The sequence below is a fragment of the Coregonus lavaretus genome (genome assembly GCF_964263955.1).
Source record: "Coregonus lavaretus genome assembly, chromosome: 11".
NCBI lineage: Eukaryota > Metazoa > Chordata > Actinopteri > Salmoniformes > Salmonidae > Coregonus > Coregonus lavaretus.
Window position 1 is genome coordinate 46,041,489 of NC_139998.1, and position 138,794 is coordinate 46,180,282.

The 138,794-nt window shown below is 43.0% G+C and overlaps 3 protein-coding genes and 1 pseudogene across 5 annotated transcripts in view; 3 read left to right on the forward strand and 1 right to left on the reverse strand.

The window, feature by feature from the left end:
* Positions 1-18,870: 18,870 nt before the first annotated feature.
* On the forward strand, positions 18,871-84,857 carry LOC311137561 (microtubule-associated serine/threonine-protein kinase 3-like; the record flags this gene model as incomplete). Its single annotated transcript, XM_084172078.1, has 28 exons — positions 18,871-18,917; positions 31,893-31,973; positions 47,215-47,303; positions 48,130-48,202; positions 55,246-55,266; positions 55,633-55,711; positions 56,966-57,123; positions 58,199-58,274; positions 58,429-58,638; positions 62,926-63,027; positions 63,232-63,364; positions 63,485-63,546; positions 63,759-63,853; positions 64,155-64,363; positions 64,529-64,667; positions 64,750-64,882; positions 65,129-65,294; positions 65,395-65,496; positions 66,100-66,222; positions 69,197-69,309; positions 69,504-69,658; positions 70,201-70,322; positions 70,597-70,791; positions 71,055-71,281; positions 71,400-71,522; positions 71,639-71,775; positions 82,093-82,280; positions 83,797-84,857. 28 exons carry the CDS (start codon positions 18,871-18,873, stop codon positions 84,855-84,857), a joined length of 4,419 nt encoding a protein of 1,472 aa, XP_084028204.1.
* Positions 84,858-88,641: 3,784 nt separating this feature from the next.
* LOC311137781 (phosphatidylinositol 3-kinase regulatory subunit gamma-like) lies at positions 88,642-116,814 on the forward strand. Its single transcript, XM_084172366.1, has 16 exons — positions 88,642-88,750; positions 100,186-100,891; positions 105,690-105,782; positions 106,677-106,751; positions 108,407-108,547; positions 108,844-109,033; positions 109,641-109,726; positions 110,049-110,154; positions 110,308-110,418; positions 112,215-112,395; positions 112,817-112,942; positions 113,041-113,183; positions 113,315-113,491; positions 113,592-113,663; positions 113,782-113,955; positions 114,406-116,814. The coding sequence occupies exons 2-16, from the start codon at positions 100,567-100,569 to the stop codon at positions 114,596-114,598; spliced, it is 2,193 nt and encodes a 730-aa protein (XP_084028492.1). The 5' UTR covers positions 88,642-88,750; positions 100,186-100,566; the 3' UTR covers positions 114,599-116,814.
* A 2,085-nt stretch (positions 116,815-118,899) lies between these two features.
* Positions 118,900-121,674, forward strand: LOC311137773 (gamma-interferon-inducible lysosomal thiol reductase-like; annotated as a pseudogene). The gene is made up of 7 exons (XR_014615463.1): positions 118,900-119,210; positions 119,907-120,095; positions 120,286-120,357; positions 120,445-120,537; positions 120,672-120,824; positions 121,195-121,263; positions 121,394-121,674. The product of XR_014615463.1 is annotated as a gamma-interferon-inducible lysosomal thiol reductase-like (transcript).
* A 731-nt stretch (positions 121,675-122,405) lies between these two features.
* LOC311137761 (3',5'-cyclic-AMP phosphodiesterase 4C-like) overlaps positions 122,406-138,794 on the reverse strand; it is a 155,052-nt gene continuing 138,663 nt past the window's right edge. For both annotated transcript variants that reach the window (XM_084172345.1, XM_084172344.1), the window contains 9 exons: positions 137,399-137,492; positions 130,444-130,622; positions 129,994-130,092; positions 129,586-129,750; positions 129,249-129,348; positions 128,847-129,001; positions 128,359-128,481; positions 127,487-127,669; positions 122,406-127,354 (listed from right to left, as the gene is read on the reverse strand). In XM_084172345.1, coding sequence (XP_084028471.1) covers positions 126,806-127,354; positions 127,487-127,669; positions 128,359-128,481; positions 128,847-129,001; positions 129,249-129,348; positions 129,586-129,750; positions 129,994-130,092; positions 130,444-130,622; positions 137,399-137,492 — 1,647 coding nt within the window. In that variant the 3' untranslated portion in view covers positions 122,406-126,805. The remainder of the gene's footprint in view (positions 127,355-127,486; positions 127,670-128,358; positions 128,482-128,846; positions 129,002-129,248; positions 129,349-129,585; positions 129,751-129,993; positions 130,093-130,443; positions 130,623-137,398; positions 137,493-138,794) is intronic.

A 138,794-nucleotide genomic window follows, 5' to 3' on the forward strand; every position in this document is an offset into this window, starting at 1 on the left:
GACGTGTGTAAACAGGGCGTCAGCAGTTTGTAGGGCTGTAGGGAGACCTGGCATAGGAATGAGATGGCAGACCTTCGAAAACCGATCCACAACGACCAAGATCGTCGTGTTCCCCTGTGAGGGGGGAAGATCCGTGACAAAGTCCACCGATAGATGAGACCACGGCCGTTGTGGAACGGGTAGGGGTTGTAATTTCCCTCTGGGAAGGTGTCTAGGTGCCTTACACTGAGCGCCTACCGAGCAGGAGGAAAACATAAACCCTCACGTCCTTGGCTAAAGTGGGCCACCAGTACTTCCCACTAAGACAGTGCACTGTCCGACCGATACCAGGATGACCAGAGGAGGGTGACGTGTGAGCCCAATAAATCAATCGATCACGAACCTCGAGCGGCACGTACATCCGATCCTCCGGACACTTGGGGGGAGTAGGCTCGGTACTTAACGCCCGCTCGATGTCCGCATCAACCTCCCACACCACCGGTGCCACCAGACACGACGCCGGGAGTATGGGAGTGGGCTCAATGGACCTCTCCTCTGTGTCATATAGTTGGGACAGGGCGTCTGCCTTAGCGTTCTGGGAACCTGGTCTGTATGTGAGCATAAACACAAATCTAGTGAAAAACATAGCCCACCTTGCCTGACAAGGGTTCAACCTCCTCGCCGCCCGGATGTACTCCAGGTTACGATGGTCAGTCAAAATGAGAAAAGGGTGTTTAGCCCCCTCAAGCCAATGCCTACACACCTTCAGGGCTTGAACCACAGCTAACAGCTCCCTGTCCCCCACATCCTAATTGCGCTCCACCAGACTGAGCTTCTTAGAAAATAAAGCACAGGGGAGGAGTTTTGGTGGCGTACCCGAGCGCTGAGACAGTACAGCACCGATCCCAGCCTCGGACGCATCCACCTCAACTTGGAATGCCAAGGAGGGATCCGGATGAGCCAGCACCGGAGCCGAAGTAAACAGGTCCTTCAGATGCCTAAAAGCCCTGTCCGCCTCGGCCGACCACTGCAGACGCACCGGCCCTCCCTTTAGCAAGGAGGTAATGGGAGCCGCTACCTGCCCAAAGCCCCGGATAAACCTCCGGTAGTAATTGGCAAAACCCAAGAACCGCTGCACCTCCTTCACCGTGGTTGGAGTCTGGCGGAGTATATTAGAATGTCATCGATATACACCACTACACCCTGTCCATGCAGGTCCCGGACAATCTCATCCACAAACGATTGGAAGACTGAAGGAGCATTCATCAGACCGTATGTCATGACGAGGTACTCATAGTGCCCAGAGGTGGTACTAAATGCTGTCTTCCACTCATCTCCCTCCCGAATATGCACCAGGTTGTACGCGCTCCTGAGATCCAATTTTGTGAAGAAGCGCGCCCTGTGCAGTGACACCGTCATACTAGCAATCAGAGGTAGTGGATAGCTGTATTTTATTGTGATCTGATTTAGACCATGGTAGTCAATGCACGGGCGTAAACCACCATCCTTCTTCACAAAAAAGAAACTCGATGACGCAGGGGAAGTGGATGGCCGTATGTATCCCTGTCTCAGAGATTCGGTGACATATGTCTCCATAGCCGCCGTCTCCTCCTGAGACAGAGGATACACGTGACTCCTGGGAAGCGCAGCGCCTACCTGGAGGTTTATTGCACAATCCCCCTGTCGATGGGGTGGTAATTGAGTCGCCTTCAGAAGGCGAGAGCCAAATCGGCATATTCAGGCGGAATGTGCATGGTGGGAACTTGGTTCGGACTTTCCACCGTCGTTGCCCCTACGGAAACACCTACACACCTCCCCATGCACTGATCAGACCATCCCTTGAGAGCCCTCTGTTGCCATGAAATCGTGGGGTCATGAGAAGCTAACCAGGGAAGCCCCAACACCACGGGAAACGCAGGAGAATCAATCAGATACAAACTAATGATCTCCTCATGCCCCTCCTGCGTTTTCATCCTGAGAGGCGCTGTGACTTCCCTAATCAACCCTGACCCTAAAGGGCGGCTATCTAGGGCATGGATAGGGAAGGGCACATCGACTGGCACAATAGGAATCCCTAACTTATGGGTAAACTGACGATCAATAAAGTTCCCAGCTGCGCCTGAATCTACTAGCGCCTTATGCTGGGACTGAGGAGAAAACTCGGGAAACACAACATTCATACACATATGCGCAACAGGGAGCTCTGGGTGAGTTGGGTGCCTACTCACCTGGAATGGCTCATCAGTGTGCTGCCTACTGCCTCGACTCCTAGGAGGCCCTCCCCAGCACCGACCAGCAGTGTGTCCTCTGCGGCCACAGTTGGTGCAGGGGACGGCCCCTCTCCTGGTCTCCCTCAGAGCAGCACCTCCGAGCTCCATAGGGGTAGGCTCGGAAGTGCTGGGGGATGGAATGGACGGCCCCGGATCCAGACGTCCGCGGGTAGCCAACAGGGTATCCAGTCGAATCGACATGTCCACCAGTTGGTACAGGCTTAGGTTGGTGTCCCTGCAGTCCAATTCCCGACGCACATCCTCCCTCAAGCTACATCGGTAGTGGTCGATGAGGGCCCTCTCATTCCATCCTGCGTTGGCAACCAGAGTCCGAAAGTCCAGTGCGAAGTCAAACGCAGGACACAGAGCTTATCCTAAACATATTTTACTTGAAAGTAAACTGAGCATATACAATCTCCACACAGGGAGGAAATAACCCGCACACTAACGACAGCCGATAACGAATACAATCACACACAACACACAGTGAACGACAGAGGGTTAAATAGGGAAGACAATACAACATAATGGGAAACAGGTGTACATAATCAAGACATAACAAGTCTACCACAGAAACATGGATCGGTAGCAGCTAGTACTCCGGTGACGACGAACGCCGAAGCCTGCCCGAGCAAGGAGGAGGAGCAGCCTTGGCTGAATCCGTGACATCTACTTATTCAGAGCCAGGGGGATTGATTCTTGTATGGATGTAAAGTCAGTGTAATGTGATGTAACATTGTTGGTTGTTGCTGTGTCTTTGATACACTGTGGTTCACTAAACTATGAGAACCATGACTTGTAAATGTGTTAGAGTGCATTATGTTTGTATGTTATTTCAACTTGTCAATATTGACGTTATTTCAACTACATTTCAACCTGTTAGTAATGACGTTATTTCAACTGGAGTTCAACCTGTCTGACATGACGTTATTTCAACCCGTTAGTAATGACATTTACTCAAGTTTGTGAAACATGCTGAATTTATGAATGTAAAAGTTCTTTAAGCAGTATACAACAAGCGCTCTGTGATGTAGACTTAGTTCTCCTTACTGAGGAGAGGCAAACTTGTCTAGGAAGAGGGTGGAATTGGTTTTGTTGTGTCTGATGAAGAAGAGGAAGGGGTGGTCTGCAGGGAAGTAGAACTGCTGTACCTCAGCGAGGCCAAGCTACTGCACATGCGGCAGCTTCTGTTCCCTTCTCGTTCACCTCCACAACTACCTTGTGGATCACGGTGGACAGAGAGTGATTTGTCGCCGTCATCCCAGACAGGTCTGCCTTGTCCTGGTCAAACACGTCTGTCATGCCCAGTTAAGTCAGATGCTCCCTCAGTTGGTAGTCCTCCTCAACTTTAAATTTAGGAAGTTTGACGATGACCTTGGTGTCGGCATCCATATTTCTCCTGTCCGTCCACTGATTGATTTTCTCTGGCATCAGCTCTCTTTCCAGCTTTGACACAAAGACGGAAGAGACCACTTAGAATAGAACAGGCTTAATTAATGTAACTTCTACAATTATATTGACACACTTCATTTATACTTCAGTTAAACTATATAGATGTTGGTTCAGTAGTGGTTCAGTAGTGGTTCAGTTATGAGCCGGACTCTAGATTAAAGTTTTGTCTATGGCAGTATACAGTCGTGGTCAAAAGTTTTGAGAATGACACAAGTATTGATCTTCACAAAGTTTGCTGCTTCAGTGTTTTTAGATATTTTTGTCAGATGTTACTATGGTATACTGAAGTATAATTACAAGCATTCCATGAGTGTCAAAGGCTTTTATTGACAATTACATTAAGTTTATGCAAAGAGTAAATATTTGCAGTGTTGACCCTTCTTTTTCAAGACCTCTGCAATCCGCCCTGGCATGCTGTCAATAAACTTCTGGGCCACATCCTGACTGATGGCAGCCCATTCTTGCATAATCAATGCTTGGAGTTTGTCAGAATTTATGGGTTTTTGTTTGTCCACCCGACTCTTGAGGATTGACCACAAGTTCTCAATGGGATTAAGGTCTGTTGTGTTGGTACCATTCTTTATTCATGACTGTGTTCTTAGGTAAAATTGTGAGTGAGCCCACTCCCTTGGCTGAGAAGCAACCCCACACATGGTCGGTCTCAGGATGCTTTACTGTTTGCATGACACAGGACTGATGGTAGCGCTCACCTTGTCTTCTCCGGACAAGCTTTGTCCCAAACAATCGGAAACGGGATTCATCAGAGAAAATGACTTTACCCCAGTTCTCAGCAGTCCAATCCCTGTACCTTTTGCAGAATATCAGTCTGTCCCTGATGTTTTTCCTGGAGAGAAGTGGCTTCCTCGCTGCCCTTCTTGACACCAGGCCATCCTCCAAAAGTCTTTGCCTCACTGTGCGTGCAGATGCACTCACACCTGCCTGCTGCCATTCCTGAGCAAGCTCTGCACTGGTGGTGCCCCGATCCCGCAGCTTAATCAACTTTAGGAGACGGTCCTGGCGCTTGCTGGACTTTCTTGGGCGCCCTGAAGCCTTCTTACTAGCAGCAATATCCTTGCCTGTGAAGCCCTTTTTGTGCAAAGCAATGATGACGGCATTTTTTGTTGTTATTCTGTCTCTCACTGTTCAAATAAACCTACCATTAAAATTATAGACTGATCATTTCTTTGTCAGTGGGCAAACGTACAAAATCAGCAGGGGATCAAATACTTTTTTCCCTCACTGTAGGTTGGAGTCATTAAAACTCGGTTTTTCAACCGCTCCACAAATGTATTGTTAACAAACTATAGTTTTGGCAAGTCGGTTAGGACATCTACTTTGTGCATGACACAAGTAATTTTTCCAACAATTGTTTAAAGACAGATTATTTAACTTATAATTCACTGTATCACAATTCCAGTTGGTCAGAAGTTTACATACACTAAGTTGACTGTGCCTTTAAACAGCTTGGAAAATTCCAGAAAATGATGTCATGGCTTTAGAAGCTTCTGATAGGCTAATTGACATCATTTGAGTCAATTGGAGGTGTACGTGTGGATTTATTTCAAGGCCTACCTTCAAACTCAGTGCCTCTTTGCTTGACATCATGGGAAAATCAAAAGAAATCAGCCAAGACCTCAGAAAAAAATAATTGTAGACCCCCACAAGTCTGGTTCATCCTTGGGAGCAATTTCCAAACGCCTGAAGGTACCACGTTCATCTGTGCAAAAATAGTACGCAAGTATAAACAACATGGGACCACGCAGCCGTCATACCGCTCAGGAAGGAGAAGCGTTCTGTCTCCTAGAGATGAATGTACTTTGGTACGAAAAGTGCAAATCAATCCCAGAACAACAGCAAAGGACCTTGTGAAGATGCTGGAGGAAACAGGTACAAAAGTATCTATATCCACAGTAAAACAAGTCCTATATCGACATAACCTGAAAGGCCGCTCAGCAAGGAAGAAGCCACTGCTCCAAAAAGCCAGACTACGGTTTGCAACTGCACATGGGGACAAAGATCGTACTTTTTGGAGAAATGTCCTCTGGTCTGATGAAACAAAAATAGAACTGTTTGGCCATAATGACCATCGTTATGTTTGGAGGAAAAAGGGGGATGCTTGCAAGCCGAAGAACACCATCCCAACCGTGAAGCACGGGGGTGGCAGCATCATGCTGTGGGGGTGCTTTGCTGCAGGAGGGACTGGTGCACAAAATAGATGGCATCATGAGGAAGGAAAATTATGTGGATATATTGAAGCAACATCTCAAGACATCAGTCAGGAAGTTAAAGCTTGGTCACAAAAGGGTCTTCCAAATGGACAATGACCCCAAGCATACTTCCAAAGTTGGTGCAAAATGGCTTAAGGACAACAAAGTCAAGGTATTGGAGTGGCCATCACAAAGCCCTGACCTCAATCCTATAGAAAAGTTGTGGGCAGAACTGAAAAAGTGTGTGTGAGCAAGGAGGCCTACAAACCTAACTCAGTTACACCAGCTCTGTCAGAAGGAATGGGCCAAAATTCACCCAACTTATTGTGGGAAGCTTGTGGAAGGCTACCTGAAACTAATTGACCCACTGGGAATGTGATGAAAGAAATAAAAGCTGAAAGAAATAATTCTCTCTACTATTATTCTGACATTTCACATACTTAAAATAAAGTGGTGATCCTAACTGACCTAAGACAGGGAATTCTTACTAGGATTAAATGTCAGGAATTGTGAAAAACTGAGTTTAAATGTATTTGGCTAAGGTGTATGTAAACTTCCGACTTCAACTGTAGCACAGGAGTTTGGTTGCTCCTTAATTGGGGAGGACGGGCTCGTGGTAATGTCTGGAGTAGAATGAGTGGAATGGTATTAAATACATGGTTTCCATGTGTTTGATGCCATTCCATTGACTCCGTTCCAGACATTATTATGAGCCATCCTCCCCTCAGCAACCTCCACTGGTATACAGGATCTCTGGTTCTGCCTTCTAATGTCAATGTTTCACACTAAATATCCCATTAGACAATGTGTGACAATGCTTTAATACATCATGCTTTTGAGAGAGAGAGTTGGGGTTTGATTATGGTCATATGGGGGAGATGTCCAGGGGGAGGGGGAGTTAAAAGGATTATATTCAAAAATGTTTCTTTCCAAGCTTTAAATATCATAGATGCATAAGGTCAAATTTGGAGTGTGTGTAGGCTCCTAGCAACCACCAGTAACCATGTTCTGTCTTAGTAACCACTGTTGTCAGAAGACGAATAAGATACAAGCATGAAACCTAATTAACACACGAACACGCACGCACATGCACAGACAAACACTCATGCGAGCATGCACGCATGCATACTCACACATGCAAACATGCACAGCACATACAAACATGTACAGCACACACGTGCATAAACCTGACTGGTTGCATCACTGCCTGGTATGGCAACTGCTCGGCCTCCGACCGCAAGGCACTACAGAGGGTAGTGGGTACGGCCCAGTACATCACTGGGGCCAAGCTTCCTGACATCCAGGACCTCTATACCAGGCGGTGTCAGAGGAAGGCCCTAAAAATTGTGAAAGACTCCAGCCACCCACGTCATAGACTGTTCTCTCTGCTACCGCACGGCAAGCGGTACCGGAGCGCCAAGTCTAGGTCCAAGATGCTTCTAAACAGCTTCTACCCCCAAGCCATAAGACTCCTGAACATCTAATCAAATAGCTACCCAGACTTTTATTTATTTATTCTGTCTCACTGTTCAAATAAACCTACCATTAAAATTATAGACTGATCATTTCTTTGTCAGTGGGCAAACGTACAAAATCAGCAGGGAATCAAATACTTTTTTCCCTCACTGTATGCATAGTCACTTTAATAACTCTACCTACATGTACATATTACCTCAATTACCTAGACTAACCGGTGCCCCCGCACATTGACTCGGTACCAGTAGCCCCTGTATATAGCCTCGCCATTGTTATTTTACTGCATTTCTTTGATTTATTATTATTATTATTTTATTTTTTTTGGGGGGGGGGGTATTCTTTCTTAAAATTGCATTGTTGGTTAAGGGCTTGTAAGTAAGCATTTCACTGTAAGGTCTACACCTGTTGTATTCGGCGCATGTGACAAATAACATTTGATTTGATTTGATACATGGTAGGCTCTGGCTTTGGTGGAAGCATAGGAGTCTGAGAAGAATTCCTGGAGCAGCTTTGGGATAGGCTACTAGTCCTAATCATGAGCAACAGCTTGTGATTATGTTGTCGGATGTGGTGCGTCAGTAAATATCCTTCTGACGGGATTCCCAGGCTATAATTATGCACATCAATTCGTATGTAATTTCAGATTGCATAGGGTCATTGGTTTAGCCTAACATAATAGGTTTGAAATAAATTTAAATGGATTTAAAGGGTTATCATGTCACCGTATAAGACCCTCAATATTTATTGGAAAGGAGCATCAAGATCCCCGTGCACTTTAACTACCCTGTGAAGTTCATTATAAATTATTTCATCTGTAGCCTAATAAATTGCATTGTTTGCCCGAGTCATAGTGGGAGGACCACACGCAATATCATCGCGTGACTCCAAGTTCTCTTCCATATGATGGTTTTTATATCAATATTTGCACATAAAGGAGTTTCCACCGCTAATTCTCACAGAATACATTTTACGGACACAAAAATATCCCACCATGTCGAACGAACAAATTGTGTTGGCATTTATAAAATTTTACTGAAACTTCCTGTTTCCATCACAGCTGTCATTATTATTTTTTTATATGTTTGAAAAACTGGATGGAAATGTGGTTAATGGTACCTACAGGCTATTCACATTTCCAAATGATGCTAAGGTATCAAAAAATGTATTGTGTATCACAATCATGATTTGAAGTGTGAAAATGCTAATATACAGTGCATTCGATAAGTATTCAGACCCCTTCCCTTTTTCCACATTTTGTTATGTTACAGCCTTATTCTAAAATGGATGAAATAACACATTTTCCTCATCACACAATACCCCATAATGACAAAGCAAAAACAGGTTTAGAAATGTTTGCTAATGTAGTAAAAATAAAAAAACTGAAATACCTTATTTACATAAGTATTCAGACCCTTTGCTATGAGACTCAAAATTGAGCTCAGGTGCATCCTGTTTCCATTGATCACCCTTGAGATGTTTCTACAACTTGGAGCCCACCTGTGCTAAATTGAATTGATTGGACATTATTTGGAAAGGCACATACCTGCCTATATAAGGTCCCACAGTTGACAGTGCATGTCATAGCAAAAACCAAGCCAAGAGGTCGAAGGAATTGTCCATATAGCTCCGAGACAGGATTGTGTATAGGCACAGATCTGGGGAAGGGTACCAAAAAAATTCTGCAACAATGAAGGTTCCCAAGAACACAGTTTCCTCCCTCATTCTTAAATGGAAGATGTTTGGAACACCCAAGACTCTTCCTAGAGCTGGCCGCCCAGCCAAACTGAGCAATCGGGGGACAAGCGCCTTGGTCAGGGAGGTGACCAAGAACCTGATGGTCACTCTGACAGAGCTCCAGAGTTCCTCTGTGGAGAAGGGAGAACCTTCCAGAAGGACAATCATCTCTGCAGCACTCCACCAATCAGGCCTTTATGGTAGAGTGGCCAGACAGAAGCCACTCCTCAGTAAAAGGCACATGACAGCCAGCTTGGAGTTTGCCAAAAGTTACCAAAAGGACTCTCAGACCATGAGAAAATTGAACTCTTTGGTCTGAATGCCAAGCATCACGTCTGGATGAAACCTGGCACCATCCCCACTGTGAAGTATGGTGGTGGCAGCATCATGCTGTGGGGGTGTTTTTCAGCAGCAGGGATTGGGAGACTAGTCAGAATCGAGGCAAAGATGAACGGAGCAAAGTACAGAGAGATCCTTGATGAAAACCTGCTCCAGAGCGCTCAGGACATCAGACTGGGGCGAAGATTCACCTTCCAACAGGACAACAACCCTAAGCACACAGCCAAGACAACGCAGGAGTGGCTTCGGGACAAGTCTCTGAATGTCCTTGAGTGGCCCAGCCAAAGCCCCGACTTGAACCCAATCAAACATCTCTGGAGAGACCTGACAATAGCTGTGCAGCAACGATCCCCATCCAACCTGACAGAGCTTGAGAGGATCTGCAGAGATGAATGGGAGAAACTCCCCAAATACAGGTGTGCCAAGCTTGTAGCATCATAGCCAAGAAGACTTGAGGCTGTAATTGCTGCCAAAGGTGCTTCAACAAAGTACTGAGTAAAGGGTCTGAACACTTATGTAAATGTAATATCAGTTTTTTTATTTTTTATAAATTTAGCAAAAAAATCTAAAAACCTGTTTTTACTTTGTCATTATGGGTTATTGTGTGTAGATTGATGAGGGGGGGAAATTTAATCAATTTTAGAATAAGGCTGTAAACTAACAAAGTGAAAAACGTCAAAGGGTCTGAATACTTTCCAAAGGCACTGTAGCTGTAAAAAACACAAAAAAAAAAAGCCTAAATTAATCGCCTGGCTGTGACGGCCTAACATCCAATTTTTACAAGTTATTTTGGGATGATCTAAGAGATCTACTTTTTGATACCTTCATTGAATGTATTGATAATAATACTCTCATGCCCACTTTGAAACAACGTATGTTTGCATTACTACCCAAACCTGGAAAATACTGTAGCTACAGTATATTGATAACCGTAGGCCTATAACTTTACTGGGGAGGCAGGTAGCTTAGTGGTTAAGAGTGTTGTGCCAGTAACTGAAAGGTTGCTGGTTCTAATCCCCGAGCCGATGTGCCCTTGAGCAAGGCACTTAACCCTAATTGCTCCTGTAAGTCGCTCTGGATAAGAGCATCTGCTAAATGACTAAAATGTAAATGTAATAACGACTATAAACTGTTTTCACACAAGTTTGCCAACAGATTGAAAGAAGGTATAACTCAGATTGTAAGTGAGACTCAATCTGGCTTTTTGAAAGAGAGGTAGATACATAATAATATCCGATTAGTCCTGGACCTGATAGACTTTGGTGAAATGATAGAGGATGATGGGTTTCTTTTATTTTTAGTATTGGTACCATGAAAATGTTATATTGTGAAATTCACATTTCAGTCTCCCTTCCTCATGGTACCTCTCCAAGATTAAATATAAATCGTGGAATTCGGCAAGGCTGTCCAATTTCAAATGTTTTATTCATTTAGCTGCTGAAATGCTGGCCATTTTGAGAAAGAATGATGGAAATATAAAAAAAACGTAATGTAATGGGAAAATCCATAATTATTAGTCAACTACCGGAGCGCCAAGTCTAGGTCCAAAAGGCTTCTCAACAGCTTCTACCCCCAAGCCATAAGACTCCTGAACAGCTAATCATGGCTACCCAGACTATTTGCACTGCCCCCCGACCCCCACCCCATCTTTTTACGCTGCTGCTACTCTGTTAATTATTTATGCATAGTCACTTTAACTTACCCACATGTACAGTGGGGAAAAAAAGTATTTAGTCAGCCACCAATTGTGCAAGTTCTCCCACTTAAAAAGATGAGAGAGGCCTGTAATTTTCATCATAGGTACACGTCAACTATGACAGACAAATTGAGGGAAAAAAATCCAGAAAATCACATTGTAGGATTTTTAATGAATTTATTTGCAAATTATGGTGGAAAATAAGTATTTGGTCACCTACAAACAAGCAAGATTTCTGGCTCTCACAGACCTGTAACTTCTTCTTTAAGAGGCTCCTCTGTCCTCCACTCGTTACCTGTATTAATGGCACCTGTTTGAACTTGTTATCAGTATAAAAGACACCTGTCCACAACCTCAAACAGTCACACTCCAAACTCCACTATGGCCAAGACCAAAGAGCTGTCAAAGGACACCAGAAACAAAATTGTAGACCTGCACCAGGCTGGGAAGACTGAATCTGCAATAGGTAAGCAGCTTGGTTTGAAGAAATCAACTGTGGGAGCAATTATTAGGAAAAGGAAGACATACAAGACCACTGATAATCTCCCTCGATCTGGGGCTCCACGCAAGATCTCACCCCGTGGGGTCAAAATGATCACAAGAACGGTGAGCAAAAATTCCAGAACCACACGGGGGGACCTAGTGAATGACCTGCAGAGAGCTGGGACCAAAGTAACAAAGCCTACCATCAGTAACACACTACGCCGCCAGGGACTCAAATCCTGCAGTGCCAGACGTGTCCCCCTGCTTAAGCCAGTACATGTCCAGGCCCGTCTGAAGTTTGCTAGAGTGCATTTGGATGATCCAGAAGAGGATTGGGAGAATGTCATATGGTCAGATGAAACCAAAATATAACTTTTTGGTAAAAACTCAACTTGTCGTGTTTGGAGGACAAAGAATGCTGAGTTGCATCCAAAGAACACCATACCTACTGTGAAGCATGGGGGTGGAAACATCATGCTTTGGGGCTGTTTTTCTGCAAAGGGACCAGGACGACTGATCCGTGTAAAGGAAAGAATGAATGGGGCCATGTATCGTGAGATTTTGAGTGAAAACCTCCTTCCATCAGCAAGGGCATTGAAGAGGAAACGTGGCTGGGTCTTTCAGCATGACAAACACACCGCCCGGGCAACGGAGTGGCGGCTTCGTAAGAAGCATTTCAAGGTCCTGGAGTGGCCTAGCCAGTGTCCAGATCTCAACCCCATAGAAAATCTTTGGAGGGAGTTGAAAGTCTGTGTTGCCCAGTGACAGCCCCAAAACATCACTGCTCTAGAGGAGATCTGCATGGAGGAATGGGCCAAAATACCAGCAACAGTGTGTGAAAACCTTGTGAAGACTTACATTTTCTGGATTTTTTTTCTCATTTTGTCTGTCATAGTTGATGTGTACCTATGATGAAAATTACAGGCCTCTCTCATCTTTTTAAGTGGGAGAACTTGCACAATTGGTGGCTGACTAAATACTTTTTTCCCCCACTGTACATATTACCTCAACTACCTCAACTAGCCAGTGCCACCGCACATTGACTCTACACCGGTACCCCCCTGTATATAGCCTACCTACTGTTTTATTTTACTTTTTTATTAAAAAATAAATGCATTGTTGGTTAAGGCCTGTAAGTAAGCATTTCATGGTAATGTCTACACCTGTTGTATTCGGCGCATGTGGCAAATAAAATTTGATTTGATTTGAACTGGCAGATGATATCACTCTTTTTCTTAAGGACAAAGAACAGATCCACCTAGCTACCAATTTAGTTAATCTCTTCTCAGATGCATCAGGTTTAAGGCAAATATGAATAAATATGACCATCCACTAAATACATAATATCCCTATAAAAAGTAGACATAAATATCTGGGAATTTTTGTCACAAAGGACAGTGATGCAAGTGTGAGATCAAATCTTGAAAACAATTTATTGAAAGCCAAAGCTACAGTGGCTTGCCAAAGTATTCACCCACCTTGGCATTTTTCCTATTTTGTTGCCTTACAACCTGGAATTAAAATGGATTTTTGCCCATTCTTCAAGACAAAACTGCTCCAGCTCCTTCAAGTTGGATGGGTTCCGCTGGTGTACAGCAATCTTTAAGTCATACCACAGATTCTCAATTGCATTAAGGTCTGGGCTTTGACTAGGCCATTCCAAGACATTTAAATGTTTCCCCTTAAACCACTCAACTGTTGCTTTAGCGCCATCCATCATTCCTTCAATTCTGACCTGTTTCTCAGTCCCTGCTGATGAAAAACATCCCCACAGCATGATGCTGCCACCACCATGCTTCACTGTGGGGATGGTGTTCTCGGGGTGATGAGAGGTGTTGGGTTTGCGCCAGACATAGCGTTTTCCTTGATGGCCAAAAAGCTCAATTTTTGTCTCATCTGACCAGAGTACCTTCTTCCAAATGTTTGGGGAGTCTCCCACATGCCTTTTGGTGAACACCAAACGTGTTTGCTTATTGTTTTCTTTAAGCAATGGCTTTTTTTCTGGCCACTCTTCTGTAAAGCCCAGCTCTGTGGAGTGTTCGGCTTAAAGTGGTCCTATGGACAGATACTCCAATCTCCGCTGTGGAGCTTTGCAGCTCCTTCAGGGTTATCTTTGGTCTCTTTGTTGCCTCTCTGATTAATGCCCTCCTTGCCTGGTCTGTGAGTTTTGGTGGGCGGCCCTCTCTTGGCAGGTTTGTTGTGGTGCCATATTCTTTCCATTTTTTTAAATAATGGATTTAATGGTGCTCCGTAGGATGTTCAAAGTTTCAAATATTTTTTTTATAACCCAACCCTGATCTGTAGTTCTCCACAACTTTGTCCCTGAACTGTTTGGAGAGCTCATTGGTCTTCAGGTTTTCCTACTTACAAAGCATGTAGAGGTCTGTAATTTTTTATCATAGGTACACTTCAACTGTGAGAGACGGAATCTAAAACAAAAATCCAGAAAATCACATTGTATGATTTTTAAGTAATTAATTTGCATTTTATTGCATGACATAAGTATTTGATACATCAGAAAAGCAGAACTTAATATTTGGTACAGAAACCTTTGTTTGCAATTACAGAGATCATACGTTTCCTGTAGGTCTTGACCAGGTTTGCACACACTGCAGCAGGGATTTTGGCCCACTCCTCCATACAGACCTTCTCCAGATCCATCAGGTTTCGGGGCTGTCGCTGGGCAATACGGACTTTCAGCTCCCTCCAAAGATTTTCTATTGGGTTCAGGTCTGGAGACTGGCTAGGCCACTCCAGGACCTTGAGATTCTTCTTACGGAGCCACTCCTTAGTTGCCCTGGCTGTGTGTTTCGAGTTGTTGTCATGCTGGAAGACCCAGCCACGACCCATCTTCAATGCTCTTACTGAGGGAAGGAGGTTGTTGGCCAAGATCTCGCGATACATGGCCCCATCCATCCTCCCCTCAATATGGTGCAGTCGTCCTGTCCCCTTTGCAGAAAAGCATCCCCAAAGAATGATGTTTCCACCTCCATGCTTCACGGTTGGGATGGTGTTCTTGGGGTTGTACTCATCCTTCTTCCTCCAAACACGGCGAGTGGAGTTTAGACCAAAAAGCTCTATTTTTGTCTCATCAGACCACATGACCTTCTCCCATTCCTCCTCTGGATCATCCAGATGGTCATTGGCAAACTTCAGACGGGCCTGGACATGCACTGGCTTGAGCAGGGGGACCTTGCGTGTGCTGCAGGATTTTAATCCATGATGGCGTAGTGTGTTAATAATGGTTTTCTTTGAGACTGTGGTCCCAGCTCTCTTCAGGTCATTGACCAGGTCCTGCCGTGTAGTTCTGGGCTGATCCCTCACCTTCCTCATGATCATTGATGCCCCATGAGGTGAGATCTTGCATGGAACCCCAGACCGAGGGTGATTGACCGTCATCTTGAACTTCTTCCATTTTCTAATAATTGCGCCAACAGTTGTTGCCTTCTCACCAAGCTGCTTGCCTATTGTCCTGTAGCCCATCCCAGCCTTGTGCAGGTCTACAATTTTATCCCTGATGTCCTTACACAGCTCTCTGGTCTTGGCCATTGTGGAGAGGTTGGAGTCTGTTTGATTGAGTGTGTGGACAGGTGTCTTTTATACAGGTAACAAGTTCAAACAGGTGCAGTTAATACAGGTAATGAGTGGAGAACAGGAGGGCTTCTTAAAGAAAAACTAACAGGTCTGTGAGAGCCGGAATTCTTACTGGTTGGTAGGTGATCAAATACTTATGTCATGCAATAAAACACAAATTAATTACTTTAAAAATCATACAATGTGATTTTCTGGATTTTTGTTTTACATTCTGTCTCTCACAGTTGAAGTGTACCTATGATAAAAAATTACAGACCTCTACATGCTTTGTAAGTAGGAAAACCTGCAAAATCGTCAGTGTATCAAATACTTGTTCTCCCCACTGTATATACTGAGATCATGTGACAGATCATTTGACACTTAGATTGCACACAGGTGGACTTTATTTAACTAATTATGTGACTTCTGAAGGTAATTGGATGCACCAGATCTTATTTAGGGGCTTCATAGCAAAGGGGGTGAATACATATGCACGCACCACTTTTCTGTTATTTATTTTGTATAATTTTTTTCAATTTCACTTCACCAATTTGGACTATTTTGTGTATGTCCATTTAAATTACAGGTTGTAATGCAACAAAATAGGATACATTTGCAAGGCACTTCATGCTTAACAGTTGGCTTCAACGATTTGGACGAATTTTACTTACAAAAATGGAACGTTCGTCTGGATAATCTCTCCAGCTTTATCATTATCTGTCCGATCAGCTTATTAAAATGATCAACCAAACAAACTTCAATTATATCTGGAAGAACAAGGTTCACTACATAAGAAAGGGTGATGTTTTAAGACCTCACGAGGATGGGGGCTTGAATGTTATTGATTTTGAATGTATGAATGGTATGTTGAAACTAAAGTGGATACAGTCTTTTCTCTGTGATATGGATAGTCTGTGGTTCAGTGTCCCTGCTTCCATCTTTAAAAAGATTAGAGGAATAGATTTCTTGCTTAGATGTGACTTTAATATTAAAAACTACCTGTGAAACTTTATGCATTTCACCAACAAGTGTTATTATATTGGAAATTGGCATATAAACACAACTTCACTCCACAAAACAAACCGATATGGAACAATAGGTGTATTCTGTACTGTAACAAGACCATATTCTTTGAAGAATGGATGAACAAAAATATTGGGTCTGTTACAGATCTTTTAGATGAAACTGGTAATATCCTCAGCTATAATGATTTTATGATAAAACATTACTTTCCTTGTCACCCTATGCAATACTGTACAGTCATAAAGGCTATTCATTCTAACCTGCTGGTGAAAGGGATGTTATTATATTCAGATGTATCTCCTTGCCTGCTATCTTTATACATAGATGGCTGTTGTTTGCAGGATATTGAGTGTAACAATAAACATGTCAGACAAGTTATTTCCAAATAATTCTTCCCAGAACAGTTAAAAAGGAATTATATCTGTACAGTATCTGTAACTAAGAAAATAAGAACAAAATATTTGTCTTTCACTATACCACCCAAGGCCCAAGAGAACCACTTTAAAACTCTAAATGATATTTATCCATTAAATTAATTTTTAAGATTGAGATTCAATGTAGAGCGTAATGACTTTACATTTTGTGGGAATAATATTGAAACAACAGAACATACAGTATATATTTTTTTACCGTGATCATATTACCACTTTCTGGGTGGAGTTACATGATTTATTATTTTAAAAGAATATTAATATTGCCAATTTCACATACAATGATGTCAAATTTGTCTAATCTCTGACACAAAAAAGCAACGTTTGGAAAGAAAATGGGTATGTGGATGAAGGTCATGCTGAGGCAAATCAACTATAAACGGAAATAAATGGCTACAGTTTACACTTTTTTAGGTATTTCATGAAATGTTGTTTTTAGAAAAGGGGCGGGGTTTTTAAAGTACTGGGGTAAATGCCCTCCCCCCAATGGGGTAACTGGCCCTTGGGGGTGCCAGTTACCCCAGTAGAAGATTATGGCATAGGGTTTAACACAAGTGTGTTAAAATATCATTTAATCCGTTTTATTTAGAAATTATTTAGTAAGTAATACTTCAAAGCTAAGTCTAGTTGTCTTGTTTTGATTATTTAAATAAAATATGGGGGGGAAATGTTGTTGCACATGTCACCATTAATATCCACACTATGAGGATATTTGATTTAAAGACCCTCTTTTGCACTCACCTGCACATACATTTTCTTTGTTCTTTGTTGTTCCTTGTCCATACAATACATTATCCCCACCTGTGACTGAAAATGGGTGGATAGATGCCAATTGAAAAGCTCTCTCTTCAAAACGTAGCTAGCTATATGACATAATGCTGTGTAAAATAGCTAAAAGGCTATTAAGTTGCATTAACTGTAAAGCTATCAGTCACTAGTGGAAACATTTACAACAGCAATTAAGTCACGTTATCTTTTTTAATGTATTTTACCTCAGACGATCTGGTAGTAAGGTTGCTAGCTAGCACTCCTAGCAGCTTATGCTAACTAGCTAGCTGGCTAGCATTTACTGCTTGTGAAATTGCTAGCTAGCAAGTTAGCATAAACTAGCGCTAACTGGGCTAGTCATTGTCTAAATGACAGGTAGAAACACATTCATAACTATAAAGGGGTAACTAGCCTCCAGGGGCCAGTTACCACCTAAAATAAATAATCCAACATATTACTACTTTACTCAAAAAGTCTCTAAATGTTTCTCTCTAAACAAGTGGATTATTTATCTTAAGACTTTCCTACTTGTATATATATTTTTAAATTATAGATCTAACTTCATTGGAATATATCTACACCTTTTTCAAAATTTCAAAAAAATTTGATCAACTTGCCACAAAATTGTTTTGTTGATCTCCAAAAGTTGTGATGACACAGAGGAAATGTTTTGCTGATCAAGAGCAGTGGCAGACAAGTGTTGGGTTAATAATTTGGTGACATCTTGTGGTCTTAATGTGAATTACAGGTGTGGAGGGGGCTAGTTACCCCCTAGTACCCTATGTTTGTACAATTTGGGAAGTTAGTTAACAAAACCAAAAAAATAGTTGCCTAAAGTTGGGAAAATGTCAAAGTACGCGGTGTCGGTCTAGCAACGGAGCCTTCAACCGCATGGGGGCGTTGCGATTCCACTCCGTTGTGGACGTCGCTATTGAAATGCATGACATCCGGCGTATGGGTATTGTGAACGAGGCTTTAGGAGGTAAAATAGTCGTACACTCTCAACATTTATACATATATTTTATTTGACTTTTCTCTCCCAGCACCTTCTCCAGGGCCGATTGATTACCTTGATCAACACTCCCACCATTTCCCTCTCCCCCGCTAGACATGGGAGTGACCACTGTTCCAACAGCGCTGTCGCTTCTCAGTTTTTCACTGGTGCGCTTTGGACTACAAACTTGACGCGCGCCTTTTCAGAAACGGATTGCCTATGCTGAGTTTGCTTTCCTTGACATGTTGTGTTGACAGTGTTGGGACTAGTTAGCGACGATGTGCTGAAGCCACTGATAAACGATAGCTTGTTGACAGTTATTTTTAGTTCCCGCCCGCCGCACGATGAAAGAGAACCGGACCGCGAAATTACCAGTGGTGCACCGTGACAAGTGAAGTGCAAGCAGCAGTCAACGGAGGTCCCTTTTGGAAGGAGTCGTAGAACGATGAAGTTGAGGAGAGACAAACTGAAAATCCCCTCCCTTACTTTGGAGTAAGTTGTATGTTTTTATATCGTGTATAATTTATGCATAACTGATCTACATAACTGAATAATTAAATGTTGTCGGGGAACCAATGGAAATCACTTTAATAGTTACGTTAAGGTACTTTAGAAAGACGTCTTATGTGCTTGATACGAAAAGACAACAGGCTACAGTTGTGTGCCAACGTATTTCTTAACTCTACCAGTTGCAACCAGTTTGTGGAACGCAGTATGGAAGACGCAGTATAGAAACTACAGACCTATATGCGTGTTTCCCAATAGTGTGTATCGAAACCCACTACAGCTTGTAGGCTACAGGAGTTTTGAACTTGCACTTGATTGTGTGATTATTGTGATGTAGAACTCGCAACATAAATTGTTCTGTCTATGATCTATTTAAGCAAAAAGGCCTGAGGTGTGGTATATGGCCAATATACCATGGCTAAGGGCTGTTCTTAAATTAGGCACTGAGTGGTATATTGGCCATATATCACAAACCCCAGAGGAGCCTTATTGCTATTATAAACTGGTTACCAACCTAATTAGAGTAGTAAAACTAAATGTTTTGTCATACCCGTGGAATAGGGTCTGATATGCCATGGCTTTCAGCCAATCAGAATTCAGGGCTTTATATTGAGATTTGACCAATGGTTTACTTGTTCTGCCTTGATATAAAATAAGCTACTGTAGCCAGCCTACATGGCATACTTGGTTCATTATCAAGAAACTGACATTTGACAAAAAAAAGGTGTAATTTTTCACGATTCACAATTTCATTTACATTACATTTAAGTCATTTAGCAGACGCTCTTATCCAGAGCGACTTACAAATTGGTGCATTCAACTTATGATAGCCAGCGGGACAACCACTCCTTTAAAAAAAAAAAAAATTATGGGGGGGTGGCGGGTGGGTGGGGTAGAAGGATTAATGTTATACTATTCCAGGTATTCCTTAAAGAGGTAGGGTTTCAAGTGTCTCCGGAAGGTGGTCAGTGACTCCGCTGCCCTGGCGTCGTGGGGGAGCTTGTTCCACCATTGGGGTGCCAGAGCAGCGAATAGCTTTGACTAGGCTGAGCTAGCTAGCAAACTATTGACAGTTACAGCCGACCTCGGGATTGTACATCGATTCTCTCTCCTCCAATATTTGTCGTCCGATGTATTCGCCCTTGAGCAAGGCACTTAACCCTAATTGCTCCTGTAAGTCGCTCTGGATAAGAGCGTCTGCTAAATGACTAAAAAGTAAAAAGTAAAAGTATTCGCTTCAGTCTCTGAAATGTTTGATCAAACTCCCCGCCACCGGCTCCCGACATCAGGGCACAAAAACAAGTGTCCTGAATAAAAACAAGTGTCCTGAATAAAAACAAGTGTCCATAGTTTCCTCTTGGATCACTGAGATTGGAATCTGTACTTATCTAATATTTCATAATTAATCGTTTTTTTGATAAGATCTGCATTATACCACAATTTCCAGAATATTCTCACTACTGCAACAGTCCAAAAAAGTAATAAATCAATTGCTGATAATTTTTAAAAACTTTGCTCCCCTAATGAAACATTGAATAACACTGAAAATACAAATATTAAAAATAAATTATAAAGTTATTATAAAATTAAATTGGTAATGAGAAGGCCAAGTGGGGTAAATGGGGTGTTTTGAGAATAATACCTCATTCTGAATGCATATAAGCGAATAAATTAATACATAGTTTAATGTAAACTTAAACTAGGATACAATTTTTATGATTTATGGACAAATTACACCAACATATTTTGTTTTATTCAAATAAGTTCGGTTTTTCTAAAGTAAAATTGTATAAAATGACCAGAGAATTTAATCCGGACACATTTCGGTAATGAACATTTGGTATGAAATTGTACACAATTCTTGTGAAAATGTAAAATGTATTTAAAATAAGACACTTTTGCCAAAAACTAGACATCTTAGTCCTCAGAATGATAGTTGATTTTTGCAGATGCATCATGGTTTTGTAACTGAATTTGCTACAGACATGTAGGTGTATTTATGGATGTTGGTATACAGTATACTTTATTTAAATTGAGGTAAGACGTTACTTGACACCCAGCGCCATAATACGTTATGACACGGTCATAACCATGTCATAACAGCTGACATAACTTGTCATAACCTGTCATAGTATGGTCATAACACTGACATGACCCATTTATTTACACCAGTTGTGACATATATTGTGTTATTTTATGGCTGGTTATGACACCTACAGTGGGGGAAAAAAGTATTTAGTCAGCCACCAATTGTGCAAGTTCTCCCACTTAAAAAGATGAGAGAGGCCTGTAATTTTCATCATAGGTACACGTCAACTATGACAGACAAATTGAGCGAAAAAATTCCAGAAAATCACATTGTAGGATTTTTAATGAATTTATTTGCTAATTATGGTGGAAAATAAGTATTTGGTCTCCTACAAACAAGCAAGATTTCTGGGTCTCACAGACCTGTAACTTCTTCTTTAAGAGGCTCCTCTGTCCTCCACTCGTTACCTGTATTAATGGCACCTGTTTGAACTTGTTATCAGTATAAAAGACACCTGTCCACAACCTCAAACAGTCACACTCCAATCTCCACTATGGCCAAGACCAAAGAGCTGTCAAAGGACACCAGAAACAAAATTGTAGACCTGCACCAGGCTGGGAAGACTGAATCTGCAATAGGTAAGCAGCTTGGTTTGAAGAAATCAACTGTGGGAGCAATTATTAGGAAATGGAAGACATACAAGACCACTGATAATCTCCCTCGATCTGGGGCTCCACGCAAGATTTCACCCCGTGGGGTCAAAATGATCACAAGAACGGTGAGCAAAAATCCCAGAACCAGACTTAGTGAATGACCTGCAGAGAGCTGGGACCAAAGTAACAAAGCCTACCATCAGTAACACACTACGCCGCCAGGGACTCAAATCCTGCAGTGCGAGACGTGTCCCCCTGCTTAAGCCAGTACATGTCCAGGCCCGTCTGAAGTTTGCTAGAGTGCATTTGGATGATCCAGAAGAGGATTGGGAGAATGTCATATGGTCAGATGAAATCAAAATATAACTTTTTGGTAAAAACTCAACTCGTCGTGTTTGGAGGACAAAGAATGCTGAGTTGCATCCAAAGAACACCATACCTACTGTGAAGTATGGGGGTGGAAACATCATGCTTTGGGGCTATTTTTCTGCAAAGGGACCAGGACGACTGATCCGTGTAAAGGAAAGAATGAATGGGGCCATGTATCGTGAGATTTTGAGTGAAAACCTCCTTCCATCAGCAAGGGCATTGAAGATGAAACGTGGCTGGGTCTTTCAGCATGACAATGATCCCAAACACACCGCCCGGGCAACGAAGGAGTGGCTTCGTAAGAAGCATTTCAAGGTCCTGGAGTGGCCTAGCCAGTTTCCAGATCTCAACCCCATAGAAAATCTTTGGAGGGAGTTGAAAGTCCGTGTTGCCCAGCGACAGCCCCAAAACATCACTGCTCTAGAGGAGATCTGCATGGAGGAATGGGCCAAAATACCAGCAACAGTGTGTGAAAACCTTCTGAAGACTTACAGAAAACGTTTGACCTGTATCATTGCCAACAAAGGGTATATAACAAAGTATTGAGAAACTTTTGTTATTGACCAAATACTTATTTTCCACCATAATTTGCAAATAAATTCATAAAAAATCCTACAATGTGATTTTCTGGAATTTTTTTTCTCATTTTGTCTGTCATAGTTGACGTGTACCTATGATGGAAATTACAGGCCTCTCTCATCTTTTTAAGTGGGAGAACTTGCACAATTGGTGGCTGACTAAATACTTTTTTTCCCCACTGTACATAAGTGTCAAAACCCACATTTATTCAAATGTGTTTTTTCCCTGCCAAGAAGTTTCCTTTCATTTGAAAGTTTGTTTCTTAAACCATTTGTTGTTGTTGTGATAATGAATTCTTTACAGTCATGTGTTTTCATCATATTTTAAATCACTTGTAGAAAATACATTTTATGACAGTCATGAAGCATTATGACCATCCTGTATCACTTTGCTTGGACTAAGAAAATGCACTTTATGACACTGTCAAGAAGCGTTATGACCATCATAATCATATAAGCCAGATAGGCCTATCACGTACATGTCCTTATGTCAGTCATCAGTCACAAAGAGGGTGTCTTGTCCTGCTCCTGAAATCTGCTCCTGCATTCATCCCAGTCATCAGCAACAGAGCATTGGGGTAGGAGCATGTCTGACATCAATGTGTGCGCAATTACAATGATAATTTAATATGGTCAATTTCAGAAAATATTTAATTGACATTTTTCAGGATGAAATCTCTTGAGATGCACCATCTCGTTTTCAAGTGTGTCCAAATGAAAAATACAAATCAAACAAACAATACTTAGTAACAATAATATGGCAACTACTGTCTAATAATAATAACAATGAAAAATAATAATAATACACATTTTTAAGTACATTAACAGCATAATTTTTTTTTGTACAACTACTAATAGGCCTACAACTAATAACACTTCTGCTATAACTACTAATACAACTAATAGTACCTATAATATATACAAATATCGTTACATAGTGATGTTTCTATTAGTTAAAAACAAACAGTTGAAAAAGGGCTTTCTTAAATTCACTGTGTGATTTTAATGCCCTGATTTCTATAGGTAAATTATTCCAGGCAGTTGGGCCTTTGTATCTGAAATATCTTACTCCAACCTCATGATGTACCCTTGGAATTTGTAAAGTTAGGTGTTTCTTAATATATACAGTACAGGGAAATATAACATAAACATACTGTTGACAAGTAGGCTATGGTGTAATGGAATGTTTTGCCTTGTGTGGTAGGTTTTGTGGATTTTTACACTCTTAAGTAGGTGTCATAACCAGCCATAAAATAACGCAATGTATGTCACAACAGGTCTAAATATGTGTCATGACAGTGTTATGACCATATTATGACAGGTTAAGACAAGTTACGTCAGCTGTTATGACATATTATGACATGGTTCTGACCGTGTCATAATGTGTTATGATGCTAGGTGTCAAGTAAAGTGTTACCGAAATGGAACCAATTATCAGATCATAAACTTGCTGTGAATTTGAGGGATACTTCTTACTTTGTTGGGGGGGGGATGGTTTCAGATGTCACATAGCTTTGATTCAGGCCAGTGTCAAACACATGATGTGGTATTAATTATGACCAAAATCCCAATTCACATATCACTCACTCCCTACTCAAATGTCTGTCATTTTGGTAATATGCACCCATTTTTCAACCGCTTTACTGTGATTCCTACCTCCCTCAAAGGATTAGCATTGCTGCAGTTATTTTCTTTCCACCCACTCTCCTTCCTGAGCCAATGTAACCAGGGGTTGCCTGCCTTCTGCCCACTAGATGTTGATCTATAAAGTGTACAGTCGGAGCTTCCTCTCCAAAACCTATCTGACTCTCGCATGGATCACAAGCTCAGCGCATTGACCCCCACTTTTGTGGGTGCAGCACGATGAGCATTATAACCGCACTGCAGAGCCCCTTTTCTAAACGAGCACAGTGTTCACAGAACGCTTCACACATCAAGTTATTTTCACAAAATTCAATGAAAACATGGGAGCTCTCAGGTTTGAATGTGTGATGCAGCAAATTCAGTGTGTAATGAAGTAATGAAGTGGGTGGAGAGCTGCAATCCAATGTGGGACCGTCGTGATTCAGAGCATTGTAGATGGGTTGGAGGGGTGAGAAGAAAATCAACTGAATTGATGAGGATATAAAGAGGCGTGAGTGATAGGTAATTATGACCTAGCACAGTGCAGTGTCTTTGTGCAGAGGCTTGTTTTCCAACCATCTCTCTTTATTACTATGACAACAGGCTCATCTCGCTGCTGCAGTAGCCGGTGCTATGTTCTGCACTGGTTTCTAAAGAGCCCTCTGCTGCAGTAGCCGGTGCTATGTTCTGCACTGGTTTGTGCAGAATTTTTTTTGAAATAATATTATTTTATATCAATTTATTTGCTCAGAGAATATATATTTTGTTTAACAAGTATCTAAAAAAGATAGGGGTCAAAATGATTGGCCATGTTACTGTTGGCCCTGTTGCTGTTTTCGATACTCTTGCACCCTCCCGTTGTGAGGATAACGACACTGAGCCTTTTTTCTAAAATGTTTTATGAGATTGGAGAACATGTTGGGAGGGATCTTAGACCATTCCTCCAATGGCCATCTAAGTCTACGGACTTGAACCCCAATGAAAACCTGTGGTTTGAATTGAAGAGGGCAGTCCATAAGAGCAGACAAAGGATATTACAGATCTAAAAAGGTTATGTATGGAGGAATGGTCTAAGATCCCTCCCAATGTGGTCTCCAGTCTCATAACAACACTGAGCCTTTTTCTATAATGTTTTATCTACAGTGAGGGAAAAAAGTATTTGATCCCCTGCTGATTTTGTACGTTTGCCCACTGACAAAGAAATGATCAGTCTATAATTTTAATGGTAGGTTTATTTGAACAGTGAGAGACAGAATAACAACAAAATAATCCAGAAAAACGCATGTCAAAAATGTATGAGTTCATTTGCATTTTAATGAGGGAAATAAGTATTTGACCCCCTCTCAATCAGAAAGATTTCTGGCTCCCAGGTGTCTTTTATACAGGTAACGAGCTGAGATTAAGAGCACACTCTTAAAGGGAGTGCTCCTAATCTCAGTTTGTTACCTGTATAAAAGACACCTGTCCACAGAAGCAATCAATCAATCAGATTCCAAACTCTCCACCATGGCCAAGACCAAAGAGCTCTCCAAGGATGTCAGGGACAAGATTGTAGACCTACACAAGGCTGGAATGGGCTACAAGACCATCGCCAAGCAGCTTGGTGAGAAGGTGACAACAGTTGGTGCGATTATTCGCAAATGGAAGAAACACAAAATAACTGTCAATCTCCCTCGGCCTGGGGCTCCATGCAAGATCTCACCTCGTGGAGTTGCAATGATCATGAGAACGGTGAGGAATCAGCCCAGAACTACACGGGAGGATCTTGTCAATGATCTCAAGGCAGCTGGGACCATAGTCACCAAGAAAACAACTGGTAACACACTACGCCGTGAAGGACTGAAATCCTGCAGCGCCCACAAGGTCCCCCTGCTCAAGAAAGCACATACACATGCCCGTCTGAAGTTTGCCAATGAACATCTGAATGATTCAGAGGAGAACTGGGTGAAAGTGTTGTGGTCAGATGAGATCAAAATCAAGCTCTTTGGCATCAACTCAACTCGCCGTGTTTGGAGGAGGAGGAATGCTGCCTATGACCCCAAGAACACCATCCCCACCGTCAAACATGGAGGTGGAAACATTATGCTTTGGGGGTGTTTTTCTGCTAAGAGAACATGACAACTTCACCACATCAAAGGGACGATGGACGGGGCCATGTACCGTCAAATCTTGGGTGAGAACCTCCTTCCCTCAGCCAGGGCATTGAAAATGGGTAGTGGATGGGTATTCCAGCATGACAATGACCCAAAACACATGGCCAAGGCAACAAAGGAGTGGCTCAAGAAGAAGCACATTAAGGTCCTGGAGTGGCCTAGCCAGTCTCCAGACCTTAATCCCATAGAAAATCTGTGGAGGGAGCTGAAGGTTTGAGTTGCCAAATGTCAGCCTCGAAACCTTAATGACTTGGAGAAGATCTGCAAAGAGGAGTGGGACAAAATCCCTCCTGAGATGTGTGCAAACCTGGTAGCCAACTACAAGAAACGTCTGACCTCTGTGATTGCCAACAAGGGTTTTGCCACCAAGTACTAAGTCATGTTTTGCAGAGGGGTCAAATACTTATTTCCCTCATTAAAATGCAAATCAATGTATAACATTTTTGACAAGCGTTTTTCTGGATTTTTATTTATTTATTCTGTCTCTCACTGTTCAAATAAACCTACCATTAAAATTATAGACTGATCATTTCATTGTCAGTGGGCAAACGTACAAAATCAGCAGGGGATCAAATACTTTTTTCTCTCACTGTATGCATAGTCACTTTAATAACTCTACCTACATGTACATATTACCTCAATTACCTCGACTAACCGGTGCCCCCGCACATTGACTCTGTATATAGCCTCGCTATTGTTATGTTACTGCTGCTCTTGAATTATTTGTTACTTTTATTTCGTATTATTTTATATAGTATTTTTAGTGTGTAAATTTTTTTTTGGGGTATTCTTTCTTAAAACTGCATTGTTGGTTAAGGGCTTGTAAGTACGCATTTCACTGTAAGGTCTACACCTGTTGTATTTGGCGCATGTGACAAATACAATTTGATTTGATTTGAGCCTCGAAGGATAGGGTGCTGGAGTACTGAAAACAGGGGTGCCAATAATTCTGACCCCTATCTTTTTGAGTTTTTTTATTACAAAATATATTTCTCTGAGCAATTGTATTAGTATAAAACAATATAATTTTCCAACATTTTATGCATGCAATATAGCTCAGTATTTGTATAATTTATTTTATACAGTCTTTTTTGCTCATCTTTATCAAGGGTGGCAATAATGATGGACCTGAATGTATGAGTCTTCCTATAGAATACAGAGGACAGACAGCATGAGCTAATAGTATGTTCAAAACATAAGACTGTGTACTGGGATTTTAACAAAGCAAATTTGAGGAAAACGCTACTGAAGTTCTATCTTTACGTTGCCTGTAGTACTCGCGCTACAAAAACTCTCGACCATTGTTACTCTCCCTTCCGGGATGGCTACAAGGCCCTCCCTTCGGCAAATCAGACACAACTCCATTCTGCTCCTCCCTTACATTCTGCTCCTCCCTTCCTATAGGCAGAAACTCAAACAGGAAGCACCCGTTCTAAGGTCTATTCAACGCTGGTCTGACCAATCAGAATCCATGCTTCAAGATTGTTTTGATCACGTGTACTGGGATATGTTCCGGGTTGCTTCTGAGAATAACATTTACGGATACACGGACATGGTGACTGAGTTCATCAGGAAGTGTATACAGTGGCTTGCGAAAGTATTCACCCCCCTTGGCATTTTTCCTGTTTTGCTGCCTAACAACCTGGAATTAAAATGGATTTTTGGGGGGTTTGTATCATTTGATTTACACAACATGCCTACCACTTTGAAGATGCAAAATATTTTTTCTTGTGAAACAAACAAGAAATAAGAAAAAAAAAAACAGACATCTTGAGCGTGCATAACTATTCACCCCCCCCAAAGTCAAGACTTTGTAGAGCCACCTTTTGCAGCAATTACAGCTGCAAGTCTCTTGGGGTATGTCTCTATAAGCTTGGCACATCTAGCCACTGGGATTTTTGCCCATTCTTCAAGGCAAAACTGCTCCAGCTCCTTGAAGTTGGATGGGTTCCGCTGGTGTACTTTTTAAGTCATACCACAGATTCTCAATTGGATTGAGGTCTGGGCTTTGACTAGGCCATTCCAAGACATTTAAATGTTTCCCCTTAAACCACTCGAGTGTTGCTTTAGCAGTATGCTTAGGGTCATTGTTCTGCTGGAAGGTGAACCTCCGCCCAGTCTCAAATCTCTGGAAGACTGAAACAGGTTTCCCTCAAGAATTTCCCTGTATTTAGCGCCATCCATCATTCCTTCAATTCTGACCAGTTTCCCAGTCCCTGCCGATGAAAAACATCCCCACAGCATGATGCTGCCACCACCATGCTTCACTGTGGGGATGGTGTTCTCGGGGTGATGAGAGGTGTTGGGTTTGCACCAGACATAGCGTTTTCCTTGATGGCCAAAAAGCTCAGTTTTAGTCTCATCTGACCAGAGCACCTTCTTCCATATGTTTGGGGAGTCTCCCACATGCCTTTTGGCGAACACCAAACGCACCACTTTTCCATTATTAATTTTTTTAGAATTTCTTTAAATAAGTTATTTTTTTCATTTCACTTTACCAATTTGGACTTTTGTGTATGTCCATTACATTAAATCCAAATAAAAATCAATTTCAATTACAGGTTGTAATGCAACAAAATAGGAGAAACGCCAAGGGGGATGAATACTTTTGCAAGGCACTGTAGGGGATGTTGTTCCCACTGTGAATATTAAAACCTACCCAAACCAAAAACCGTGGATAGATGGCAGCATTCGCGCAAAACTGAAAGCGTGAACCACCGCATTTAACCACGGCAAGGTGACTGGGAATACGGTCGAATACAAACAGTGTAATTATTCCCTCCGTATGGCAATCAAACAGGCAAAACGTCAGTACAGAGACAAAGTGGAGTCGCAATTCAACGGCTCAGACACGAGACGTATGTGGCAGGGTCTACAGACAATCACGGATTACAAAGGGAAAACCAGCCACGTCGTGGATACTGACGTCTTGCTTCCGGACAAGCTAAACACCTTCTTCACCCGCTTTGAGGATAACACAGTGCCACCAACGCGGTCCGCTCCCAAGGACTTTGGCTTTCATTCTCCGTGGCCGACATGAGTAAGACATTTAAGCGTGTTAACCCTCGCAGGGCTGCGGGCCCAGACGGTATCCCTAGCCGCGTCCTCAGAGCATGCGCAGACCAGCTGGCTGGAGTGTTTACGGACATATTCAATCTCTTCCTATCCCAGTCTGCTGTCCCCACCTGCTTCAAGATGTCCACCATAGTTCCTGTTCCCAAGAAAACAAGGGTAACTGAACCAAATGACTATCATCCCGTAGCACTCACTTATGTCATCATGAAGTGCTTTGAGAGGCTAGTTAAGGATCATATCACCTCCACCTTACCTGACACCCTAGACCCACTTCAATTTGCATACCGACCCAATAGATCCATAGATGATGCAATCGCCATTGCACTGCACACTGCCCTATCCCATCTGGACAAGAGGAATACCTATGTAAGAATGCTGTTCATTGACTATAGCTCAGCCTTCAACACCATAGTACCCACCAAGCTTATCATTAAGCTCGGGGCCCTGGGTCTGAACCCCGCCCTGTGCAACTGGGTCCTGGACTTCCTGACAGGCCGCCCCCCAGGTGGTGAAGGTAGGAAACAACACCTCCACTACCCTGATCCTCAACACAGGGGCCCCACAAGGGTACGTGCTCAGCCCCCTCCTGTACTCCCTGTTCACCCATGACTGCGTGGCCACGCACGCCTCTAACTCAATCATCAAGTTTGCAGACTACACAACAGTAGTATGCCTGATTACCAACAATGACGAGACAGCCTACAGGGAGAAGGTGAGGGCCCTGGCGGGGGGTCCTGGAAAATAACCTCTCCCTCAACGTCAACAAAATGAAGGAGCTGACTTCAGGAGACAACAGAGAGAGCACGCCCCTATTCATTTGAGAGAGAGCACGCCCCTATTCAAGGTGAAAAGCTTAAAGTTCCTCGGTGTACACGTCACTGACAATCTGAAATGGTCCACCCACACAGACAGTGTGGTGAAGAAGGCGCAACAGCGCCACTTCAATCTCAGGAGGCTGAAGAAATTCAGCTTGGCCCCTACGACCCTCACAAACTTATAGATGTACAATTGAGAGCATCCTGTCTGGCTGTATAACCGCCTGGTATGGCAACTGCACTGCCCGCAACCGCAGGGCTCTCCAGAGGGTGGTGCGGTCTGCCCAACCCATGCCCTCCAGGACACCTACAGCACCCGATGTCACAGGAAGGCCAAAAAGATCATCAAGGACATCAACCACCCGAGCCACGGCCTGTTCACCCCGCTATCATCCAGAAGGCGAGGTCAGTACAGGTGCATCAAAGCTGGGACCGAGAGACTGAAAAACAGCTTCTATCTCAAGGCCATCAGACTGTTAAATAGCAATCACTAGCCTACTACCACCTGGTTACTCAACCCTGCACCTTAGAGGCTGCTGCCCTATGTACATAGACATGGAATCACTGGTCACTTTAAATGGAACAGTAGTCACTTTAATAATGTTTACATACTGTTTAACTCATTTCATTTGTATATACTGTATTCTACTGTATTTTAGTCAATGCCACTCAGACATTGCTCGTCCTAATATTTATATATCTCTTCATTCCATTATTTTACTTTTAGATTTGTTGTGAATTGTTAGATACTACTGCACTGTTGGAGCTAGAAACACTAGCATTTCACTACACCCGCAATAACATCTGCTAAATATGTGTATGTGACCAATAACATTTGATTTGCAGTGGAGGCTGGTGGGAGGATCTATAGGAGGACGGGCTCATTGTAATGGCTGGAATGGAATGATGGAAAGGTATCAAACACATCAAACATATGGAAACCACATGTTTGAGACTGTTCCAAGAATTCCATTCCAGCCATTACAATGAGCCCGTCCTGCTATAGCGCCTCCCACCAGCCTCTTCTGGTGGACTGGTATGTGTAAATCTCTGATTCTCAATGGTGTCTACATTGGGACATTAGCGGCTAGACCTATCAGACCACCAGTGTTATAGCGATAGACTTGGACAATAACCTTATCAATGGGGGAACCAGGCCAAAGTAATCAATAAGTGGTCTGAAAGGTCTGTTCATTTAACTTCTGCTTTGACTGGAAACAGCAAGCGACAAAAATCATGCTGTGACATGCCCTGGACATTGATCTGGTGTCATGTGTGACTCAGTTGGTGGAGCATGGCGCTTGTAATGCCAGGGTTGTTCGTTCGATTCCCATGGGGGACCAGTACTTAAATGTACGCACCCACTACTGTAAGTCGCTCTGGATAAGAGCGTCTTCTAAATGACTAAAATGTAAACATTGAAGTATCTATCCGATGACAGACTATCATATATACTGTACAATCAGGTACTGTCTGGAAAAAGTATCCCAAAACAGCGGCTGCGGAGTGGGGTGCTGCCCCACCATTTGCAAACAGTTGCCGAGTGTCTATCACGGACCTATTAGTGTCAGCCAATGAAAGTGAGACGTTACCCAGACACTGGTTGGCAACAGCGACCATGCTGAGTCAACACACTTATTCATGTGACTGTGTCTTGTCTTACAGTTTGTCACCCACTTGCCAGAGCCCAACTTTACTGAGCCCATGCAGCCCCTGCAGCCCCTTACAAACCCTACATCCCTGGAGGTAAGAAAGACAGCCCACATACAGTACACAGCCACACAAGTGGCTTGAGAACAGATCCTGTGAGGGACATGGGCGGCAGGTAGCCTATCAGTTAAGAGCGTTCGGACAGTAACTGAAAGTTTGCTGGTTCGAAATCCCAAGCCGAATAGGTGAAACATCTGTTGATGTGCCCTTGAGCAAGGCACTTAACCCTAATTTCTCCTGTAAGTTGCTCTGGATAAGAGCGTCTGCTAAATGACTAGCTAAAATGTAACATTTAATTATGAAGATAGTGCTTTAAAGCAGACGTAGATTTACAGAAATTATTTTTGCTTATTTCATTTGACTGATGAAAGTCCTACATTTTTCAATCTCTGAACCATACATATTGTTTGGATAAAATGTTGCAACGTACAAAATGAAGCTGCTATTAAATGTCTTAACTATTGGAAGTCATTTGGAGGAAAGGTTACAGTGGGGGGAAAAAGTATTTAGTCAGCCACCAATTGTGCATGTTCTCCCACTTAAAAAGATGAGAGAGGCCTGTAATTTTCATCATAGGTACACGTCAACTATGACAGACAAAATGAGAAAAAAAATCCAGAAAATCACATTGTAGGACTTTTAATGAATTTATTTGCAAATTATGGTGGAAAATAAGTATTTGGTCAATAACAAAAGTTTCTCAATACTTTGTTATATATTCTTTGTTGGCAATGACACAGGTCAAACGTTTTCTGTAAGTCTTCACAAGGTTTTCACACACTTGCTGGTATTTTGGCCCATTCCTCCATGCAGATCTCCTCTAGAGCAGTGATGTTTTGGGGCTGTCGCTGGGCAACACGGACTTTCAACTCCCTCCAAAGATTTTCTATGGGGTTGAGATCTGGAGACTGGCTAGGCCACTCCAGGACCTTGAAATGCTTCTTACGAAGCCACTCCTTCGTTGCCCGGGCGGTGTGTTTGGGATCATTGTCATGCTGAAAGACCCAGCCACGTTTCATCTTCAATGCCCTTGCTGATGGAAGGAGGTTTTCACTCAAATTCTCACGATACATGGCCCCATTCATTCTTTCCTTTACACGGATCAGTCGTCCTGGTCCCTTTGCAGAAAAACAGCCCCAAAGCATGATGTTTCCACCCCCATGCTTCACAGTAGGTATGGTGTTCTTTGGATGCAACTCAGCATTCTTTGTCCTCCAAACACGACGAGTTGAGTTTTTACCAAAAAGTTCTATTTTGGTTTCATCTGACCATATGACATTCTCCCAATCCTCTTCTGGATCATCCAAATGCACTCTAGCAAACTTCAGACGGGCCTGGACATGTACTGGCTTAAGCAGGGGGACACGTCTGGCACTGCAGGATTTGAGTCCCTGGCGGCGTAGTGTGTTACTGATGTTAGGCTTTGTTACTTTGGTCCCAGCTCTCTGCAGGTCATTCACTAGGTCCCCCCGTGTGGTTCTGGGATTTTTGCTCACCGTTCTTGTGATCATTTTGACCCCACGGGGTGAGATCTTGCGTGGAGCCCCAGATCGAGGGAGATTATCAGTGGTCTTGTATGTCTTCCATTTCCTAATAATTGCTCCCACAGTTGATTTCTTCAAACCAAGCTGCTTACCTATTGCAGATTCAGTCTTCCTAGCCTGGTGCAGGTCTACAATTTTGTTTCTGGTGTCCTTTGACAGCTCTTTGGTCTTGGCCATAGTGGAGTTTGGAGTGTGACTGTTTGAGGTTGTGGACAGGTGTCTTTTATACTGATAACAAGTTCAAACAGGTGCCATTAATACAGGTAACGAGTGGAGGACAGAGGAGCCTCTTAAAGAAGAAGTTACAGGTCTGTGAGAGCCAGAAATCTTGCTTGTTTGTAGGTGACCAAATACTTATTTTCCACCATAATTTGCAAATAAATTCATTAAAAATCCTACAATGTGATTTTCTGGATTTGTTTTTCTCAATTTGTCTGTCATAGTTGACGTGTACCTATGATGAAAATTACAGGCCTCTCTCATCTTTTTAAGTGGGAGAACTTGCAGAATTGGTGGCTGACTAAATACTTTTCCCCCCCACTGTATCTGTGCTTATGGTGGAAAAAACAAAACATCTTAGTTGTCTTTCCAGCCTATGTGGGTTGTCTGGCAACCCCCAATGGTGCACTGCAGAGGAAAGAAACTGATTTGGCAAACAGAAGCTGCATCCAGCATGCTATGTAGCGAGCACTAGGTTATTTTAATATATAGCGAGAAATCATATCTGTATCTTGATAATTTGGCAAAACTACCAAGAATGTTGTTCAGTTCTGTTAACAGAGGAACTGTTGATATTTTAAGATTACAGATGAACTTCATTTTAGTTTAAATTAAATTATTTATTTGATCACCAGCCAAGATTCTTCTATTTTACAGTGTTGTGCATCAATTTGTTTCTCTATACTATCCTGAAATCTCTACACCAACCATTCCTTACCCTTAACTCAATTAAAGTTTTATCAAGGCCTTGATCCAACTGTAAAACTATTTTGGCCTCCCACCATGCACCATATCATACAGGCAGCCAAAATATCATATGACATCTCTTCTCATCCTTCTCTACTGGCCTCAAGTTATGGCTCAGCTAAAATTCCAAACTCTACTTTTAGTTAGTAGGAATGCACCTAATGTAGAGGAGAGTGGGGTAAGTTGAGCCATTTTTGACATTCAGCATCACTACGTCAAGGGAAATATAGTATTCGTTCAAACAAAGAGATCTGCATATATTTCAGGAGGTTGTGTATCCCTGGAAATAATCAGAATTTATGTAAACATAACAGTTTTGAAAACCATAGCTTGTCCAAAAAAAGTGGTCTCTTGGCACAACTTACCCCGAGTATGGGGTAAATTGAGCATAGGGACAGGGTAAGTTGAGCCACCTTGGAGTAAGTGGGTGAAGGTGTCCTGTTACAGTGGATGATGGTGCTTGTAGGTCAAAGTTTAATTCATGGAATGGGGGTGTGGTATATTGTATAACTGAAATGCACAGTATGCCTACATTCAGATCAAGATCTTTCTGTTCAATATCACTTACCCTTCCGTTTTTTGTAGTGCTGAGCATTTAACTGTCATTTTTGTTATTTTTTGTTTTTTAAACAACTATTATTTGAAATACATTATGCATAAAACGAACTAAATGTAATCATAATTTGTATGTTGAATTGTGGCCATTGGCTCAATTTACCCCAAGGCAAACATTTGGACTATATTAAGGATGCACTTTCATGCTAGGTTTAGGACCTCATATTGTAGCTTATAGAGACCCCAACTGATGTATAAAACAATCTTAAAACGGTCTACTTTGGTTTAGATAGAAGCATCATGAAACCTATAACACAATAAATTCATTTGACTTAGTGAAAATCTGTTTTTTGGATCTAACTTGCTTACCACCATGTGGTTTCTTCATTCACAGGCTCCATGAAATGATGAGCTCTTCCTAAGTATTTGGTCACATGATACATTTTATGTATGGTTTCCTAGAAACAAGGGGTGGCTCAACTAACTCTTTGGCTCAATTTACCCCACACTCCCCTACCTGTAATCTTCTAACAAATCCCATCTCTGGTCCTGCCACATAATCTCGGATTGCATAGCTGCTCCTGTGCAGAATAGACCCCATGCTCCCTAGCAATAAGTACACTATAAAGTTGCTTGTCATCTCCAGGAAAATGACGGTATCGGCTAGACGCCCACCAATATCTTTGGCACCCCTAACCAGGATAACATTTCAACCGCTGATCAGTAGCCTGAAGCTCTTCCATAGACCTAGGGTCATCCCACAAATTAAAAGACAGCAGAGGTGCATACTGTATCCAGGGAAAGACACACCACTTCCATTAAGAGCTTGGCATCCCTAACCTGGATAGCACTGCCCCCTCCCATAGCCATAGCTCATCCACAGCTGCAACACTGTCTATCTTGAGTGCACTTGATCATGACATTTGCACTGTTGTGGATGCGTTTTACACACTCACTTGAGATTTTTATCAACTGCTCACCTAACATTTTCTTTGTCATTATTTGAAAGGTGCACTATGGAGAAAGGAGAAAAGCATCCTCTTACTGAAATAATGTGACTACACTAGTACACTTGCATGCAATATACACTGATTGTACAAAACAATATTGAGTTGTTCAATTCATCAGGGCATGGACTCTAGAAGGTGTCGAAAGCGTTCCACAGGGATGCTGGCCCATGTTGACTCCAATGCTTCTCACAGTTGTGTCAAGTTGGCTGGATGTCCTTTGGGTGGTGGACCACTCTTGATACACACGGGAAACTGTTGAGCATGAAAGATCCAGCAGTGTCGCAGTTCTTACATTTTAGTCATTTAGCAGACGCTCTTATCCAGAGCGACTTACAGTTAGTGAGTGCATACATTTTTCATTCTGGCCCCCCACGGGAAACGAACCCACAACCCTGGTGTTGCAAGCGCCATGCTCTACCAACTGAGCTACAGGAGGCTTGACACAAACTGTTGCACCTGGCACCAACTACCATACCCCGTTCAAAGGCACTTCAATCTTTTGTCTTGCCCATTTACGCTCTGAATGGCACACATACAGTGGGGGAAAAAGTATTTAGTCAGCCACCAATTGTGCAAGTTCTCCCACTTAAAAAGATGAGAGAGGCCTGTAATTTTCATCATAGGTACACGTCAACTATGACAGACAAAATGAGAAATAAAATTCCAGAAAATCACATTGTAGGATTTTTTATGAATTTATTTGCAAATTATGGTGGAAAATAAGTATTTGGTCAATAACAAAAGTTTCTCAATACTTTGTTATATACCCTTTGTTGGCAATGACACAGGTCAAACGTTTTCTGTAAGTCTTCACAAGGTTTTCACACACTGTTGCTGGTATTTTGGCCCATTCCTCCATGCAGATCTCCTCTAGAGCAGTGATGTTTTGGGGCTGTCGCTGGGCAACACGGACTTTCAACTCCCTCCAAAGATTTTCTATGGGGTTGAGATCTGGAGACTGGCTAGGCCACTCCAGGACCTTGAAATGCTTCTTACGAAGCCACTCCTTCGTTGCCCGGGCGGTGTGTTTGGGATCATTGTCATGCTGAAAGACCCAGCCACGTTTCATCTTCAATGCCCTTGCTGATGGAAGGAGGTTTTCACTCAAATTCTCACGATACATGGCCCCATTCATTCTTTCCTTTACACGGATCAGTCGTCCTGGTCCCTTTGCAGAAAAACAGCCCCAAAGCATGATGTTTCCACCCCCATGCTTCACAGTAGGTATGGTGTTCTTTGGATGCAACTCAGCATTCTTTGTCCTCCAAACACGACGAGTTGAGTTTTTACCAAAAAGTTCTATTTTGGTTTCATCTGACCATATGACATTCTCCCAATCCTCTTCTGGATCATCCAAATGCACTCTAGCAAACTTCAGACGGGCCTGGACATGTACTGGCTTAAGCAGGGGGACACGTCTGGCACTGCAGGATTTGAGTCCCTGGCGGCGTAGTGTGTTACTGATGTTAGGCTTTGTTACTTTGGTCCCAGCTCTCTGCAGGTCATTCACTAGGTCCCCCCGTGTGGTTCTGGGATTTTTGCTCACCGTTCTTGTGATCATTTTGACCCCACGGGGTGAGATCTTGCGTGGAGCCCCAGATCGAGGGAGATTATCAGTGGTCTTGTATGTCTTCCATTTCCTAATAATTGCTCCCACAGTTGATTTCTTCAAACCAAGCTGCTTACCTATTGCAGATTCAGTCTTCCTAGCCTGGTGCAGGTCTACAATTTTGTTTCTGGTGTCCTTTGACAGCTCTTTGGTCTTGGCCATAGTGGAGTTTGGAGTGTGACTGTTTGAGGTTGTGGACAGGTGTCTTTTATACTGATAACAAGTTCAAACAGGTGCCATTAATACAGGTAACGAGTGGAGGACAGAGGAGCCTCTTAAAGAAGAAGTTACAGGTCTGTGAGAGCCAGTAATCTTGCTTGTTTGTAGGTGACCAAATACTTATTTTCCACCATAATTTGCAAATAAATTCATTAAAAATCCTACAATGAGATTTTCTGGAAAAAAAATTCTCAATTTGTCTGTCATAGTTGACGTGTACCTATGATGAAAATTACAGGCCTCTCTCATCTTTTTAAGTGGGAGAACTTGCACAATTGGTGGCTGACTAAATACTTTTTTCCCCCACTGTACATAATCCATGTCGCAATTGTCTCAAGGCTTAACAATCCTTCTTTAACCTGTCTTCTCCCCTTCATCTACACTGATTGAAGTGGATTTAACAAGTGACATCAATAAAGGATCATAGCTTTCACATGGATTCAACTGGTCGGGGGGGGGGATATATCTGGAAAAGGGAAGGAACACTCGTAAACTAACACTCACACTGGATAAGAGCATCTGCTAAATGACTCAAATGTAATGTAAATGTACTGACAATTTATATTAACATGACATTTATAATGAAAACTAAAAAGTTTTATCCTATATTGATGATCTCCCAGTTCCTTGCAAAACTGATATTCGTCTTGCATTTTTGTGAAATATGAGATCCTTATGTTTTAATGCTCAACACAAGAATGGAAGCAGCAATTGGTTTTAAATGTAACTATTTAAAGAAGCCTATGTCAGAGGAACAGTCTCAAATTGGTTTTACCCTAACCTTATAGGCCTATGCCTACCTCATACAGCGCCTTGCAAATGTATTCATCCCCCTTGGCGTTTTTCCTATTTTGTTGCGTTACAACCTGTAATTTAAATTGATTTTTATTGGGGATGTTTTTCATCGGCAGGGACTGAGAAACTGGTCAGAATTGAAGGAATGATGGATGGCGCTAAAGCAACAGTCAAGTGGTTTAAGGGGAAACATTTAAATGTCTTAGAATGGCCTAGTCAAAGCCCAGACCTTAATGCAATTGAGAATCTGTGGTATGACTTAAAGTTTGCTGTACACCAGCGGAACCCATCCAACTTGAAGGAGCTGAAGCAGTTTTGTCTTGAAGAATGGGCAAAAATCCATTTTAATTCCAGGTTGTAAGGCAACAAAATAGGAAAAATGCCAAGGGGGGTGAATACTTTTGCAAGCCACTGTAGATGTTTTTTATTCAAGTGTTATTGAATTTATTCATCCATTTGATGCCATACATTTCAGAGGCAATACATTTGTATTTATTTGCATTTATTTATTTATTCATTTATTTTATTTCATCTTGAGTATGTGGTATTTAATTAGGCTATTTACTAATTTATCTTCATTTATTTATATATTTCATTTTGAGTACTTTGGTCCTCCATAATGTAATGGGCTTTTACATTGTGGATAAGGAGGTCGTGAGAAAATGTGCATGAAGAGGGGACCAGGAAGATGGCGGAAGTGGATGCTGTGTTCGAATCAAGCAGTGAGTCAAGCAAATTTGGTGAAGATGAATGCTCTGAATGGACAACAGTAGTATTGTAAAACTGGAACAAAAAGGAAATAGTCTAAAATTGGAGTGGAGGATACGTGTGTGATATTGAATCGCTTTTTGTTGGGATGCATTTGTTGAGTAAGGATGCATACAGTGCCTTCGGTAAGTATTCAGACCCCTTGACTTTTTCCACATTTTGTTACGTTACAGACTTTTTCTAAAATGGATTAAATAAAACATTTCCCACAGCAATCTACACACAGTACCCCATAATGACAAAGCGAAAACAGGTTTTTAGAAATTTTAGCACATCTTATAAAATAAAATAAACTGAAATACCTTATTTACATAAGTATTCAGACCCTTTGCTATGCCAATCGAAATTGAGCTCAGGTGCATCCTGTTTCCATTGATCATCCTTGAGATGTTTCTACAACTTGATTGGAGTCCACCTGTGGTAAATTCAATTGATTGGACTTGATTTGGAAAGGCACACACCTGGCTATATAAAGTCCCACAGTTGACAGTGCATGTCAGAGCAAAAACCAAGCCATGAGGTCGAAGAAATTGTCCCTAGAGCTCCGAGACAGGATTGTGTCGAAGCACACAAAAAATATTGAAGCATTGAAGTTTCCTAAGAACACTGTGGCCTCCATCATTCTTAAATGGAAGAAGTTTGGAATCACCAAGACTCTTCCTAGAGCTGGCCGCTCGGCCAAATGGAGCAATCGGGGGAGAAGGGCCTTGGTCAGGGAGGTGACCAAGAACCCGATCGTCACTCTGACAGAGGTCTAGAGTTCCTCTGTGGAGATGGGAGAACCTTCCAGAAGGACAACCATCTCTGCAGCACTCCACCAATCAGGCCTTTATGGTAGAGTGGCCAGACGGATGCTACTGCTCAGTAAAAGGCACATGACAGCCCACTTGGAGTTTGCCAAAAGGCACCTAAAGACTCTCAGACCATGAGAAACAAGATTCTCTGGTCTGATGAAACCAAGATTGAACTCTTTGGCCTGAATGCCAAGTGTCACGTCTGGAGGAAACCTGGCACCATCCCTACGGTGAAGCATGGTGGTGTCAGCATCATACTGTGAGGATGTTTTTCAGCGGCAGGGACTGGGAGACTAGTCAGGATCGAGGGAAAGATGAATGGAGCAAAGTACAGAGAGATCCTTGATGAAAACTTGCTCCAGAGCGCTCAGGACCTCAGACTGGGTCGAAGGTTCACATTCCAACAGGACAACGATGCTAAGCACACAGCCAAGACAACGCAGGAGTGGCTTCGGGATAAGTGTCTGAATGTCCTTGAGTGGCCCAGTCAGAACCTGGACTTGAACCCGATCGAACATCTCTGGAGAGACCTGAAAATAGCTGCGCAGCAACGCTATGCAGCAACACTCCCCATCCAACCTGATAGAGGATCTGCATAGAAGAATGGGAGAAACTTCCCAAATACAGGTGTGCCAAGCTTGTGGCATCATACCCAAGAAGACTCAATGCTGTAATCGCTGCCAAAGGTGCTTCAACAAAGTACTGAGCAAAGGGTCTGAATACTTATGTAAATGTGATATTTCTGGGGGTTTTAAAATACATTTGCAAACATTTCTAAAAACCTGTTTTTGCTTTCTCAATGGGGTATTGTGTGTAGATTGATGAGGGGGGGGAAACAATTTAATCAATTTTAGAATAAGGCTGTAACATAACCAAATATGGAAAAAGTCAAGGGGTCTGAATACTTTCTGAAGGCACTGTATGTGGAAAACCTGTTTGAGATGTCGAAAATGGTGGAGTATGCGCTTGGAAAAGTGGAGTCCATCAGAGTGACTAGGAGTGGTCTTATTTTGAAGAGCAGAGGAAGATTGCAGTGGGCCTCAAAAGAATCCAGACAACATAAGTTTTGTGTTTTGATCTTTGGAGCAGGGACGGCCTGTTCAATAGGGCGATATGGGCGACGCACTGCCAAACGGGAAAAGGAAGGGATTTTTTTTCTAATCAATTATATCACGGCAACAGTAGTTATCAGTGTTGTAATCTATACGTCTGATCTGCCACAGTGCCACACTGCCACTAAATGTCGAATCAGGCTAAAGTCGTGCTTCAAATGGCTCCACCCCCTTTTGGGGCGATTTCAGTCAGATTGAAAATCGCCCAGAACTTCTGTCATAGACTCCCATGTAAAATCTATTTTTTTTCAAATTTCAGAGCCTTCAATACAATCTCAATGGGTGTCTGTGGGCTTGCACTTACGCGCTTTCGTCATACGTTACGTAACCATGAACGTAACTGAGAAAAGAGTGGATTGTTTGAAAGAAGTTCCTTTTTGTCGGCGAACATATGAAGATAAATTGGCAACGAAACAATTAGGACCTCCCAGACCAAATTTAATAATTCAACAGGTTTCTACTAAAGGCGGAAAGTCCTACACCCGAGGATTTTCCAAAAATTGGTACGAACGAAAAAAGACATTGCCACTCACTCAACTGGATGACGAGGGATACAGGCTAGCTGTCCGCCGCCACAACGATGAGGTTAGTGTTGATAATCACAAGTTTACTGGATGTGGATATGGTGTAATAAAGGCAGTTTATTCAGAGGTAAATATATCTGGAATCGCGTTCACGGACCCGTTCGTCAAACTCTTAGGGAGCTATAAATTAAGCCCCATTACTTACCATATCAGATAAGAGAAATTGCTGCAGCTACATATATTTTACATCCTGGCCCTACATAGTTCACTATTTGCATCACTTACCAAAATATTACATGTGGTCATATATGCTTGGAAAGTGGAGATGCCATAGAACGTCAAAAAAGTAAACATTGCTGGAGACACATTGCCGTTTTGGAGAAGACATCGCGTTTGCTAGCGAAGAGATTTGTTGTGGCAAATGAACTTGGGCTGGGAATTGCCAGGAACCTCACGATAAGATATATGCATCAGCATTGCGAGTCTCATGATTCTATACGTATTGCGATTCGATACTGTGATTTTATTGCGCACCATATGTCTGTTGCAGAGGGATCAGAAAGCCATGAGAACGAGTTTTGATCAGTCATGGAAATAAAAGTGCTGAAAACAAATTGGCTCCCAATGTGAAAAGATTGAGAACAAGCTATGAAGGAACAATAATGGTGTTTTGGTGCAGGTACAGCCAACTAGCGCTAAAATATTGCGATATTGTCAATACAGTATATCGTAAAGTATCACTATGTAACTCGATTTCTTTCACCCCAATCCCTCAAATTAACGGTAAATAACTGAATTGTTTGCCCCACATTTAGCTAAGATGATTAGCTAGCCAGCTAAAATGTTTTAGTTAGTTAGCAGTCGCATCTACAATAGTTTACTGTCAATAACATGTCTCCAAAAATGACGTGGTGTCTCCAATTGTGTTGACATTTTACAATTGCAATGCGCATCCATGAGTATCCACTTTCTGTAGCTCAGCTGGTAGAGCATGGTGCTTGTAACGCCAAGGTAGTGGGTTCGATCCCCGGGACCACCCATACACAAAAATGTATGCACGCATGACTGTAAGTCGCTTTGGATAAAAGCGTCTGCTAAATGGCATATTATTATTATTATTATTATTATTATTATTATTATTATTATCTGAAGAGAGCCCCGAAACATTGTGTGCAGACATTTTATGCAATAAATGAAGTAGGTTCAATCTAGTAGTTCTGATCTTCTGATTGGTCCTGATGAGTTGGGCGAGGTCCCCTGCAGGCTACTGTCACTGTTGCATTGGCTCTGAGTCGGGTTCTCTGTCTTCAAATGTTCAGCCTAAGAGAGGGGATTTTTGTGTGTGTGTGTGTGTGTGTGTGTGTTTAACAGTGATGATGTGTGTGTGTGTGTGTGTGTTTAACAGTGATGATGTGTGTGTGTGTGTGTTTGTGTGTGTGTGTGTCCTCAGAGCAAGAACTCCTGAGTTGGAAGAACTGAGAGGCCTATGGCGTGGGTGTTGTCCTTGGCCACCTGCTGACAAGGCTGACAAGATAGGACCCTTTTGTCCATTGTTATTGGATAGGAACAGAACTTATAACCAGCTCCTGACCTAAATAGATCTTAGCACAACATTTTACTCAACATATCATATTCCATATTCACTATAACAAATATATTTACTACGACATTAGCAAGAACCGCCACATCCTCAGCCGGCTAATCCAGTGTGTGAAGTTTTGCGGAGTGTTTGAGTTAGCTTTGCGAGGCAAAGATGAAACTGAGGGCTCCACCAACCCTGGTAAGCCAACACTTTTGAGATCAGTCAATAAATGCTTCTGGTATTGACTTATATGCTGCCCCTGTCTTCATGTTGTTGCTGGACATATCTTTTTTTAAATGTGTGTAGGTCACCTAAATCATCAGAAAAATTGCCCCTCCTGAGAATTTTTTCAGGAGCCGCCACTGCTTTGGAGTAGAGTACCCGTCAAAGGAGTCATCTCAGGGGTGACGACTGATGTTCAGGTTGAATACCTGAAGAGAATTCCTGGTGTGGTTGGTGCCCGACGTCTCACCCCCTGGGTGAATGGAGAAAAAGAAAAAGTCTGTCGGTCCTGTTGTTTTTTGATAAAGACCAAATACCTACGCATGTTAATCTTGGTTACGTAAGATACGCCGTAAGAGCTTTCGTCCCCCAACCACTGCAGTGTAAGAATTGTAAAGGATTTGGCCATGTTTCAAGTGTGTGCCGAAAAACGGAGTATACTGAAGAACGGTGTGTAGAAGACGACGTGTTGCAATTGTGGTGGGGATCATGATCCTGAGTGCCATGTAAGGGTGAAGGAGATTGAGGTGGCAAAAGTTAGAGCGGTCAATCGAATATCCTATGCAGAAGCGATTTAAAATAATCGAGAGAACAAGTGATGCTAGTGAAGATATCGTAGTGGATGCACCACAGCATGTAGTAAATGTTTGCTGGCCGACAAAATATACCCTGTGTTAAAAATATGGATTTTGTTGCGTTCATTGCCACAGTTATAAACTGAACAGCACAAGTCTCAAAGAAGTCTGTAAGTCGCTCTGGATAAGAGCGTCTGCTAAATGACTAAAAATGTAAATGTAAAAGTCTAAGAAACCGGACATTATTGAGGCTGCGGCAGAAAAGTTTTTGGGACTTAAGGATTTTACACATGAAGACATGCAAGGGGTACTGGTGCCGGAAGACCCGCCCTCCCATGTTCCCCTTGAGCCTGTGTAGGGATCAGATCTATTGTTTGATTTATTTATTTAATTAATTTTTTGTTAGTTTGTTCATTTTGGGGGGGAATCCTGTTTCCATCCCGCATAGTAGGTTGTGTGATCGCCAATATACTGAAGAAGAAGAAGAAGAAAAAATGGGCATGAACCACTTTTGGTAGCATAGGGGCACCTCGGGGCTTTCAAGAGGTTATCCCCTTACCCACTTCACATGAACGACTATGGTATATCCCAACTACATCGATTACCTGAACTTACGTCATCGTCCCAACAATTCGTTTCAAGCGTCGTAGTAGTCTACTGTGTGTGTGTATGGTAGGTCACTAAAGTGAACTATGTAGTACTGGCAGCAGAGAGAGTTAGCAGCCTATGAATGTTCACCAGGATCACTAACTATGGACAGTTAACCAACCAACAGATGTAGGTGCTTGGATATGAGGCAAAAGAAAGCGACGGTGGAACCGAAAGCTGGCTTCATCAATCATGAAGGAGTTGAATGAGGTTGTGAGTCTAGCTAACTGTCTAACTAGTCCAACACAAAAGACTTCCACAGCGATGGAGGGTCTACCCGGGATTTTGTTGCTTCCATTCTCGGGTCCTGTATCTACCGTTTAGAATTCTCTGTTCTTTTGGATCGGAATTAGCGTTATTTTTCGTTCTAAACAACATCCACTATGTCGGACCCAAGTTACTGTACCACAGTGCCAATCCACAACAAGTCGCAATTTGTAACAGGAGCGATGCTAAAACGATCAAAAAGGTAGGTTGACGTAGTTATTTAACCAAGCTCAACGGCAACAAATTATTGACATTTTAATGTGTTTGTATTGTTACTTTTTAGGCTTTTTTCTTGTATTGGCCTGGCGTTCTCAGACAAGTCTCTGAAAGAACCCGTCTATGGTGCAGATGGACATCCTAGATGGACACATTGACCGCAACATTTTTGCATTGTGTCCATTGCACACATTCAGGAATAATGTAATACAAATTTTCTCGTTACGTTGTAACTAATAACATAGCTGATGTTGACGCGTCATTGGCTCGTAAATTTGCTTTGCCGGGTTGTTTTTGTTTCAGAGCGTGCAACTAGGTAAACTTGGCCAGTGCATAGAGAATTGGCTGTTGTGAATATTTATCGTTTGCTACAGTACAGTTATGGAAATGTTTAAGTCTGTAATATTGTTTGTTAGAAGGAGAAGGGAACAAAATCTAAGTACACCTACAGTCCTTGTGAGATTCAAAACAATGATACTATGCAGAATAAACACACATTCCTGTTTCACGGGGCATTTTGTGTTGTTCACTGCTGTGTCCTTTGCAAACCATCCTAGATCTGGTAGGCCTGTGGTCTATGACAGTATCTACTCCTCATTGGTCAGTAAGTGATGCTATTCTGTCCTTTTATATTGACCCTTATTGTTCCCCTTCTGCTCAAATCGAGGAGATGATTCACTTGACTCCTCCTCCCAGTCTTTATCATAAACTGTCTGTGTCTGTCTGTGTGCCTCCTGTTGATACACAAAACCTATGCTTAAAGTGAAATGCATGCGTTTCCCCCCTCATATTTTGTTGCTTCACAGTTAACAACAAAATACATTTGCAATTGTGTTGCTTTTGGTTATATTGAACTGGCAACCTATTAAATACTCAAGCACCCCTTTTGTTTTTTACATCGACCTGTCCTGTTGCTTATGGCAAGTATTGGTTGCTGCCTTTCAAAGCCAGTTAAGCGCGTTAAAAGCGGTGCATCTTTGCCACTCTCAGAATAGAAACAAACCTGTTTTTGATTCTCGTTTTTCCACTCTATGCATAGACTGGTATATTTGTAGTGCTTGAATACCTTTTTATGACATCACTTTTTTGTCATGTTTGACAAACGTCTTATTAATCTGTCCTGTTGTGTTCCAGCCCTGTAATTCATTCCCACAAGTGTCAGTCTCTAGTCATCATAGGTTTCCGGGCACTGCAGGTTAACAACAACACGATGCCAACACTGCATGACGCGGCATAGCAGAGCTGCTTTGATATACTTCTTAATGGCAGGGCATAGCATGGCAGTGACTGTGAGAATGGTAGACTGACTACAATAGATGGATGGATGAAGGCCTTGAGTAGGCCACATCGATTATTTAGGTGGGCCTAAACCTTAATTTGTTGTGATATTGGTTGAGGGTAAATGCTCTTTGGCCTCTGGTTTGTTTCAGTCAAAGGAATAGGTGTGCCTCTCTTGTCCTTTTGCAATCTGTAATAGTAGTCTGTAATGCTCTCTGGATGTACTGAAGGCTGTGGACAGAATGTGTGTGGACACTTCTGTCCTTTTTTTCCAGAAAATATTTTCTCTGTGCTACCCTTCCCTGCTGTGTAGGTTGTCTAGCCTGCTAGTAGTTCATGACTTCTGGATTTGGGCTACAAATCCTCAGTCAGTTGTTGCAGCCTGGTTCGGCAGTGTTAGCCTGAATGTTGCATAACAAAGGTGATCTAATCATATGCCAAAGTTTTATTTTTATTTTCCCAAAGTGTGTTGAACTATTCCTGTTATTTACAAAGCGGCACTAACTCATGTTTTTAAGCACTGCAAGATGGATGACTGAAGTGTTTTGGTGTAGCTGGTGACTGACATCTCTATTCCTGTTTGTGTTTCACAGTTGCCGGAGCAGCAACAGGAAGAGTCTTGGTGTGGGGACACCGTCGCCCACTCTGTCACGCCCTCTCTCCCCGCTCTCCGTCCACACCGGTAAGAACCATCACAGGAACAGAAGTTTGTCTCCAACGTATTGTTTTTGTGGCCTATACTACACTATGTAGACCTATGCCCTCACATTGACACATTTGAATGTTTCAGAGTAGGCTGTACTACTACGACATAGCAGGTGCAAATATCAATATTTTGGATTTGTCACGGTACCGTTGGGGCCTCAAAGCATTTGTAGATTTATGCTGTGCTGATTGTGGAAAGGAAGGAGGAGAAATAAATCTGATTTGGCAGGAGAAAATTCAAAAGTTGGCTCTTCGGTAAAGGGGTGGGTTTTGGTGTTCCCCCTCAGCATTTGAATCAATGGGAGTGTATATCACTCGTAGTTGTCAAGCAGGTGCACCCTATAAATAGAGTTCTGTACGAGGGCAGACACTCTCTTTCAAGTTAAATTATGTTGAGGCTTATCTTATTAGGTGGTACAATTAAGCGTTAATTTGGTTTACAGTTGCTTAATTGGTAACAAACCGCTCGCGTATTAATGAACTCTTGTGTCTCGAGTACAAAACAATCCACTCACCGTCAAAGACAAAACTAAATTCTACATTACAACGGCGCATAGACTCCTCTCCATTAATGCCCTTTGATGGTAACTGCTGCTTTGTTTGGCACCCTACACCAGACCTATTTAAGATATTATTCAGTCTAGCGACTTGCAGTAGCTGAGACATGCCTCCCTCCATAGAGTTTGCTTCATCCTTATTCAAAATATTTAAAAAAGGGTTTTGCTACAAAGCTTTAATTACTTATTCCTGTTATCCAAGCTTAATTTACTGTAATGATGGTAATCATCCCTTGTTTTTTTTAGCTGCAAGCAGTCCCCTAGACAGCCCCCGGAATGTATCCACCTGTGCCTCCCTCAACTTCCCATTCGCTCGCAGGTATGTTGGGACCCTGCTACACTTAAGCTCTGGATGTTTATTTGTGTGGGTTTGTCTGAGTTCTAAGGGCCATTTTCCTCTACCTTCAGATCAGACTTACTCTAGAGTAGTAGACCAGTCTTTCTCCACCTCTCTTGCACCTGGTCCTCATCCTTTGAAAACCATTTATGTTAATCAAACACAGAAAAGCGTTTCGTTATTGATTGACCGACCAGTGTCGTTGCACGCACGAGGTCGAGAAACAGTCGGCTCCTCTAATTCCTCCCCTTCAACGTTTGCTTGCTCGCGTCCCTCTTGCCATTTGCTGTGGGTTTAACAATGATGTCACACTCAACGCATTGCCAGCATTTTAGTTCAAAGCAAGGGGAGCAGCCAAATTACAAATGCATCATGCCTGATTGCAAGTTAGTTGGTTGAGTCAGAGTGGAGATCACATCCTCCCTGCTAGGTTAGCCTGCTCCTCACTCAGCAAGAGGAACTGCCCCTCCCTACCTTCAGGCTATGCTCAAATCCTACACTCCAACCCGAGCACTCTGTTCTGCCACCTCTGGTCTCTTGGAACCTCCTACCCCTATGAGGGGCCGGCTCTTCTCTTTCCTGGCACCCAAATGGTGGAACAAGCTTCCCCCCAAAGTTAGGGAAGTATACTGCACAACACTAACACCCTTGCCTTTTTTGCACTAACACTCACGCTTGTCTTTTCTTACTAGCACTGACTTTGTTGATAATTGCTTTATTGAGGAAAAGTTTTACTTACTATGACTGTGATATATCTTTTTTTCACCTAGCTACCTTAAGATGAATGCACTAACTTTAAGTCACTCTGGATAGTAGCGACTTAACCATTTTCAACCAATCTGCTAACCTCACAGCAAGAGGCTTTCTGGTCCAGTGTGGGTCCATACAGTAGGACACATTGATGTAGCTGTGTGTATGCAGTAGCAGTGCGTGGGTAAAATCACAGGAAGCCAAGCCAAAAAGAAAAGCCATATTACAACCTACAGTGGGGAGAACAAGTATTTGATACACTGCCGATTTTGCAGGTTTTCCTACTTACAAAGCATGTGGAGGTCTGTAATTTTTATTATAGGTACACTTCAACTGTGAGAGACGGAATCTAAAACAAAAATCCAGAAAATCACATTGTATAATTTTTAAGTAATTAATTTGCATTTTATTGCAAGTATTTGATCACCTACCAACCAGTAAGAATTCCGGCTCTCACAGACCTGTTAGTTTTTCTTTAAGAAGCCCTCCTGTTCTCCACTCATTACCTGTATTAACTGCACCTGTTTGAACTCGTTACCTGTATAAAAGACACCTGTCCACACACTCAATCAAACAGACTCCAACCTCTCCACAATGGCCAAGACCAGAGAGCTGTGTAAGGACATCAGGGATAAAATTGTAGACCTGCACAAGGCTGGGATGGCCTACAGGACAATAGGCAAGCAGCTTGGTGAGAAGGCAACAACTGTTGGCGCAATTATTAGAGAATGGAAGAAGTTCAAGATGACGGTCAATCACCCTCGGTCTGGGGCTCCATGCAAGATCTCACCTTGTGGGGCATCAATGATCATGAGGAAGGTGAGGGATCAGCCCAGAACTACACGGCAGGACCTGGTCAATGACCTGAAGAGACCTGGGACCACAGTCTCAAAGAAAACCATTAGTAACACACTACACCATCATGGATTAAAATCCTGCAGCGCACGCAAGGTCCCCCTGCTCAAGCCAGCGCATGTCCAGGCCCGTCTGAAGTTTGCCAATGACCATCTGGATGATCCAGAGGAGGAATGGGAGAAGGTCATGTGGTCTGATGAGACAAATATAGAGCTTTCTGGTCTAAACTCCACTCGCCTTGTTTGGAGGAAGAAGGAGGATGAGTACAACCCCAAGAACATCATCCCAACCGTGAAGCATGGAGGTGGAAACATCATTCTTTGGGGATGCTTTTCTGCAAAAAGGACAGGACGACTGCACCGTATTGAGGGGAGGATGGATGGGGCCATGTATCGCGAGATCTTGGCCAACAACCTCCTTCCCTCAGTAAGAGCATTGAAGATGGGTCGTGGCTGGGTCTTCCAGCATGACAACGACCCGAAACACACAGCCAGGGCAACTAAGGAGTGGCTCCGTAAGAAGCATCTCAAGGTCCTGGAGTGGCCTAGCCAGTCTCCAGACCTGAACCCAATAGAAAATCTTTGGAGGGAGCTGAAAGTCCGTACTGCCCAGCGACAGCCCCGAAACCTGAAGGATCTGGAGAAGGTCTGTATGGAGGAGTGGGCCAAAATCCCTGCTGCAGTGTGTGCAAACCTGGTCAAGACCTACAGGAAACGTATGATCTCTGTAATTGCAAACAAAGGTTTCTGTACCAAATATTAAGTTCTGCTTTTCTGATGTATCAAATACTTATGTCATGCAATAAAATGCAAATTAATTACTTACAAATAATACAATGTGATTTTCTGGATTTTAGTTTTAGATTCCGTCTCTCACAGTTGAAGTGTACCTATGATAAAAATTACAGACCTCTACATGCTTTGTAAGTAGGAAAACCTGCAAAATCGGCAGTGTATCAAATACTTGTTCTCCCCACTGTATGTGTTGTGATAATTGCATTGTTTGCTCTATAACTTGTTAGTTCATATGCCTTGCGACCGTGATATACAGTACCAGTCAAAAGTTTGGACACATCTACTCAGGGGTTTCCTTTATTTTTACTATTTCCTACATTGTAGAATAATAGTGAAGACATCAAAACGATGAAATAACACGTATGGAATCATGTAGTAACCAAAATAGTGTTAAACAAATCAAAATATATTTTAGATTCTTCAAAGTAGCCACCATTTGCCTTGATGACAGCTTTGCACACTCTTGGCATTCTCACAACCAGCTTCATGAGGAGTGCTTTTCCAACAGTCTTGAAGGAGTTCCCACATATGCTGAGCACTTGTTGGCTGTTTTTCCTTCACTCTGTGGTCCAACTAATCTCAAACCATCTCAACTGGGTCGAGGTCGAGTGATTGTGGAGGCCAGGTCATCTGATTCAGCACTCCATCACTCTCCTTGGTCAAATAGCCCTTACACAGCTTGGAGGTGTGTTTTAGGTCATTGTCCTGTTGAAAAACAAATGAAAGTCCCACTAAGCGCAAACCAGATGCGATGGCGTATCGCTGCAGAATGCTGTTGTAGCCATGCTGGTTAAGTGTGCCTTGAATTCTAAATTAATCACCAACAGTGTCACCAGCAAAGCACCGCCACATGTCCTCCATGCTTCACGGTGGGAACCACACATGTGGAGATCATCCGTTCACCTACTCTGCGTCTCACAAAGACATGGGGGTTGGAAATCAAAAATCTCAAATTTGGACTCATCAGACCAAAGGACAGATTTCCACCGGTCTAATGTCCATTGCTCGTGTTTCTTGGCCCAAGCAAGTCTCTTCTTCATATTGGTGTCCTTTAGTAGTGGTTTGTTTGCAGCAATTCGACCATGAAGGCCTGATTCACGCAGTCTCTCCTGAACAGTTGATGTTGAGATGTGTCTATTACTTGAACTCTGTGAAGCATTTATTTGGGCTGCAATCTGAGGTGAAGTTAACTTTAATAAACATATCCTCTGCAGCAGAAGTAACTCTGTGTTTTCCTTTCCTGTGGCGGTCCTCATGAGAGCCAGTTTCATCATAGCGCTTGATGGTTTTTGCGACATTTTCCGGATTGACTGACCTGTCTTAAAGTAATGATGGACGGTCTTTTCTCTTTGCTTATTTGAGCTGTTCTTGCCATAATATGGACTTGGTCTTTTACCAAATAGGGCTATCTTCTGTATACCAACCCTACCTTGTCACAACACAACTGATTGGCTCAAACACATTAAGAAAGAAATAAATTCCACAAATTAACTTTTAGCAAGGCACACCTGTTAATTGAAATGCATTCCAGGTGACTACCTCATGAAGCTGGTTGAGAAAATGCCAAGAGTTTGCAAAGCTGTCATCAAGGCAAAGGGTGGCTACTTTGAAGAATCTCAAATATAAAATATATTTTAATTTGTTTAACACTTTTTTGGTTACTACATGATTCCATATGTGTCATTTCATAGTTTTGATGTCTTCACTGTTATTCTACAGTCGTCAAAAGTTTTGACAATGACACAAGTATTGGTCTTCAACGTTTGCTGCTTCAGTGTTTTTAGATATTTTTGTCAGATGTTACTATGGTATACTGAAGTATAATTACAAGCATTCCATAAGTGTCAAAGGCTTTTATTGAGAATTACATTAAGTTTATGCAAAGAGTCAATATTTGCAGTGTTGACCCTTCTTTTTCAAGACCTCTGCAATCCGTCCTGGCATGCTGTCAATTAACTTCTGGGCCACATCCTGACTGATGGCAGCCCATTCTTGCATAATCAATGCTTGGAGTTTGTCAGAATTTGTGGGTTTTTGTTTGTCCACCCGCCTCTTGAGGATTGACCACAAGTTCTCAATGGGATTAAGGTCTGGGAGTTTCCTGGCCATGGACCCAAAATGTCGATGTTTTGTTCCCTGAGCCACTTAGTTATCACTTTTGCCTTATGGCAAGGTGCTACATCATGCTGGAAAAGGCATTGTTCGTTACCAAACTGTTCTTGGATGGTTGGGAGAAGTTGCTCTCGGAGAATGTGTTGGTACCATTCTTTATTCTTGGCTGTGTTCTTAGGCAAAATTGTGAGTGAGCCCACTCCCTTGGCTGAGAAGCAACCCCACACATGAATGGTCTCAGGATGCTTTACTGTTGGCATTACACAGGACTGATGGTAGCGCTCACCTTGTCTTCTCCGGACAAGCTTTTTTCCGGATGCCCCAAACAATCGGAAACGGGATTCATCAGAGAAAATGACTTTACCCCAGTCTTCAGCAGTCCAATCCCTGTACCTTTTGCAGAATATCAGTCTGTCCCTGATGTTTTTCCTGGAGAGAAGTGGCTTCCTCGCTGCCCTTTTTGACACCAGGCCATCCTCCAAAAGTATTTGCCTCACTGTGCTTGCAGATGCACTCACACCTGCCTGCTGCCACTCCTGAGCAAGCTCTGCACTGGTGGTGCCCCGATCCCGCAGCTGAATCAACTTTAGGAGACGGTCCTGGCGCTTGCTGGACTTTCTTGTGCGCCCTGAAGCCTTCTTCACAACAATTGAACCTCTCTCCTTGAAGTTCTTGATGATCCGATAAATGGTTGATTTAGGTGCAATCCTACTAGCAGCAATATCCTTGCCTGTGAAGCCCTTTTTGTGCAAAGCAATGATGACGGCATGTGTTTCCTTGCAGGTAACCAGGGCTAACAGAGGAAGAACAATGATTTCAAGCACCACCCTCCTTTTAAAGCTTCCAGTCTGTTATTCTAAGTCAATCAGCATGACAGAGTGATCTTCAGCCTTGTCCTCGTCAAAACTCTCACCTGTGTTAACGACATGATGTCAGCTGGTCCTTTTGTGGCAGGGCTCGCAAGCCTAACTTCCTTTCATCGGCAACGTTAGCTAGTTAACATTAGCCTTCTACATCTAGGTACTGTACATATTGAACTTCCATCCTCTCAGGCCAGGGGCACAATGTATGAATTTATGGTTGGCTCAGTATCGCCTTCATAATCATTGGCCAGTACGGCGAATGAAGTAAAACCAGTAAAATTAAGTAAAGTCCAAATCCCTATCGCCATCCATGGCTGATTTAGGAAAGGGACAATTTTAGCTTGCTAGCTAGCCACCGGAGGACAACAACACAACGAGATGCAACAATTTATGTAGTTTCTGTCAATTAAGTATTGCTCTCGATGTGATGTGATTGTAGGGAAGCCAAATCCAAACTGGCTTCCCTTGACACTTTTTTTTTTGGTGCGCCAGGACCATTCAGAGCTGAGTTCACTCAGTTTAGCTCAATGCTGATTGGCTATTATTTTATGGTTATTTTTTTCCAAGGGATGCCAAATGTTCGCTGGCTTCCCTTGCGCTCAAAGCAACGGGCGGCAACAATGTCATACTCTTTTTGACCAGACAGCATCAGATAAATTGCATATACTTACAGAGAGAGAGTGGCGCTTTTTCGCTTGCTCGTGTGCTTACTCCTGTGAGATACATTCAGCCTCTTGCGAATTGAAGGAAAATTATGAAACACAGAGAGATGAAAATAACTAATTTTATGTGATTTTTTTATTTTGTACATTTTTTGGGAAGCCTGCCTTCCCTTGGCATCCATGAATACACGCCACTGTGTGTGTGCAGAGATGTATAAATATAAAGTAAATGACTGTTGATTGAAGTGTGTTGATATCTTTACCATGCGTTTGATAGAGGTTGTCGTAACGTTCAACTAGGTGCTGCTCCATCCTTTAAGCTGGAGCGATTTGTTTTAAGTAGGCTTTCATCTGATCCTCCTCAAAATCACATTTGGCCAGCAATGTGCTCGCAGTTACTCAACATCCCTTAATTCACGACCCTGGCTTTTCCAGTGCAACCTGTAAACACTTAGATTCCTGATGGCAACAGCTGTCTGCAGTCTTCAACATTGGGTAGATCCTCTTAATGTGAAAACATTGGAATAAGTCTCTGATTTAGAATAAAGGCACATCACATTATTGGTTATGCAAACCTAGAGAAATTCAATTTTTCTTAACCCCCGATGTAATAGGAAAAGACATGGTTTTATACAATGTCTCTGGAAATAGGCTGAAAAATATATCCACTGGACTAGAGCCCCCGTATAATGTCAGTTGCCCATATCCCTGGTTATTACAGTAGAAAGAACAAAACTGCTCAGCAAATTTTTTTGCTCTTCAAATTCATGTTGGGCCGGTACTCTCCAAGCTAGACAAATTAAGACTGACACATAAGCCAATTGTGTCAGACTTCATTCGTCAAATTAAATGTCACAGGTCAGTGGTTCACTATCACAGTCATGTTCGGTCTAAGCATGAGACTGTAGAAAGATGAAGACTTAACCTGTAACAGTTCAAAATGTTCACCATCTCTCCCTCTTGCTTCTCTCCTGCTGTCGTGACCTCAGCCACATGGCTCGCACTGACAGGTAGTTATTTCGCTTATCCAATTGTCCTTCAGTAAGCATTTCACTGTAATGTCTGCACCTGTTGTATTCGGCGCATGTGGCCAATAAAATTTGATTTGATTTGATTCATGCTTTTCTCATGCCCTGCTTTAAATTGATAACCACATTTCCTCAAACCAAAATATAAAATCCCCTTTTCTTTCATCAGCCCAGATACATTGTGACACATATAATCCCTCAATGCATATTACATGAACAACAGAGTAATAACAAGACACAGCAAAGCTTTGTAGTGCGGGGACGACATAACGTGTTATAAGGGAGTTTGGGAGATGATATGCAAATATACAAGCTTGCATAACAATGTGTGTGTCCGTTTTTCTCCAGAGCGGAAGGCAGAAGATGGTCGCTGGCGTCCCTCCCCTCTTCCGGCTACGGAACCAATCCCCCCAGCTCCACCGTCTCTGTAAGTCTCTAAACCTCACCCCGCTCCACTCCCACAGGGGCCATATGAAACTGCAGTTTCACAACACCACATATACCATTAAACAAGATATGAATAGGATAAGATACAGTATACATCTGAGGCTGACAGAGACTATGTATGTACACTGTGACCATGTTACCAGACAGGACAAATCCTGACTGGAATTATCACCTGTCTGAATGAGTCATCATGTTTGACTCCTAGCCTGCGGTGGATAATGTCAATAGGACATGCATGTATTAAGTGTGATGTGATGGGCAAATGTTCTTTATTTGTCCTTGTAATATGATTTGATGCTTTGGGCTAATGTTCTGTATTTGTGCTCGTAATATGATTTGATGCTTCGAAGAGCATTATCAATGGTCTGGTGCCTTAGTGGTTCGCACTCAAATGCCCTCATCTTATCTTTTTTTTTTGCCTGTGAATATTGTTAGTTGTTATGCATTAACATAATCATCAGAATAAGTTGTGAACATTAAGCATTCTATAAGAGAGAAAGAAAGTGTAGGAGCTCTATAGCAGTGGAGGCTCCTCAGAGGAGGAAGGGAGGGACCACTGCTCTATTGCGACTGATGAGAGATTAGGACTCTGCTCTTCATATGCCCCAACAAACCCTAAACACAAACTCCTCTGCTCACAACTCCACCAGCATCCACGTTTCTGACAGACAGACTAACTTGGTTCCTTTTCCCCTCTAAACGTCCTCCGTGACACTACTGAGGACGACATGAGACAAAGTGAAAAATCAAAGGTCTCCATTCTGTAGGAGAAAGATGGTGAGATGAAAACAGGCCATGTGTTCCTCCATTGTGAGGTAGTTTAATGAGGTAAAACTCGGCACATGCGGCGATGTCAGACTGGGACAATGGCCCTGTCAGTGGTCCTCTTTATGTGCAGGCAGAAAAGGGGCATCACTGCTATTCAGGACTCATGGGGTGAAAAATCTGACAGATTGCCAGGAGCGGCCAGTGTGTGCTTTTCATAGAATAAAAAGATTAACAAAAAGCCTCAATAGCCGCAAGAAAAAATAACCGCTCTTGTCCTAAATACGATACCGATCCTCCATCTTTCAGGATGAAGTGTTGGCTTTTGAATGTTAAAATATGATGTCAAACACAGTTCTCTTACATATGTCAGTGGGATCATGTTTAGATTTTTTTCAGTGGGCATTTACCGAGACCAATGGAACCCTTGAACAATATGTAACACATCCCTGTACTTCTTTTTCTCCAGTCCTCCTCATCTTCCCAGGAGCGCCTGCACCAGCTGCCCTACCAGCCCACTCAAGACCAACTCCACTTCCTGTTCAAGCACTTCCGCAGCTCAGAGAATGTGACCGACGAGGAAGCACAACCCTCGCCGTTCATGCGCCCTCGCTCCCGCAGCCTCAGGTAGCCGCCCGTTACCCCTCGCTCCCGCAGCCTCAGGTAGCCGCCGTTACCCCTCGCCTGAACTGTAATGAGCCACCCGTTACCCCTCGCCTGAACTGTAATGAGCCGCCCGTTACCCCTCGCCTGAACTGTAATGAGCCGCCCGTTACCCCTCGCCTGAACTGTAATGAGCCGCCCGTTACCCCTCGCCTGAACTGTAATGAGCCGCCCGTTACCCCTCGCCTGAACTGTAATGAGCCGCCCGTTACCCCTCGCCTGAACTGTAATGAGCCGCCCGTTACCCCTCGCCTGAACTGTAATGAGCCGCCCGTTTCCCCTCGCCTGAACTGTAATGAGCCGCCCGTTACCCCTCGCCTGAACTGTAATGAGCCGCCCGTTACCCCTCGCCTGAACTGTAATGAGCCGCCCGTTACCCCTCGCCTGAACTGTAATGAGCCGGCCGTTTCCCCTCGCCTGAACTGTAATGAGCCGCCCGTTTCCCCATTTGCCAATGTTCAGCACGCCTCAAGTTGACCTCTAGCTAAAGTCACTACTGGGGTTGGGCGGTATCCAGATTTTCATACCGTTCCTGTACTAGGTAGCCTAGCGGGCTATTTTCATACCGTTCCTGCTTTTATTTTTTACTTATCTATTGTTTACTTAACACTTATTTTTCTTAGAACTGCATTGTTGGTTAAGGGCTTGTAAGTAAGCATTTCACTGTAAGGTCTACACCTGTTGTATTCGGCGCATGTGACAAATAAAATATGATTTGATTTGGTCAATATCTGACACTAGCTGTTGTCTTACCTAATACTGAATAGTTTTTTTAATCTAAAGTGGCAAAGTAAAACAGGAAATGAGCTTGGAAGTAAAATAACGTGTTGATTTTAGATGTTTTGAAGGGATTAGATTTCATTTTTTGTCAAGATGGTACACAATCACTTTTCCACAATGAATCTTTACGTGGGATTATCATTTTGGCCATTATTCAAAATATTGCACCAACCCAATAAGAACGGCAGAGCTCTGTCAGTCCATTTGGTTGGATTGGAATAATAGAAATTGACCAGCTTTATGTCCTTTTCTGTTGTAGCCCTGGAAGAACAATGGGTTCATTCGATAATGAGATCGTCATGATGAACCATGTTTACAAAGAACGATTTCCTAAGGTATGTCATGTTGTCTCTTCCCCCTTTGTTGTACAAGAGGCAATGTCTGTTTGTATTTGCCCCAATAAGAAAGCTTTCGAGCTCTGATCTTATGTAACAAATCAAATCAAACTTTGGTGTGTGTTTGTGAATAATGTGTGTTTGTTGTCTTTAGGCCACAGCACAGATGGAGGAGCGCTTGCTGGATATCGTCACTGCCTGCTCCCCAGACAGCACCCTCCCACTGTCTGACGGCGTACTGGGCTTCATCCAGCACCAGCTGGTGGAGCTGGTCCGAGACTGTCTGGACAAGTCCCACATGGGCCTGGTCACCTCGCGCTACTTTGTGGAGTTGCAGGAGAAACTGGAGAAGCTGCTCCATGAGGTGGGATATCCACATATCTTTGCGTCTGGGTTTAGCAATGTGATCGGCCGATAACTGTCCATGATATCGATAGATATCTTAGATTCAACAATGTGATTGGCCGATAACTGTCCATGGTATCGATAGATATCTTAGATTCAAGAATGTGATCGACCGATAACTGTCCATGATATCGATAGATATCTTAGATTCAACAATGTGATCGGCCGATAACTGTCCATGGTATCGATAGATATCTTAGATTCAAGAATGTGATCGGCCGATAACTCACTCACTTGAGTCTGTTCCCTCAGACTACCCATTGTTTAATGATTTGCTTATGATTCTCTGATGGTATCAGAGGGAAAAGTTGATGGCATTCAAACAATTCCTGAGGGATCTTCTGGCTTCTGTCCTTTTGCTTCGGTTCACCATTCACTAACAGTGACTCAGTGAGCAAAGCCTCATGCCAACACTGACAATGAACTTTGCCTGTTACATCACTTCCTCCCCTCATTGATTCTGCTGTCTGTTTAGGAAAGCATCAACGTAATTAAACTGTACATGTAGACAACCCTACCATATTAGTGCTGCTGGGTATAAATAAACTAGTTGTTCATCAGTTGAACATTCAAATATGATCGCGCTGAATCAAGGGGAATTGATTGAGCCAGGCTAAGTGAAACGAATGGCCAGACACAGTCTCAAGCCCCAAGGCGCACAATAGATTTGGAAATGGAATTGGGAGTGCGACTGATCTGTACAGTTTTATCCATATAGATCCTATTAAATTACTAATGTATTCTAATTTACATTTTAGTCATTTAGCAGAATCGAACCCACAACCCTGGCGTTGCAAGCGCCATGCTCTACCAACTGAGCTATGGTCTTATCACTGTTATGATAGAATGGTCATTTCTATGGCAACCTCTTCCACCTTTCTCCTGTGTGGACAGCCATTGTGTGTACTTCCACATAACAGGCATGGCTGAGATTATAAATGTGTTCCCATACAGTGAAATAAATGGTGTCAGCCAGTATTCTAGCACCGAAATGTCCTCAACTACGGTATGGGAAATGTCAACCTCCTGAGGAATAGATAAGTTGTTTTTGGAGGGCATGTTAGTTGTGTGGTTTCAGTAGTGCAGTTTGTCACCCTACCCATGTTAATTCAAGTCAGACGCAACGATGATGACTCACTGTTTGAATCAGGAGGCTCTCGGAACGCGCCTGAGGAATATTCTCGTTTGTTTAATGTAACGTCCTCTCTGACGCATTGTCGTGGGGATACGCATGCGTGAAATATTTCTGGCCACTTTTTATCCATCTGTTCAGGGGGACACATTACTTTTCGCTTCCCTTTTCAGACATTCGTCCTCATTGCGTTGGCTTGTTTCGTTTTTTTTTTTTTTTCGAGTCACAGAAACCACTGAGCCTGACTGAGCCCGTCTCATGTGGTTCCGTGGAGTTGTTTCCAGTGAGTCGTCTTTCCATGATGCACATCTTTAATTCAAAAGAGTTATCTTACTGCACTCTTGCTCTGTGTAGGTGGTTCATCTAGATAAGACTTCAGAGCATTCTCTTCCCTTGAGCTGCCCTTATTCAAAACTCAGTGTTGCTCTCACCACTCTAACCCTAGCAGACAGTTTGCCTTGAAGGCAGACTCACTTAATGCAATGTGTGGTAAATAGTTAGTCGTCCTCTTTTTGTGCGTGTCTGTACACTGTTATACAGCTGTCCAGACACTTGCACCTGACCTCAGAAGGACAGCGCAGCAATCGCCTAAGCTATTCTGCCTCTTGGTCCTCGTATACAAATGAACTAGAACATTATTACTCAGCTTATATTGGGTATCCTATACTGATGCATAGTGTAAGGGCTTAAGATCCATTGGCTTCCTGATTTGTGTACTGTAGAACAATTTATTATCTGGAATTGATCATCCACTGAAGTATGTTCTAACAAGCACAAGTGTTATTTCTTCCTTTGAAGGCACCAAAGAGATTTGAATAGAAACTGCACTGTATGTGGTCCTGTCCATGAACAACCCCTAGCGGTTAGCCACTTCCCCCAAGGCATTTGGGTGGAATTATTGCCATATTACTTACTTATCCAGCCCTCTCAGATCTACAGAGGTGCCTATCCACTGTGCACAGACGTCAATTCAACGTCTATTCCACGTTGGTTCAAATGTAATTTCATTGAAATGACGTCGAAACAACCAGTGTGTGCCTAGTGGGTAGGGGCTAGGCGCCCTCAAACTCAACTCTGGACCTCGAAGCCAGTTCCACTGCTTTTTTTTTCATTGTTCCCCTCTAATCAGGGGCTGATTTAGACCTGGAACACCAGGTGGGTGGAATTAATTATCAGGTAGAACTGAAAACCAGCAGGGTCCGGACCTCGTAAGTTAAGAGTTGAATACCCCTGGGCTAGGGTTTCTTTCTGGACAGGTCCTATGTCTGCAAGAAATGCATTCTGTGATCATGCTACATGTAGCTAGGTTGTTTTGGACATACAGTGGCTTGCGAAAGTATTCACCCCCTTGGCATTTTTCCTATTTTGTTGCCTTACAACCTGGAATTAAAATGGATTTTTGGGGGGTTTGTATAATTAGATTTACACAACATGCCTACCACTTTCAAGATGCAAAATCTATTTTATTGTGAAACAAACAAGAAATAAGACATAAAACAGAACTTGAGCGTGCATAACTATTCACCCCCCCCAAAGTCAATACTTTGTAGAGCCACCTTTTGCAGCAATTACAGCTGCAAGTCTCTTGGGGTATGTCTCTATAAGCTTGGCACGTCTAGCCACTGGGATTTTTGCCCATTCTTCAAGGCAAAACTGCTCCAGCTCCTTCAAGTTGGATGGGTTCCGCTGGTGTACAGCAATCTTTAAGTCATACCACAGATTCTCAATTGGATTGAGGTCTGGGCTTTGACTAGGCCATTCCAAGACATTTAAATGTTTCCCCTTAAACCACTCAAGTGTTGCTTTAGCAGTATGCTTAGGGTCATTGTCCTGCTGGAAGGTGAACCTCCATTCCAGTCTCAAATCTTTGGAAGACTGAAACAGGTTTCCCTCAAGAATTTCCCTGTATTTAGCGTCCATCATTCCTTCAATTCTGACCAGTTTCCCAGTCCCTGCCGATGAAAAACATCCCCACAGCATGATGCTGCCACCACCATGCTTCACTGTGGGGATGGTGTTCTCGGGGTGATGAGAGGTGTTGGGTTTGCGCCAGACATAGCGTTTTCCTTGATGGCCAAAAAGCTCAATTTTAGTCTCATCTGACCAGAGTACCTTCTTCCATATGTTTGGGGAGTCTCCCACATGACTTTTGGCAAACACCAAACATGTTTGCTTATTTTTTTCTTAAAGCAATGGCTTTTTTCTGGCCACTCTTCCGTAAAGCCCAGCTCTGTGGCGTGTACGGCTTAAAGTGGTCCTATGGACAGACACTACAATCTCCTCTGTGGAGCATTGCAGCTCCTTCAGGGTTATCTTTGGTCTCTTTGTTGCCTCTCAGATTAATGCCCTCCTTGCCTGGTCCGTGAGTTTTGGTGGGCGGCCCTCTCTTGGCAGGTTTGTTGTGGTGCCATATTCTTTCAATTTTTTAAATAATGGATTTAATGGTGCTCCGTGGGATGTTCAAAGTTTCTGATATTTTTTTATAACCCAACCCTGATCTGTACTTCTCCACAACTTTGTCCCTGACCTGTTTGGAGAGCTCCTTGGTCTTCATGGTGCCGCTTGCTTGGTGGTGCCCCTTGCTTAGTGGTGTTGCAGACTCTGGGGCCTTTAAGAACAGGTGTATATATACTGAGATCATGTGACACTTAGATTGCACACAGGTGGACTTTATTTAACTAATTATGTGACTTCTGAAGGTAATTGGATGCACCAGATCTTATTTAGGGGCTTCATAGCAAAAGGGGGTGAATACATATACACGCACCACTTTTCCGTTATTAATTTTTTAGAATTTATTGAAACAAGTTAATTTTTCATTTCACTTCACCAATTTGGACTATTTTGTGTATGTCCATTACATGAAATCCAAATAATAATAATAATTAAAATGTCAGGTTGTAATGCAACAAAATAGTAAAAAGTCCAAGGGGGATGAATACTTTTGCAAGGCACTGTAGTATGTTGGCTTTAATGCTATGTGGTTGTGCTCTTGCTATGGTGAAATAAATTAATAGGTTTTTCTGTTTTTGAGCTCTGTGTCTTCAACAAAGTTAATAATCTCTATGTTATGCTCTGTTAAAAAGCTGACAACATTTTGTCTTTGCATTTCAGGCATACGATCGCTCAGAGAGCGAGGAGGTATCCATCATCACCCAGCTGGTGAAGAAGATTCTCATCATCATATCCCGACCGGCGAGGCTGCTCGAGTGCCTGGTGAGATGGAAAGAAGGTCTCATTCTGATTGAAAATGAGATTGATTCTGTCGAGTGCGATGGAAAGCCGTCTCTCTTAATCTGTTGTGTCGATGGGGGAAGTTTTTTTTTAAACCACTGCATGGCCAATAAGCTCTTTCATGGCTAGGTGATTTTATTAACCTTAATCCGATTAAATTTAATGGGCTTTGGATGTGATTGGCAGGAATTTGACCCGGAAGAGTTCTATCATCTGCTAGAGGCAGCTGAGGGTCATGCCAAGGAGGGCCAGGGCATCAAGACGGACATTCCACGTTACATCATCAACCAACTGGGCTTGACTCGCGACCCCCTCAAAGGTATTGGTACATCTTTTGCCATAACATTGACCTGAATTTCCCACACTTGAGGCAGACATCCAGAACCAGTCAATATCATGCGTTGCTGTTCAATCATATCTTTCTCCCCTGCTCTTTTAGATATGGTACAGCTTGAACAGTCTGCTCCGTCAATGACAGTGGAGTTTGATGAGTCGGTGGAGGTAAGGAGTTAGGCAGCCTGAGAGAGCCCGCAGAATCAAATAAACTGGACTTTCAATTAACAATATAGGTCCTGATAGCAGCTTTGTTTACATGACTTCATTTAGTAGTCTGGCTATGTAATCATACTGGCGCCAGTGGGATAATGAGTCCCCGGGCACCTTCTGCATAATGTGAGCCTCCTAACTTCTCTTGTTGTTTGCACTATTTGCAGCAGAACAAGTGTCCACAGACACTCACCCCGACGCGAAGGAAACCACTGGAGAGTGACTTTGAAACCATCAAGCTCATCAGTAATGGAGCTTATGGGTAAGCGCTAAACAGGAAGGTGGTTAACCACACTAATAACTAAAAAACATGGACTCCCAATTAGCTATTAGCATACATGTATTTACTCTAAATCAATGCACTCTGTCACCTCAGCAATAGTCAGTTAAAGGTTAAAGTTAAAAGGTCAATGGTAGACTTCTGTCATGATCAGTAAACATTTAGAGAACTACTGAAAATAAACTACACTTCCACTTACAATGAATTAACCTACCCCTGTAGTAATGGATTATCAATGTGGAGGTATTTTATGACATGGCTCCTGTCCTGTGGCGGTTGGCAGGGCTGTGTACCTGGTCCGACACAGAGACACCCGGCAGCGTTTCGCCATGAAAAAGATCAACCGGCAGAACCTAGTCCTGAGGAACCAGATCCAGCAGGTGTTTGTGGAGCGGGACATCCTGACCTTCGCTGAGAACCCCTTCGTGGTCTCCATGTTCTGCTCCTTCGAGACACGACGCCACCTGTGCATGGTGATGGAGTATGTGGAAGGTAATGTAATATGATATTCTACCCCAAGAGTGATATGTTTATCATGACGCTCTCATTTATCATGTTTCTAAAAGAGGGGGACTGAATGGAAATAGTTTGAAAGGTGAATGTGTTCCACCAATGATTTCTCGTAGCTATAGCATAACAGTTGGTTATCTCTTGCAGGTGGGGACTGTGCTAACCTGCTGAAGAATATGGGCCCCCTTCCTGTGGACATGACCCGGATGTACTTTGCTGAGACTGTGCTGGCCTTGGAGTACCTTCACAACTACGGCATCGTCCATAGAGACCTCAAACCTGACAAGTGAGTCCAGAAACAGCTTTAAACATCTTTAAACAGCTCAAGAAAGTGTAGTTTGAACATTTCTCTCCATCCCCCCCTGCAGCTTGTTGATCACCTCTATGGGCCACATCAAACTGACCGACTTTGGCCTGTCCAGAGTTGGCCTGATGAACATGACTACCAACCTGTATGAGGGTCACATGGAGAAAGACACCAGGGAGTTCATCGACAAACAGGTGAGAGTCAGTGCTGTACCTCTTAAACCTTTATTTGTCCATAGGACAAGAATATACAGAAAATGCCAGACACATGTCTTGAACACAAACGCACACACTTACACCAGGTCAAATACTTTCAAGTACTGAACCCAGTATAGGTGTACCATCTCATAACTACTGTGTAACTAAATTCCAATGTGCAAAAAATAAATCTGAATACACATGCTAACGGTATAATTCAACATTATCGGTGTGGTTCTCTAGGTGTGTGGCACCCCAGAGTACATAGCCCCGGAGGTGATACTAAGACAGGGCTATGGGAAGCCAGTAGACTGGTGGGCCATGGGAGTCATCCTGTATGAGTTCCTGGTTGGATGTGTGCCCTTCTTTGGGGACACGCCTGAGGAACTATTTGGGCAGGTTGTCAGTGGCAAGTATCCATTGATGGAATAAAAACAGTGTATAGGCTTTTTAAAATGGTGTTTAAAGTGGTGATCCTCTCATTAACGTGTGCTTGCCCAAATGTACAGATGACATCATCTGGCCCGATGGGGACGAAGCTTTACCTGCAGACGCCCAGGACATGATCACACGGCTGCTGAGGCAGAGCCCTCTGGAGCGCCTTGGAACAGGTACGTAAACCACTCAGCTACATTCCAATGTCCATACTAACATCCCACATAGAATTCATGTTCAATTTGCACATAGAATTAATGTCCAGTCCCACATAGAATTCATGTCCAGTCCCACATAGAATTCATGTCCAGTCCCACATAGAATTCATGTCCAGTCCCACATAGAATTCATGTCCAGTCCCACATAGAATTCATGTCCAGTCCCACATAGAATTCATGTCCCACATAGAATTCATGTCCAGTCCCACATAGAATTCATGTCCAGTCCCACATAGAATTCATGTCCAGTCCCACATAGAATTCATGTCCAGTCCCACATAGAATTCATGTCCAGTCCCACATATAATTCATGTCCAATCCCACGTAGAATTCATGACCAATCCCACGTAAAATTAATGTCCAATCCCACATAGAATTAATGTCCAATCCCACATAGAATTCTTGTCCAATTGCTTCATTCTTAGTGGTGCGCTAGTGTAGATAGTGGAACCAAGCCCTCGTATTCCATTTCACTTCATCCCGGTCTGACGTTTTGCTGTTGGCTATTGTTCTGAAATCTGCACACATGACTGTGATCTAAAAATATATATTTTGTTCTAGGAGGAGCACCTGAGGTCAAACAACACCCCTTTTTCTTTCGTCTGGACTGGAACGGGCTACTGCGACAGAAAGCAGAATTCATCCCTCAACTGGAAGCGGAGGATGACACCAGCTACTTTGACAGTACGTGGCAGTCCTTCACAAGTGCTCTTTTTTCATGTCTTTTTATTTATCCTTTATTTAATCAGAAAAGTCACATTGAGATTTACAGTGGGGGGAAAAAAGTATTTAGTCAGCCACCAATTGTGCAAGTTCTCCCACTTAAAAAGATGAGAGAGGCCTGTAATTTTCATCATAGGTACACGTCAACTATGACAGACAAAATGAGATTTTTTTTTCCAGAAAATGACATTGTAGGATTTTTAATGAATTTATTTGCAAATTATGGTGGAAAATAAGTATTTGGTCAATAACAAAAGTTTCTCAATACTTTGTTATAAACCCTTTGTTGGCAATGACACAGGTCAAACGTTTTCTGTAAGTCTTCACAAGGTTTTCACACACTGTTGCTGGTATTTTGGCCCAATCCTCCATGCAGATCTCCTCTAGAGCAGTGATGTTTTGGGGCTGTCGCTGGGCAACACAGACTTTCAACTCCCTCCAAAGATTTTCTATGGGGTTGAGATCTGGAGACTGGCTAGGCCACTCCAGGACCTTGAAATGCTTCTTACGAAGCCACTCCTTCGTTGCCCGGGCGGTGTGTTTGGGATCATTGTCATGCTGAAAGACCCAGCCACGTTTCATCTTCAATGCCCTTGCTGATGGAAGGAGGTTTTCACTCAAAATCTCACGATACATGGCCCCATTCATTCTTTCCTTTACACGGATCAGTCGTCCTGGTCCCTTTGCAGAAAAACAGCCCCAAAGCATGATGTTTCCACCCCCATGCTTCACAGTAGGTATGGTGTTCTTTGGATGCAACTCAGCATTCTTTGTCCTCCAAACACGACGAGTTGAGTTTTTACCAAAAAGTTATATTTTGGTTTCATCTGACCATATGACATTCTCCCAATCCTCTTCTGGATCATCCAAATGCACTCTAGCAAACTTCAGACGGGCCTGGACATGTACTGGCTTAAGCAGGGGGACACGTCTGGCACTGCAGGATTTGAGTCCCTGGCGGCGTAGTGTGTTACTGATGGTAGGCTTTGTTACTTTGGTCCCAGCTCTCTGCAGGTCATTCACTAGGTCCCCCCGTGTGGTTCTGGGATTTTTGCTCACCGTTCTTGTGATCATTTTGACCCCACGGGGTGAGATCTTGCGTGGAGCCCCAGATCGAGGGAGATTATCAGTGGTCTTGTATGTCTTCCATTTCCTAATAATTGCTCCCACAGTTGATTTCTTCAAACCAAGCTGCTTACCTATTGCAGATTCAGTCTTCCCAGCCTGGTGCAGGTCTACAATTTTGTTTCTGGTGTCCTTTGACAGCTCTTTGGTCTTGGCCATAGTGGAGTTTGGAGTGTGACTGTTTGAGGTTGTGGACAAGTGTCTTTTATACTGATAACAAGTTCAAACAGGTGCCATTAATACAGGTAACGAGTGGAGGACAGAGGAGCCTCTTAAAGAAGAAGTTACAGGTCTGTGAGAGCCAGAAATCTTGCTTGTTTGTAGGTGACCAAATACTTATTTTCCACCATAATTTGCAAATAAATTCATAAAAAATCCTACAATGTGATTTTCTGGATTTTTTTTCTCATTATGTCTGTCATAGTTGACGTGTACCTATGATGAAAATTACAGGCCTCTCTCATCTTTTTAAGTGGGAGAACTTGCACAATTGGTGGCTGACTAAATACATTTTTTCCCCACTGTATATCTCAATTCCAAGTGAGCACTGGCAACGAAAGCAGCATACATAGGCTGTTCTCCTATGGGGACAGCTGAAGAACCCTTTTAGGTTCTAGATAGCACCTATTTTTTCTAAGAGTGTATGGCTGCGTTTAGACAGGCAGCCCAATTCTGGTCTTTTGACCAATCAGATCAGCTCTGAAAAAGAGCTGATGTGAAAAGATCTGATGTGATTGGTCAAAAATATCAGAATTGGGCTGCCTGCGTAAACACAGCCATACACTCTTAGAAAAAAGGGCGCTATCTAGAACCTAAAAGGGTTCTTCGGCTGTCCCCCATAGGAGAACCCTGTTGAAGAACCCTTTTTGGTTCCAGGTAGAACTGTTTTGGGTTCCATGTAGAACCCTTTCCACAGAGGGTTCTACATGGAACCAAAAAGGGTTCTCCTATGGGGACAGCCGAAGAACCCTTTTGGAACCTTTTTTTCTAAGAGTGTATAGTTATACATAAAACATAACAATGAATGGAAGTTAAAACAGTGTAAAGGGCATAAGATAACTTAAAAGAGCAGGTCTTATTAAAGATGCTACACATAGGATAAAAAAAAAATGGTATTGTAATTTCAGAAAATGGCCTTAATATATCTGCAGTAATAGTGAAATGATAGTGTTTCACAATATTACTTAAACACCAGTGTTGTGATTGGCTGTGATATTCTCCTATAGATTCTTCCCACCGGAGCGGCATCTTGTCAAAATGTGAAAGCTGTTTTGACTTTGTGTCTGTGCTGTCTAGTGGAAATCGCTCTCATTTCCTGGTTGCAAAAATTCTACACTGTTTGCTCAATTTCAGTTTATGTGAGAAAACAAGCAATGAATAGTGTAGGGAATCGATGTGAAATGTTGTTTCTACAGCTGTTTGAAGATGGTGGACAAAAACCGAAAGTAAAATGCTCAAGTTCGAGTTTCTGCCATGTTACAGGGAAATGGAATGCGAGGGAGTGGGGAGATTTGTTTTGAATGCAGCCTAGTGCTGTTGCAATTCACCTAGCTTCCACATGGGGGAGAATTTGAGAATTTCTGTGTGTAGCACCTTTAAAACAAAGATAAATGTCCTGCTATTGCCAGTGTACTGTATCTCCACAGATTTAGTGATATTTGCTCTTCATCCAGGTCTTGCTGATTTTATATTTTCATTTGTCAATTATGTTGAATAAAGATGATATGTTTTTCTGAAATACTGTAAATGACCCGGTTGGATATTATGGTATGGTCCCAGTTCCATGCATTCTGTGTTGTCATGTTTTCAGCTCGCTCAGAGCGGTACCACCATTTAGCCTCGGATGAGGATGATGAAACCAATGATGAAGAGTCTTCCCTGGAAATCCGACAGTTCTCCTCCTGGTCAAACCGCTTCAGCAAGGTTCGGAACATACCTCTTCATATATTTGTAATTTTGTCAGAACAGATAAATGTCAATAATATTACTAGTTAGTAGAGTATTTCTCTTTTAAATAGAATAATGACAAAAATCCTTAAATCTGTTTTTGTTTGGAGCCAAGTTCACCAAACTCGGCCACCCTAGCAAATGTGGCTACTCCATGCTTTCAGCACAGAACATACAGCAGTACAGAACGTCTGGCCACGCCGTCCAACCTGAGCTTCTCATCGGACCGCAGCCACAGCGAGGAGGGCTGGGATGGACGTTTCACACCCTCCCCAGGAGGAGACATCCAGAGACAGGAACGCCAGCACCAAGATCGCAGGGGCAGGTGAGCAGAGCCAGGACGAGCTTATAGCTCTCTCTCTTTCTGTTAGGATTCTCTGTGTAGTAGTTCAAATACTTTCTTATCGGAAGCACTGCAGAACAGTGGGTGAAAGTGCATAAAATGATGATTAGTTCAGAAAAGTCAACAAATGTTGCTGAATAGGGTGTGCATAAATGATGGCTGCACATGTCCTAAATGACTGCTAGCTTTATATAGGATATAATTTGGTGCTTATATCTGTCCTATTTCACACATGTATAAGTGTGTATTTAAAAGCATGTGTGAGTTGGAAAAGTTTTTTTTATCCCAACTCTCCCTGAGACACCGTTGGAGAGTGGGGTCATGGCCAGAGTCTACCATTATTAACGTCGACCCTGGAGCAATTGGGGTTAAGTGCCTTGCTCAAGGGCACAGCAACAGATTTCTAACCTTGTTTCGGTTACTGGACCAACGCTCTAACCACTAGGCTACCTGCAGCTTGATATAATGTGTCACCGTCGTTATGTCCCCTCCTCCTAACTTCCACTGAGGTTGATGTGTTGCAGCCTGCGCCCACGGACCTCGTCCAGTTCCTCCCAGTCTGAGAGGAGTGCCAGCCCACTGGTGATGAGCAGCACCCACAGTCTGGAGACCACGCCCCGCTTTGCCTTCTCCACTGATGATGAAGGTGAGCTCAGCCGCAAGCCCCTCCCTCCACCCTGCTTCAAGTCTGCACAGCCTTATGGAAACCAACAGAAATTGAAACATTGCCTCAGTGCAGACTGATAAAAGGGGAAACCGTCAAAACTATATACATCTAGGCACAAACACAGAGTTTACCAAGAGTTTGAGTGTACACGCTTCCTCTTTTGTTTTCAATGACCTTCCATCCAGACCAAGTATTGTGTCTGCAGAGACACTTCAGAGATATTGATATATGCCCTTACTCCTGTGCATTACAGCTGAGGTGGTCGTATCAAACCTGCATCGGATCCGGATTCGTAGCAACAGCACCGGGGCGAAACACTCTTCCCCCAAGGACCACGGGGCCCCCCGACGCTTTGGGAACCAGCTGGAGACGCCAGACAGACCGAGGCTTGGGGGCAAAGTAGCCAAATCTGCCTCCGTCTCTGCCCTGTCTCTCATCATCACTGCAGGTTAATACTACTGTCATGCAAGTTTCCTCTGGACACAGCGGTAATGGTTCAGAAGCTAAATAAGTTAGTCATACAGGGTTGCTGGTCCCCAGCAGGCAAATATCACTGAATAGGGTGTGGATATATGACAGGTGTGTCTGCACAGAGCTAATAGATGTTAAGTAAATGCTAAACAAGAGCAGTCTCTTGTTCTAAATTCCACCATTGTCCCATACTTTTTCTAATTTCCTGAACATGAACTCATCCTTTATGCACCTTTCCAGACGACATACCCGGTGGTCTCCAGCCCAGCCCCATCTTAACGCGCTCCCTCTCGTCCAACCCTTCGTCCCGCGACTCATCCCCCAGCCGAGACCTGTCGCTTAGCCTCAGCATCCTGGGGCCACCCATCGTCATCCACAGCTCGGGGAAGAAGTACGGCTTCACCATGCAGGCCATCCGCGTTTACATGGGCGACAGCGACATCTACACCGTGCACCACATGGTCTCGGTGAGTGCCCCGTACTATTCTGCTCCAGAATTAGCCAATAGTTACATAATCAAAGGCTGCATCACCCCACAAAGACTTTGAGTAATTGTGATAATAATAAACCACTTTTGTTTTACAGAGTGTGGAAGATGGCAGCCCAGCCTTTGAGGCAGAACTGAGGGCCGGTGACCTCATCACTCACGTGAATGGAGAGTCGGTGCAAGGCCTGGTCCACACAGAGATGATGGAGCTGCTTCTGAAGGTACAGAAACAAACACAACCTCAAGCCTAATGTCAACCTATACTCACACTCTTTATGATATTATAAGACCTTTAATCAATACTAATACCTAATTGGTTTTTGTGAAACACCAAAAGAGTGGCGGCAAGGTGGCCCTTCAGACCACGGCACTGGAGAACACGTCAATCAAGGTTGGGCCGGCTCGAAAGACCAGCCACAAGGGCAAAATGGCAAGACGCAGCAAGAAAAGCAAGAGAAGGGACAATCAGGACAGGTGAGGGAAGACATTTTGGTTGTTGTGTGCTAATTTAATTAAATGGAATATTGCTGCCGTATTGCCATTGTTATGATATATTAACTTGTTGGGGTTGATATGAAAACATACATTTTATATATACTGAACAAAAATATAAACGCAACATGTAAAGTGTTGGTCCCATGTTTCATGAGCTGAAATAAAAGATCTCAGAAATGTTGGGCACAAATTTGTTTACATCCCTGTTAGTGTGCATTTCTCCTTTGCAAAGATAATCCATCCACCTGAGAGGTGTGGCATATCAAGAAGCTGATTAAACAGCATGATCATTACACAGGTGCACAATAAAAGGCCACTCTAAAATGTGCAGTTTTTGTCAGACAACACAATGCCACAGATGTCTCAAGTTTTGAGGGAGCGTGCAATTGGCATGCTGACTGTAGGAATGTCCACCAGAGGTGTTGCCAATGAATTTAATGTTAATTTCTCTACCATAAGCCGCCTCTAACGTCGTTTTAGAGAATTTGGCAGTACGTCCAACCGGCCTCACAGCCGTAGACCACGTGTAACCACGACAGCCCAGGACCTCCACATCCGTCTTCTTCACCTGTGGGATGGTCTGAGACCAGCCACCTGGACAACTGATGAAACTGTTGGTTTGCACAACTGAAGAATTTCTGCACAAACTGTCAGAAACCGTCTCAGGGAAGCTCATTTGTGTGCTTGTCATCCTCACCAGGGTCTTGACCTGACTGCAGTTCGGCGTCGTAACCGACTTCAGTGGGCAAATGCTTACCTTCGATGGCAAATGGGACGCTGGAGAAGTGTGCTGTTCACGGATTAATCATGGTTTCAAATGTACCTGGCAGATTGCAGACAGCATCTATTACGGACTACAAAGGGAAACCCAGCCGCGAGCTGCCTAGTGACACGAGCCTACCAGACGAGCTAAATCAATTTTCAATCAATTTTATTTTATATAGCCCTTCTTACATCAGCTAATATCTCGAAGTGCTGTACAGAAACCCAGCCTAAAACCCCAAACAGCTAGTAATGCAGGTGTAGAAGCACGGTGGCTAGGAAAAACTCCCTAGAAAGGCGAAAACCTAGGAAGAAACCTAGAGAGGAACCAGGCTATGAGGGGTGGCCAGTCCTCTTCTGGCTGTGCCGGGTGGAGATTATAACAGAACCATGCCAAGATGTTCAAAAATGTTCATAAGTGACAAGCATGGTCAAATAATAATCAGGAATAAATCTGTTGGCTTTTCATAGCCGATCATTAAGAGTTGAAAACAGCAGGTCTGGGACAGGTAGGGGTTCCATAACCGCAGGCAGAACAGTTGAAACTGGAATAGCAGCAAGGCCAGGCGGACTGGGGACAGCAAGGAGTCACCACGGCCGGTAGTCCCGACGTATGGTCCTAGGGCTCAGGTCTCTCAGTTGGCTTTTCATAGCCGATCATTAAGAGTTGAAAATGCCTAAATGCCTTTTCTGCATGCTCGCTTCGATGCATGCAACACTGAAGCATGCTTGAGAGCACCAGCTGTTCCGGACGACTGTGTGATCACGCTCTCCATAGCCAATGTTTAAAAAAAGTAAAATTATTTCACCTTTATTTAACCAGGTAAGCCAGTTGAGAACAAGTTCTCATTTACAACTGCGACCTGGCCAAGATAAAGCAAAGCAGTGCGATTAAAAACAACAACAACACAGAGTTACATATGGAATAAACAAAAACAAAATGTACAGTCAATAACGCAATAGAAAATATATATATAGTGTGTGCAACTGTAGTAAGTTATGGAGGTAAGGCAATAAATAGGCCATAGTGTAAAATAATTACAATTTAGTATTAACACTGGAGTGATGGATGTGCAGAAGATGATGTGCAAATAGAGATACTGGGGTGCAATTGAGCAAATAAATAATGTAAATAACAATATGGGGATGAGGTAGTTGGGTGGGCTAATTACAGATGGGCTGTGTACAGGTGCAGTGATGGGTAAGCTGCTCTGACAACTGATGCTTAAAGTTAGTGAGGGAGATAAGTGTCTCCAGCTTCAGAGACTTTTGCAGTTCGTTCCAGTCATTTGCAGCAGAGAACTGGAAGGAATGGTGGCCAAAGGAGGTGTTGGCTTTGGGGATGACCAGTGATATATACCTGCTGGAACGCATACTACGGGTGGGTGTTACTTGGTGTCCAATGTTCTAAGATAAGGCGGGGATTTGCCTAGAAGTGATTTATAGATGACCTGGAGCCAGTGGGTTTGGCGACGAATATGTAGTGAGGACCAGCCAACAAGAGCGTACAGGTCACAGTGGTGGGTAGTATATGGGGCTTTGGTGACAAAACGGATGGCACTGTGATAGACTACATCCAATTTGCTGAGTAGAGTATTGGAGGCTATTTTGTAAATGACATCGCCGAAGTCAAGGATCGGTAGGATAGTCAGTTTTACGAGGGCATGTTTAGCAGCATGAATGAAGGAAGCTTTGTTGCAAAATAGGAAGCCGATTCTAGATTTAACTTTGGATTGGAGATGCTTAATGTGAGTCTGGAAGGAGAGTTTACGGTCTAACCAGACACCTAGGTTTTTGTAGTTGTCCACATATTCTAAGTCAGACCCGCCGAGAGTAGTGATTCTAGTCGGGCTGGCGGGTGCAGGCAGCGTTCGATTGAAGAGCATGCATTTAAGAGCAGTTGGAGGCCACGGAAGGAGTGTTGTATCATTGATATACACAGAGAATAGAGTCGGCCATAGAATTGAACCCTGTGGCACCCCCATAGAGACTGCCAGAGGTCCAGACAACAGGCCCTCGGATTTGACACATTGAACTCTATCTGAGAAGTAGTTGGTGAACCAGGCGAGGCAGTCATTTGAGAAACCAAGACTATTTAGTCTGCCAATAAGAATGCGGTGATTGACAGAGTCAAAAGCCTTGGCCAGGTCGATGAAGACGGCTACACAGTACTGTCTTTTATCGATTGCGGTTATTATATCATTTAGGACCTTGAGCGTGGCTGAGGTGCACCCATGACCTGAGGTGCACCCATGACCAATGGTCGGTGATCTGTTTGTTAACTAGGCTTTCGAAAGGCAGGGCAGGATGGATATAGGTCTGTAACAGTTTGGATCTAGAGTGTCACCCCCTTTGAAGAGGGGGATGACTGCGGCAGCTTTCCAATCTCTGGGGATCTCAGACGATACGAAAGAGAGGTTGAACAGGCTAGTAATAGGGGTTGCGACAATTTCGGCGGCTAATTTTAGAAAGAAAGGGTCCAGATTGTTTAGTCCAGCTGATTTGTAGGGGTCCAGATTTAGCAGCTCTTTCAGGACATCAGCTATCTGAATTTGGGTGAAGGAGAAGGGGGGGGGGGGGGCACGGGCAAGTTGCAGCGGAGGGTGCAGAGCTGGTGGCCGGTGTAGGGGTAGCCAGGTGGAAAGCATGGCCAGCCGTAGCACAATGCTTATTGAAATTCTCGATTATCGTAGATTTATCGGTGGTGACAGTGTTTCCTAGCCTCAGTGCAGTGGGTAGCTGGGAGGAGGTGCTCTTATTCTCCATGGACTTTACAGTGTCCCAACACTTTTTGGAGTTAGTGCTACAGGATGCAAATTTCTGTTTGAAAAAGCTAGCCTTTGCTTTCCTAACTGATTGTGTATATTGGTTCCTGACTTCCCTGAAAAGTGGCCCTGTGTAGCTCAGTTGGTAGAGCATGGCGTTTGCGACACCAGGGTTGTGGGTTCGATTCCCACGGGGGGCCAGTATGAAAACTGTATGCACTCACTAACTGTAAGTTGCTCTGGATAAAAGCGTCTGCTAAATGACTAAAATGTCAAATGTAAAAGTTGCATATCGCGGGGGCTGTTCGATGCTAATGCAGTACGCCACAGGATGTTTTTGTGCTGGTCAAGGGCAGTCAAGTCTGGGGTGAACCAGGGGCTATATCTGTTCTTAGTTCTGAATTTTTTGAATGGGGCATGCTTATTTACGATGGAGAGGAATCACTTTTGAAGAACATCCAGGCATCCTCTACTGACGGAATGAGGTCAATATCCATCCAGGATACCCGGGCCAGGTCAATTAGAAAGGCCTGCTCGCTGAAGTGGATAAGAGCGTCTGCTAAATGACGTAAATGTAAGTGTTTTAGGGAGCGTTTGACAGTGATGAGGGGTGGTCGTTTGACCGCGGACCCATTACGGACGCAGGCAATGTGGCATTGATCGCTGAGATCCTGGTTGAAGACAGCGGAGGTGTATTTAGAGCGTAAATTAGTCAGGATGATATCTATGAGTGTGCCCATGTTTACGGATTTAGGGTTGTACCTGGTAGGTTCCTTGATAATTTGTGTGAGATTGAGGGCATCTAGTTTAGATTGTAGGACGGCCAGGGTGTTAAGCATATCCCAGTTTAGTTCACCAAGCTGTACGAACTCTGAGGATAGATGGGGGGCAGAAGTAGAAGCTCAAACTGTTTGGGCACAGACCTGGATAGTATGATAGAGCTCTGGGAAATGTTCAGTATGATAGAGCTCTGCAGGCTAACTCCACCCCTTTGGCAGTTCTATCTAGACGGAAAATGTTGTAGTTCGGAATGGAAATTTCTGAATTTTTGGTGGCCTTCCTAAGCCAAGATTCAGACACTGCTAGAACATCAGGGTTGGCAGTGTGTGCTAACGCAGTGAATAACTCAAACTTGGGGAGTAGACTTCTGATGTTAACATGCAAGAAACCAAGGCTTTTACGATTACAGAAGTCAACAAATGATAGCGCCTGGGGGGTAGGAGTAATACTGGGGCCTACAGGGCCTGGGTTAACCTCTACATCATCAGAGGAACAGAGGAGGAATAGAATAAGGATACGGCTAAAGGCTTTAAGAACTGGTCTTCTAGTGCGTTGGGTACAGAGAAAGGGGGCAGATTTCCGGGTGTTGTAGAATAGATTCAGGGCTTTATGTACAGACAAGGATATGAGTACAGTGGAGGTACACCTAAGCATTGAGTAACTATGAAAGAGAGAGCATCACTGGAGGTACCGATTGAGCCGGTCTCCGTGTGTATGGGGGGTGGGACAAAGGAGCTCTCTGAGGCTGGTTGAGCTGAACTTGGGGCTCTACAGTGAAATTGTATAATAAGAACTAACCCAAACAGCAATAGGCTAGGCATATTGACATGGGAGAGAGGCATAACGCAATCACAGGTGTTATTCGAGAGGGCTAAGACAACAACTGGTAATGGCGACCAAAGTTTGGCTGAGGCTAAACAGATGAACAGGATGGGGTACCGTGTAAAGGAACAATCCAGCAGGCATTAGCTGTGTAGCTGAGTGATCATAAGGTCCAGTGAACAGCACTAAGTAAGTCCGGGAGCAGATCGTAGGCTGCTAAAGCACAGGCGAGCAGGAGGCACGGCTGTTGATTGCGCGTGCTAGCGGGCAGGGGCTAGCAGATGGATCTTCGTGGTCGTCGCAACGGGAAGCCTGTTGAAACCACATCAGACGATTACGTTGGCAGACCAGACGTGATGGATCGGCGGGGCTCCGTGTCGACACTAGGAGGTCCCGTCCGGTTGACAGAGAGGTAGATAGCCGGGAGATGGGCCTGGCTCGAGGCTAGCTCAAGGCTAACTGGTATGTCGGGAAGTGGATATTAGCCAACAACAGCCATTCGGTTGCAGCTAGCTAGTTGCGATGGTCCGGTGTTAAGGTCCAGTGATTCCGGCAGAAAATCTGATATGCTGAGCAAGACTTGAAAAAGATTAACATTCACAAAGGCGCGGGGCCGGACGGATTACCAGGACGTGTACTCAAAGCATGCGCGGACCAACTGGCAGGTGTCTTCACTGACATTTTCAACCTCTCCCTGACCGAGTCTGTAATACCTACATGTTTCAAGCAGACCACCATAGTCCCTGTGCCCAAGAAAGCGAAGGTAACCTGCCTAAATGAATACCGCCCTGTAGCAGTCACGTCTGTAGCCATGAAGTGCTTTGAAAGGCTGCTCACATCAACACCATCATCCCGGAAACCCTAGACCCACTCCAATTCGCATACCGCCCAAACAGATCCACAGATGACGCAATCTCAATCGCACTCCACACTGCCCTTTCCCACCTGGACAAAAGGAACACCTATGTGAGAATGCTGTTCATTGACTACAGCTCAGCGTTCAACAACATAGTGCCCACCAAGCTCATCACTAAGTGGGACTAAACACTTCCCTCTGCAACTGGATCCTGGACTTCGTGACGGACCACCCCAAGGTGGTAAGGGTAGGCAACAACACATCTGCCACGCTGATCCTCAACACTGGGGTTCCTCAGGGGTGCATGCTTAGTCCCCTCCTATACTCCCTGTGCATCCACGACTGTGTTGCCAAACACGACTCCAACACCATTAAGTTTGCTGACGACACAACAGTGGTAGGCCTGATCACCGACAACGATGAGACAGCCTATAGGGAGGAGGTCAGAGACCTGGCAGTGTGGTGCCAGGACAACAACCTCTCCCTCAATGTGAGCCAAACAAAGGAGCTGATCGTGGACTACAGGAAAAGGCGGCCGAACAGGCCCCCATAAACATCGACGGGTCTGTAGTGGAGCGGGTCGAGAGTTTCAAGTTCCTTGGTGTCCACATCACCAACGAACTATCATGGTCCAAACACACCAAGACAGTCGAGAAAGGGCACGACAACACCTTTTCCCCCTCAGGAGACTGAAAATATTTGTCATGGGTCCCCAGATCCTCAAAAAGTTATACTGCTGCACCATCGAGAGCATCCTGACTGGTTGCATCACCGCCTGGTATGGCAACTGCTCGGCATCCGACCTTAAGGCGCTACAGAAGGTAGTGCGCACGGCCCAGTACATCACTGGGGCAAAGCTTCCTGCCATCCAGGACCTATATACTAGGCTGTGTCAGAGGAAGGCACAAAAAATTGTCAAAGATTCCAGTCACGAAAGTCATAGACTGTTCTCTCTGCTACCGCACGGCAAGCGGTACCCGAGGGCGAAGTCTAGGACCAAAAGGCTCCTTAACAGCTTCTACCCCCAAGCCATAAGACTGCTGAACAATTAATAAAATGGCCACCCGGACTATTTACATTGACCCCCCCCCCCCCCCCCGTATAGCTACTCGCTGTTTATTATCAATGCATAGTCACTTTACCTACCTACATGTACAAATTACCTCGACTAACCTTTACCCCTGCACATTGTCTCGGTACCGGTACCCCCTGTATATAGCCTCGTATTTTGTTAATTAGTAAATATTTTCTTAACTCTATTTCTTGAACTGCATTGTTGGTTAAGGGGCTTCTAAGTAAGTATTTCACGGTAAGGTCTACAGCTGTTGTATTCGGCGCATGTTACAAATCTAATTTAATTTAATTTGATGGCATCGTGTGGGCGAGCGGTTTGCTGATGTCAACATTGTGAACAGAGTTCCCTATGGTGGCGGTGGGGTTATGGTATGGGCAGGTATAAGCTACGGACAACGAACACAATAGCATTTTATCGATGGCAATTTCAATCCACAGAGATACCGGGACGAGATCCTGAGGCACATTACATTTGACATTTTAGTCATTTAGCAGACGCTCTTATCCAGAGCGACTTACAGTTAGTGAGTGCATACATACAGTGGGGAGAACAAGTATTTGATACACTGCCGATTTTGCAGGTTTTCCTACTTACAAAGCATGTAGAGGTCTGTAATCTTTATCATAGGTACACTTCAACTGTGAGAGACGGAATCTAAAACAAAAATCCAGAAAATCACATTGTATGATTTTTAAGTAATTAATTTGCATTTTATTGCATGACATAAGTATTTGATCACCTACCAACCAGTAAGAATTCCGGCTCTCACAGACCTGTTCGTTTTTCTTTAAGAAGCCCTCCTGTTCTCCACTCATTACCTGTATTAACTGCACCTGTTTGAACTCGTTACCTGTATAAAAGACACCTGTCCACACACTCAATCAAACAGACTCCAACCTCTCCACAATGGTCAAGATCAGAGAGCTGTGTAAGGACATCAGGGATAAAATTGTAGACCTGCACAAGGCTGGGATGGGCTACAGGACAATAGGCAAGCAGCTTGGTGAGAAGGCAACAACTGTTGGCGCAATTATTAGAAAATGGAAGAAGTTCAAGATGACGGTCAATCACCCTCGGTCTGGGGCGCCATGCAAGATCTCACCTCGTGGGGCATCAATGACCATGAGGAAGGTGATGGATCAGCCCAGAACTACACGGCAGGACCTGGTCAATGACCTGAAGAGAGCTGGGACCACAGTCTCAAAGAAAACCATTGGTAACACACTACGGCGTCATGGATTAAAATCCTGCAGCGCACGCAAGGTCCCCCTGCTCAAGCCAGCGCATGTCCAGGCCCGTCTGAAGTTTGCCAATGACCATCTGGATGATCCAGAGGAGAAATGGGAGAAGGTCATGTGGTCTGATGAGACAAAAATATAGCTTTTTGGTCTAAACTCCACTCGCCGTGTATGGAGGAAGAAGAAGGATGAGTACAACCCCAAGAACAACATCCCAACCGTGAAGCATGGAGGTGGAAACATCATTCTTTGGGGATGCTTTTCTGCAAAGGGGACAGGACGACTGCACCGTATTGAGGGGAGGATGGATGGGGCCATGTATCGCAAGATCTTGGCCAACAACCTCCTTCCCTCAGTAAGAGCATTGAAGATGGGTCGTGGCTGGGTCTTCCAGCATGACAACGACCCGAAACACACAGCCAGGGCAACTAAGGAGTGGCTCTGTAAGAAGCATCTCAAGGTCCTGGAGTGGCCTAGCCAGTCTCCAGACCTGAACCCAATAGAAAATCTTTGGAGGGAGCTGAAAGTCCGTATTGCCCAGCAACAGCCCCGAAACCTGAAGGATCTGGAGAAGGTCTGTATGGAGGAGTGGGCCAAAATCCCTGCTGCAGTGTGTGCAAACCTGGTCAAGACCTACAGGAAACGTATGATCTCTGTAATTGCAAACAAAGGTTTCTGTACCAAATATTAAGTTCTGCTTTTCTGATGTATGAAATACTTATGTCATGCAATAAAATGCAAATTAATTACTTAAAAATCATACAATGTGATTTTCTGGATTATTGTTTTAGATTCCGTCTCTCGCAGTTGAAGTGTACATAAGATAAAAATTACAGACCTCTACATGCTTTGTAAGAGGAAAACCTGCAAAATCGGCAGTGTATCAAATACTTGTTCTCCCCACTGTATATATTTTTTTCATACTGGTCCCCCGTGGGAAACAAACCCACAACCCTGGCGTTGCAAGCGCCATGCTCTACCAACTGAGCTACACGGGACATTGTCGTGTCATTCATCCGCCGCCATCACCTCATGTTTCAGCATGATAATGCACGGCCCCATGTCGCAAGGATTTGTACACAATTCCTGGAACCTGAACATTTCCCAGTTCATCCATGGCCTGAATACTCACCAGACATGTCACTCATTGAGCATGTTTGGGATGCTCTGGATCGACGTGTACGACAGCGTGTTCTAGTTCCCGCCAATATCCAGCAACTTCGCACAGCCATTGAAGAGGAGTGGGACAACATTCCACAATCAACAGCCTGATCAACTCTATGCGAAGGAGATGTGTCGCGCTGCATGAGGCAAATGGTGGTCACACCAGATACTGACTGGTTTTCTGATCCACGCCCCTACTTCTTTTCTTTTAAGGTATCTGTGACCAACAGAGTCATATCTGTATTCCCAGTCATGTGAAATCCATAGGTTAGGGCCTAATGAATTTATTTCAATTGACTGATTTCCTTATATAAACTGTATCTCAGTCAAATCGTTGAAATTGTTGCATGTTGGTTATATTTTTGTTCAGTGTAAATACATCCAGCAAGAGTTATTCTGCAAAAGTCCCTATTCTGTCTCCCCCCAGTGTTCGATAGAGATCGCTGCACACAACTGCATGGATGGATGATAACAAACTATACCTCAGCAGTGTTGTCCTTTTTCAAAATGGAGTTATACATCTAAGCCTTGACTTTAAGTTAAGAAACTTAAGTTATACTGTAGAAGACGTCCTTAATGCACAGAGTATTCTCTATAATTTTTTACTTCTATGTTTTATTTCTATTGCTCTACTGTCATCAGCCTCAATATCCCCGATATTATTATGCAACCAGTTCGATTAGAAAACAATATTATACTCAATAAGGAAATTTGTTTTGCAGAAAAAAACCTCTGTGAATCACATACTATAAATAATAAATGTTATGCGACTTGTTACCCTTCAAACCCCTTCACAACCCCTTTATAACTCTCTGTAACCACTAACTATCCCAGGCGGCGGAGCATCCTGAAGAAGCTGTCCAAGCAGAGCACGGTGATGCACAGCAGCCGCAGCTTCAACTCTGGACTGCAGCACCACTCTGTGTCATCCAGCGAGAGCCTGCCAGGCTCCCCCACACACAGCCTGTCACCCGGCCCCTCCACCCCCTGTCACAGCCCTGCCCCTCACCACCAGGCTGGAGGTAACACCAGGCCCAGGCAGCACTGTTTTTTATTTAACCTTTTATTTAACTAGGCAAGTCAGTTAAGAACAAATTCTTATTTACAATGATGGCCTACCCCGGCCAAAGCCGGACGATGCCGGGCCAATTGTGCGCCGCCCTATGGGACTCCCAATCACGGCCTAATTGTGATAAAGCCTGGAATCGAACCAGGGTCTGTAGTGACATCTCTAGCGTTGAGATGCAGTTCCTTAGACCGCTGCGCCACTCAGGAGCTACTAGCACTGTTACTGTGACTACTGCTGCTACCACTATGATTATGATTACTAGCCTACTACTACTACTGTTACTATTACTACTACCCTGTTACTATTACTACTACTATTACCACTACTACTACTACTACTCTGTTACTACTACTACTACTGCTACTACTACTTGTGTTTGTTTCGCGTGATATATTGTTGTCTCTTCCTTTTTGTCCTTCGTGCTGTTGTCGGTACAAACATAGTTAGGCACAATGTTTCTGCTACCATGTTGTGTTGCTGCCATGTTGTGTTGCTACCATGTTGTGTTGCTACAATGTTGTGTTGTCTTAGGTCTCTCTTTATGTAGTGTTGTGGTGACTCTCTTGTCATGACGTGTGTTTTGTCCTACATTTTTATTTCTAATCCCAGCCCCCGTTCCCACAAGAGGCCTTTTACCTCTTGGTAGGCCGTTATTGTAAATAAGAATTTGATATTAATTGACTTGCCTAGTTAAATAAAGGTTCTATATATATTTTTTAAAGAAGAATACTACTACTACTACTACTACTACTACTACTACTACTACTGCTGCTACTATTATTACTAATACTACTGCTGCTGCTACTACTATTACTACTACTATTACTGCTACTACTGCTGCTACTACTACTACTACTACTACTACTACTACTATTACTGCTACTACTGCTGCTACTACTACTGCTACTACTATTACTACTACTACTACTACTACTACTGCTGCTGCTACTACTACTGCTACTACTATTACTACTACTACTACTACTGCTGCTGCTACTACTATTACTACTACTACTACTGCTGCTGCTGCTACTACTACTACTGCTGCTACTACTATTACTACTACTACTACTACTACTACTACTACTATTACTACTACTGCTTCTATTATTACTACTTCTACTACTGCTACTGCTTCTATTATTACTACTTCTACTACTGCTACTACTGCTGCTACTACTACTGCGTCTATTATTATTACTACTACTACTGCTACTACTACTACTGCTACTACTACTACTACTACTACTACTACTACTACTACTACGGCTACAGTCACTACTGTATTACTAAGGCTACTACTAGTACTGCTACTGTTACTAGTAACGTAAGCTTTTATCTCCCAATTTTGCTTGCAATATGTCTTTGTCCATTTTATTGTTAATGACAGTGCAATAGCCCCGTTGAGGTGGACTATAAGCTGGTGGTTTTAATCAGGTTATCTTACTCTGTATTTACCTCTCCCTCAGACACCAACTCTCCACAGAGCACTTCTCCCAGCTCCAGCTCTCCCAGCTCCCCAGCTGCACACATCCGGCCCAGCTCCCTGCACGGCTTGGGCTCCAAGCTGGTCACTCAGCATTACACCAAGGTGGGTCGCCGCAAGTCCACCAGCAGCATCCCCCCGTCCCCCCTGGCCTGCAACTCTTCCACCCAGCCCCTGTCGCCCCAGCGCTCCCCCTCCCCCCTTCCTGGCATCACCAATACCTTCCACGGCAAGACTCTGTCCCCCCCCACCATCGTCCGCCATTGTGTGCGCCCCCGCAGCGCCGAGCCTCCCCGCTCCCCCCTCCTCAAGAGGGTGCAGTCGGCTGAGAGGCTCTCGAGCGCCTACCACACCGACAAGAAGTCGTACCCCCACCGAAGGCACACGTTGGAGGTGCCTTTCCAGGATGAGGGGGAGGAGGTGGAGGGGGTCTGCAGCGGAGGGGTCTCCTACCTCGGGGACCACGGGAGGCTGCAGGGGGGGTACGGGGGCTGCCAGAGGCTGAGGGACTGGGCGACGGAACGCTCAGAGCAGCTGGTGGTGATGAGGAAGCTCAACCTGTCGGAGCGCCGCGACTCCTTCAAGAAGCAGGAGGCGGTGCAGGAGGTGAGCTTTGACGAGCCCGACGACCAGAAGACCATCCCCACGCTCACTGCGACGCTCAACGCCCCTGGAGGCAATCGGCTCCCGCAGCGGGCGGCCTCCTGGTCGGCCATTTCCCAAACCAGCGAGGAGGTGACTGTGGTGAAACGTTTCATCCAGGTGCCTCAGATCGCTGTGCAGGGCTCGATGGAGAGCGTGGACCAGGACGTCTGGGAGCCGTGCTCAGACGGAGAGGAGGAGGACGACGAGAGGCAGGAGGCTGAATCTACCGATTCCAACATTGGACCACAACAGCCGAGCAAGGATGTCTTTCTCATGGTAGAAATCTCCAGTAAGGCACCAGAAGAGACAGCTGCTTTGCACAAAGAAAGGCCTGCCTCGGATCAAGTTGGGGATACCGCAGTAGACTCTAGCCCCCAGAAAGGGAAGCTAAGGAAGTGACATTTCCTTGACTCATTTTATAGAGTCATTTCTTCCAAGGAAGCACCTTGATACTCATTGCTGAAGGAAGGAAATGTTTGGGCGAAAGAGTATTTCGCCACATTGATTTTGTTTTGTAGATTTCACTTGATTCAAGATTTAGTTTCGGAAATATGTAACACTAGGAAATAGACTGCACTTTATTTCCTGGGCTTATTTATTACTTTTAAGCTAATAGGATTTACAATGGGGCCAAAAAAGGAAAGTGTTCAATTGATAGTGACTAGCCAAGATTAAATCATGTTTTGTATCCATAGACACATTTCTATTTTCTATTGACATGATTTTTCTAGGAATGTCTATTTTTAAACATGGTACAGAGTAGTTGATAATGGTAGGAAGTTCACAGAAGTAAGTCGTTTTTGGAGAGGAAAGTTTTTGACAATTTATCCGCATTCATAAATGGAAAGTAGTAATGTATAAATCTTCATTTCTACAGATTACCACATAATTTGAAAGTTGTTTTGATTTAGGCTTGGAAGCTGAGACTACAGTTTTGAAGTATATTTTGAATCGTACAAAACTGCAGGGCAATTCTTATATGAACTACTTAGGTCAGTTCTTAGTTGATGTGAAGACTACGCTCACTATTTATTTGTTTGGTTTTTGTTCTTTTAAGCCATATCTTATGAACTGATAGCCTTTTTTGTTTGACAAATAGATGTTATTTCCTTGTTGGCAGGCTTGACAGTAGCAGGAAAATGTAGTCCCCTTTACAAATATAGTGTATATTTCAAAGCAATTTTATGCAAATCTCAAACAGAGGGTATTTCTTCAAATCTAAGCTACCATAGAAATGAAAGCAAGTATTTCACATGAAATTCAGCAACTAGTTAGTTTTAAAACCTGTTAATTATATTGCACAATATTCTGTCATAACCTCATTGTCATGTTCGTTCATCCTGACATGTTGTTCTATTGGGTTCCTGTACTGATTCTCATGGCAACAGGGTTTACCCCTTGGTTTTGCTGAAATCATGGTGGACTTAAATCAGTTGAACATTGGTGTAGCATGGCAATTTGAGCTTGCTGTCAATGCTTGTACTACTAAAGCATGGAACTTTGTTCTTATCAAATACTGTTACCTCATCGCTGTCACACAGGCAATTGTTGACAGGATATTGTTTTGATAAGGCACAGATAGTTTTGCTCTTAACCCTGTTTTAGGCTACCTCAAGGAATACAGTTGTCCAGGTGATACCACCAAGCTAAAGAGAAACCGTTTAAGCTTTCACAGGAGCCGCTTGCATATTTTCAATTATCCTCGATACAGCCTTTGACCGTATCTACATATAATATGCAGATTTAAGCATAATGACTGTTGTGCATGTGAAAATGTCCATGCGTAAGAAACCCGTTCCTATTTCATCTTGTGCTTTTGTGTTGATGTTTACATTGGGGTAAAATGCACTAAGGAAAATAAATAATTTTGACATTATTATTTTTTTACCGATGTATGGAATAGTCAACAATGAAGGAGCACCCCATACCTTCAGTCAGATCCCAGGGCTTAGATATTAACAGACGCTAGTTTTATGTCTTTGTACTGTACATGTATTTATGTATATATTTTGATATGAGTCTATTAATTCCGTATGCATTATTATTGTACTTCATTTATATTTTGGGGTACACCAACCAACCTGTTGTACAAGCAACGTGAACGCCCATGGCCGACCTGTTGCACAAGCAACGTGAACGACCATGGCTGTAAGAATGGGCCTCTGATGAAGCATGTTGGGGAATCTCATCAGTATTGCAATGCATATAATACAATGCATGTAATTAATTAGCGGTGTTGAACACTATCATTTTGGCCCATTTTATACACTAAAGTAGTTTTGAAGGTTGATATTGTCAAAAATGGTACTTGCTGTTATCTAACCCTCTGTATATATCAAAAGTCGAAGTCTCAACAGATCCTCAACATATTTTCAGATTGGATGAACTGCTCAAAACTCAGAAGACGGTGGCGGTGAAATGAAGTTATACCCAAGACATGCTTACTCAAAGTCTGAATTGTTTACAATGAATATGTTATTTACAATTTAAACAAATATAATTTAGTAATCCTGTATTTCTACTTAATGAAACCACTCTTTGATACCATGTACTGTGAAGCTATTATATTGGTATGCACATTTCAACACTACATCATTTTACGTAAGTACCTTTTGGAACTGTAAAACCTCCTAAAACTGTTCTATAGGAATACTGTAGGATGCAGTTACTCTTCTGTTGGATGCATGCTGCATGAGACAAGGACACGTAATACTTGATTGCATGATACTCTGGGTTTATATAGCCCATGCTGTGGTTTTTACTGTGTGTCTAATAGCATTGTGTGCACAGTCAACTTTTGCACTTTCCTCTCACTCCTACTCATCATGCCCTGAACCAGAAATAGATGTGATCGTATACAAATGTAAGCAATGTTTGAAATAATTGTTTTAGTCAAATATTATATCTGTTTGGGCTTCTTGCGGTCAATTTGCAGTCAACTAATTATTTTGAATTATATTCCGGCCCATCCTCTCAAGAATAAATTGGCCCGCGGCTGAATCTAGTTGATGATCCCTGTCATGAGGGATGCATGTGGTTAATCAAAGGCTGGGAGTGAGCTTAGAAGGTTAGGCTACACATCAGTCTACAATGCTTTGTCTTTTGCATTTAACCCTCATTCTGACACTGCCATTTTGTCTGCTATCTAACTCCTCTATGCTCACTTCAAATCAAATGTTATTGGTCACATACTCATATTTAGCAGATGTTATTGCGGGTGTAGCCAAATGCTTGTGTTTCTAGCTCCAACAGTGCAGTAGTATCTAACAATTCACCACAATACACACACATCTAAAAGTAGAAGAATGGAATTAATAAATATATAAATATTAGGACGAGCAATGTCAGTGGCACCCAGTTAGTTGTAGACAAGGGTACCTGTATACATTCTAGCACACTTACAGGGTAAAATGGAAGAACATGTCCACATTCATTCTTTCTGTTTAAATATGTGATTTTGTTAGAAATACTGGAGGTACAGTGCTAATTTCCATTTTATGTGAATATGGAAATACTGTATAAGCCAATTTTGTCTGGCTAGTTTTTATTTTTAGGTTCTAACACTGTATGGCCTAGCTCCCTATTCAAACAAAAGCAAACATTGAATAAATAGATGGCTGGCTAGGATGTTATTATGCCTATGGTTGGGTTGGACAGTTGAATGTATTTGCCAATAAGTAAGTGCTTGTGTACTTTCATAATAGAGAAATTGTGATAGGAGGCTTCAGATGGGAATCCTAACAATTTTGCTGGTTCGTATGACTTTGCCTTTCAGCATCGGTCTGCTTATGTTTGAGTAGCGAGGCGTGGGCTGTCCCTGGTGCAAGTGTCAAGATTGATCTATTTTGTGTTTTTACTAGCTGTTCCCAAACTGTTTTATAATAAATTGTTTCCATATGGCATTTGATGAATACACGCATAGTCACGTCTTTTGTTTTACGAATATATTTTGAACTGTATTGTAATGAATGCACTCCTATGTCTTTATGGTTACATTTGTTGTTGGCCCCCTCTTTGATTGGTATACTGTATGCCACATCTTACAGACTGTATCCCATACTTTACATACAACACGTCGTGAAATTACGGCTACGTTCGTTTGTTTCCGTACGGCTGGTGCAAGTTTTGCTGGTCTGACTATCGGTGTAGTTAGCTATCTTCTCCACGAACATGGTAGGGAACTTCGGTTTGGGATGGCTAAAGAGCACACGAAACAAGTAAAATAACTTTTAAGAGGACTAAATTAGCCTTTCAGCCAGTTTAAATAGTTACCCAATCAAGGACATTTTACGGTGAGTATTTTTTGTTTTAAAGTTTTCCCCTAAACTGGAAAATGGTGGAGGGGGCTCGAGCCACAAGTGTGCAAAATTGGCTTAACGTTACTAGCCTCTGTAGCTATTCGCCTGCTACGTGATACAGTAAACCCTTCTAGTAACCTGCTACTAACAAACAAAAGGCGCATAGTGCAGTTTGTTAGATAGCTAAATAAGTATTGTCACATGTTCGTCTTCAACTATGCTTGGGGCAGTGAGTTTCGAATCTTTGCAGTTATTAGCTAGCAGGGTTGGTGCCCCGCAAAGTCCTGCCAGCTGGCACGAGTTTGCTGGATTACAATCATGTTTGCAACTGTAGCCACGACTGTCAAAAGGTATCCCTTGCATATAACAAACGATTAATATCATGTTTGGTTGTGCCTCAGACGTTAAATATAACCTGAGATATTTATTCTATCATCAATGTCTCACAATTTTTTCCTGACAAATCTGACCTGGGTCAAAATGGCTTAAAATTACATAAAACGGCCAAAGACAGGTGTAACTAGGAATAAGGTGTAACCAAAGTATGAAGCTAAACAAATACCAAGCGCTGGAAATGTGTATATATATTTATAGTGAATAGGCCTTGCAGTTGACTGTACTTAATTTAGCTATTTATTTATACTGAACAAAAATATAAACGCAACAATTTCAAAGATTTTACTGAGTTAGTTCATAGAAGGAAATCAGTCAATTGAAATAAATTAATCTATGGATTTCACATGACTGGGCAGGGGCGCAGGCCTGGGAGGGCATAGGCCTACCCACTTGGGAGCCAGGTCCACCCACTAAGGAGCCAGTCCCAGCCAATCAGAATGAGTTTTTCCCTACAAACTGGCTTTATTACATACAGAAATACTCCTCGGCACCCCTCCTCAGACGATCCCGCAGGTGAAGAAGCCGGATGTGGAGGTCCTGGGCTGTCGTTGTTACACATGGTCTGCAGTTGTGAGGCCTGTTGGATGTACTGCCAAATTCTCTAAAATGACGTTGGAGGTGGCTTACGGTACAGAAATGAACATCCTTTTATTGTCCCCAACACAAGGTACATCTGTGTAATGATCATGCTGTTTAATCAGCTTCTTGATATGTCAAACCTGTCAGGTGGATAGATTATCTTGGCAAATAAGAAATGCTCAATAACAGGGATGTAAACAAATTTGTGGCCAAAAGAGAAGTAAGCTTTTTGTGTGTATGGAAAATTTCTGGGATCTTTTATTTCAGCTCATGAAACATGGGACCAGTACTTTACATGTTGCGTTTATATTTTTGTTCAGTATATATTATTGTATTAGCCATGATGACTAAGTAATTGTATTATGGCTGGGTAACATAGGATAGGATAATGGTTTTGGTCCATTTTATTTGCTAGCACATACAAATTGTATTTTCAAATAGGCCTACTAGCAAATGAAACGGTCCATGTGGACACAAGTTAAATCCTTAGTATGCTGGATTTTAATCAATCAGCTAGGCCTGTATCTGTTTCGTTAAAGGCAATTTATTAAATGGAAGACAAGCAAGAATTTTGCTAGGACTGTCTGGGTGTGGGGAGGGGAAAGGTCTATTAACTAATTTACTGACTGGTGATGTCGTCTCCAGGCAGGCCAAAACGCCATCCCACCAAAACAGGCAGAAATGTCAAACGGTCTTTTCAAACAGCTCTTGCACTAAAAGGGCATTATCATCATGTTCACAATTTCACAGCGTTATTCCAACTTCATATTTTGGAAATATATACAAAACACAAGAAAATTCAGTTTTTGATTGCACTGGGCTTTTAAATTATCTCATAATACACTACATGCTCGTCGAACATCTCATTCCAAAATCATGAGCATTCATATGGAGTTGGTCCCCCCTTTGCTGCTATAACAGCCTCCACTCTTCTGGGAAGGCTTTCCACTAGATGTTGGAACGTTGCTGCGGGGACTTCCTTCCATTCAGCCACGAGCATTAGTGAGGTCGGGCACTGATGTTGGGCGATTAGCCCTGGCGTTCCAATTCATCCCAAAGGTGTTTGATGTGGTTGAGGTCAGGGCTCTGTGCAGGCCAGTCAAGTTCTTCCACACCGATCTCGACAAACCATTTCTGTATGGACCTCGCTTTGTGCACGGGGGCATTGTCATGCTGAAACAGGAAAGGGCCTTCACCAAACTGTTGCCACAAAGTTGGTAGCGCAGAATCATCTAGAATGTCATTGCTCGGCAATGGAAACCCATTTCATGATGCTCCCGACGAACAGTTATTGTGCTGATGTTGCTTCCAGAGGCAGTTTGGAACTCGGTAGTGAGTGTTGCATCCAAGGACAGACTATTTTTAGGCGCTATGCCCTTCAGCACTCGGTGATCCCATTCTGTGAGCTTGTGTGGCCTACCACGTCGCGGCTGAGCCGTTGTTGCTCCTAGACATTTCCACTTCACAATAACAGCACTCACAGTTGACTGGGGCAGTTCTAGCAGGGCAGAAATTTGACGAACTAACTTGTTAGAAAGGTGGCATCCTATGACGGTGCCATGTTGAAAGTCACTGAGCTCTTCAGTACAGGCCATTCTACTGCCAATGTTTGTCTATGGAGCTTGAATGGCTGTGTGCTTTATTTTATACACCTGTCAGCAACGGGTGTGGCTGAAATAGCCGAATCCACTCATTTGAAGGGGTGTCCACATACTGTACATGCTGTATTCTTTAATGTGTGTGATATCTATTTTATAGTAAAACACAGAATATGAGCAGGGGGAATCAATGTACAGTGCATTCAGAAAGTATTCAGACCCCTTGACTTTTTCCACATTTTGTTACATTACAGCCTTATTCAAAATATATATTTTTTTTTATAATCTCAATCTACACACAATAACCCATAATGACAAAGCGAAAACAGATTTTTAGGAATGTTTGCACATTTATTAAAAATAAAAAAGATACCTTATTTACATAAGTATTCAGACCCTTTGCTATGAGACTCGAAAATGAGCTCAGGTGCATCCTGTTTCCATTGATCATCCTTGAGATGTTTCTACAACTTGATTGGAATCCACCTGTGGTAAATTCAATTGATTGGACATGATTTGGAAAGGGACACACCTGTCTATATAAGGTCCCACAGTTGACATTGCATGTCAGAGCAAAAACCAAGCCATGAGGTCGAAGGAATTTTCCATAGAGCTCCGAGACAGGATTGTGTCGAGGCACAGATCTAGGGAAGGGCACCAAACAATTCCTGCAGCATTGAAGGTCCCCAAGAACACAGTGGCCTCCATCATTTTTAAATGGAAGAAGTTTGGAACCACCAAGACTCTTCCTAGAGCTGGCCGCCTGGCCAAACTGAGCGATCGGTGGAAAAGGGCCTTGGTCAGGGAGGTGACCAAGAACCCGATAGTCACTCTGACAGAGCTCCAGAGTTCCTCTGTGGAGATGGGACAACCTTCCAAAATGACAATCATCTCTGCAGCACTCCACCAATCAAGCTTTTATGGTAGATTGGCCAGACGGAAGCCACTCCTCAGTAAAAGGCACATGACAGCCTGCTTGGAGTTTGCCAAAAGGCACCTAAAGGACTCTCAGACCATGAGAAACAAGATTCTCTGGTCTGATGAAACCAAGATTGAACTCTTGTGGGGATGTTTTTCAGCAGCAGGGACTGGGAGACTACAGAGTATCGAGGGAAAGAACGGAGCAAAGTACAGAGAGATCCTTGATGAAAACCTGCTCCAGAGCGCTCAGGACCTCAGACTGGGGCAAAGGTTCACATTCCAACAGGACAACGACCCTAAGCACACAGCCAAGACAACGCAGGAGTGGCTTCGGGACAAGTCTCTGAATGTCCTTGAGTGGCCCAGCCAGAACCCGGACTTGAACCTGATGGAATATCTCTGGAGAGAGCTGAAAATAGCTGTGTAGCGACGCTCCCCATCCAAACTGACAGTACTTGAGAGGATCTGCACAGAAGAATGGGAGAAACTCCCCAAATACAGGTGTGCCAAGCTTGTAGCGTCATATACAAAAAGACTCAAGGCTGTAATCGCTGCCAATGTTGCTTCAACAAAGTACTGAGTAAAGGGTCTGAATACTTACGTAAATGTGATATTTCAGTTTTATTTTTAATACATTTGCAAAAATGTATAAAAACCTGTTTTTGCTTTGTCATTATGGTGTATTGTGTGTAGATTGATGAGGGGGAAAAAACAATTTAATCAATTTTAGAATAAAGCTGTAACATATCAAAATGTGGAAAAAGTCAAGGGGTCTGAATACTTTCCGAATGCACTATGTTGTCTGTGCCTGTATTAAAATGATAAATTGGCCGCAATTACTTCCACTTCACCCATTACTATTAGTGAAGTCGAATGTAATTAAGGTGGAGTTCGAGGGTCAGAAGCTATCACTGCCTAGATACATTTTCTAATATTAGAACATTTCCTTGATTTGTTAGAGCATCTCTGGTGATTCCTGGGCACATGGCAGCAGGCTGCCCAATAGGAATCCAGGAGACCACTAAGCTTTCGTTCTCTGTAGCAACAATGACTTCCTTTATTTATTTATTTATTTATTTATGAGTGAGGTTTTTTTTCCCCCCTCTCATCTTGGTCCTGTCACCCTTCTGCACGAGGTGCTCTCAAACTGTAAAAAAAAAGATGTGACGAGATGAAGATGAGCCATCCTCTGACGGTAAAATCTTTATCCTCAAAACCCACAGTGTTCTTTTCAGTGTTGCACTGTAAAAATAAGAATACTTTTATTTTTTGGAATATTCAAAGTACCTTGAATAAGGCAGATGTTTCTTTCAAATGGAAATGGACCGTACAGTGGAAGTGGCATCGTCAGAAAGGTTGTGTATTTAAGGACAAGACAACCAAAAGGAGAAGATTTTTTAAAAGGGTGTTGAGGCAGAATAGGGGGGGGGGGTTAAGGATGGCGTGAGAACAGAGGCCTATGGTTGGTTATATCAGTGCCACGTGTCCACCCTGGCACCTTTCCGCTGCACTCGAAGGTTGTCGAATTGCAAACCCGCTGTGCCCCGGCCAGTTCTCGCTCTCTGCCTAAAGGTGGGTGAGTGTTGCCCTATGATGTCTTGACGTTATTTCATTTCCATCATCACCATACCAATCTTTTGTTAGCCATAATCTAGCATTGTGTTTAGGATTGTGTACATGTCTGTGTTATGGCTCGTTTCAAGCTGCATCGTTCTTAGATGAGCTACGGGACAGAGGAGAACTCACCGATTTAGGAGGAAAAAGTCAGAGGTGTCCCACATATCAATGAGCTCCACTAGAAATAATATTTTATGCTGTACTCAGATGGCATCATAAAACCTAAGCCGTTGTCCACATGCAAAGTCAAGGTGATCTAGCTGCAGTGACATCAAGATGTACCAGTGAAATTAACTTCCCTAGCTCATTTTGTAACTACTGGAATGTCTTGGTAAAGTATTTGCATGACAAATGCCTGTAATAAGCAGTGAATATGCAGTTTGTGTCAAGAAACACGTCCTATTTACCCATTGCCTGATAATGGCTGTTGCAGAAGCATTCTAGGTCCAAGCATCATCTTATACATTCACTCTCAAATTATATTCAGTGTTTTTTTGGTTTGCTTGATCAATGGTGCACATTTACTAGTGTGAGGATTAAGAAATCATGTGAGATTTATCAGACATAATTAGTAGGCTATATCTGGTTTACCAATGCCTTTCCAAACACAAGGGATTAAATCCACCAGGTAGGCCTTAACAAGACCAAATCTATCAATTGTAAGTCTACATGCTAGGGCTGGGAATGGGCAGGGACCTCGCAATACGATATTTTCACGATACTTAGGTGCCAATCATGGGCGGTGTGTTCAATAGGGCGATATGGGCGACGCACTGCCAAACGGGAAAAGGAAGGGATTTTTTTTCTAATCAATTATATCATGGCAACAGTAGTTCAGTGTTCACGTCTGATCTGCCAGCCACTAAATGTCCAATCAGGCTAAAGTCGTGCTTCAAATGTCCCCGCCCGTTTTGGGGCGATTTCAGTCAGGTTGAAAATCGCCCAGAAGTCTCTCATAGCCTCTAATGTAAAATATTTTTTTTTCAAATTTCTGAGCTTTCAATACATTCTCTATGGGTGTCTGAGGGCTTGCACTTACGCGCTTTCGTCATACGTAACGTAACGTAACCATGAACGGCAGACAGCAACGCTTGGACAGCGACTGGTGTAACCGACATGCACCATCTTTCAGAAAAGATTAAGAAAAATGAGCTGTCAAAGACCCACATTGATAGCTGTTTGAGATTGTCTGCTTTGGTGAGAGTGAATATTGCCACTCAACTGGATGAGGGATACAGGCTAGCTGTCCGCCGCCACAACGATGAGGTTAGCAACAGCAGAGTCGTGAACACTGTCTACGAGAATCGAGACGACCTCATAGAATGTTTTGAAGCCATCCGGACGGGTTCATTGGGTTCATTTGACCAGCCCACCGTACCAGAAGCTACAGAATAAGGACATCGATGCTGTCTTTATCAAACGTGCCCTCGACAGCTTCGCAAGCAGTGTGCAGGCCATAAGGTAAGATAAAGATTAAACAATATCATTCGATCTTTCTCAAAGCAGAGCTTTATTTGAAAATGTATGCATGAAAGGAGACTGCATTTGTGTTTGAAATTACATTATTGTCATTATATATGGCCAGTGGTGTATGTGTACTGTACAGTGGTGCTCATAAGTGTATGAACACATTCTAAAGCTGACTAAAAAGAGGAATAAAAAAATAAAAAAATCATCTTTTGGAAATTGATCTTAATGACTTAATTAAAAAAGTTGGAAAATCCAACCTTTAAGGACACCAATTTTCTTTTCTTTTTTATTCCTCTTTTTAGTCAACTTTAGCATGGGATCATAAGCTTATGAGCACCACTGTATACTGTGCTGAACATCCAGGCTATGTGAGACACAAAGGCTAACTTAAACACTAAAGACTTTATGCATCCCTGCCCATTTTAAGTGGAACTGAAGTATTTGTACTATACATGGATACATTGCATATACCTGTGCATCACATAGACAACAATACTGTACAAAGCCAACAAACACATTGGTCTGTTTGCCTTCAGGGACTCCTCTCAACAGCAGCTGCAAGAAGCAACAGGAGCCAAAAGACCCAGAACAGCTTTGAGAGAAGAGGAGAAGCAGAGGCTGTCTGAAGAGGTCTGCAACACCATCCTGGATCACACCAAAGAAAGGTTCTCTTTCTCTGGCCACCTTGTGAGTGCTACCTTACTGCAAGCAGACATGTTTGAAAGGTACTGCCATTCAAAAAAATAAAAAATCTGTTCATGTTCATTTTTACAAATCTATACAATTTGCCAGAATATGGTTGTTCATATTTACAAATCTATACAATTGGCCAGAATATGGTTGTTCATTTTTACAAAGCCATACATATTGTTTATGCAGTGTTGAGGAATGTGAAAGAACACCCTTGATTATTTTTACTGTGATAACTTATTTTGCTTTTGTAAGCCAACACTTTTGAGATCAGTCAATAAATGCTTCTGGTATTGACTTATATGCTGCCCCTGTCTTCATGTTGTTGCTGGACATATCTTTTTAAAAATGTGTGTAGGTCACCTAAATCATCAGAAAAATTGCCCCTCCTGAGAATTTTTTCAGGAGCCGCCACTGGTGCCAATACGATATGTATTGCGATTCTCACGCTTTTCATGATTCTATATGTATTGCGATTCGATAATGCGATTTTTTGAAATTTGTATTATGTTTTTTTTGTTGCGATTTGATGTTCCAAACATATTGCTCACTATACATCTGCTGCAGAGAGATGAGAGGGCATGATAACTAGTTTTGATCTTTCAGAGAAATAAGTGCTGAAAACATGTTTCACTATTTCAAGCTATAGGATGAAAAATCCCAGAGTTTTAGCGCAGGTACAGTCAACTAGCGCAGCTAATGCAACCTAAAATAGCAACAACAACAAAAAGTATATTTTTTACAAATCGATACTTGGAGTCAAATATTGATATAATATCGTCCAAAAAGAATTTTGCGACATGTAACTATCGGTATTTCCCCCCATCATTGCTACATGCTCAGATCCTCATTATCCTCAGTAAAAAGTTCAAAATATCTTCAATATATCTGGACTTATTCAAATTAACTTAACCGTGAATCGGTTATCAAATCAAATCAAATCAAATTTTATTGGTCACATGCGCCGAATACAACAGGTGCAGACATTACAGTGAAATGCTTAGCTGCCGAAAATAAATTTGACCGTGATGCTTATCAGTCTATACGGTAATTTGCATAATTGCTTATCTTATTTATCACACGCGCACAGCATACAGAGCCTAGTTTGAGGAGCGGAATAGCCCTACAACCTGTCAGACAGCGCGAGAGTAGCACCTCAAAAAGCCTGTAGGCTACTGGAGTGAAACCTGCTTTTGTAAACCCAGTCATTGTGCAACAAATAACAATTATAAATGCAATCGCGTATTAAAAACGTTATTGGCCACGATTAAAAGGACCTATTTTTATTTATCAATCTGAACTCCTACTTAATGTGCGCCTCCCATTCGCCATTCGAGTGTATAGGCTGTAGCCTGCCTACCGTTGACTATCAGCGCGTCACCTACCATTTTGCAGTGTGAACTTTTGGCAGTATAATTATTTGAAACCTGAATGTTTTACTTTACTTCAAATAATGAGGCATGTCTTACCTTGCTTCAAAGTAGCAATGCGAAAATCCATCTGTAGAAACGTGGAGGCAATTATTTTATAATGACTTCCTCATGCCATTAACCAGCATTTCTCTCCTGTTCTATTGGTGTTCATATCAACTTTCTTTCGTTGTCCAGAAGCCAAAGGCACAATCATAGTCATATTAGCAACCCATCATAGTTTGTTGCTATTAGATTCCCCCTCTTTCAAAGTTTCTTGCAGTAGGTTTAGAACGGTGTTTTCCGTGTATTGCATTGTGGCAAATGTTTGAAAATGACGTTTTATTAGCTGCTTAATTACAGGAGTTGCATGTTTGAAATGTAAAACGATAGGCTTGCTATTAATTCATGTTTCCATTAAGCTCTTAATGAAAAATGTCCGGTCCTTGTATACATGCATAGTATCAGAGAGGAAGAGGCAAAGCGAGAGGTTTCAATCTCGCCAAAATCTGTCCAAAATAAGCCCAATACGTTTCTATGGGTTTATTTTGGGCCTAAGCTTGTCGCCTGCCTTTGTTAGGGCGGAAACATAAGCATCTCGTCATTATTTACAGATCTGTAATAGGATTTTCTGTCGGTTGCGTAATTGTACTGTGTGGAATTTGTTTTACCGTTAAAAGTTATGTAAAAAGCCAATCCTACTATTACAACTCTAAAATAAGATTGAACATATGCGAATCAACTTTCTCTAGTACTGGATATTGAGCACTCTTTTTAATTTCAATCAAACCATTTCTATTTGCAGAAAAATATTCTAACTTCGCTGTGAATTTTTTATGATCTGGCATCCTTACTGAACAGCAATGCAAATTACAAAGTTTAGGAGAAACATGCGAAACAAAGTAACTAAGAATATTTTTTTATCAAATAAATAAAAAATATGTATTTGGAGGATTCAACCAGAATTCAATGTTACAGAAGCATTACCAGAGCAAAGCTCTTTCTACGCTGTATGACTGGTGCAGTAAACTACTTTGTGGTGCAACAGAATTTAAAAGGAATTGTCTCAATTTCTGCCACTCAAACCTAAATGGTATGCACAATATAAAAGACACTAACCTTTTAATGGGATAGCTGCATAAGTCTTATGTAGCCTCGTTTTTTAAATTTATACTTAGAGGTCAATAGTACATTTTTCATTAATCAGACATCTCTTGCTCATAAAAAAAGACTATAAAATCCACAGATCTATTGTTATGTATTTGACCCATATGGAAGATGGTGTCTGTGTTTGGATGTTAACAAATGTAATGAAAATAATGAATAGAGCCGGGACAATACCAGTATCGCGATACTCCTTAGTATCATTTATTTTTATTTATCTTTATTTAACTAGGCAAGTCAGTTAAGAACAAATTCTTATTTACAATGACGGCCTACAAAGGCCAAACCCGGATGACGCCAATTGTGCGCAGCCCTATGGGACTCCCAATCACGGCCGGTTGTGATACAGCCTGTAATCGAACCAGGGGGTCTGTAGTGACGCCTCAAGCACTGAGATGCAGACCGCTGCGCCACTCGGGAGCCCATGGTAAGGAAGTAAACCACTAACCCCTAATGTTGGAAACAAACATCATAATGTTGTGATCCAGAGTCACATTTATTTTCCAAGCTATAGCACACTATTTTACATACAGCAGGGTATTAATGGGCCAAAGAGTTTGTTCTGCTTCTTGTTTTCATTTTTGCCATGGAAAACATATTGCTGTACTGGAATCGTCACAGCCCTAACAATGAGTTAGTTTTGAATGGCAACTCAGGCAGCACAAGGTATACACTAGAACTAATAAAGGTCAAAAAACTGAACTGAGCTGTATCCAAAATCAAATTGCAGGCTTTTGAGTAAATCCACTGAGTTGCCAAGCAGATTGTTGGTCTTAACCTTCTTGTGATAGATGTGCATTGTGGACACACTACTGTAACATTTTGTGGGGAGAACTTAGAGTTATCATATCCATAGGTAATTACTGTGATGTTTCCCTATCATTTAAAGTAAGGGTAATATTTTGCAGATCAGGCAAAATGAACACGCAAATAAGATATTGTACTTTACTCGATGCAATAGTGCAAGTGCATCAGTCCATGAAGCATTATGGAAAATAAATGGCCTAACCTAAAATCAGATTGATTACAGCTTGATTTATTGACTATAATTAATTTCATTTAAAGGGATACTGTGAGATTATGGCATGTAAGCCCTTGTTCTACTTACCCAGAGTCAGCAATGTTACTGTACCTGTAGACTTCCAGTCTTGCGCTAACACTAGTTAGCATTGGCTCGCGAAACTACAGCTAACTTCCTTCATACTGCACACAGAGACATAAAAATGGTATCCATGAGTTCATCTGACTCTAGGTAAGTAGAACAAATGCCGGAATCTCGCAGTATCCCTTTAAGTCAGTAGTGTCATAAGATTTGAATTTGTTGCATGTCTGTGATAGTTGACTGAGGTTAAGAACACTTGGTGCTTATTCATCAAGGGGAACATAGTCTTAGGCTAGCCCCTTTTAAATTTCAGTTGACAGTTTCATAGATTTATATGTGTGGTATCTTTAGGGAAAAAATTGATGGAATAATGTTTTAGCTCCCAGTGCAGACAGGTTTTGAAGCTAAATCAATGAGTATTTTTCATTAATCTTCTTAATGTTATTAATTTTATTTTCTAAATCTGTCTTTTGTCTTCTGTAGAGCTTTCCCCAAGAACACTTGGAAGATTCTCAATACGAAGTGGTCAGAGTCACTGAAGCGGCAGTGCAAATCAGAACCTTACTTTGGTTCAGCACTGACCTACATGCAAGTCTCTGGTCTTTCAAAAGAGCATGTTGCCAATGCTGTCTCTCTGCTCCATTGTCTGGTTAAACCGGGGGATCAAGCTAAAGAAAGTGCTTTATTTCTCAAACACAGGCCAGGTCTGAGTTCCAACCATTCACACCAACACTCAGAGTTCAGTCATGCTTCTTAGTTTTAGGTGAAAATTCCTGAATAGTGTTGGCATCACAATAAACATCCTCAATACTCTGGCACTTCACTGCCCTGGTCAGTGTGTATCATAGTTGGACATCTTTGCACATGGCTGTAGAGGGCTTCCAATTCATAGCGCTTTATGTCTATAACAAAGACTGGGAGGAGGACCTTGACCTCAGGCCAGGGGACATACTGACCGTCAGCAAGACGTCACTGACATCCCTTGGGCTCAAAGATGGGGACAAGGAGCACCCGGAGCGCCTGGGATGGATGGTGGGAGTCAACGAGCGCACCAAGCAGAGGGGAGACTTCCCTGGGACGTATGTCCAGTATGTGGGGCCTGTGAAGATGTATGTGGTGCCCAACCAGCCTCGGCAGCAGAGACCCGTCCCAGCAGCCCCCAGGCCTCAGCCTCCCCCAGCACAGCAAGGTAGGACACAGTGCCTTCAGAATGTATTCATACCCCTTGACTTATTCCACCATTTTTTGTTACAGCCTGAATTTTTGCCAATGTATTGAAAGTGAAATACATAAATATCTAATTTACATAACTATTCACACCCCTGAGTCAATACTTTGTAGAAGCACCTTTGGCAGCGGTTACGGCTATGAGTCTTTCTGGGTAAGTCTCCACACCTGGATTGTGCAACATTTGCCCATCATGATTTTCAAAATTCTTCAAGCTCTGTCAAATTGGTTGTTGATCATTGCTAGACAACCATTTTCAGGTCTTGCCATAGATTTTCAAGTAGATTTAAGTCATAACTGTAACTCGGCCATTCAGGAACATTCACTGTCTTCTTGGTAAGCAACTCCAGTGTAGATTCGGCCTTGTTTTAGGTTATTGTCCTTTTTAAAGGTGAATTCATCTCCAAGTGTCTGTTGGAAAGCAGACTGAACCAGGTTTTCTTGTAGGATTTTGCCTGTGCTTAGCTCCATTCCATTTCTTTTTTTATCCTGAAACTCCCCAGTCCTTAATGATTACAGGCATACCCATAATATGATGCAGCCACCACTATGCTTGAAAATATGGAGAATGGTCCACAGTAATGTGTTGTATTGGATTTGCCCCAAACATAACACTTTGTATTCAGGACAAAAAAGTATTGGGTTGCCATTTTTTGCAGTATTACTTTAGTGCCTTGTTGCAAACAGGATGCATGTATTGGAATATTTTTTATTCTGTACAGGCTTTCTTCTTTTCACTCTGTTAATTAGGTTAGTATTGTGGAATAACTAAAATGTTGTTGATCCATCCTCAGTTTTCTCCAATCACAGCCATTAAACTCTGTAACTGTTTTAAAGTCACCATTGCCCTCATGGTGAAATAATCCCTGAGCGGTTTCCTTCCTCTCCGGCAACCGAGTTAGGAAGGACGCCTGTATCTTTGTAGGTGTAATTCATAACTTCACCATGCTCAAAGGGATATTCAATGCCTGTTTTATTTTTTTTACCAATCTACCAATAGGTGCCCTTCTTTGCGAGGCATTGGAAAACATCCCTGGTCTTTGTGGTTGAATCTGTGTTTGAAATTCACTGCTTGACTAAGAGACCTTACAGATAAATGTGTGGGGTACAAAGATGAGGTAGTCATTTAAAAAATAATGTTAAACACTGTTATTGCACACGGAGTGAGTCCATGTGACTTGTTAAGCACATTTTTACTCCGGAACTTATTTAGGCTTGAAATAACAAAGGGGTTGAATAATTATTGACTAAAGACATTTCAACTTTTCATTTTTTCTTAATATGTAACAATTTCGAAAAACATAATTCCACTTTGACATTATGGGGAATTGTGTGTAGGCCAGTGACACAACATTTAAATTAAATCCATTTTAAATTCAGGCTGTAACAACAAAATGTGGAAAAAGTCAAGGGGTGTGAATACTTTCTGAAGGCACTGTATACACCACAGACTCCCAACTTTGGGGTTGTGTTTAAATATGAACACCCCAAGCAAGGTCATAGATTCATTCAAACAGAAGTGTTCTGAAAATAGTGTAATGACAAAAATTATAATGATAAACTTCTGCATACAAGAGTACAGTAAGTAGTATGACAAGCTACAAACCCTGTCTACTTTTTTAACATTCTAGATTATCCCCTTTTTTAAACTCTTTTTCATCTGTGATGTCCGCTTATCATTTACTTTTATTATTTAGCCATCATTCTTGTCTTAACACAGTATCAGCCCACCTTCCATTTCCCATTGTACTTCAATTTTCTGTCTGTTGCTCCCCTTCTGGAGGCAGTAAATTGTGTTGCTTGCTTTGGGAGCTTGGACAAAGCACCAGGTCAGTCTGGAAAGGGAGCAGGTAGGGGAGCTTTCTGCTGAAGCAGCACATTCCACTGGGGTCACGTGACGCTGCTTCAACATTTGCCTTCTATTCATTCACTGTAGGGGGGCAGGTCAGCTCAGTTCCTCTCCAGACCACAGGCCTGCTAGGAGAAATGGAAATGGTACCCACAGCTGCCCAAGCAATTCCGACCTGTTAGCCTTAGACAGATTTACCCATGTTCCCTCTCTTTGTTGCAGCCCTGCTACTCTTGCATCTTGCAAACTTGTTTTCCTTTTTTCGTTCTGTGTCTAAAATGCCACGAGTTGTGGAGTAGTTTTTCCTTCTCATTAGTCATTACTGACAATTTGCTCTCAAGTGCATATGAAAAAATGTATGACACAATTTGATTGGGAGTTCAATCAAATTTATACCTGACGTATGTACACAACACAATTAGTTACGCAAAATGGCTTCCCTGCGTAGTTGCATCGAGTTACACAGTTTGGGCTGTACACGTCTGTATTCTTGTGACTTAGGCCTATCTACTCAGGACAGACCTAATTGTATTCCTGCATTGCATACGTACTTCAGGTATAATACATTGGCTTAAGGCAAACCCCTGTCATCAAACTAAGGATTGTTTTGATATTGTAGGTGGATTGAGTGCAATATGAACTTGACATGCAATTTAGACCAACGTTTTTTAAGCCCAGGCGAACTACCTTCGTCCTTGAAAAAAAAGATTCACCCATACTGTATAATTTTGTTTCCAGACATGCTCTACATTCTCATTCTTTTAATTGGGGAATGTTACAGGCTTATTTTACTGGCGGGACCTATGTTAGTTATATTTAGTCTGTCTGCAGGAGACACATACCATTAAGTGCAGCCAATGGACTAGTATAGATACCCAGCCTTGGGACAGGGAGTGACCACGGACCGTTCTACGAATTGGGTTGAGCAGGCAGTGTGCACGGGAACACAGGAAGTGACACAGCCCAAAGGCTGGTGTCCAGGTTTCTTCATTTTCTCCACAATTCTTCTGTCCAACTAAGCAGCTGGAGAAGAACGAAACTGCTTAAAATGGCCACCGCGAGGCCAGCAGAGACTTTGAGAGTTAAATTGCTGAAATGGGGAAAAAAATGTTGATTGCTCAACAACATCCCTGGAACTCTACAACAAAGCATTTAAGACTAAGGCAACTCAATATAAAAACGGAAGTTTTCAAGGTGGTATAGACGTAGGCCTACTGCTTCGCAGGGCATTTACAAAGAAAGGCTTTGCCAAGATTTCCTAGGCAAGCAATTATTAGTTGGTTATTTTCCCAAAAACCCAGGATAACTTCAGGGCTACAGCTGCTTCTCCAAAGAAACTGTATTATTTTTGCCTGGCTACCCATCTGCATCGCTCCGGCCAAATTCCACGCTCACTAACGTTTCTTCTCCATGAGTCTGGATTTGCTTACTCCCTGAGGACTTCTCGGATGCGAGTACATTCAAACCGTTCTGATTGGTCAGAGAAACTGATGGTTTGGGCCAGAGCTAGCCTACACGAATCATGAATCACGACATTTTGACGTCAGCACAAACAACTTCTAGGGTAGCAGCTTCAGACTGATGTATGGAACAATTGATAGAAAAGCAAAATTAAATTCAGGATGAGTCGTCAGGCAAGTATTCTTTTGTGCGAAACCCCCAAATCTGGGCAACTTTGCGTGTATGTGAGTGGTGAAGAAAATAAATAGAGACATAGCCTAGGCTTATTGGCTTTGAGGCAGATGTACAGCATATGTATGTCACTACTGAAGAAAAAACAATCTGTACAAAAAGACTAACAAAAAAAGTTTTTACATCTAGGGCTATTATTTCCTTCTGATAATGTGTTTAATAGATGTCCTAATCTTTTGCCACTGTTAAGCTTGGGTCCATTCTGCCCTATCATGCAAATGTTGGGTTGAATTATGGCAGTATTTTGTGTAGTGGCCAATAGGCATATTTTCCGATGGTAAATGCAGTCCCTAGGGTAGGACTACTTCTTGAGTGGTGTTTTTGATTGAGTCCTCTGTCTTTGATATTGTTCTGTGGATGGTTTATATTTTATTATATTATTTGGCTTATGAGTCCTCTGCTCACTGCTCATTCCTGAACTTTACACACACACACACACACACACACAGTTCTTGAAAGCCATTTCATATGCTAATAGTATTTGCAACATAACCTTATGTAGTCTAATGCACTGTTTGTAGAACATGCCAATATGTTTATTTTATATTTATTTTGTTTTTGGTTGTATATATACTGTATTGTACAGTAGCGACTTCAGCAAGACTGAATTGAACATGCAATACTCAGCCACAGTACAGCAGCTAGGTTCCAGGGCATTTGGGAAAGGCAACCCTCGGAAGAGTGAAGGCAGCAGAGAAGTGGGGGGATGGGGCGGACGTTATACAAGAGGGAAACCGAGAGCCAGGCAGCAAAGTTTCCATGTTTAACGTGCAGCAGAGAGGGGGAATGTGCTGACATGGTACTTTCTGTGAACTCCAAAATTATCAGACGTGGTTTAAGCTTGCGCTGCCAGGAGGCACTGGGTGCCAAGCTTCTGCAGTGGGCCTGAAAATGAGGCTCTGGCGCGCTGCCACCGGAGGTTTTGCCTGTTCAGGTTTTTTTTAATTAAATCCTTCATTGTGCTACACTGAGACGCTTGGAAAACCCTCCTCGCGCAAAGGGCTGTGGTGAAACAGGGCCTTGCCATGGAGGGGAGAGTGAAATGACTGAAAGAAAATGTAACTGGGTATTTGTTGTGAAAATATAAACATTTATTTGAGGGTCTGTTGTAATTTTGATTGAGCTTTGTTTGGTTTCTTTGATTGCAACAGATTTGCTGTAATAATTATTTTAAACAACATCAAGGCCTAATTGGTATCCTATCCTATTTGTCTTCCAGGGACTTCAGCTCATGAGTTTGTCCAGCCATTTCCACCCCCAGAAAATGTCCCCCCCACTTTGGTGAAGTTGGTAGAGGCCATTGAGAAAAAAGGTAAGATGGCTGTGTGACATCAGAACACGTTTGAATTTGAGATGTTTAGTACAAGTCATTTGACAAGATAAGCAGCGGCATTGACCTGAAAATATGCCACATAGTACTTTCGATTTGGCATGAATGTATCAGTGCTTTGGTAGAGGATATTTTATGCATAATATATAAATAATATATGCCATTTAGCAGACGCTTTTGTCCAAAGCGACTTACAGTCATGTGTGCATAAATTTTTACGTATGGGTGGTCCCGGGGATCGAACCCACTACCCTGGCGTTACAAGCGCCATGCTCTACCAATTGAGCTACAGAGGACCACGCATGACCCACCATGCATGACATGTATACATATATTTACAGTATTTAGCTTTGATCATGGTCCGCTTTGACCGCCATGGTCTTCAAACAGTGTTATTTAAAAGTGGTATCTGCTGCTAGGGGAGACACACTGGCTTTGATAGGAACTCTCCTGTGCCTTTCCTCATTTGGCCAAAAGTCCGTCCTTGTTTTTATCTCTTTACACATTTATTTTGGGATCCACCCCTGTAAACGTAATTTGCATTTCATACAAGCACATTTTTCGTCCACGTTCCCTGAGAGGATGCAGGAGTTGAGCAAATCAAATTGAGAAAAGGCCCTCCTCTCGCCGTCTGGACTTAGACCCTTCAGACTTAGCACTCCTAAAAGTGGCTTCTGGGCCTCCAGGTAGCATGTGGAAGGCCAGGTTGGTGTTGAAACGTTCCAGTTAGCGTCTCGGCCATGTATTTTCAGCTCTGGGTGCTGTATTTTGGATGTTTATACGTGTAACTAATTGATCCACTAATAGAGGCATGCCAGGAGAGAAGAGACTATTTCAGAAGGGTGAGCTAACTGTGTGTGTGTCAAACTCTTGCAGGTTTGGAGTGTGAGACGCTGTATAGGACGTCTGGCTTCTTGGCTGTTGGCGGTCATAGACAGAGCCTGAATTTCGGTAAGACCCTCTTCCTCTCTTGCACCTTATGTTTGTGCATGAATGCATTGTTCTTACATTCAACTCTTGCTGAGCTATACAAGTTGATATGGTCGGATAGTCATCCATTCCAGTAGGATAAAAAGGAATTTACTCCGAACCCTGTGACTTCAATGATCTGTGGTGCTGTTCATTCTATAGCCTTGCCTATTGAGTTCAGTTAGGAAAATAAATAGGACAAATCCATCTTAACTCAAGGGGGTGATGGCCATGCTGCCCTCGTGATTCCTGGAGGATACACTACATGCTCTGTTTGTCTTTGCTCTATTTCAACAGTGGGCCATTAACACAGCCTTTGTTTGTGTAGAGAAATAGGCCAGTCTGTTCAAACGGATCAAAGAGACCCGGTTCTGCTAAAGACAATCTTGCGTACGTGATTGAATGCAATAGAGTGCACTTCATTATTTCACTTCTCTGTGAGCCCCGCTGTACTGAGGAGTGAGGACAGCCTCGGGAGTGTTATTTTAACTCCGTGACCGATTTGCATTAAATGCAATAGAATTGGCTCTATGAGTTCATGTTCTGCTTGTTATTATGTGCTTATCTATAATATGTCCATATAAATGGCACTGTTTGTTTTGACTGGAGAACGTGAACACTTGTCTGTTTTTGTATAGGCTGGGAATTGCCAGGGACCTCACAATACGATGTAATCACGATACTTAGGTGCTAATACGATATGTATTGTGATTCTCCCGATTCTATATGTACTGCTATTCGTTACTGCGATTGTATTTCGGTTTGACATTCCAAACATATTGCTCACTATAATATATTATGTCTGCTGCAGAGAGACGAGAGAGCCATGAGAAAATGAGTTTTGATCAGTCATGGAAAAAAGTGCTGAAAACATGTTGGCTCACTATTTAAAAACAAGATGGAGAACAAGCTATAGTGGCTGTACCTGTACCCGATACTTGGAGTCCAAGTATTGATATAATATCGTCCAAAATAATATTGCGATATGTAACTATCGATTTCCCTCCCCCCATCACTACTCTTTTGTAAGATGTGTTTACTTGGAGAGGGTGTTCCTAGGGTTCATGTGATCTGGGACTTGCTTAGCAACATCCATGCCGAAACGAGTTTGAGTATGGTCTCCCAAAGATTTGAGCAGACAAGACGTAGCAGACAGGACGATGTAGGCTAGATCAAGTGTCAACAGCATGCTCTGAGACGCCCCCCCACAAACACACCTTTCACATGCCACAGACAGACCGACCCAGATTCTCCCCATGCTCACACACACTCACACATGCCAGACACTCTCCCCACAGTCTATCTGCTCAGATCGAGAGCTGAGCCGGGCCAGGCAGGACTTTTCAGACAGCTGTTTGTTAGCTGTGGCGTGACGGAGCAGTAAGCAGCACCCAGCCAGTCTGGCCTGTCTGTCTCAGCGGTGAAAGAGGAGGAGGTCGTTATTTTAGGCTCTCAGACACTGTCACCGGTCATAGGACTAGTCTGGACACTGTCTCCCAGACAGCACACTTAGCTGCCACAAAGCACTACTCTTGGGACACCTTACCACAGAACAGGAGAACCAGCGATGTACACAAACGGACTCTGCAGTGTTTGAAATAGCGGCTAAAGTGTTCCTGTGTTGTTGTTTTTTACAGAGCTCTCTGAGCCTGAGGTGGGCCAGTATGACATCCAGGCGCTCTCAGAGGCCCTGATGGGATTCCTGCAGGACCTGCCCTCCCCCATCATCCCAGAGTCTGTCTATCCCAGCCTAAAGACTGCCCTGCAAGAGGAAGCAGGTAACGGCATCTTTAGCACTCACGTGCTTCTTAATGTATCTTATTAAAAACTGATGCAAGGGATTCCAGGAGCATATTCTATGAACAAAGCAAAACAAATAAAAAAGGCCATAATTGAAGCACACTATCAGGTGACTGTTGAAAGAATTGTGTATATTTTGGAATCGGCTTAGAAATGCAAAGCAAAATGTGAATTTGGCATTAGATAGAAAATAATGTTGCCGATTTACCATTGTGTCTCAAACCCAAGGCACTAAGGTTGTCACTCAGTCTCCTTGCTGGTTCTTATTTCCCAGAGCTGTCTGTCGAGGAGACAGGCAGGCGTTTGCTGAAGGCACTGGCGCCCCCGGCCATGCCCCTGCCGAGCCTACTCACCCTGCAGTACCTGCTCAGACACCTGGACCGAGTGGGCCAGAGCTCGGCCCACAATGGCCTGGACCCACACACACTCGCACTCCTCTTCAGCCCTCTGCTGCTCACCGCTGGGTCAGTCTCACATTTAAAGAAATACCTATGTTGGTATGGGGGGGGCTGAGAGATTAGTTTTTACCTAAACTCAAATGTACATATCTTAAAAGGGGGAATAAAATAAAATAAAAACCTCCCATCTTCATAAGTGGCAGACACAGAGGGAGAGGGAAATACTAACCAGCCAATAGACACAGAAAGAGAGGGAGAGAGAAATACTGGCCAGCCAATAGACACAGGGAGAGGGAGAGAGAAATACTGGCCAGCCAACAGTGAGAGATATGAAGAGAATGCTTCAACATGACCACCATCCTCTTGAGTTCATGCTGTTGTAAGTCTGCAAAGTGTCTGGCTGTAGGAATGGTCTGCAGGTTGAGCCAGCTTGAGATAGAAGCCATGACATGTCTGTTTTCCTGGAAGGACACTATTCTCTGAAGTCAGCAGAATATACAGTACGTCCACTCAGCACCTCTCCAATGTCCCACATGTTAGTTACTGAAGTGTTATTAAGGCACCTCTCCCTGCTGTACTGTTGTAAAATATGACCACCCTCCTCATCCCGTTGAATCACTCTTTCCACCGTACTCTGAATGACTGACGTATGAGTGCATTGATTTTTGTACAGGTCAGAAGAAGATCGTCAGGTTTCTGCCCAGGTGCTGGAGAGACTGCTGGTGGCGAGGGCCTGGGAGCTGGAAGAAATGCCACCAGGTAAACACAAATCAAATCACATTTTATTTGTCACATGCGCCGAATACAACAGGTGTAGACCTTACCGTGAAATGCTTACTTACAAGCCCTTAACCAACAATGCAGTTTTAAGAAAAGAGTTAAGAAAATATTTACTAAATAAACGAAAGTTTAAAAATAACTAAAAAAGTAACACAATAAAATAACAATAATGAGGCTATATATACAAGCTCACAACAATATATCACTCTCACTAAAAAACACACATCTTTACCTCCTGGGTCCATTTTTAATGGATGTCCCACTGTATTGGGACACCACCACCTATTGGTCCCTTTGACAGCCCTACCTCCCAAGCCTTCCAAAACCAAAGCCATGGCATCCTCTGTGATCAATGGAGAAGGCAGCAAGATGGCTGATGCAGAGTGGTACTGGGGAGACATTTCCAGGTAAAATTTATCTGGCTAAAGAATGGATCCAGTGTTAATGTCCACACTTGGTTATTTACAGTTGAGACCACAATCTTCTGTTTCAAGAAGAAAAGATTGTCACTCATCTTACTCACCCAGCTTTAATGACGTAATCATGATATTTTTTTCCAGAGAGGAGGTGAATGAGAAGATGAGAGACACTCCGGATGGGACTTTCTTGGTCCGAGACGCCTCAAGCAAGGTGCAAGGAGAATACACATTGACTCCAAATCCAGACCTCCAATGGGTTGATAAATTTGATTTCCATTGATAATTTTTGTGTGATTTTGTTGTCAGCACATTCAACTATGTAAAGAAAAAAGTATTTCAATAATCTTATGAAATACTTTTTTCTTTACATAGTTGAATGTGCTGACAACAAAATCACACAAAAATTATCAATGGAAATCAAATTTATCAACCCATGGAGGTCTGGATTTGGAGTCACCCTCAAAATTAAAGTGGAAAACCACACTACAGGCTGATCCAACTTTGATGTAATGTCCTTAAAACAAGTCAAAATGAGGCTCAGTAGTGTGTGTGGCCTCCACGTGCCTTTATGACCTCCCTACAACGCCTGGGCATGCTCCTGATGAGGTGGCGGATGGTCTCCTGAGGGATCTCCTCCCAGACCTGGACTAAAGCATCTGCCAACTCCTGGACAGACTGTGGTGCAACGTGGCGTTGGTGGATGGAGCGAGACATGATGTCCCAGATGTGCTCAATTGGATTCAGGTCTGGGGAACGGGCGGGCCAGTCCATAGCATCAATGCCTTCCTCTTGCAGGAACTGCTGACACACTCCAGCCACATGAGGTCTAGCATTGTCTTGCATTAGGAGGAACCCAGGGCCAACCGCACCAGCATATGGTCTCACAAGGGGTCTGAGGATCTCATCTCGGTACCTAATGGCAGTCAGGCTACCTCTGGCAAGCACATGGAGGCCCCCCAAAGAAATGCCACCCCACACCATGACTGACCCACCGCCAAACCGGTCATGCTGGAGGATGTTGCAGGCAGCAGAACGTTCTCCACGGCGTCTCTAGACTCTGTCACGTCTGTCACATGTGCTCAGTGTGAACCTGCTTTCATCTGTGAAGAGCACAGGGCGCCAGTGGCGAATTTGCCAATCTTGGTGTTCTCTGGCAAATGCCAAACGTCCTGCACGGTGTTGGGCTGTAAGCACAACCCCCACCTGTGGACGTCGGGCCCTCATACCACCCTCATGGAGTCTGTTTCTGACCGTTTGAGCAGACACATGCACATTTGTGGCCTGCTGGAGGTCATTTTGCAGGGCTCTGGCAGTGCTCCTCCTACTCCTCCTTGCACAAAGGCGGAGGTAGCAGTCCTGCTGCTGGGTTGTTGCACTCCTACGGCCTCCTCCATGTCTCCTGATGTACTGGCCTGTCTCCTGGTAGCGCCTCCATGCTCTGGACACTACGCTGACAGACACAGCAAACCTTCTTGCCACAGCTCGCATTGATGTGCCATCCTGGTTGAGCTGCACTACCTGAGCCACTTGTGTGAGTTGTAGACTCCGTCTCATGCTACCACTAGAGTGAAAGCACCGCCAGCATTCAAAAGTGACCAAAACATCAGCCAGGAAGCATAGGAACTGAGAAGTGGTCTGTGGTCCTATTTGTAAGTCGCTCTGGATAAGAGCGTCTGCTAAATAACGTAAATGTAAATGGTCACCACCTGCAAAACCAGTCCTTTATTGGGGGTGTCTTGCTAATTGCCTATAATTTCCACCTGTTGTCTATTCCATTTGCACAACAGCATGTGAAATGTATTGTCAATCAGTGTTGCTTCCTAAGTGGACAGTTTGATTTCACAGAAGTGTGATTGACTTGGAGTTACATTGTGTTGTTTAAGTGTTCCCTTTATTTTTTTGAGCAGTGTATTTTGTCTCTCTTAAAATAAGCTTCAAGTAATCCCTAGTCACTCGTTTCAAATGCAATGACATTCCACCACTTTGGATAGCTTCCAGACTTTCACAGAACCTCACTAACATTGCTCAACTGCTCTGGACTTTTCTAGGAAAGGGGGAAACAACAAGCTGATCAAGATCTTCCACCGAGGCGGCAAGTACGGCTTCTCTGAGCCGCTGACCTTTTCCTCTGTGGCGGAGCTCATCCTGCATTATCACCAGGAGTCGCTGGCCCAGTACAACCCCAAGCTGGACTCACGGCTACTGTACCCTGTCTCCAAATATCAGCAGGTAGTAGATATCAGCAGGTAGTAGAATGATTCTGTTATTATTGTAATGTCTTATGTATCCTGTTCTGAAGGGCCTGAATGTTGGTTTGGCTTCTGGGCCAGGTCTGGGCCTTATGTCAATGGGACTACTTGGTTTATAAATAGAGGTGATATAAGAGAAAAGTAATGCAGCCTTCGAACAGCACCCCTACGCTTTCTGGAAGGCCCTACATTTCTTATGGCACATGCGTTAAGGAAAATCCCAAACCCATGGCATCCCCAAGAGCACTGCAATAGCTTGTCTGAAATGTTATCAAACAATTCTGTTTAAGCGAGGAGTTTGCTTGCTGCCCCTCTCTATTTGAAATACATTGAGCCCACATTGAGTGTTCTGTAGCTCAACATCGTGCTGTGGTCAGTTAATATATCTTTGTTATTTCCAGGACCAGGTGGTGAAAGAAGACAACGTCGAAGCAGTAGGAGAGCAACTGAAGGTGTACCATGAACAGTACCAGGAGAAGAGCCGGGAATATGACGTCTTGTATGAAGAATACACTCGCACCTCTCAGGTACATATCCAACACACCCATTTTCACTGTCCCATTTGGGTCTGGGTTCCATGGCACTTGAAATTAGCTAAACCTCATCTGTTTTCCCCGTACTCCAGGAGTTACAGATGAAGCACACGGCCATCGAGGCCTTCACCGAGACCATCAAGATCTTTGAGGAGCAGTGCGAGACCCAAGAGCGCTACAGCAAGGAGTACATTGACAAGTTCCACAGGGATGGCAACAGCCAAGAGATTGAGAGGTATCTACATTGCCTGTTTTAGGATATTCCTGTTGTGATACAGGCTTTGAACTAGCCCTCTGACTATGAAGCCAGTAGTGATCATGACTATGAAGTGGGGGACCTCCCAATCTTGTCGCTCCACCTTATAGAATCCAAAGTAATTCGGATAAGCTGAAGTCTCGTGTGACTGAGATCCATGACAGCAAGCGGAAGCTGGAGCAGGACCTGAAGGAGCAGGCGGCGGACAACCGAGAGATTGACAAGAAGATGAACAGTCTGAAACCAGACCTCATGCAGCTGAGGAAGATCAGAGACCAGTACCTGATGTAGGTTATACCTTTCTCTCACATACACACACTTTACAATGCGAAACTGAAATGTTTAGGAACATGGCAGTCTAACCGTTTGCTTGTGTTAACGTCCCAGGTGGCTCAATCAGAAGGGCACCAGACAGAAGAAGATTAACGAGTGGCTGGGGATCAAGAACGACGTGGAAGAGTGAGTTAAACCAATGTGGCCGTCTGACAGTTGTAATGTATCACCATGTTTTATCATGTCTTATCGTGTATCATATTGACACTGGTTTCATCCCCTCTTCCCCTCCTCTCCCTCCCAGCCTGTATTCTCTGATGGATGAGATGGATGACCTGCCGCACCACGACGAGCGCAACTGGTATGTGGGCGACATCAAGCGCGGCCAGGCCGAGGAGCTGCTGAGGGGCAAGGGTGACGGCACCTTCCTGATCCGAGACAGCCAGTCCCAGAAGGGCTCCTATGCCTGCTCTGTAGTGTGAGTACCATTAGCCTGATCTGGGGTCACATAATGATTTGGGTTGAAATACGACTAGACTGTTGGTTGGGGTTTAGCCAGGTTTGTCAGGTGTTTTCCGGACTCACCTGCCGAGATGATGCCTGAAAATCTCAAATGCATGGGAAATGTGGGGACTGTCTGAAAACATGGTTGGCCAATCTTATCCGCAAAGAGCCGTTAAGCATTAACACAACTGAGTCAGCTCATCCAAACCTACGGGACTGAGGAACATTTGGGATTGAGGCATATAGCAGGATCTTCAAAATCGATGGTGAGTAGGTCTTGATGGTAGTCCACTTCTGAGGTCCGAAAACATCTGACAAACTTTGATTTTGTGGTGAAATACCACTATTTATTTGTATTTGTATTATATTTCGGTGTGGTGTCTAACCAAATGTTCTGTTCTTGACTTCACGTCTGTACATGCAGTGTGGACGGGGACATCAAGCACTGTGTGATATTCAAGACCTCAACGGGCTACGGGTTTGCCGAGCCCTACAACCTGTACGCTTCCCTTAGAGAGCTGGTGCTCCACTACAGACACACCTCCCTGGTCCAGCACAACGACTCGCTGAATGTAACTCTGGCATGTCCTGTCCTAACCCAGCAGCAACCCAGATGAGACGCAACGTCACCCAGACACAGCCCGGCACAGGGCGAAAACACACAGAACTCAGAGACCACAAACCCTCACTTTTCCCAACAAAAAAGCAAATGGCTTTCTGAGCGTTGGGTTTGACAGGAGTGGAAGTGGCAGATATAATGACTGACTGGGTTTTGACTTTGAAGAGACCCTGTAAATGTTATTAGGATAAAAATAATTAGACTATCTTAAAGTAACTGCTGTAGATTCCATTTTCCCTTTCAATGGAGGGAATTATTTTTAAATCGACTTGTTAAGGGTGCCATTCTTTTTTTCTACAGTTAAAGAGGCGTAAGGGTTTGACATGGAGAACAAAAATACCAAACAGCCTTTTTCGGTTTTCATCAAGTGTTGCTCACATTGTCCATGGCTGGATGATTGGGAGATGTGGTAAAAGGCTTAACTGGCAGTGTTTTATTGCTTTACTTCAAGTTCATATTAATACACATTTTCTCCCACAGCACTATGGGACACATACAAAGAAAGCATTCTGCTTTCTGTGTAATCTTTGCTATGTGCCCTATTACATAAAGCAGAACATGTCTAGAGGACAAAATACAGTACCAATGTGTTAAACAAAAAGATGCATTTGTATTTTTCTGCAAGCTTTTTTTTGTTGTTGACCTATGTAAAACTGGGTTTAAAATAGTTTGAGGTTGATGATATTAGAGGCTGGTGTAGCTTGAGGACCCTAATTGCTGTAACAGACAGTGGCATGTAATGTGAGCTGGAGTTGCAGTCCTTGATGGTGGAACACTTGGTAGTGAAAGTGCCTTCTGTTCTAATCCTCTGTCTTCCATTCTCTCTCTGTAGATCAGAGTCAGTGTAGATGCCTTGCCCCAATCAGATGCCAAGTGTTTGTGTATGAAACTAGAAATCTGAAATGGACCTTGCTATTGATTGCCTTAGAGCAATCACTCACTAACTGTAAGTCGCTCTGGATAAGAGCGTCTGCTAAATGACAAAAATGTAAAATGGGCAACTCCCTCAGACTTTTACCTGGGACTACTGCCACTGACTGCTCAGAGTGCACACATCTGCTTTCCCAGGTTAGGGTCAGGGCTCAGTGCACACATCTGGTTCCCCAGGTTAGGGTCAGGGCTCAGTGCACACATCTGGTTCCCCAGGTCTCAATCAGTTGCTGACTTAAAGGAACGAATGAAAGCCAGCAGACATTCTTGAGGACCGAAGTTCCCCACCCCTGCATTACAATGGCGGCGTTGGAATTGTCCATGGTGAAAATGGATTTCCGTTCACATTTTGTAGTTGAGTGGATAGATGGTAGATCTTATGGGGGTTGTGTACCTGATTTAAGAAACATTGTCTTTTCACTACATTTTGACATTGGGTTATGTATGCAGTATTTGTCAGTCTCTCATTAAGGTAACGGTAGCCTAATTCCACGATTTTAAACCGCGTTTTACTTAATCGGACCTTACCTGCCACACTTTATGAATGCACTTCTTTCCCAGGACACTCGCTTCACGTGTTGTACTGTAATGCTAACATATGCACAAGATATTATAGGTAGACTTGAAACAAACTACTTTGACAAACTGATTAGTACTATGCAGCGAGTTAGTAGATATACAACTTGACGATGCCTCATCAAAAATAGATTTTGATTTCTTGACGAATCATTGAATGAGTGATAACCCTTACGTTTGTCATGTATTAATCAGACATTGGTTCATTGGTGCATATGACAGTGCATTGGCGCATTTTATTGCTCACTTTTAGGAGTGATTAGATTGCCAAGCATGTTGGGATTGGCGTAAATCAACCTTTTATAGATGATAATGTTGATGTTAATCTGGTAAACCCGTTTCTTATGTTTATCTGGTAGTTAGGAGAAAAGTGTCTCCTTGGAGAGAGATGACACTAATAGTCTGTGGACTGTTTACTGAACATACCTTTCAGGCAGAGTCCTGCTCAGTTAGGTTGCCCTTCAGGTCAACGGATCTTTGAAAACTGGGACAATCTAGTTGAGTTTTCTTGGCATGTGAGAGTAGTTTAAAAAAAGAGAGCAAAAAATAAGTTTCTGGTTTTTTTTCAAATTGCACATGGTGGTTCTGCATGCAGTGTAAGACTATGTATGCCATTCACCGACATGACCACAGCCAGGTGTAAGACTAGCTACAGATTGTACGCCAGATAATGTGCTATAACCAAAGATTTTTGGTGTCCATTACTGAGAAAAGACTCACACAAACCCCCGCCATAGATTTTTCAACGAACCTGTTCTTGGCGATACTTTTTTTCACCGAATCGAGAATAAAGAAAGTATCTGAGAAATGTCAGTTTCCAGTTGCATGTGGTTTACAAAAACCAACAAAAACTCCAAGATATTACATCCAAGTTTTGTACGGCGTGAGGGGGTGCCTCGCATTTAGCATTTCCAAGCATTATTGACGGAACTAGTAGTTTCTATGCGACGCGGCCACATGTAGAAGTAGGTGACAAACAAAGATCTAAGAACATGCAAGAGGCATATCTCAGTTAAACATTAATATCTTTCTGAATTTTCAATGGTTTTTGTAGAACCACCTGCAACTGGAAACAGACATGTCTAAGATACTTTATTTATTCTCGATTCGGTGAAAGTATAGCCAAGAACAGGTTAGTTGAAAAATCTATGGTGGCGGTTTGTATGGGGCTTTCGTTTAACGCCCAGTAATGGACACCAACAATCTTTGGTTATATCACATTGTCTGGTTATTTCACATTCTCTGGCATTCAATCTGTAGCTAGGTGTAGACAGTCTTTTCACATTGTGCCAGGCTCAGGAATTGTTACATTGTTTCCCCTCGCCTTTTCTGTGGTTTTGGGTTTATATTGGAGATTATGACAAAAGCTATGCTTGATTTCTGTCTCACAGACCGTTATGACGGTGCAACGTAAAACGACACTCTTCCTCAGCTTATGAGAAAGCCTGTGAGTGGGGACAAATTTGAGGCTTGAGTAGGGATGTTGCTGTGCCAATGTTAAAATCTGCTACTGTAAATGCACTACAAAGACATGAATCGGGAGCTCATGTTTCAGGAGTTTTATTACAATTGGACTTGAACAGGCTCATTCATTTACAATAACTGGCTATGATAGGTCAGAAACACTCCTCATAGTGGACATCTCATTGTAAGACAAGGACAGTTTCATTGAAGTGGCGCTTTTAATGGTCTGTTTGAAAGTGGCTTTTATGAAATCTGTTTTGTTATTTGTTCATCATAACCTGAACAGATTTAAGTGAATACTTTTTGTGATATTCTTTACATTTATATTTCATGGTTATTTTATTTGTATCTCTAAATAACAAAATAGATTGAAAAGACTGTTAGGCTGTTTACACAGGCAGACCAATTATATTTTCTCCCACTAATTGGTATTTTGTCCAATCAGATCAGCTCTGATGTGAAAACATCTGATGTGATTGGTGAAAAAAAATATTAATGGAAAAAATATCAGAAATAGGCTGCCTGTGTAGACGCAGCCTTAGAAAACCTTTTTGAAGAGACTGATAGATTTTGTCATCGAGAATGAAACTGTCGTAGTGTTTGTATCTTGACTTTCAATAGTTTAAGAGTGCTTGGTTTTTAGCTTTGTGAAACTGTACTCCCTTGAAATAATGGAAGTCCGTTAGATACTGTCATTTGATACACGTAGTATGTGTATAATACTTTATACAACCTGGCTGGAGTTAAGTAATTTGAAATGTGGAAAACCCCCCAAAACATTGCTAATGAACAGCAAAATGCACTTTTAAATTGACAGTAAGCAACATTAGTAAAAATAATCTGTACAATTATTGCATTACCTAATGAAAATTCTGTCTGCACTCCATATGATGTATTTGTCGGACTGGTTGTTTTGTATGGTACTAAAGAAAAAATAAACCATAAAGTTGTCAAAATACCTTTGACGTTTCCCCCAAAATTATTCTGACAAAAGCGATCCCTTGCTCAGAATACAATTGAGTGTAAATGTTGTGAGAATTGTGACATCTACTGTCACATGGTCATACAATTAGGACTTTCCTCACATTAGCCTTGGCAATTTTCTATGTAGTTAGAAATGTGATGATGGACTGTTTCATGTACTGCTATTTCCTTAATGTTGTGACTGTATGTATATACATTATTCATTATCTATTAGATGTTAATTCAGTCAATCAAGAAGGATTCTACTCTTGCCTAAGTTTGAAGTTTGTTCTTATGCCTGTTTTGCCTACCAATTTGTCCCTATATAAGGAGAAGTGGCTGAAGAGATGATATGGCTGTTGTGGGATGTCCAATGAGAGAGTTTGGTCACAAGAATCCATCTCATCATCACAGCTGAGGATGATTGTTGTAATCATTGGTGGGAGGAGCTCCAACCCACTGGCTTTTCAAATAGGTCACAGTGTTGTCTGAGGGAAATGTTAAGGAAGGCTCTGGCTTCAGTACCTGTAAGCAACATGAAGTTTGCCTCTGTGTTAGTCCTCCTTTTTTTCTGCTCTACTTTCAAGAAGTCCCAAGGAAAGTCAAAGCCCAAACCGGGCTGTGAATACCCCCCGTCACAGTGGTGTAGGAGTTTGGAAATTGCAATAGAATGTGGGGTAAGTTTGGAGTATTGTTATCAAGTTCAAATAACTGCCCTCAGACATAATGCCAGTTGCTAGGCTCTGTTTTTAGTCTTTCATAAAATCTATTTTCATGTACCTTTTTTTCTTTGATTATACCCTGAAGTACTTTTTAATTTGTTGCATGCAGGCTACTACAGAAGTTATTCAGTTGAATGATTTAAATAACCTGTCATTTTGTAGAAATCAACTTTCCTATGTCTAATCTCACCAAGCATTAACACGTTCTCCTGCAATTTCCATGTTATATGACAAGGGCAATATGTGAGTATATCCCATGTTTATCAGGATTGTGGGTTCAGTTTTAAATAGCTGTTCAAAGAGTCCCTTGTCCATGGTTAAATGAGTCATGCTTTTAAAATTGAGCACCAGAGGTCTTACATTTCCTGAGGGCATGTGACTGACGCCAAACCTTGATGAGCTGCGTTTAGACAGGCAGCCCAATTCTGATATTTATTTTCACATTGGTCTTTTGACCAATCAGATCAGCTCTGAAAAATATGTGATTGGTCAAAATAACAGGGGGTTGCAAGTGGCATGGTTCCCACATTTTACTCTGGTGAATTCTAGGCATATCTCCATATGAACAGAATGTAAATTATTTGTCAACTTGAAACAGTTCCTGCCCAGCTTTCTCTGAACATGTATCACGTGCTCATGTATCCTGTCTAGGTTCAGAAGCAATGTCTGGAGCTCAATGCCACAAGGCCCAATTCAGCAGTACCCAGAGTTGAGGTGACCCTGTACTATGAGAGCCTGTGTCCAGGCTGCAGGGTCTTCCTCACCCAGCAGCTCTTCCCCACCTGGGCCATGCTCCACGATATCATGGAGGTGAAACTGGTGCCCTACGGCAATGCGCAGGTAGGCCTCTTCTCAAGATGAAGAGTACTGGGTAATGTTCAGTAGGGAGGGCACATTGTAAAAAGGTTGTACAGGTTGTACCTCAGTATAGGTCTTTGATAGATCCATCCTCAGTCCCCGACTACTGAATGAATAAGAAAATGAGAGCTTGTGTTCATGCTGCAGGCTTTTCCCTGGTCTTCTTTCACAGGAGCTTCCCTCAGGGAATTCTCCATTCACCTGTCAACATGGGGAACCAGAGTGTCAAAGCAACATGATTGAGGTGCGCTTCCCAATAAAATGGCTTGAATCACTAAAAATAGGTAGTCTGTCCCTGAAATAGTTTTTGTATTTCATACATTCCCCTTAGGCATGTATTCTACGTTCAGTGGGTCTGTACTTGGCATTCCCTGTCATTGACTGCATGGAATCTGCAGCAAATGTTCTCGACGCCGCCCAACCTGTGAGTATTGTAATATGTTTTGCTGTTGCATACTTTTTTTAAAATTCAAAATGCATTTGTGCACATTTTGTTTACACATCAAGGGCTCTGGTCGTAGTTATATTGGTTCTAACATGCAGTCTGTTCTCCTCTAGTGCTTACAGCTACACGTCCCCTCAATGACGTGGGACAGTGTCACATCCTGTGTGAAGGGAGAGCTCGGCTTCAAACTGATGCATGAGAATGCCCTGAAGACTAACGCTCTCAGTCCAGCCAAAACGCACGTCCCCTGGGTGACCATTAATGGGGTAGGACACTGCTGGGACTGAAACTAGGGGCACAATGTAAATAACATGGCTATAGTACAGCCAGTGGTATTCAACTCTTACCCTATGAGGGCTGGAGCCTGCTGGTTTTCTGTTCTACCTGATAATTTATTGCACATGCCTGGTGTCCCTATCAGATTAGAGGTGAACAATGGGAGCAGTGGAACTTGCTTCTAGGTCCAGAGTTGAATTTGAGGGCTCTACAGATTATTAACCATAGCGGTACTGAGTGCTTCTTTTTGAACTGATACCCTGCTACTTAATACACTGTGTATAGGTCATGGAATCAAACTATGTGCCAAGGTCAAGTCTGTACATGACTTTCCAATTCCTCCTTTTTGCGTCTTTGCAGGAATACACTGATGACTTTCAGGACAATGCAATGTCATCGCTTTTCAACTTGGTCTGCAAGATGTATAAGGTTTGTGTGGTTGGGGGGTGGTGTGACTAGTCCTTGTTTGATGTACAATTTAAATGTATTTGAGTATTAAACTGATCAACTTGGTCATGGCCTGAGCTAAAATGTAATGATCACCCATATTTGTCCACAGGGAGGCAAGCCCCCTGCCTGCACTGGAGCGCAGAAGAAACTAGACAGGAGTCTGTGCTGAAACCAACAGTCATATTCTGCATGCCATTCATGTTTTCAAAATATATTTTGTGTAAGTACCAGTTTCCCTCATGATCTATGTTGGACTTGCATGGTCTTTCAAAATAATCTGTTACTTATTTGTATTTCATGAATTGTAATACTGATATATTCTGTGTGATTTGTATGATACATTGTCATAACTCCATATGTATTGATAATTAAAAGGTTCCAATTTGTATGAACAGTTTGTTGTAAATTTAAATCCTAAAAGTGCATATACTGTGGGGTCTGAAATTAGACACAGATGAGCAATAATTACTAAAATATATTCAAATATTGAGCTGTATGCTCAAAGAAATTGGGAAATTATTTTATACTAATACAATTGCTCAGTAAGTAATACTTTTTCCTCAAAGGTAGGGGTCAATTGACACCCCTAAAGATTCTTGTAAATAAAGTAGTGTTTATTTGGTCCCATATTCCTAGCACGCGATGACAAGCTTGTGACTTAACTTGTTGACGCATTTGTGGTTTGTTTCGATTATTTTGTGCCCGATAGTAAATAATGTAGTCATGAGTCACTTATTGTAAAGAGTTTCTAAACACTTCTACATTAATGTGGATGCTACAATGAGTACGGATCCTCCTGAATGAGTGAGAAAGTTAGAGGGTCAAAGATCATACCCCCCCCCCCGCCAAGACATTCTCACCATTACCAATAACAGGAGATGTTGGCATGATCTCTGACCCTCTCACTCATTCAAAGATTAGGCTGGGATTGATGCCGCGTTCACGTGGTAGTCGGAACTAAACTCATGACTTGCTAACTGGTTGTAGTTATACACGTACAGAGTTCAACCAGTTAGCAAGTCGGAAATTTGAGTTTCCGACTAGCACGTGAACGCGGCATCAACCCAACAGTTTAACTACTTGGGCACAGCGATAGATTTAATCAGATGCACAAATTGTGATACAGGTTTCCATAATTTATTGGCATTTTCACTGAACTCCAGCAACTTTTGCTGTTAAAATATTGGAAGGTAAACTTTTTGAAAAATATTGACAGACACACTAAAATGTCCAACTTGGCCCAACATTGCGGATAAAAACAAATGGTATACCATGTCAGTTTCAGCAAAGCAATAAAGGGACCAAGAGAACGAAGTGTCACCATTCTAACTTCTCAGACAACACGTTTAACACTGAATGGCACTGATTTATGTATATATATTTTTGTGTACTTTTCTCCCTGCCTTACCAGGAAAAGAGTAAGCGGGAAATACTAAATACTTGAGTGTTAGTTCCCAGGCAAGTTTACCATGCTGGAGCTGTTGTTGGATGTTATTTTCAGATGTCACTGTCCTCCGTTAAGGATAGTTCAGTGATTTTTATATACACTGAACAAAAATATAAAAACAATTTCAAAGAGTTTACTGAGTTACAGTTCATAAGGAAATCAGTCAATTGAAATAAATAAATTAGGCCCTAATCTATGGATTTCACATGACTGGGAAAACATATGCGCCTCATGCAGCACAACATCTCCTTGGCATAGAGTTGACCAGGCTGTTTATTGTGGAATGTTGTCCCACTCTTCAGCTGTGCGACGTTGCTGGATATTGGCGGGAACTGGAACATGCTGTCGTACACATTGATGCAGAGCATCCCAAACATGCTCAATGGGTGACATTTCTGGTGACTGTGCAGGCCATGGAAGAACTGGGACATTTTCAGCTTCCAGGAATTGTGTACAGATCCTTGCTGAAACATGAGGTGATGGAGGCGGATGAATGGCTCGACAATGGGCCTCAGGATCTCGTCACGGTATTTCTGTGCATTCAAATTGCCATTGATAAAATGCAATTCTGTTCGTTGTCTGTAGCTTATGCCTGCAAATACCATAACCCCACCGCCACCATGGGGCACTTTGTTCACAACGTTGACATCTGCAAATCGCTCGCCCACACGACGCCATACGCACGGTACAGTTGAAACTGGGATTCATCTGTGAAGAGCACACTTCTCCAGCTTGCCAGTGGCCATAGAACGTGAGCGTTTGCCCACTGCAGTCAGGTCAAGACCCTGGTGAGGACGACAAACACGCAGATGAGCTTCGCTGAGACGGTTTCTGACAGTTTGTGCAGAAATCCTTCAGTTGTGCAAACCCACAGTTTCATCAGCTGGGTGGCTGGTCTCAGAGATCCCGTAGGTGAAGAAGCCGGATGTGGAGGTCCTGGGCTGGTGTGGTTACATGTGGTCTGCGGTTGTGAGGCTGGTTGGACGTACTGCCAAATTCTCTAAAACTACATATGGTAGAGAAATGAACATTAAATTATCTGGCAACAGCTCTGTTGGACATTCCTGCAGTCAGCATGCCAATTGCACACTCCTTCAAAACTTGTGTGGCATTGTTGTGAGAGAACTGCACATTTTAGAGTGGCCTTTTGTCCCCAGCACAAGGTGCACCTGTGTAATGATAATGCCGTTTAATCAGCTTCTTGGTATGCCACACCTGTCGGGATTATATTGGCAAAGAAGAAATGCTCACTAACAGGGATGTAAACATTTGTGCACAAAATTGAGAAATAAGCCTTTTGTGCATATGGAAAACTATATTTTTGTTCAGTGTACTTATATTTGGCTGTGGCTAGTTAAGTTGTACAGTATTGGTTTAACTAAAACAATTAGGGGTGCAATGAGCGAACGCAATGATAGAAATTCACTGAAAATTGATGTTTCAGTGTTGCCTTGGTCAATTGACATTCACATACTATAGGTAAAAGCTGTAGCCCTGTGAAGAGCAGAGTATTTAAGGGCTCTGTTCAATCTGTATCGCTGAAGCGTTACAGATTGCGCAATATGAAGGTCATTTCTGATCGAGCCGACATATGCAACGTTTACCGTGCAGTCTCCGTTATGCGGGAACATTGCCTTTAAATTCCAATCACGCTGTAACGCTTAACTTCACCGATACGGATTGAATAGAACTCTACGTCAAAGCATTACATCCAATGTATAAAGTCAAGGTATTACAGTTTCCATTAAAATTATAGCATAATTCTGACAATTGATGAAACAACACTTTTTAAAGTCAAAGTATGACATGATTACAATCAACAGTTCAGAGAGAACTTTGTTCAACATTTCATTACGACTTAGGTTGGCAGATGCTTTTGTTCAAATTCCAAAGACTGTCACAATTTTCCCTGTCAACTGGTTTCCCTCGAGAACAAATCAAACAAGACATTAGGGGCTTATTCAGGTGAATGGAAAATTATCCAATGTCAATACAGAATGTACAGTATTGTGTAAACCAGACATGATTTTCTGTTGCATACTACAGGGAATCGTATCAACGCTGTTCATTACATTTCTATCTGCAACTTTCAAAGCATCACACCCTACTGAATAAGCCCTAATTAGTTACTCTGCGGCCCTGTTCAGAAACAACCCCTAAAACCTCGACACTTGTGGAGATCTGACAGGATTTTATAGGTTTAAAATGCAGCCGTTTTTGACTCTCTATCAAATAATTTCTGGGTAACAATTAAGAACCTTACTGTGATCATTTTCAATAAAAATTGTAAAAAATAACCAAATGGCTTCTTAGCAAAATACAATTTCTCAAGCAAGAATTTAGCTAGGACTGTCAGAGTGGTCTGAGGGGCCTAATTGGAGGAGCCTAATGGGAGGGATGTGTAAACTGAGCTAGCTGTTATTGGCAGAGAGGAGGGCAAACTCTCCTGTTATTGGTCTATGAACTAACACAAAGTGCATTATCATAATTTCACAGTATTATTCCAACCTCAGTGTTGAAATGTATATATAAAACACAGGAAATCATGTTTTTGACTGTGTGGCCCTTTAAGCTACATAAATCTCACCCTCTGCTAGGTGGATTTTCTCCCTACTGCTTACACCTATCCATTCCTCTCAGCTCTAGATGTGTCTAGGTGTTAGGCCTAGGGGTTGTTTCTGGACAGGAACTACAGCCTTCCGTAGCTGTCCACTAGAATCATGGTTTGGCTCAAGCTCTTTAGAACTGAATGGGCTTCCTCTACAACAAAAATTGTAAAGTGCTACTGTATGGTGGAGACACCCTGATAATGATGCTTACAAAGCACAGAGACAAACAGACCTAGGGTGTATTCTTACTTCTTGCAACGGAAACCATTTACCGGAAGCAAACAGAGCAAATGGAACAAAACGGGGAGAGACCTACCTGAATTTGTCCAATAGAAACTCATTTTCAATTTGTAGTAAACGGTTTGTTGCAAAACGTTTTGCAACAGACTAAACATTTTGCAACAGAATCGGCATAATGAATACACCCATGGTGTATTCACTATGTTTTTTAATTTGATTTGAAATAGATCAGTTTTGTTATATAAAACAAAACTGAACTATTTCAAATCAAATTAAAAACGTGACAACGTAAAACATGATCACATAGAAACAAATACAATTTTACAAACATGAGTGTAAGTGGTGTTAGTCTAGATTTAAAACAACTTCTATTGTGTACCCCAATCAACCACAGTACTTCGGGATTTTTTTGAAATACAATTTACTGGTTCTGTTGGTTTCATATTTTATATTTAAATTGCTTAAGTTCTCAAACTCATTAACTTTTCAATTGAGATCAATAGAGGGCGCCAGACACAAATAAATATGTATTTTTGCATAACTTGAACCTCTTGAAGCAGTAAGGTTCTAAGAGCTGTTTGTTATCAGTAACAAAACTCGAACAGGCAGTCTAGGTTAAGGGGTACCCAAGAAGTCCGTGCTACATTAAAATAATTTATCTCGTCATACCCTGAGGTTTAAGTTACAATTCTCTCACTATTCAGGTACATACTGGATTAGGTCAAACATTCACAGAATTCTCAGACTAAACAAAATAAAATATACTCGTTTATGCTGACTGAATTCAAATGAATATCATCCCCTAAATGTGTGCTGCAAAAGTTCCAAGACCCTGTAAAATGATTACAATTCTTACAATATTCCATTGAATATATCTATATTCCATCATTTTGAGGAAGACATTGTTTTCTCAGTACAATTCCTTGCTTCGTCGGGAGGCTGGTTAGCTTGTGGTTAGTTCTCTACCTTTGAGTCTAAGACACTTTCCCCCAGAATCAACTACAGAATGCAGGACAAAAAAGTCCTATCTGGCACACAGAAGAAATAGAGGATAAAACGACACTTCTTGTTCTACAAGATTAAAAAGTGTAAAGGTGTCTCCAGTGTAAAGGAACTGTTGTCAATACAGACTTGATAAAAAGCCCACCCTGCACGTCCAATTGCTGCTGGGACCCACGAACCAAGGCAGGGACAGAATGAGTTGAAGGGAGGGCCAAGGTTGGTGTTACGTGCCAAGCCGTAGGTAAGCTACACTACTGCCTTCCTGGACCAGTTCTCTGTCCCTATCGCCTATGTCGTCCGCGCCCAGCCCGGGGCTCAACGTTCTGAGATGACCGGGGCTCCTAACCGACATGGTGGCCAGACTGAGGGCCCGGCCGGGGTGGGGGGAGGGGGGCCGGTATCTGCTGCTGGGCTCCGGGGATGGGGACGGGGTCTTCCTAGAGGTCTCTCCCCCCTGTGACGTCTCCTCCTCAGGGGGGCTCTCCAGGTCTGAGTCACCCTCCTCCTCCTCCTCCTCCTCCTCCTCCAGGGTGAGTTCAAACTGGAACTTGTCCCCTGCGGAGGCGCAGCTTCCCCCCGGCGTGGCTTCCAGGGCACCTGGCTCCTCGTCAAGGTCCCTGTCCTCAAGGGTGGATGAGGGGCTGCGCTGGATCATACTCTGGTACCACTCCCGGTTGTCCTCCAGGTTATCCAGGATGTCCTGGGCGTCAGGGTGGACCAGGTCAGCCCACGTCTCCCACAGAGGGTGGACGATGTAGTCTATGAATCCCACCTGCAGAGGGGAGTAAAGATGTTTTGGTTTTGATGGGTTTCAACAGACATTATGACAATAATTTGCAAGCTACTGGGTCTGTTAAGCAGTGACAAACACCTGCGGGTGGGTTTGCAGATTTTCGTACGGTACCTGGGTCTTCTCAACGGAGGCGTTGTGTTTGTCACACATAGGGCTGATCTCAATTCCCTTGTCCCTCTCCCTGTCCCCCTGGGTGAAGAACTCCACCATGATGCGATCGGTCCACTGACGGTAGACCTCCAGGGGCTTGGTGGGGTTACTGAGGTCAGCACAGTGAACCATGTTCTGAAGGACCTGGAGACACGCAGGGAGGCCCATGTTAGTTCTTGGTTTATCTATTGCTTAGATATTTTTTGAAGAAGTATATCGTTTTTATTCATATTTATTTTGTCATTTCTATTTCAGACATTTATATAAAAACCGTAAATGTACATGACACTATGAAGTCTTGAGTTATTTTAGACAACTGCACTGATCACACTAGTCTCCGGTAAACTAGTGACTGCATTGCTCACAGTTCAGATTCAACACCAGAGTCCATTTCAATGATCTGAAGTGACTTCCTCTCCTTGTCTCCTCTCAAACTCCCAACAGCGTTCCCCTCAAATTGCTTTCACCTATCCTGTATCCACATATCTTCGATGTCTGATGAAAACCTCTTATCTCTAAAACAGAAACTTTTCAGGAAATTTGAAAAAATGTCCTTATTTTCCCATTAACAAACATACAATTATGACACTTCAGAAGCTATTTTGAATACACTTGATTGGTCCTAGAGTCATGTTCAGAGTACATTGAGGGGAGTTACTGCTTTCAATAAATAAAAAATAAAAACATCTAAATTGGCAAATGGAGTTATAAGGTTTTCATCAGACAGCGCCGATATTCAAATAAGTTCAGGTGAGTGAGACGGAGAAGAGGAGATGACGTCACTGTAGACTATTGATACGTGGCCTGTGGCGTGTCTACAAATGACCTCTGACCTGGATGCGGTCTGAGTAGTTGTCCAGCAGCAGCACTCCCAGGCTGGTCACCTTCTTGGTCTCCACCATGGTCTTCAGGTCAGCCAGGAAGTTCATGTGCTTGGACATGTCAGTGGCCAACACCTGCAGAGGACAATACCAAATATGTTTTAGTATGAAGATTATGTAGAAACGGCTTGTTGGGCCTCTGGGTTTAGAAACTCTATGACAATACCAATTAATCACACTTACTTCAGTCACTAATTCCAATGGGTCAGTGGGTTTGGGCATGGTGATGCCTACATCCAGGGTTGTGTTGTGGGTTTGATACTGAATATACTGTATGTGTGAAATGTACCGGTAACTGACTTTGGGGAAAAGTGTCTGCTAAATGGCCATATCATTATGATGTCGGCTCATTCCTTATCATGTTTAACTATGATAACATGGAGGTGTGTAGCTAATATTTAATTTATATTCAATTCCAATTCATTCAGTCAGTGTCTCACCATGTCGATGACCATCTTCCTGAGGGACTGTCCCTGTTTCTTGCTGAGGCTCTGGAAGATGTCACAGTTGTCCTCCTGCAGCAGCTTGAAGCCCACAGCCAGGTGGTGGTTCTCCAGGACCGAGGCGTCGTTGTACATTAGAGCCAGCTCAGAGTCTACAGTAGGAACACCCACACCATTAGTAAAGCAGCAACAATTCCAAGGCACTCCTGTAGAGCTACAAAAAAGGTATTTATTAGGTTCAAAACAACAGAAGAAACAATTATCCAGAGATCAAACTCCGCCTTACAGACGCTATAATGTAGTCTTCACAGTAGTAGATCCCAGACACATTTAGCTCCAAAGGACATATCCTTTAATTAGATCTAATCAGAGAGATTGCTAGTGAGGGATGGGACTGACTTGTGTTGATGAGGAACTGGTTGGACACTCCGGGGTGATCCACGTCATGTATGGCACTGGCAAACAGAGCAGCCATGATCTCTAGGTCAGTGAAGACAGCCTGAAAACAAAAAACAGACACTTTTGTGTTATTAAGTATTAACACGTAGCGTGGGGACATTCTTTTCACCTCATCTTTACTATCAACACCATGAACAAACCCCTTCTACCTTAATATGCACTGATAAAGTTGATCAAATCCAAAGCTATGCACAGGGCAAGTCTACAAACTAGATTAGAATATAGAATATGGCTGGACATCATCCTTTAATCGTCCTCATAATGGAATGTTCCATACCTCCAGGGCAGGGGTGGAGAGGAGAACGTGGGTGGACTGTACCACGTCGGCAGCGTGGATGTTGTTGTGGTAGGCCACGTCGGCATGGTAGTGGTCCTCCAGGGTCATCATGAAGGTGATAAAGGTGTCGGCTGGGATCTTAAAGTTTTTCAGCAGCTCTCGCTCCTGAGGTTGGGGAGCAACAGAAACCAGGCTCACAAGAGTAGAGCAAATATGTAACAAACTTTTGGTAATGTATCGAAGTGAATTTGGGGTAGCCCCGACCGGGACTCAAACCCTTGGCCATCACACCAAGATTCAAATGTCTTAGAAGGAATGCTAGAGAATGCTACAATTTGCTGCTGTAATGTATGGACAGAGGAGATGGATTTGGAAAGGGAGATTGGGAAAGTAATGGGAGACTCATACCTGGAAAATGGAGTACATGACCACCGTCAAAGGCCGATTCCCAGAGTATTCAGCTATCTTGAAAATATCTAGACCCCATCTGTTGATCTCCTCAAATTCCTAGAACCACAACACAACAAACTGAGAAAAAGTCTGATATGGCAATTAAGCAGAATTGTATTTAATAAATACAAAATATTATACTTTTTTAACACGCATAACAAACGATATGAGGATGGCACAAAAGTTTGCCAATAATACGTCACTGATGTTATATTACATATAACATTAAAGGCCAAGCAATAAGCATTAAAGTAACAGCCATTCTTCAGTGTAAACAGTGTGTGCCTGTCTGTGTAAGTATGCGTGTGTGTGTGTAAGTATGTATGTGTGTGTGTGTGTGTGTGTGTAAGTATGCGTGTGTGTGTGTAAGTATGTGTGTGTGTGTGTGTGTGTGTGTATGGCGCCCACCGTGGCCAGTAGGTCCTCCTGGAGTGTGGTGACCCCGAAGCGGGGTATCTGGGTGGGGGCAAGGCTGGGGCTGAGGGCAGGCTTCTTCACCGCAACGATCTGGGACATGGGCCTCTTCTTCTTCTTCTTGTCCTTCTCCTTAGGAGGCCCAGACATAATCTCCACATCATGCTGCTTTTCTACAGACAGTGAGAGAGCGAGAAGAGAAGAGAGGAGACAGAAGAGAGAGAGAGAGAGACAGAAGAGAGAGAGAGAAGAGAGAAAATAATATATGCCCATTGGACTATGGCTGTATTGGTGTTAGGAGGGGAGCCCTGACTATTTGCCAGCCACCCAACCAGTAAGGCAGGTCGATTATTTATTTTATTTCAACCAATATATAGGAGCAGTGGCAACACGTCATTCATGTTTTGAGCCCCACCTGTTTAGCTGAAGGTTATTGTAGGTAATTATTGTAGGTAAGGACTGTATTCGGCGGACTCCGGCGAAGCACGAGGCTAGCCTACCCACTACTTGGACCAACAAAGCTAGCTAGCTAGCGGGTAGCTACTGGTAACTTTTTGCAACTATGGTTAATTGTTTCCAATGTTATTTCATGCTTAAGAGTACCTGTGATTGAGCCAGCTAGCTGCTACCATTCAGCTGTTTTTCTAACCTCATCCGAGGCATTAACGTTAGGTGGTTGGTAGCTGCTGTACTTAATTACAGCTACTGATAACAGTCTGCTGTAGTTTACAACAATTCTAATTTCTAAAGTGGAAGTTGGGAGAGTTTTACTCGGGTGGTTCAGTGAAACAATTATAGTTTCTGAGTTGGAAGTTGGGAGAGTTATATATATATTTTTTTTTTGGTGAGGGAGGCCTGCTCTCTCCTTTCCCTGATGTTTAGTTCATTTCATCCCGATCTCCTCTGCATTATTGTAGCCATCTGCTGCAGCCTGTCAACTATGCCTCTGCCTATCCCTGTTCTCTCCTCTCCGCACAGGCTACACAAACGCCTCACACCGCGTGGCTGCTGCCTCTCTAACCTGGTGGTCCCTGCACGCACCACACACCTGGAGTTCCAGGTCTCAGGCAGCCTCTGGAACTGCCGTTCTGCCGCCAACAAGGCTGACTTCATCCCAGCCTATGCCACCCTCCAGTCCCTCGACTTCCTGGCACTGACGGAAACATGGATTACCACTGAAAACACTGCTACTCCTACTGCTCTCTCCTCGTCTGACCATGTGTTCTCGCATACCCCGAGAGCATCTGGTCAGAGGGGTGGTGGCACAGGAATCCTCATCTCTCCCAAGTGGTCATTCTCAATTTTTCCCCTAACCCATCTGTCTATCTCCTCATTTGAATTCCACGCTGTCACAGTCACTAGCCCATTTAAGCTTAATATCCTTGTCATCTATCGCCCTCCAGGTTCCCTTGGAGAGTTCATCAATGAGCTTGACGCCTTGATAAGTTCCTTTCCTGAGGATGGCTCACCCTTCACAGTCTTGGGGGATTTCAACCTCCCCACGTCTACATTTGACTCATTTCTCTCTGCCTCCTTCTTTCCACTCCTCTCCTCTTTTGACCTCACCCTCTCACCATCCCCCCCCACTCACAAGGCAGGCAATACGCTTGACTTCATCTTTACTAGATGTTGCTCTTCTACTAATCTCACTGCAACTCCCCTCCATGTCTCCGACCACTACTTTGTATCCTTTTCTCTCTCGCTCTCCTCCAACACTACTCACTCTGCCCCTACACAGATGGTAACGCGCCGCCGCAACCTTCGCTCTCTCTCTCCCACTACTCTCTCCTCTTCCATCCTATCATCTCTTCCCTCTGCTCAATCCTTCTCCCTCCAATCTCCTGATTCTGCCTCCTCAACCCTCCTCTCCTCCCTTTCTGCATCCTTTGACTCCCTGTGTCCCCTATCCTCCCGGCCGGCTCGGTCCTCCCCTCCAGCTCTGTGGCTTGATGACTCATTGCGAGCTCACAGAACAGAGCTCCGGGCAGCTGAGCGGAAATGGAAGAAAACTAAACTCCCTGCCGACCTGGCATCTTTTCACTCCCTCCTCTCTACATTTTCTTCATCTGTTTCTGCTGCTAAGGCCACTTTCTACCACTCTAAATTCCAAGCATCTGCCTCTAACCCTAGGAAGCTCTTTGCCACATTCTCCTCACTGCTGAATCCCCCCCCCCCCCCCTCCTCCCTCTCTGTGGATGACTTTGTCAACCACTTTGAAAAGAAGGTTGACGACATCCGATCCTCGTTTGTTAAGTCTAATGACACTGCTGGTCCTGCTCACACTGCCCTACCCTATGCTTTGACTTCTTTCTCCCCTCTCTCTCCAGATAAAATCTTGCGACTAGTGACTGCAGGCCGCCCAACAACCTGCCCGCTTGACCCCATCTCCTCCTCTCTTCTCCAGACCATCTCCGGTGACCTTCTCCCCTACCTCACCTCGCTGATCAACTCATCCTTGACCGCTGGCCATGTCCCTTCCGTCTTCAAGAGAGCGAGAGTTGCACCCCTTCTCAAAAAACCAACACTCGATCCCACTGATGTCAACAACTACAGACCAGTATCCCTTCTTTCTTTTCTTTCCAAAACTATTGAGCGTGCCGTCTTTAGCCAACTCTCTTGCTATCTCTCTCAGAATGACCTTCTTGATCCAAACCAGTCAGGTTTCAGGACTGGTCATTCAACTGAGACTGCTCTTCTCTGTGTCACGGAGGCTCTCCGCACTGCTAAAGCTAACTCTCTCTCCTCTGCTCTTGTCCTTCTAGACCTGTCTGCTGCCTTTGATACAGTGAACCATCAGATCCTCCTCTCCACCCTCTCCGAGCTGGGCATCTCCGGCGCGGCTCACTCCTGGATTGCGTCCTACCTGACCGGTCGCTCCTACCAAGTGGCGTGGCGAGAAGCTGTCTCCGCACCACGTGCTCTCACCACTGGTGTCCCCCAGGGCTCAGTTCTAGGCCCTCTCCTTTTCTCCCTATACACCAAGTCACTTGGCTCTGTCATATCCTCACATGGCCTCTCCTATCATTGCTACGCTGACGATACACAACTAATCTTCTCCTTTCCCCCTTCTGATAACCAGGTGGCGAATCGCATCTCTGCATGTCTGGCCGACATATCAGTATGGATGACGGATCACCACCTCAAGCTGAACCCTGGCAAGACGGAGCTGCTCTTCCTCCCGGGGAAGGACTGCCCGTTCCATGATCTCGCCATCACGGTTGACAACTCCGTTGTGTCCTCCTCCCAGAGTGCGAAGAGCCTTGGCGTGACCCTGGACAACACCCTGTCGTTCTCCGCCAACATCAAGGCGGTGACCCGATCCTGCAGGTTCATGCTCTACAACATTCGGAGAGTACGACCCTGCCTTACACAGGAAGCGGCACAGGTCCTAATCCAGGCACTTGTCATCTCCCGTCTGGATTACTGCAACTCGCTGTTGGCTGGGCTCCCTGCCTGTGCCATTAAACCCCTACAACTCATCCAGAATGCCGCAGCCCGTCTGGTGTTCAACCTTCCCAAGTTCTCTCACGTCACCCCCCTCCTCCGCACACTCCACTGGCTTCCAGTTGAAGCTCGCATCCGTTACAAGACCATGGTGCTTGCCTATGGAGCAGTGAGGGGAACGGCACCTCCGTACCTTCAGGCTCTGATCAGTCCCTACACCCAGGCGAGGGCATTGCGTTCATCCACCTCTGGCCTGCTGGCTCCCCTTCCTCTGCGGAAGCATAGTTCCCGCTCAGCCCAGTCAAAGCTGTTCGCTGCTCTGGCACCCCAATGGTGGAACAAGCTCCCTCACGACGCCAGGACAGCGGAGTCACTCACCACCTTCCGGAGACATTTGAAACCCCACCTCTTTAAGGAACACCTGGGATAGGATAAAGTAATCCTTCTACCCCCCCCCCCCCCCCCCCCAAAAAAAAAAAAAGTATAATTGTAAAGTGGTTATCCCACTGGCTATAGGGTGAATGCACCAATTTGTAGTCGCTCTGGATAAGAGCGTCTGCTAAATGACGTAAATGTGCCCTTGAGCAAGGCACTTAACCCTAATTGCTCCTGTAAGTCGCTCTGGATAAGAGCGTCTGCTAAATGACTAAAATGTAAATGTAAAATGTAGCTAAAAGAAAAAAATACAGTAATACGTGTCACATATCAGTTTGCAAACAATGTAAAAGAAATAATAATAATTGAGTTAATAAAGCCACATACAAACATGGTCTCTTTTTTGCTTTCTTGAGTAAGGCAGCTCCAAAATGCAGGTGATTCAGCCTAGCTCAGTGCTTTCTGTGGGGGTGGGGCAGCCAGCAGAAAATACAGAGCGTAGGGTTTGGTAATGTTCTCTGGTTGCGCCGTGATTAGCTCAGTGTTGTGTCACTCATGGGGACACTGTCACCGCAAAATCCACGGGGAGCGCTAGAAAATTCAAGCCCATTGGGTGTTGCCATAGATTTACATTAGAAGTGCCCATCCAAGAAGGCTCAAGGTCATTGGCCACAGATAAAATTACATCAAATCATGTTATATCTACCGTAGTTTTGATTAGACTGATCATGTCAACATCATACTTTCAAAATCTTAGTTAGCAATCTAGACAAGCAGTCATCATCATGAATCAAGTTGACAATCTACTGGCAAATCCTTTTCAATCCTTGTCATATGAAGAGGAATTATAGCTAAAACGTATCGGTGCTCATCAGCCATTGGATATAAACATTACACAACAAGTTGGAAATCGCAAATTCAACAATGAGTGGTTTGGAAGGAATCAGTGGCTAACTGCAAGCGTTGCAAAGCAATCACTAGCCTGCTATTCAGTGGAGAGGGTGTGTGATCCAAGTCTGGGTTTAAGGTTCTCTTTTCCAAGCTTAAAAGGATCAACATTCACATGCAACACCATGGGCCAGAAAATTTTGAATACACTGGCCATGCTGTCGATCCAGCATGACTTCTGCCGTGTTCAAAACAACTGGAAACTCAGAACTGGGAAACCTCAGACATCAGTGAATTCAAGACAACTGGGAACTCAGAAAAAAACGAGCTCCAACTGAGAAAATACGTTTTTAACGGTCATCCAACTCGGAATTCCAAGTAGCGAACTCGGGCCTCTTTCTAGAGCTTCGACCTGAAGATCACTGATGTCATGATTCGACTTTGTTTCTTTCAGAGTTCCGAGTTGTCTTGAAAGCACCGTAAATCCAGAGAATGCCAGACTTTGATGACAAAATTTGCCCACAAGAAGGACCGCTGCGCCACCGTCCTGTTCAAGTGAGCACAGCACAACAAGGTGAGTCCAAAAATGTATTGTATGCTGTTGCATAAATTATGTTATATGCCAGGGAGCTATGTATACTGTAGCTAAGAAAGCAATACTAAGTGTATGTTGTGTAGTAAGCTGTTAGTAGCCCATGTAATAATAATTTGGTCCCTTTCCCCCTCATAACTTAGCCTACTGTTCTGACTTGGTGGTGCACATGTAGCCTATAGCCTGTTTTAGAGAAATGTCATCGAATATTGTAAGAGCTTTCATTGTCTGCTTATATGCCCCCTTTATTTATCCTACGGTTCTGACTTGGTGTACAGGGAGAATACTGTAAGAACGGCCCATGTTCTAAATTCTGTCGCTGTACATTTCAAAAGTGCTGAACAAATAGTTATATTGACTATGTCCGTACTAGCTCATTAATTACGGATTGCCTCTTATCCGCTCGTCGTTCCCTTATGCCATAGTTTGTACATCTCAATTGTCAGTAGAAATCACACTTGTTTAAGGAAGTCAGCCATATCAGCTATGTTTGTCACCGTTATAGTGTAATTGATGTATTGTTTAGTGTTGTGGCTTTGCTGGCACCAAGATTTTGCCCCAAGATTGACACGCTAAAATCGCCACTGTATAGGAGGACACTGAAAACGGCAGAAAATTAATAGTTGATTGTTAATCTTACTAACTATAGCTAATCTAAGATATTTCCACCACAAATCAGGTGAGAAATCAATTAGACTAGTACTAGGAATACTTCTTCAACTGATAACTCTCCAGCAAATGTCATCTCTCAACCAATAATGACTCCTGGTAGTCAGACAGTGCCAAATATGAGAAGACAGATCAGAATCCAAGATCCTAAAAAACAATCCCACATATCATTACGAGGACATACAATCTGCCACCCTACCCCACCACACCAAGAGAAGCGGTCTCACCAATCTCACAATATTTCCTCTTCCTTTCACCCAAAGCCATAGTTCTCCTTTCCGATCCAAGCCAACTTCAAAACAAACCAAATTATGTCAAATGGACATATATTTGCAGGATCCATCTTCTCTCCGTCTGCAAGCATTTTGGTGAAGCTCCATTCTGCCACAATATCCGTTAAAGACTGGGGTATTGACGCAAAAAGGCAGTCTAATAATATGACGGTCTCCATGGCAACGCCAGACAACGTGTCCAGGAATGCCTTGTCGCCTGCTTCCTTTGGATCCCTTCTCTTTCCCCTAACATGCTGGCTAATAGGCTAGCAGACATGCATGACAAATGCCAAGTTGAGATCTAAATATGCATATTTGTATACTCCACTATCCAACCACATAGATTGCATGACAACATGCAGTATGTTCACACTAAATATGTTGGCCTGTTCAGTACTACAACACATTATATACAAAACATGCTGTAATAATTGTGTAAGTATTTGGTAATTCATAATGCATTATAAGCACATTTATAATGCCTTATGAGCTATGCATAATAATGCAAAAACATAAACATCTATGACTACATTTATAGAGCTGTATAATGCCTTATAAAGCTAAGAAATATTGTATTTATGTACCAACTTTTGAGCAGGATGAATGCTTTACATCAATTATTATTTGACAGTAGGGTCTAAATGAATACCTTTCCTAGCCATTGCAATGCCAGTTCAGGGGCCATACTTAGAGTGCTGTTGTCACTCACCTAGGAAAGTGTTGGCGATGAACTCTGAGACTTGGTTTCCTGACCGACTGGTTTCTGACAACTGGGTGAGCTCTCTGTTCAGCATCCTTTTGAACTGGGGAACAAGATCAGACACAATGACAAGCCTCAGTGACACGACTTCATACATGGATATACAGTATGGAAAGTAGAACATGCCTCAGTAGAACAAGTGTACCAGCAGTAAAGTTCCTCTCATACTATATATTTTTTTATAAATTAACAAAACGAGAGTTCAAAATAGCAATAAACTAGATTTTTACATTCTGTTTGGTGTGATTTTTTACACCACACTCAAGTGTCAGGAGTAACTAACAAGTAAATAATATGACAGTAGTGATTTCCTTGATCCCCTCATACTGAATAACATGTCAGGATATAGAAGAAGACAAGTGTAAAATGGGATATCAATAGAGTAATAGTAGTCAATTATATCAATAAGACCAGAAAATGAATTAAGAAAATATGTTTTTAAAACAAAACAATCATACACTTCTATCATGACACAACCTCATACCCTATTCTATTCAGTGCATCACATTGGAGGGCACAAGGAGGGGAACAGTGTCTTCAGCTGGGCTCAGACCATTATGTAATCACTAACCTAACGTAGCAGGCCTAAAATAATCGCCTGAAACTAAATCCCCTACACACTGGTCTTGACCAGAAGAAAAAAAACTGTAGGGGGAGGTTCTCTTCTGCACTGTTCAACCAATCCAGTAAATGTGGAGGAGGGGTTAAGATGGAGTGTCGCCTTGTTAACGTCCAAAAGCGAAAGTCGCATCCCAGGCTCTCTTTCCATTTCCCCTGTTGATGGGGACTCGGCAGAGGCTATGTAATCACACACGTGGATAGGGGAGAGGGGAGTGCACCACGCCAGCCATACAAACCACCGTATACGGTCTTAAAGGAGACATTGCATGTACACACACAAACACACACACAATGAGACATACAGGAAGGAACGGGTAGTGTACTCACAGGGATTTGTAGACACAAACACACTCACGCACATACACACAATGGAACAGGCATGTGTGTAAACACACACACAGGCATGTGTAGACTAAATAATACGCAGTTTTATACCATCTCACTGACATAATATGCAAAAACACAGACATCCAAATACATACTGTGTCCTACAGTACACCAAAGCACACTTACCATCATGCAGTTAAGAAGTTTGCACTGCAATAACAGAAAATGACACCCTGACACACACATTCCTGTGCACTCACCTGTATGTGTCCAGGACATAGAAAACAAAGTGACATAGGGCATTCCAGTGGACACATGTTGAATGTCAAAAACAAAGACGAGCGAGCAGGAGAAACCAACTTTGGTGAATCAAATCCAGTAGCAGATTCTACAGGTC

Bases quoted from the DNA above. Each gene is read 5' to 3' on its own strand.
- LOC311137781 (XM_084172366.1), top strand. From the start codon at position 100,567: ATGGCTGTAGAGGGCTTCCAATTCATAGCGCTTTATGTCTATAACAAA. The intron at 106,752-108,406 runs GTAAGACCCTCT...TGTTTTTTACAG, and splicing joins TAGACAGAGCCTGAATTTCG to AGCTCTCTGAGCCTGAGGTG. The intron at 112,943-113,040 runs GTACATATCCAA...CCCGTACTCCAG, and splicing joins AATACACTCGCACCTCTCAG to GAGTTACAGATGAAGCACAC.